This window comes from Silurus meridionalis, chromosome 24 (genome assembly GCF_014805685.1).
Source record: "Silurus meridionalis isolate SWU-2019-XX chromosome 24, ASM1480568v1, whole genome shotgun sequence".
NCBI lineage: Eukaryota > Metazoa > Chordata > Actinopteri > Siluriformes > Siluridae > Silurus > Silurus meridionalis.
The window spans coordinates 3,221,502-3,365,294 of record NC_060907.1 but is presented as its reverse complement, the minus strand read 5'-3'; the positions used below and the strand labels follow the sequence as shown (position 1 = coordinate 3,365,294).

General features: G+C 38.6%; 12 protein-coding genes and 1 long non-coding RNA gene across 18 annotated transcripts in view; 9 read left to right on the top strand and 4 right to left on the bottom strand.

The window, feature by feature from the left end:
* The window catches only part of LOC124378363 (immune-associated nucleotide-binding protein 8-like), an 18,521-nt gene extending 4,765 nt beyond the window's left edge, over positions 1 to 13,756 (bottom strand). Inside the window, exons 1-5 of one of the 2 annotated variants that reach the window (XM_046837994.1) lie at positions 13,362 to 13,756; positions 13,014 to 13,089; positions 12,674 to 12,811; positions 12,473 to 12,581; positions 6,495 to 6,550 (exon numbers count right to left, since the gene is read on the bottom strand). The gene's annotated coding sequence lies outside the window, so the exon portion shown is untranslated. Of the gene's footprint in view, positions 1 to 94; positions 3,234 to 6,494; positions 6,551 to 12,472; positions 12,582 to 12,673; positions 12,812 to 13,013; positions 13,090 to 13,361 lie in introns of those variants that run through there. The other variant, XM_046837995.1, reaches the window with a different exon arrangement.
* A 6,929-nt stretch (positions 13,757 to 20,685) lies between these two features.
* On the top strand, positions 20,686 to 36,212 carry LOC124378338 (NACHT, LRR and PYD domains-containing protein 12-like). Of its 3 annotated transcripts, none has more exons than XM_046837939.1 (10): positions 20,686 to 20,733; positions 27,818 to 28,178; positions 28,940 to 30,698; positions 30,824 to 30,988; positions 32,482 to 32,652; positions 33,784 to 33,945; positions 34,106 to 34,279; positions 34,531 to 34,704; positions 35,246 to 35,292; positions 35,384 to 36,212. In XM_046837939.1, the coding sequence occupies exons 2-10, from the start codon at positions 27,827 to 27,829 to the stop codon at positions 35,911 to 35,913; spliced, it is 3,534 nt and encodes a 1,177-aa protein (XP_046693895.1). In that variant the 5' UTR covers positions 20,686 to 20,733; positions 27,818 to 27,826; the 3' UTR covers positions 35,914 to 36,212. The 3 variants fall into 3 exon arrangements, with proteins under 3 accessions (XP_046693895.1, XP_046693894.1, XP_046693893.1); XM_046837938.1 differs by lacking the exon at positions 20,686 to 20,733 and adding an exon at positions 20,829 to 20,863; XM_046837937.1 differs by lacking the exon at positions 20,686 to 20,733 and adding an exon at positions 20,871 to 21,171.
* A 4,661-nt stretch (positions 36,213 to 40,873) lies between these two features.
* On the top strand, positions 40,874 to 51,632 carry LOC124378366 (B-cell receptor CD22-like). The gene is made up of 12 exons (XM_046837999.1): positions 40,874 to 40,948; positions 43,873 to 43,927; positions 44,093 to 44,407; positions 44,686 to 44,943; positions 45,045 to 45,302; positions 45,406 to 45,666; positions 45,752 to 45,833; positions 47,022 to 47,058; positions 47,232 to 47,318; positions 50,753 to 50,839; positions 50,931 to 51,011; positions 51,151 to 51,632. The coding sequence occupies exons 1-12, from the start codon at positions 40,928 to 40,930 to the stop codon at positions 51,169 to 51,171; spliced, it is 1,563 nt and encodes a 520-aa protein (XP_046693955.1). The 5' UTR covers positions 40,874 to 40,927; the 3' UTR covers positions 51,172 to 51,632.
* Positions 51,633 to 55,285: 3,653 nt separating this feature from the next.
* LOC124378399 lies at positions 55,286 to 63,892 on the top strand. Of its 2 annotated transcripts, none has more exons than XM_046838071.1 (10): positions 55,286 to 55,873; positions 56,014 to 56,331; positions 56,470 to 56,718; positions 60,558 to 60,642; positions 60,905 to 60,962; positions 61,405 to 61,479; positions 62,326 to 62,412; positions 62,502 to 62,552; positions 62,651 to 62,731; positions 63,061 to 63,892. In XM_046838071.1, exons 1-10 carry the CDS (start codon positions 55,786 to 55,788, stop codon positions 63,079 to 63,081), a joined length of 1,113 nt encoding a protein of 370 aa, XP_046694027.1. In that variant the 5' UTR covers positions 55,286 to 55,785; the 3' UTR covers positions 63,082 to 63,892. The 2 variants fall into 2 exon arrangements, with proteins under 2 accessions (XP_046694027.1, XP_046694028.1); XM_046838072.1 differs by lacking the exon at positions 55,286 to 55,873 and having other exon boundaries at positions 56,224 to 56,331; positions 56,470 to 56,483; positions 56,639 to 56,718.
* An 8,940-nt stretch (positions 63,893 to 72,832) lies between these two features.
* Positions 72,833 to 75,332, top strand: LOC124378590 (B-cell receptor CD22-like). Its single transcript, XM_046838319.1, has 5 exons — positions 72,833 to 72,878; positions 73,884 to 74,141; positions 74,252 to 74,509; positions 74,605 to 74,862; positions 75,061 to 75,332. The coding sequence occupies exons 1-5, from the start codon at positions 72,833 to 72,835 to the stop codon at positions 75,330 to 75,332; spliced, it is 1,092 nt and encodes a 363-aa protein (XP_046694275.1).
* Positions 75,333 to 75,426: 94 nt separating this feature from the next.
* On the top strand, positions 75,427 to 78,741 carry LOC124378489. The gene is made up of 4 exons (XR_006924249.1): positions 75,427 to 75,515; positions 77,194 to 77,227; positions 78,517 to 78,597; positions 78,685 to 78,741. It is a non-coding gene; the product is annotated as an uncharacterized LOC124378489 (long non-coding RNA).
* A 1,518-nt stretch (positions 78,742 to 80,259) lies between these two features.
* Positions 80,260 to 87,170, top strand: LOC124378414 (protein sax-3-like). Its single transcript, XM_046838110.1, has 8 exons — positions 80,260 to 80,325; positions 81,030 to 81,332; positions 82,764 to 83,015; positions 84,410 to 84,479; positions 84,558 to 84,597; positions 86,410 to 86,496; positions 86,581 to 86,661; positions 86,822 to 87,170. Exons 1-8 carry the CDS (start codon positions 80,268 to 80,270, stop codon positions 86,888 to 86,890), a joined length of 960 nt encoding a protein of 319 aa, XP_046694066.1. The 5' UTR covers positions 80,260 to 80,267; the 3' UTR covers positions 86,891 to 87,170.
* Positions 87,171 to 89,144: 1,974 nt separating this feature from the next.
* LOC124378382 (B-cell receptor CD22-like) lies at positions 89,145 to 97,713 on the top strand. Its single transcript, XM_046838047.1, has 13 exons — positions 89,145 to 89,237; positions 91,839 to 91,893; positions 92,178 to 92,204; positions 92,954 to 93,211; positions 93,836 to 94,093; positions 94,188 to 94,448; positions 94,527 to 94,614; positions 94,693 to 94,726; positions 95,859 to 95,945; positions 96,049 to 96,123; positions 96,223 to 96,309; positions 96,409 to 96,472; positions 96,584 to 97,713. The coding sequence occupies exons 2-13, from the start codon at positions 91,848 to 91,850 to the stop codon at positions 96,601 to 96,603; spliced, it is 1,305 nt and encodes a 434-aa protein (XP_046694003.1). The 5' UTR covers positions 89,145 to 89,237; positions 91,839 to 91,847; the 3' UTR covers positions 96,604 to 97,713.
* A 946-nt stretch (positions 97,714 to 98,659) lies between these two features.
* Positions 98,660 to 102,897, top strand: LOC124378589 (B-cell receptor CD22-like). The gene is made up of 6 exons (XM_046838318.1): positions 98,660 to 98,819; positions 99,270 to 99,336; positions 99,615 to 99,962; positions 101,612 to 101,854; positions 102,458 to 102,718; positions 102,809 to 102,897. The coding sequence occupies exons 1-6, from the start codon at positions 98,817 to 98,819 to the stop codon at positions 102,895 to 102,897; spliced, it is 1,011 nt and encodes a 336-aa protein (XP_046694274.1). The 5' UTR covers positions 98,660 to 98,816.
* An 11,542-nt stretch (positions 102,898 to 114,439) lies between these two features.
* On the bottom strand, positions 114,440 to 117,044 carry dnajb1b (DnaJ heat shock protein family (Hsp40) member B1b). Its single transcript, XM_046838106.1, is given in 5 exon segments — positions 114,440 to 114,943; positions 115,058 to 115,085; positions 115,087 to 115,405; positions 115,408 to 115,593; positions 116,651 to 117,044. Coding segments are annotated over 5 exon segments (978 nt in total). The 5' UTR covers positions 116,862 to 117,044; the 3' UTR covers positions 114,440 to 114,709.
* Positions 117,045 to 118,873: 1,829 nt separating this feature from the next.
* tecrb (trans-2,3-enoyl-CoA reductase b) lies at positions 118,874 to 134,542 on the top strand. Of its 2 annotated transcripts, XM_046838095.1 has the most exons (12): positions 118,874 to 119,012; positions 122,752 to 122,802; positions 124,159 to 124,210; positions 125,377 to 125,421; positions 126,674 to 126,777; positions 129,104 to 129,219; positions 131,036 to 131,141; positions 132,687 to 132,759; positions 132,877 to 132,920; positions 133,228 to 133,285; positions 133,407 to 133,495; positions 133,929 to 134,542. In XM_046838095.1, exons 1-12 carry the CDS (start codon positions 118,998 to 119,000, stop codon positions 134,100 to 134,102), a joined length of 927 nt encoding a protein of 308 aa, XP_046694051.1. In that variant the 5' UTR covers positions 118,874 to 118,997; the 3' UTR covers positions 134,103 to 134,542. The 2 variants fall into 2 exon arrangements, with proteins under 2 accessions (XP_046694051.1, XP_046694050.1); XM_046838094.1 differs by lacking the exon at positions 118,874 to 119,012 and having other exon boundaries at positions 122,431 to 122,802.
* Positions 134,543 to 134,776: 234 nt separating this feature from the next.
* On the bottom strand, positions 134,777 to 137,418 carry ndufb7 (NADH:ubiquinone oxidoreductase subunit B7). The gene is given in 4 exon segments (XM_046838158.1): positions 134,777 to 134,985; positions 135,362 to 135,530; positions 137,137 to 137,179; positions 137,181 to 137,418. Coding segments are annotated over 4 exon segments (366 nt in total). The 5' UTR covers positions 137,253 to 137,418; the 3' UTR covers positions 134,777 to 134,903.
* A 4,276-nt stretch (positions 137,419 to 141,694) lies between these two features.
* Positions 141,695 to 143,793, bottom strand: part of samd1b (sterile alpha motif domain containing 1b) — a 10,286-nt gene continuing 8,187 nt past the window's right edge. Inside the window, exon 7 of the mRNA XM_046837978.1 lies at positions 141,695 to 143,793. This exon is cut by the window's right edge and continues 1,743 nt beyond it. The gene's annotated coding sequence lies outside the window, so the exon portion shown is untranslated.

The window sequence follows — 143,793 nt, the reverse complement described above, 5'->3', positions numbered from 1 at the left end:
TAAACCTCCACCAGCACCTTCATCTTTAGGAATGTACTGGTAAATATTTAAAAACTAATACACACAATTATTCACAAAAAAGAGAGGAACTTACCTGAAAATCGCAATATGTATCTAAAGGTATATAGACAGTAGAATAGAAAGTAAAAAGCAGCAGTTGTCTGTCATTTCCTGGTTCAGCTGCAGTTACTGATTGATTTTCCACATGCATACAGTGTGCATGTGAAGACTTTATGGTACTTGTTGTGTCTTGGGACATTAACGGCGCGAGCCAGGGATTTAATTACCGCTGCGTAAAATAAAATAAAAATAAATAAAAATTAAAAGGTCATTACGATGGCGTATTAGGCCCAATATGTGATTTTAAAAAAAGAAAAATTGGAAGAAGAGGGGAAGTGGAAATTACAAGTTTTAAAATTTAAAATTTTCTAGTAGGACCAAAAAAAAAAAAAAACTCTTTTAGAAAAAAAATCCAAATTTTTGAGCAAAAAAATAATAGAATTTTTAGAGAAGAAAAAAAAACATTTCAAGGTTTATGCTACTGTTAACTTTAACTTTTGAAGCCCCTGCAGACCTGAGCAGTGCAATAATCTGAAATCTCAAAAACTGTTCAAATTAATTAACATTTTTTAAATCGGCAAGACAATGATCTGTCCCATAAGTGTTGTTTCTTACACTCAAACAGTGCTAAAAACCTTGTGCAGTCTCAAGAGCGAGTCTCAGTACACTACACTGCTAGCAACCATTAGTGGTAGCTGTTTGTTGTTTCCTTCAAAAATCAACTATCATTTCTACAGTTTTTACGCCAATACAAGAAGAATGAGACCTTTGTTGTATTAGAGCCAGTACCAGTTGAAGTCGCCCAGTCTCCAGCACAACCCCAGCATCATCCTTGCACTCATCCAAGGTAAGGACAACATTATGAGTGTGCCATTTTGGCAAAGGTGATCAACAACAATGGTAAAATGTTATCAGTTTTTATTATAGGAATAGTTCTATTTTATAAATGTAATAATAATAGATTTTTAAGACAACATAGTGAAATAAGACTAGATATTGTCTGTGATTATTCCATTATGCATTTTATTATTTCGTATGCATTTATTTATGCAATATATTGAGGTTAACCACTGTTACCATAATTAGAAAACACCATTTTAATGATTTCGAATGAGCTCGACCTAGCACTCTCGCCCCACACCTTCACCAAGTGCATGAATGCGGCTCTAGCCTTGCTACGGCTTTAGGGCATCTGCATTCTAAATTATATCAACGATTGATTGATATTAGCTCGATCAGAGCTTCAGGCGGTTCGGCATCAAGATGTCGTTCTTGCCCATATGAAGGAAATGGGGTTAAGACTAAATGCAAAGAAGAGTGTGCTTTCTCCTCTGCAAAGAACCACCTTCTTGGGCATAGTGTGGGGCTCGACCGTGTTGCGGGTACAATTGTCTCCTGCCAGGATCGAAGTCATCCTAACTGCAGTAAAGAGAGTAAAAGAAGGCTAGTCGTTTACTGTGAAGCAGTTGTAGAGGCTGCTTGGTCTCATGGCGGCAGCATCCAACGTGATCCCACTTGGACTCCTCCATTTGAGACTCGTCCAGTGGTGGCTCAGAGGCAGAGGGTTCTCCCGGAAGGGCAATTCACTCCGTATTATCAAGGTCTCGTGGCAAGCCCTTCGAGTCTTTGAAATATGGACGAACCTACTTTTCTGTCTCAAGACCCCATCCTTGGAGCTCCTTGTGGTTGCGTTACGTAAGTTATGGAAGCTGTGGCTATGGCCCCTAAGGGGGCACAGTTCCTAGCAGCTGGTCTCTCTACTGAGGTAGTGGAGACCATCCCCCATTCCAGAGCTCCCTCCACAAGGAGGTTGTATGCCGCTAAATGGCATCTGTTCACCACGTGGTGCGAGCACCACCAGTTGGACCCAGTCAACTGCCCTGTTGGTTCTGTTCTGGAGTTTTTGCAGGAACAGTTTGCTACAAGATTGTCTCCGTCAACCCTGAAGGTTTATGCGTCTGCTATCAGGGCTTTTTGTACCCCGCCTGCAGGACAGTCGCTGGGGAAACAGTGCCTCATGACACCTTTCCTACGCAGCACCTGAAAGCTGAGGCCCAGGATACGAACCAGAGTGCCTGTGTGGGACTTGGCCATTGTGCTGGCGGCTCTATCTGAGCCCCCCTTTGAGCCCTTGGCCGAGGTGGCCCTTAGGTATTTGTTTGTTAAGACAGTCCTTTGATCTTTCCACTCCCTTCGAAGTCAAGGCTCATTCCACCGGTGTTATGGTGGCTTCTATGGCCTGGTCGCTGGAATTCCTCTCCAGAACAATTGCAATGCTGCAGGCTGGTCCACCCCTTTGACCTTTTTAGGTTCTATTACCTTGACATCAGAGCCACTCCCGGCTTCTCTGTCCTGCATGGTGGTTGTGCTCAGACACACTAGGCAGGGACTGGTCAGTATGGCGTGATTGGACACTCGTTCCCAAAGCGTTTTCACGCATCTCTAGTTCCTGAATGGGAACGTCACTAGGTTACGTATGTAACCCTAGTTCCCTGAGGGAATAAGATGCTGCATCAACAGCCCATATTCCCTGCATCCCTGCAGTGCTTACCTTCTCTTTTTTCAGAAGCTAATGTCGCTACCATCGCTCACCCATTTTGTACCTTCCTGGTTTACTTGATGTCGCCCACTGATGACGTCACGACTTGCCTATTGGCCGGACTGTACATGTGATTCAGAGTGTGGACAATGCGAGGCATTCCCAAAGCATTTCAACGCAGCGTCTCATTCCCTCAGGGAACTAGGGTTACATACGTAACCTAGTGATGTTCTGCCAAATGTGCTTAAAGTTCTCAAGGCAAAATCTCCCTTAACAAAACAGTACACTGAAACAAGACAGGATGCCCTGGCAGAAGATCTACCATGTAGACCGGTAATCTTGCTAGTGAACCTCACAGTATATCTGTAAATATGTTTGTGTTTGTGAGGTGGATTTTTTTTACATTCTAGGAATTGAATTAAGCTCTGTTCTTATCCTCTTGCCATCCATCTTCAGAGAAAAGATCGAACACTACATTAATATAAGAGAGGTAGACTTCTGAATTATCTTACAACACTAGCTGGTAGACCTCATGTTAATACATCAAAAAAGAATGTTCTGATTCGGGAGTTTACTGTGACCTATAAATATGCTTCATTTAAGCCATTATTTTTTAGATGTCTCCAACTGAAGTATGAAAACTTTAGAGCAGGGGTGGCCAACCCGTGGCTCTCGGGCCGCATGCGGCTCTTTGCCTGGTTTCATGCGGCTCTTACGATCATATCGAAGTTTGTGTTTGTGTTTTTTTTCAATACGGTATTTTTAAGACTTAAATGATCTTGCCCCTACTGGGAAACTTTGCGGTATTTTCATCTCACGCACATGCGCATTTGACGAAAATATCGCATTGAACTCAAGCGAAGCCAACACGCACATTAAAAAAAAACACAAACTTCCATATGCAAATTGTTCACTTAAATTTTAAGTAAACAGTTTGTGTCAAGTTCGCTCTCAAAATTGCAGGAAAAAATGCACAGCAAAACGAAAATATGAAGATGAACACAGGACGTTTTTAACAGAGTGGGAGAGTTTATATTTTTTTTGTTGAACATAATGGCAAGTAATTCTGCCTTATGTCAGGCGTCATTAGTGCATTTCAAATCTTCAGCGCCACTTCAGCTCACTCCATGCTAACATCAACCAGGAATTTCCGAAAGGGACTGAACTTCACAAGCAGAAGTTGGTCACTTTAAAAAGTCAGGCAGAAAAGCAGATACAGTTTTCCCAAAAATGTAGCTTTAAATTTGGCTTGGAAAATTACATTTGGCTTGGAACATTGCACGGGCTAAAAAGCCATACAATGAAGGGGAGTTCGTAAAATAATGCCTCAGTGACGTTGTTGAAATCTTGTCTTCTGAAAACAACAAACTAAAACGCATTGTATCAGACGTCCAACTGTCCCGCCACACAGTTGAACACAGAATATGGGACATTAACACGGCTATTGAATCACAGTTGCACTCTGACCTGGAATGAAGGAAGTCCCACTAAGCAACATGCATAGTAAAAGAAAAACGCTAATATAAATTATTATATTTTTGATTGTGGACTTGGGTGATGTTCATGTTTGCCCATTTGTGTATAATGTGGCTCTTTGCGGTAACACTGTAAAAAATGGTCTCTGACTGGTTGGCCACCCCTGCTCTAGAGTAAGTGTACCTGTACTGTCTGAGCCATGCAAGAGGCTGTAACAAAACTGCCAAATGTGATTTGCTTGCAATAAATATGCCAATCAATTAAATAATTTACTTTGGTTTATTAGTTTAGTAAAAGTTTTTATTTTTATTTTTTGTTTTCTTTTATGTATGGGATCTCTGCTACACATGTCCAACCACCTTTCCCTTGGGTCTGGTGCAGGGCAATTGGGGTGGTTCTGAGAAAGGGGTCCAGTAGGTCATGTCTGTTTACCCAGCTTTGTTCCTTAGATCCCTATACTTCCCAATCCACTAGATATTGTAGTTGCCACCTCTACTTTGTGAGTCCAGAATGATCTGTGCCTTGTAAGCCAGTGCTCCATCAATTTCCAGAGGTGGTGGGGATTCCGTTCTGCCTCACTACCGCCTGGTGGAATGTGTGCGGGCTTGAATAACAAAATGTGAAACAAGGGTGAAATGCAATAATGGGAAGGCATTTAAAGACTGTAGGTTACAGGGTTGATTTGCTATATTAACTTGAATGGTCTCATGAACTGGGGGCTTAGCTTTCTGCAAGGTAACTTAAGATTAATATTTTGAGCAGCCACACCAACAGCCACACCATCTTAATTGTTGGTTAATATTGGGGATGTGGGTGTCTTCTGCAGTTAGCCTGGAGTTCTTAGCATCAAGCAGCTCTTTGGAGGCATGTGCTCTCTTCCAGACCTCTTGGCTATAAAGAATCCAATCGTTTACAGACGGAACATTCAAGGTTTCCCCCAACCATGAAAATAGAAGTGGCTGGTACCCCAAAACACACTGAAATGGGGTGAGATTGGTGGATGAATGAATCTAGGAGTTTTGGGCATACTCTGCCCATGTGAGAAACTTGCATCATCTGTCTTGTCTTGTCTTGTCTACTATAATATGTTCTCTTTCCTAATTCATGATTTACCCGTTTCGCTTGGCCGGTTGATTGTGGCTGGTGCCCAGACGTTAGGCTGAAAATGATTCCAAGAAGGGTGCAGAAGACGTGCCATACTCGGGAAGTGAACTGTGTCCCTCTAGCGTATGTCTTCGGACAGCCTGTAATTTCTAAATATGTGGTCCATTAAGAGTTTGGCATTTCTAGAGATGTGGGGAGACCCTTTAGGGGTACGAAACTGCAGGCTTCAGAAAAACGATCTACTGCTACTGATATACTGGTATTTTCCTTTAAAATTGGGCAGGTCCGTCATAAAGTCAACCGCTTTATAAGACCAAGGTCGTTGCGGGATGGGGAGTGGTTCGAGAACTGTATTTGGATGCTCCCTTGGTGTTCAGACTTGTACAAACAGAACATAGTTCAACATATGTTTTAACGTTTATCCCTGGATGTCTGGTACTATGTGAGTGTGAACCCAATCCATAATTCTGGGTTGAAGGGCAGCAGGAACATACTGTCTTTTCGGAGGACAGCCTGGTGGAATGTTTTTTTGCGCTTGTGCTCTCTGGATCTCCTCCATGAAATCCCATCTGATAGGACCAAGGACGATAGATGGTGGGAGTATGGGTTCAGAAGTTGGTAATCTATACATGGCCGCAACCCTCCATCTTTCTCCACAAAAAAAGAACCCTGCTGCCACTGATTATGTAGATGGACAAATAAAACCAGCTGCGAGTGCTTCATCGATGAGAGGGCGACATGGCTGGGAGTAATTCAATGGCACAGTCCCATGATCAGTCTCGTGGAGTACAATAGCTTGTTCCTTGTTGAAGGAAGTTAAATTATGGTTTTGCTTGGAAATGGTTGTGGGCATGACAGAAGGACTTTTGATAGTTGTAGAACGACATGGGACATGAATCTCTGCATCCAGGCAGTTTTCAAGGCAGTTCACGGACCAGCATAGTAATTCTTTGTTATCCCAGAAAATGTCGGGGTTATGAACTTGGAGCCAAGAAAAGCCTAGTATAGGAGGGCTAGCTTGTGAAGAAATACTGAACAGATTGATATTTTCCATGAGGAAACAACTACACTTGTAGGATTTTCGGTATGGTTGATGAGTGATATAGCCGTCACCAATTGGGCGATTATCCACAGCAGTGATACTTAATGGCTTGATACATGGCATGGTGGAAATTCCAAGTTCTTGGAAAACCTCATGATAGATTAGATTGCTAGCTGAGCTCGAGTTTACAAGAGCAGAGAGGTTGCCTACCTTTTTTAGTGTATAGCAACTGTACGGCAATAATAGAAAATAGTCACAAGAAGTCAGGCTCACCTTATTCTGATGAGGTTGAGGTTTCTCTGGACACATGATGGAACGGTATAACCCTCCTGTCCACAGCAAAAACAGAGGTTGAGTTGGAACCAGACAGAGCAAAACACAGAATTACAATTTCTAAAAATGGATGAACAACCAAGAAACAAACAAACACTATTACAGTACTGTAAGAAATGTGAATCCTGTCCGGTCTCTTGCATTCAATATAAATCAAATATACAATTAAATAAATACAATAGTGCTTTTGAAATTCATAGATGCCACAGAAGGAATTCAGCCTTTTGCATTTTCAATCATTTTGATCCAAACCATAGTTTATTTCAAGAAACACTGAAACTGTGCATCATACTGACAACCAGTGTTGTGCTAGTTACTAAAAAATAGTAGCTCGTTACAGTTACTTGTTACGTGATTCAAAAAGTAACTTAGTTACTTTGTTGATTACTTACACCAAAAAGTAATGCGTTACTGTTAAAAGTAACTTTTTAGTTACTTTTTTAAAGAACATTCTTTAATGTTCCCATCAATGCCCTTTTATGCGTTATGGTTTATACAAACACAAAACTGACTTAAACACAAAGTAATTTTTAAACACTATTTTATTTAAGTCAGACCAGCACAAACTGAATATATCACAAGGATTTCTGAAATAAATAACAAAACAAGCTGAATAATATATTCACAATCAAAAACTAAAGCGGCTTCTGCATCATAAAAGCTGTTGTGTTGAGCTCTTCAAAATGTTCCTTTCATAGATTAAGTATGAAAACTATCAACAATGTAGAACAGAACACCGGGTTAGCTTCTAGCTTCTAGCATGGAGTTTCTGGAGGAGCTCCAGATTGAACATACAGATTGAAGTTGCTGTTTATCGCAGTAGATACGAGCTTCGAACCAGAAAGACACAGCTTACATTTGACTTAAAATTTTTTGTCTTTATACTCAACTAAAGTGAAATAATGAGCATATTTCCACTTTGAGAAACTCGTCTTGCTCTCGCCTTGACTCGCCATTACTGCCGCACAGACCTGAATAAACGGAGACACACCCACAGTGCGTCTTCTTCGTGTATACAGAGGGTAATCCGGTAATCCACCAATCCTACAATGCGTCTCTGCTGTAAACAGGTTAGACTGTAGGCTACACTTCAGCCGAAATTCATCCATTCAAAAAAGTACGGGTAACGCACCATACAGTAACGGTAATGAAGTTACTTTATTTTTAAAAGTAACGCGTTACAGTATTAGTTACTGTCAAAAGTAACGCGTTACTGCCCAACACTGCTGACAACATGCCTAAACATTTCGATGATTTTGTTTGTGAACAATGACAAAAAGACTAGTTATTCTGGTGGCAATGAGATGTTCATTGACACAAATACTTACTTTTGAGAGCTTAACTAAGGATTTTGAGAAAGGTACATGCTTTTGCAAGAAATCCAATGTGTTTTGCTGTATGTACAAATTATGTACAAAATATTGCAAATATTAAAGATGATTCGTAAAATGCTCCAAAGCAACTGAGAAAAACTGTAGTAGATATTCTCAGTGGCGGGAAACGAGAGAAAAAAAATGAACAGTAGTGACATCTAGAGCACAGAGAAAGTAAAATCCTGACAAAAGCACTTTGTAAATAACTTTGGAGAAGGCGGTGTCTGCCAGATGCTATAAATAATGTAAATCAATAATTAAATAAAATATTTTAAGTATCCTTGAATATAGTACATTTAGTATCACCAAATTCTCTGCATTCTTACTTCTACTAGCAGAAAGCGTACCTTGACCTGCTGGAATAATGTTCTTGATCTTTATTAAAATTGGGCTGTCCAGCTGAAATCATGGCCCTTCTTTTTATAATGTGTTGGGTATTTTATAAATAAAGTAAATAATAATAACACAACAACAATAATAATAATATAATGTGATAATTATATGTATTACTTTTATTATTATTAGATGACCTTTTTGTACATATATTTTTTTTTATTATGTTTTATACCATCTCTTAACACTTACTGGGTTCTGCCATGTTTATGTAAAAGTGTGAATTTAAAGTGTTTAACCTGTACACATTAAATACACTATATTGGCAAAAGTATTGGGTCCGTCTTTAGATGCACTATCATAACATTTTGCAATCACCTGAACTTGGAAACCCAAATCTGTTCCATAATTGCAATGCCCCTGTGTACAAAGTGAGCTCCTTGAAAATATGCTTTTGTAGAGGAAGATCTTGAGTGGCCTGCTATAGAGCTCTGATCTCATCCCTACTGAACATCTTTGGGATGAATGTGAATGCTGACTGCACCCCAGGTCTCCTTACCTACATCAGTACCTGCCTTTCATAACACCCTTGTGGCTGATGAACACAAATATCCATAAGAATACTCCAAAATCTATTGGAACATCTTCCCAAAAGAGTGGAGGAAATTATAAGAGTTTGCAAAATATGGAATGTGATGCTCAAAAATCACATACTATACTTAGGACCAGGTGACCCAATACTTTTGGCAATATAATGTATTTTGAAAGGTTTTGCTATTTACTTGATTAATATGATGGTTGTTATAAAGTTATACAGTAAACTGACGGCCCTCCACTTTCAGTGATTTTACCAATTTATCAATATATGTGGATATATTTTAATACTAATACACAGAATTGTAAGACACAGATGTAGAGTGGTTAAATGTGGCATAGCCCTTTAAGGAGTAGACAGTGTTTCAGGGGTTAGGTGAGAGATAGATGGAAGAAAACAGGTAGGGAGGAACAAAAAGGAGAAAATAAAAACACATTCTGTTATACAAACTGTTTTGGTGTTGTATCCGTCCTTGACACAATCTACAACAGCAAAAAAACAAATCTTTAAAAAATAATAATGAGTGACTTTCTTGAAAATCTCCAGATGTATTTAAAGCTGTAGAAGAGACTGTGGAGGTTTGCAGAAGTAAGTAACACTAGCAGTTGTCAGTCCTTTCTTGATTCAATTGCAGTTTCTGATTGGTTTTAGGACTCACACTCCCACATGACCAAATCTATGGAAGAACAACCTGTTGCCATGTATTACACCGTTTGCACCATTAATCTAAAGTAAGTCTGCAAGTAGAGCTATAATGGTACTTTTGTACCTTTTTATTACTCAATTTCAATTCAACTCAGTTTTATTTTCATAGATAACGTTTACCAATAAACATTGTCTCAAAGCAGCTTTACGTATGTGAGTATGTGAGGGTGGTGCAGGACATGTATGAGGAAAGTCTGACAGCAGTGAAGTGTGCAGAGTAACGACAGACTGGTTCAAGGTGGAGGTTGGACTGACTCAAGGACCGGCTCTGAGCCCTTTCCTGTTTGCAGTGGTGATTGACAGATTGACGGACGAGGTCAGACAGGAGTCTCCATGGACTATGATGTTTGCAGATGATATTGTGATTTGTGGTGAGAGCAGGAAGCAGGTTGAGAAGAGCCTGGAGAGGTGGAGAAGAGTATCTGTGAGAGTGAAAGAGAAAGTTTATAGGACTGTAGTGAGACCTGAGATGTTGTATGGATTAGAGACAGTGGCATTGAGTAAAATACAGGAGGTGGAGCTGGAGGTAGCAGAGCTGAAGATGTTGAGGTTTTCGTTGGGAGTGACGACAATGGACAGGTTCAGAAACGAGTTTATTAGAGGGACAGCGCATGAAGGACGTTTTGGAGACAAGGTGAGGGAGGTGAGATTGAGATGGTTTGGACATGTGCAGAAGAGGGACATGGTGTATATCGAAAGGAGAATGCTGATGGAGATGGATGATGAGCTGGTGAACATTTAGTGTCATAATAACAAAAAATGTTTTCTTTTAAAACAGCAATTTACTGTTTGCAAACAATAAATACTGACATTTGAATTGACTTTAGTAAATAAAAAAAATCACCCTGCCAATTTTACAAAATATTACAACATTACAGTTTCCACTAAAACAATTTCAGTTCCCTTTTGGTTTAATATGTTTAGGTGTTATTACTTCAAGATTATAGCACTTCCATTACACAATTGATTTTTTTTCCTATTCAGTACTTAGTTTATAATTCGCATTTATCTGTGTGTAAGGATCTGAACAACTTTGGCACAGGCCAAATTGTGAGTATAGTCCACCCAATCTCCAAAAACATCAGGTGTTGTGAGGTTCATTCAGGTATGCAGTGTTTAGATTCTTCCAAAAAATACTTAACAGAAGAACACCAAAGTCCACAGATAATTCAGAAAGCCAATGATGCCCTCTGTCCACCACTGAGAGAGCACCTCCAAAAGGCACATGGACGTCACAATAAATTCAAGCTGTTTACACCAAGTAATTTAATGAAAAAAGAATCACCAATGTTACTGTTATTGAAACTGGTGAAAAACATTAACACACAACTAAAGCAACTAAAGCTTAGAAGAAAGTCTTATATATTATTATTTTATATATATATATATATATATTACAGTGATGAGATGTGGCGTCTACAATAGCACGAGGTTCATGGTTGTAAAAAATTATTTCAAACCATATTCATGAGCAGAAAACGTCAATACTTATGTCTTTTTTGATTTGGATTTTGAAATATTTCTGCAATTTTTGTGCTCATTTATCACTCTTCTGTGTTATGCATACTCACATTCTTTTCCCTCGTGGTTACACATCTCTACATCCATCAGAAGACACTGGATGTTCTTCATGAGTGGTGATGAAGTAATTATTAGTTCCCAGCTCCTGCTCTACCTCTTCATCTGCTTCAGACACCATCTGTCTAATGATATGAGCTTTATTCTCTTTAGCACCTTTGGTCTTTTGAAATTCAATTTCTTCAGTATTTATAACATGCCTGTTTTTGTTTTTAGTGTCTTCTCTGTGTTTTACTATGTGTCTAATATGTAAAATTTGGATTCATAGTTATAGAATAAAATCCCATAGCGTTCTTGTGTTGCCGAATTCATCATCAGCTGTGTTTGTCTTCTGTTTCTGAACTTGATCTCTGTGTTGGATTACAATCGTTGATGATTATTTTTGCTTTTTGTTCTTGACCCGAGTTTGGAAACGCATTTAAGAAGGTACACTTTGGAGCAGTGAAATTAAAGCATAGAAGGAAAGACTGTGATGCTCACGTCCTACTCTTAAAAACGTTCACAAAAAAAATGTTAGCTTAAAATCCTGGAAGCTTAATAATGAAAGTGCAAGATTATGAAAGCAAACGATGTGAGGTTCCTCCACGTGATCACTCCTAAAGAACGCTGTCGTGAAGAAGTGCTTTGTCCAGTGAGGTTTAGAAAAAGACATACTGACTTCTTGATCATGATTGGTTAAGAATTGTGACCGTTTTGTCAGTTACATTAAACGTTTATCTTCTGATGCAGAAATTGTTTCTTCCCGTGGTGGATCTTAGCTGCTACAGACTCGTCATTCATGATCGGCTTCATCTTAATGAACACACACAAAATGAAATTTCAATGAAAATGATTGATATTAGGTATTTTGTATTGTTTCAAATAAATTATAAATATTTTTCGGCTACTAACAAAATATCTGGGGCAGCACATGCATGGGTGAGAAAAGGGTTTTAAATGGAGGGTGAAGCCAAAGGAAATGAGTTTTAAGCTTCACACATGTGAAGAATTTTGTTAATAAGTGTGCCTTCTTGCATTGAGCGGCCAGAGGATAAAAGGGAGGAAGATAAGAAGGGAAGAAGGGAAAGACAGATAGGTAGAGTAGGGGTAGGTGGCAAATAAAGGCAAGTTTTGGCTGAAACCTGTTGCCTGTCTCCCATTCTTTCTCCTTTGAGCTTTTGAACTGTATTCTGGTACCAAAACCCGGGAGCAGGAATTGGAAGAAATCGGTTCTTCCGGCTCCTCGCTCCATTCACAAACCGACACTCGACCAGCGCCCACTTCAACAACGAAATGCATATGTAAACAAATAGATAACATAAAAAAACCATACCACTGTTAACAGAATGGAATACCTGTGTGAGGAAAGGAGGTCTTACAGAACGGAGAGCAACACAGCAGCAACGCTTGCACTGGTGACTGAAACACCAAACATGACATAAAGCATCCTTTGGTTTCCTTCACCTGCAGAACATCAACAAGGTTTTTGGAATGCTTCATTTACCAACATATATATAGTTTCTCTCATCTTTCATTAAATATATAGTGTGTCTCACATTGGGTTGTTCTGTTTCTGTATTGGATTGTTGGTCAACCTCAGGAGCAACCAACTTCCTCTCATAATCATTTGTATCCTCATTCGTGACCACTCTCTCAAATCCATCCTGCACCGCTGTAACTTCCAAAAGGAGCCCCTAAACAAATCAATAAATGAGCCTGAACCATTTATTATAATGAACAAAATCAAAACCCTCAAGATTTGAGTTTTTGGATGAACACAAACGACCACTTCCAATACCATAAACCTTCAAACAAATGACTTCATAGAGAAACTTTTTTTTCCCCTAAGAATGTACAATGTGCTGTATGGAATGCCAGCATGTATGGTGTGTTTACCGGCATCTTATTTTCAAAGGTGTTGGGAGTGTCCATGGACTGATCGTCTTCAGAAGAGGGAAGGGAAGTTTGATTACTGTCACATAAACATACAAACACAGAACCAGTAAGTCATGAAGACGTCTTTTAACAATCCTGCATTCTCATGTGGGATTGTCCGGAATGTTGTCACAAGAAGAAAACACCAAAGTAATTACCTGATAGATAGATAGATAGATAGATAGATAGATAGATAGATAGATAGATAGATAGATAGATAGATAGATAGATAGATAGATAGATAAGATATTAATACCTAAGAGAAAGTCGATTAGCTGTATGTATATATACACACTGTATCAAACTAACCTTTCCATAAGATCAAAATCATTTGTAGAGTCACATTTCTGGTCCTGATCTTCTCTTTCTTCAGGCATTAAGTACACCGAATCTCTCAACTGGCTCTTCTCACCAACTTACAAAACAAAACCATAAGCAGCAGTGAGAAGAGAGACCGGAGATGTCATTCCTGTTCATGGCAAGCCACAGACCACATACATGTGTTGAGACTTGCGTAGAAACTTCACTCCAGTTAACAATTTCAAACTCTTTGCCAATAATCTGCTTCTTTTAGGCTTCTTTATGCTCTTATATGCAATTAAAGAGCATATCCTCTGGATATAGAGAGTGTAACCATGCAAGCAATCACTATGCAAATATTGCTATCTGATTCAAGTTTAAGCAAACAAGTGGTTTCTCTTGTACACTCACATTCTTTCGTAATCACTTCTGTATTTTCTTTTTGTGTGTGTGTGTGTGTGGGTGTGTGTGTGTGTGGGGGGGGTGTTTGTACAGCAGATCTCTACTCAAATCAGTCCCATACCTACTTCCCCTAGACACTTTCACTTAGGAGAGTCCAAGTTGCAAAGGGGGAGGGATGAAGACACGATTTAATCAACATGAGCTTCCTTTATTTATTCCTCTACTTTACAGATAAACTTTACACACACACACACACACACACACACACACACACACACACACACACACACACACACACACACGATGTTACATTCTCTTTATATTAATAATATATTAAAGTCAGTGGGTTTAAAAGAACACCTGTGCTCCCCTATCCCTGTGCACCTTAATGGACTGTTCCAAGTCAAAGTGCGTAGGGAAGTGAGTTAGCGCTGGGTTTGGAAGGTGCCTGGTTTCAAGCGAAGAAGAGCAAACATCGACTGAACTAAAGTGAGACATACACCTTGTTTATTGTACAGAAGGAAATCATAATGGAAAATAATGACTATAAAAATAACACGTACAAGTTTTATGATTGAATCTTTCCATAGACACAACTATACTACTAAAATAGTTAATTTTAGAATTTGGTCATTAAATTGTGGTAGTATTAATTTCTCCACAGTAAGTCTTAACCAAAATCACCACATGGTTTCTATTTTCCTTATATGAAGTTATTAAAGAAAGGACCAAACTTCCAGAGCCAGATTTTGTTCTAGATGTGATCAACAGAGGCACATGGCAATGATAAATCTATACAACCGAAATTAACATTTAAACAAACATTACTAAAGAATATTCAGGTATTTAATGTATTTTCATCAATTTCATTAGTTAAAAACAGAAAGTAAAAAATCATTATCTTACTGAATGAGTTTTATTTTTAGAAATAATTCCTCTTATTTACTCACCAGAGTCTTTCACTCGTGCTGTCTTCATGATCATTGCAGGTTTTTCTGGCATTGTAGAGCATGTTACAGAGCTTATGATTTACAAGGGTCTCAACCCAATCCAATCCAATGCTTACTTTCCCTAGACACTTCAACTTGGGAGAGTCCATGTTGCAGGGGGAGTTGATCAAGTTTCAGCTTGTGGAACATTATTGAATCTTCAAGTCATTCTTCTGTATGAGCTTATTTCTTGATTTATCCTTTAACTTTGAATGAATAAGCATGAACTCATGAATTCAAGTTCTCTTTTATTTGGTTTCTTTTAGTAATATAAAGGTAGATTGTTTAAAAACAAGAGTTGTGCTCCCCCCATGTAATGGACTGCCCCAAGTCGAAGTGCTTAGGGGAAGTGAGTTAGAGAGGTGTTTGGATGGTGCCTGGTTTCAATCAGGAAATGCGTGTGGCTGCGTGTGAAGGGCAAACAGGTGGGTGAAAATGGTTGTATATCGTGTATAGAAATGAATCATTATGCCATTCTAACACACGTTCTTTCAATGTTTTCATCACTGTGTGCAGAACCAAAGTGAAATCAATACTTGGAAACGTTGCTTTGTAGTGGCAAAAATTCTCAGAATTGTATATTAAGAGATGAAAGGATCCGTCATATGCAAAACCACAACTACTACTTTACCTCCGGAAATTCACTCTGTGGTATCAATCTGTCTTACTCACTTCCCCTAGACACTTACACTTGGAAAAGTCCAAGGTGTAGGGGTGATCAATCTACAGCTTGCATCTCATTATATTTCATTCATGCTTTTTTTTATACTGAATAACTTTATAATTCTGGGTAAAAATACATCCATGCTTTTAGGATTAGGTGACATTAGGTTAACTGTTGGGCCCCCCTGAATTATGGACTCTTCCAGGTTGAAGTGCCTTGGGGAAGAAAGTTAGTACTAAATTAATTTTTCTCCGGCAAGTGCAAGAGGCTGTTTTCAGACCGTTTGAAACCCACAGAGTTGTAGCTTCAGCTTTCAGTTTAAAATGCAATTGGGGTTTTTTTTAGACTGAAAGTTTGATCATCTGCCTATTTAATGCAAATATTTCAATAATTACTGTAGCTAATACATATAACTGTATATAAATAGAGACTTCTTTCACATAAAACTTTAGACATGTAAAGCACATTCTATATTAAAATCTGATGATTAGGAAGGCCATTGAAATTCCCCTAACTACTTGTCATGTCCCTGTAAAAGTGTCTTAAGCTCTGCCAGGCTCTGCCCACTATTCTTAAACTGGACTTGACTCTTAAACTGAACCTTCAAAAGCTCAGTTGTATAAATGACATAAATAAAGTCACTTTGCGTAAGAGCATTTGTCAGATGCTGTAAATGTTAAAGGCTCTGATAGAAAGGAAACAGAACACACAGACCACCACACCTTGCTGCATATGGAGCTGGGAGCACATGCTGACCCTTGTACACCACCTAAACGTCTCAAAATGGACATTGGAACTGGATCATAGCGCAATAAAAGAAGCTGGTGACCATGTGGATGGTTGGTTGAGTGGGTGTGGCTTACCAGGAGAAGACATGGAACCAGGAACATCTTTTGGACGTTCTGTGAGTGGCCTCAATTAAGTTTTTTTGGTGGTACAAGGGGAACTAGAGAATATTAGGCAGAGGGATTAAATGATATGAGATAGACTGTAAATCTGTAATTCCGTTTCAAGAGAAAGAGTATAAGAGTTTCAATAGTGGCTGCTTGATTGTTGAGGACATGGGGGATTTCCCTTTTAAACAAATTCACTCATGTTGGATTGTTTCTTTGTGTAACAATTCCCACACAAACAGCATTTGAGTATGCAAGGTGAAGCAATTTGTGTGAAAACACATTTGTATTTTATTTTGCAAATGGCAAGTTGACAACCATGCTTAAAAAAAAATCTATATAAATCATAACACTGAAGTCATATCCTCACATGGGTTTTCTTACCACTGCTATGTAGATGACACTCAACGAATCTCAGCATGCTTGACAGACTTCATGAATGAGTGCTCACCAACTAAAACTCAACCCCAGCAAAACAGAACTGCTGGTCATCCCAGGTGATTCATCTCCAGGTCAAGATCTCCAAATAACACTTCATGACTCTCTGCTCTCCCCTTCAGCCACTGTTCGTAACCTTGGGGTAACTATGGACAATGAACTGTCTTTTTTCCCACATGTCGCTAATGTTGCATGTTCCTGTGGATTTCTTCTCTATAACATTCGAAGGATTTGACCATTTATATTCACACAGGCTGCCTAGGTGCTTGTTCAGTCTCTTGTCATTTCAAGACTTGATTACTGCAGCTCTCTGCTGGCAGGTCTTCCCCTGAACGCTATCCGTCCACTGCAAATGATCCAAAATGCAGCTGCACGACTTGTGTTCAATCAGTCCAACTTCTCCCACACCACCCCACTGCTGTGCTCCCTTCACTGGCTTCCAGTAGCTGCACGTATCAGATTCAAAACACTGATGCTTGCCTACAAGGCCAAAAATGGACCAGCGCCATCTTACCTCAGTGACCTCATCACATCTCGCACTGCACCACGCTGTCTGAGATCCTCCAGCACTGCTCGACTGGTACCACCTTCTCTCAGAATGAGAGGTAAGTACACTTCAAGGCTCTTACCTGTTCTGGCACCGAGGTGGTGGAATGAACTTCCTCTAGAAGTCCGTACAGCAGAGTCCCTGACTATCTTCAAGCGACGACTGAAGACTTACCTCTTCCTGAAACACTTAAATTAGCACTTTCCAAGTTTTCTTTGTAGAATTTGAGTTATATTTATATTAAGTTTGTAATCTTGCGTACCAGTGTAGATTTATTCATTACTAGAGATTTAAAGCACTTTTGTATATGAATAAGGGCGTCTGCTAAATGCCACAAATGTAAATGTAACACATATAATACATTAAATATAATGTTTTGACAATTTATGTAAAAAAAATGACAGAAATTTTGTTCATTTGTGAAGATATAATCATCTAGAATATATAATTACATTTTGTATAATTATTAAATCATCAGAGTCACACTGAAGGCATCAAGGGCTATTTGACCAAGAAGGAGAGTGATGGGTGCTGCGCCAGATGACCTGGCCTCCACAGTCACCAGACCTGAACCCAATCGAGATGGTTTAGGGGTGAGCTGGACCGCAGAGTGAAGGCAAAGGGCCAACAAGTGCCAAGCATCTCTCGGGAACTCCTTCAAGACTGTTGGAAGACCATTTCAGGTGACTACCTCTTGAAGCTCATCAAGAGAATGCCAAGAGTGTGCAAAGCAGTAATCAAAGCAAAAGGTGGCTACTTTGAAGAACCTACAATATGACATTTTCAGTTGTTTTACACTTTTTGTTATGTATATAATTCCATATAAACAGCATTTGAGTATGCAAGGTGAAGCAATTTGTGTGAAAACACATTTGTATTTTATTTTGCAAATGGCAAGTTGACAACCATGCTTAAAAAATCTATATAAATCATAACACTGAAGTCATATCCTCACATGGGTTTTCTTACCACTGCTATGTAGATGACACTCAACGAATCTCAGCATGCTTGACAGACTTCATGAATGAGTGCTCACCAACTAAAACTCAACCCCAGCAAAACAGAACTGCTGGTCATCCCAGGTGATTCATCTCCAGGTCAAGATCTCCAAATAACACTTCATGACTCTCTGCTCTCCTTCAGCCACTGTTCGTAACCTTGGGGTAACTATGGACAATGAACTGTCTTTTTCCCACATGTCGCTAATGTTGCTCGTTCTTGTCGATTTCTTCTCTATAACATCCGAAGGATTCGACCATTTATATCCACACAGGCTGCCCAGGTGCTTGTTCAGTCTCTTGTCATTTCAAGACTTGACTACTGCAACTCTCTGCTGGCAGGTCTCCCCCTGAATGCTATCCGTCCACTGCAAATGATCCAAAACGCAGCTGCACGACTTGTGTTCAATCAGTCCAACTTCTCCCACACCACCCCACTGCTGTGCTCCTTCACTGGCTTCCAGTAGCTGCACGTATCAGATTCAAAACACTGATGCTTGCCTACAAGGCCAAAATGGACCAGCACCATCTTACCTCAGTGACCTCATCACATCTCGCACTGCACCACGCTGTCTGAGATCCTCCAGCACTGCTCGACTGGTACCACCTTCTCTCAGAATGAGAGGTAAGTACACTTCAAGGCTCTTACCTGTTCTGGCACCGAGGTGGTGGAATGAACTTCCTCTAGAAGTCCGTACAGCAGAGTCCCTGACTATCTTCAAGCGACGACTGAAGACTTACCTCTTCCTGAAACACTTAAATTAGCACTTTCCAAGTTTGTAGAATTTGAGTTATATTTATATTAAGTTTGTAATCTTACGTACCAGTGTAGATTTATTCATTACTAGAGATTTAAAGCACTTTTGTATATGAATAAGGCGTCTGCTAAATGCCACAAATGTAAATGTAACACATATAATACATTAAATATAATGTTTTGACAATTTATGTAAAAAAATGACAGAAATTTTGTTCATTTGTGAAGATATAATCATCTAGAATATATAATTACATTTTGTATAATTATTAAATCATCAGAGTCACACTGAAGGCATCAAGGGCTATTTGACCAAGAAGGAGAGTGATGGGTGCTGCGCCAGATGACCTGGCCTCCACAGTCACCAGACCTGAACCCAATCGAGATGGTTTAGGGTGAGCTGGACCGCAGAGTGAAGGCAAAAGGGCCAACAAGTGCCAAGCATCTCGGGAACTCCTTCAAGACTGTTGGAAGACCATTTCAGGTGACTACCTCTTGAAGCTCATCAAGAGAATGCCAAGAGTGTGCAAAGCAGTAATCAAAGCAAAAGGTGGCTACTTTGAAGAACCTACAATATGACATTTTTCAGTTGTTTTACACTTTTTTGTTATGTATATAATTCCATATATAATTCCACATGTGTTCATTCATAGTTTTGATGCCTTCAGTGTGAATCTACAATTTTCATAGTCATGAAAATAAAGAAAACTCTTTGAATGAGAAGGTGTGTCCAAACTTTTGGTCTGTACTGTGTAATATATATAAATATATATATGGGCTGTGGTAGTCCAGTGGTTAAGGCTCTGGGTTACTGATCACAAGGTCAGCGGTTCAAGCCCCAGCACAGCCAAGCTACCACTGTTGAGCCCTTGAGCAAGGCACTTAAGCCTATCAGCTCCAGGGGCGCCGTACCATGGCTGACCCTGCGCTCTGACCCCAGCTTCCAGATGAGTTGGGATATGCGAAAACTAGAAATTTCCCCACTGTAGGACGAATAAAGGTTAAATTAATATTAATTAATATATATATATACATTGATTATACACACACCAGTGGCATAAAAATGTGATCGTTTACTGCTGCTGTTATTTGCTGCTTTTAGATTTGTGTTTGTTCGAATCCGTTGCGGTGTCTCGAGCGAACTGACTGCGCCACCTGAAGCTCTCGAGACGCGTCAAAACAGATCCAGTGCACCATTTACACTGCACCATTTCCACATAATGAGGATTCTACAGTTTTTTACTCACCGTGCTGATGTTTCACCTTCACCCAGTGTTTTCTTTTCACCTGCTCGTGCATCATTGTGGTTTTTGCCTCCCATAAAAACTCCTGCAGGATGACTTTGGGGGGAGCGCAGTTGTTCCTTGATACATAAAATATAATAGAAATGTATTAATTATAGCCCCTGTTTTACTCGCGTCCCTCGTGCACTGGATTATTATTGTGTTTGTTGCTCTAATGTTGTTTCAGGAAACATTTCACTGCATTCTACAGTGTTTGCACATGACAATGAACTTGGACTTTCAAACCAGTCCAGCCAAAAAAGTGTGGGTGGTGGGGAAAGGGGTGGGTTGGGAGGGGTGGGGTGGATCCTCTGATCGAGATTCCCTCTGAGGGACAGCAGCAGAGGAACCCATATATAGAACACTGCAGGTCTTCTACATCTTATGGATCTTTTCCTTCTACAGGACAGGTGATGGAGTTCTTCAAACTATGCGACTTTTATTTTGAACAGGACTGGATATGAAAGCGAGTGTATTTTTATATTGATGACGTAGATGAATGTTCAGGGAGGTCCATTCATTCTGCAGAACGTTCTCCAGGTTTATTTATTTATTTATTTATTTCAAACTACTTTCACTTTTGGCGCTTTCACTATGCGCGGTTTCGGTGTTGCGACTTTGCTTTGACACACAACAGAAAAAAAGTTACTTCTGGTTACAGAAAGAGAGAGAGAGAAAAAAGAGAAAGATAGACAGATAGATAGACAATATGGCGTGTTTGCGTTCACACTGTAACACCTGCGCGCGCTTTTTCTGCCTGTCGGACGAACACTGATGCGGAAACTGGTGGACTTTCAGATCTTCAACTTCATCTTAAACAGTGCTGAGATATATCTCAAGTGCTTCCTGTAAGCATCTTTATCTTCTACAAAATATTTATCGGTAAACATATGACGGCTTTTTAGTGCCCCGAGAATAAAGTTGTAATAATCCGAGTCATAATAATTTAATGTTTTCATCTGATTTCCTCAATGTCTTTTCTTCTGAATACATTTTGTTTCCTACAGAACCGCTGCAGTGTCGATTATTATTATTATTATTATTATTATTATTACTGCGTGCTGCTGCGCCCACAAAGAATTTCCTTTTTTTTTTTTTGCCAAATCCTAACCTTAAATAGGATTTGACCAAATCCTGCAAGTTTGATACATTTTATACTTTATTCTTAAAATATATATCGACTTATTTTTTTATATTGCTACGACTTTAATCTCGTAATTTTAGATAAAAAAAAAGTGGCACTAAATTACGACTGTGTTTTATTCTTTATTCTCGTAGTGCAACGACATTTTATATATATATATATATATATATATATATATATATATATATATATATATATATATATAATGTCCCATGCATTTATATTACATGCATTATATGTACCAGTGTAGATTTATTCATTACTAGAAACTCAAATCACTTTTGTACGTCGCTCTGGATAAGGGCGTCTGCTAAATGCCACAAATGTAAATGTATATATATATATATATATATATATATATATATATATATATATATATATATATATATACACTGTGCTAGAAAAACAAAATGCAATGTAATATATACTGTACAATGATAATCCAGGTCTGTGTGTGAGGTGTTACAGGATATAGTGTACAATGTGGAGGTTAAGAACTGCTCGATTTGATGCGGAAAGCAGTAAAATTGTGTTAGGCCTCACACCTCACCTTATACCAGGGTCACTTTCAAGTTAAGTCAAGTCAAAAAGCTTTTTATTGTAATTTCAACCATATATAGCTTACACAATACACAGTAAAATGAGACATTGTTTCTCCAGAACCCTGGTGCTACATTAAACAACATAGAGCTACATTAAACAACATAGAGCTACATTAAACAACACAGAGCTACATCACGCAACACAGAGCTACATCACGCAACACAGAACTACATCACGCAACACAGAACTACATCACGCAACACAGAGCTACATCACGCAACATAGAGCTACATCACGCAACATAGAGCTACATCACACAACACAGAGCCACATCACGCAACATAGAGCTACATCACGCAACACAGAGCTACATCACGCAACACAGAACTACATCACGCAACACAGAGCTACATACCGAATAAAGAGCTGCATCATGCAACACAGAGCTACATACCGAATAAAGAGCTGCATCACGCAACACAGAGCTACATCACGCAACACAGAGCTACATACCGAACATAGAGCTACATCACGCAACACAGAGCTACATACCGAACATAGAGCTACATCACGCAACACAGAGCTACATACCGAACATAGAGCTACATCACGCAACACAGAGCTACATACTGAACACAAAGCTACATACTGAACACAGAGCGACATCACACAACATAGAGCTACATACCAAACACAGAGCTACATTACACGACACAGAGCTACATTACACGACACAGAGCTCCATCATGCGACACAGAGCTCCATCACGCGACGCGACACAGAGCTCCATCATGTGACACAGAGCCACATCACGCAACACAAAGCTACATCACGCAACACAGAGCCACATCACGCGACACAGAGCCACATCACGCGACACAGATCTACATCACGCAACACAGAGCTACATCACACCACACTGAGCTCTATCACACGACACTGAGCTCCATCACACGACAGAGAGCTCTATCTCCAATACACGACACAGAGCTCCATCACGCGACACAGAGCTCTATCACGCGACACAGATCCACATCACACAACACAGATCTACATCACACAACACAGAGCTTCATCACACAACATAGAGCCATATCACACAACATAATATAGAACACAGAGCTGAGGACTAAAGTAAGTGTCCTCGCCACATAAAGTGCATCGTGTGCAACCGAACGCAAACAATGCAGACAAAAGTCAGATCAAACAGACAACACAAGACAGTGTGGGACAAATACACAATACAAAATTGCGCCGCCAGTAAACCTACTGTATAATGTTAAAAAGTACAATGTGTAATAGAGAACTGTGTACAAGAGTGTAGACAAAATGTACAAAACAGCAACAGCAACAATCGAGTAAATGTGCAAAAACAGCATGTAATCAGTTATAATATAGTCATAATTAAATAATAATCTAAAATATAATGGGTGGTGCCAAAAACAAGGATGTTTGTGAGTTGAAATTAGTATTAAAGGGAAGTTTTATGCTCAGTAAACACATGGTTAAGTGAGAGAGACAGTGTGTGTGTGTGTGTGTGTGTGTGTGTGTGTGTGTGTTTTGTGTGTGTGTGTGTGTGTGTGTGTGTGTGTGTGAGAGTGATTCAGTTCCAGTTCAGTTCTGTGTGTTGAGGAGTCTGATGGCTTGAGGAAAAAAAAAATGTGTCACAGTCTGGATATGAGGCCTGAATGCTTCAGAACATCTTTCCTGATGGTAGGAGAGTGAAGAGTGTGTGTGAAAAGTGTGTGTGAGGGTTGTGTGGGGTCGTCCACGATGCTGTTGACTTTATGTCCGTTGTGTAAATGTTTGTGACTGAGGGGAGAGAGACTCCGATGATCCTCTCAGGTCAAATGCTGTTGCAGTTGCCAATTTTCGTTCTATTTCTCATCTGAATGTTTTTTTCTCCAGTTCGTACCACTCGACCCATTTATAAAGGTTTCACCGTGTATCCCTGCATTTTTAAATTGACTTCGATTTCCCTTGAATAGACATATTTGGATTTGTTTTACATGGGTCATACAGGTTAAATTTCATGATTCAAATCGTATTTGAAAAAAAGAATTGTGGCTCCCCCTGGTGGTTATCCGACCCCACTTTGATGCCCATGGCTGGAATTTTTTGAAATATTTCTTCTTCTTCTTCTTTCGGCTGCTCCCATTAGGGGTCGCCACAGCGGATCATCCGTCTCCATACCACCCTGTCCTCTACATCTGCCTCTTTTACACCAACTACCTGCATGTCTTCCCTCACCACATCCATGAACCTCCTCCTTGGCCTTCCTCTTTTCCTCCTACCTGGTGGCTCCATCCTCAGCATTCTTCTACCAATATAATTCATGTCCCTCCTCTGCACATGTCCAAACCATCTCAATCTCGCCTCCCTCACCTTGTCACCAAAACATCCTACATGTGCTGTCCCTCTAATAAACTAATTTCTAATCTTGTCCATCCTCGTCACTCCCAACGAAAACCTTAACATCTTCAGCTCTGCTACCTCCAGCTCCACCTCCTGTCTTTTACTCAATGCCACTGTCTCTAATCCATACAACATCGCAGGTCTCACCACAGTCCTATAAACTTTCCCTTTCATTCTTGCAGATACCCTACTATCACAAATCACTCCTGTCACTCTTCTCCACCACTCCACCCTGCCTGCACTCTTTTCTTTACTTCTCTAACACACTCTCCATTACTTTGCACTGTTGACCCCAGGTACCTGAACTCCTCCACCTTCTCCACCTCTTCTCCCTGCAACCGCATCACTCCACTGCCCTCCCTCTCATTCACACACATGTACTCTGTCTTACTCCTACTGACTTTCATTCCCCTTCTCTCCAGCGCATATCTCCACCTCTCCAGGCTCTTCTCAACCTGCTCTCTACTCTCACCACAAATCACAATATCATCTGCAAACATCATAGTCAGGAGACTCCTGTCTGACCTCGTCCGTCAACCTGTCCATCACCACTGCAAACAGGAAAGGGCTCAGGGCCGATCCTTGATGCAGTCCAACCTTCACCCTGAACCAGTCTGTCGTACCTACTGCACACTTCACTGCCGTCACACTGTCCTCATACATGTCCTGCACCACCCTCACATACTTCTCTGACACACCTGACTTCCTCATACAATACCACAACTCCTCTCTTGGCACTCTGTCGACGCTTTCTAAATCCACAAATACACAATGCAATTCCTTCTGTCCTTCTCTATACTTCTCCATCAACATCCTCAAAGCAAATAAGGCATCTGTGGTGCTCTTCCTCGGCATGAAACCATACTGTTGCTCACAGATGGTCACCTCTTCTCTCAGCCTGGCTTCCACTACTCTTTCCCATAACTTCATGGTGTGACTGATCAACTTAATTCCCCTGTAGTTACTGCAGGTCTGCACATCTCCTTATGCTTAAAGATCGGTACCAGCACACTCCTTCTCCATTCCTCAGGCATCCTCTCCCTTTCAGAAGCCTGTTAAACAATCTGGTTAAAACCCACTGCCATCTCTCCTAAACATCTCCACGCTTCTACCGGTATGTCATCTGGTCCAACCGACTTTCCATTCTTCATCCTCTTAATCGCTGCTCTCACTTCCTCCTTACTAATCCTATCTACATCCTGCTTCACCAACTCCACATCCTCCAACCTTCTCTCTCTGATTTTCCTCATTCATCAGCTGCTCAAAATACTCCCTCCACCTTCTCAACACACTCTCCTCACTAGTCAACACATTTCCCTCTCCATCCTTTATTGCTCTAACTTGCAGTACATCCTTCCCAGCTCGGTCCCTCTGCCTGGCCAATCGGTATAAATCCTTTTCTCCTTCCTTAGTGTCCAACCTCTTATACAGCTCCTCATATGCCTTTTCCTTGGCTTTGCCACATCCCTTTTACCTGCTGCCGCATCTCCTTGTACTCCTGCCTACTTTTCTCATCACTCTGTCGATCCCACTTCTGTTTTGCCAACCTCTTTCTCCTAATGCTCTCCTGCACTTCCTCATTCCACCACCACGTCTCCTTGTCTTGCTTTCTATTTCCAGATGTCACACCAAGTACTTTTCTAGCCGCCTCCCTCATCACTCCTGCAGTAGTTCCCCAATCATCCAGCACCTCTTCACCACCACCAAGCCCCTGTCTGACCTCTTCCATGAACCTCATACTACACTCTTCCTCTTTCAGTTTCCACCATCTTATTCTTCTTTCAATCCTTACTCTAATTTTCTTCTTCTTCGCCTCCAAAACCATCCTACAGACCACCATCCGATGCTGTCTAGCTACACTGTCCCCGCCAACACCTTACAGTCTCCAATCTCCTTCAGGTTGCATCTCCTGCATAGCACATAGTCCACCTGTGTGCACCTTCCTCCACTCTTATACGTCCCCCTATGATCCTCCTTCTTCTTAAAATACGTGTTCACCACTGCCATTTCCATCCTTTTAGCAAAATCTACCACCATCTGCCCTTCCACATTCCTCTCCTTAAAACCATACCTACCCATCACCTCCTCATTACCTCTGTTCCCTTCACCTACATGCCCATTCAAGTCTGCCCCAATCACCAATCGTTCTTTCCTAGGTACACCATCTACCACTTCATCTAATTCACTCCAGAATCTTTACTTCTCCTCCATCTCACAGCCAACTTGTGGAGCATAGGCACTGATGACATTTATCATCATCCCTTCAACTGCCACCTTCACGATCATTACCCTATCAGAAACCCTCTTCACCTCCACTACACTGTTACTGTACTCTTCCTTCAGAATCACCCCTACACTATTTCTCTTTCCATCCACACCATGATAAAACAGTTTAAACCCACCTCTAATTTTCCAGGCCTTACTCCCTTTCCACTTGGTCTCCTGAACACACAGCATATCTACTTTTCTCCTCTCCATCATATCAGCTACCTCTCTCCCTTTACCAGTCATAGTACCTACATTTAAAGTACCAACTCGAACCTCAACTCTCCTACACTGCTCCTTTTCCTGCCGTCTCTGTAGACGTCTTCCTCCTCTCCTTCTCCTCCTTCGGCCAACAGTAGCCCAATTTCCACCGGTACCCTGTCGGTACCCTGTCGGATACCTGTGGTGGTCGTTGTTAACCCGGCCTCGACCGATCCGGTATGAAATTCTCATTTGTGATCCGTGATATTTGATTTGGCACATGTTTTACGCTGGATGCCCTTCCTAACGCAACCCTCCCCATTTACCCGGGCTTGGGACCGCACTAAGAGTGCACTGGCTTGTGCCCCCCTAATGGCTGGGTTAATTTTTTTAAATATTTAATATTTTTAAATCTAAATATTTAAAATATGCTTAATCACCAGATATAGGCAAAGGTAGGGTTATGTGTTCAGTCAGTTTTACATTCTGAATGTAACCTGTTTTATCAATATTATGTGAAGAGTGACTGGTGGTCTTAATTGTTCCTTTGCTACTAAAACCTACAAATGGTGATTTATCTAAATAAAGATATCACCAGTGCATGCCATATTGAACCAGTATTTAATTTAATTCAGTTTGGTTTGTAGACCAATTTTAACAATAGACTTTGTCCCAATGCAGCTTAACAGAGAATAATATATTACAAATATAAATTGTACATTTATAAATGAGTCTCTACGTTTATCCATAGTGGGTAATTCAGTGGCGACCGTGGCAGGGGAAATCTTGCTGAGATGGTATGAGGAGGAAATCTTGGAAGGAACCACTCTCAAAAGAGAACCCATCTTCATCTGGGTGACATGAAATCCTGTTTAAAAAGAGACTTTATTATAACGCCAAAAAACTATTTTTTTTTCCTCCCCCAGGCTTCCACTATGAACGGATCAACGCTTACCTCCCTCGAAGCCCTGGATGAACTGACGGACGAGGAGTTGGAGAGATTTGTATTTTATCTTTTTCGTAGCCCACCAGAAGGTTTCCAAAAGATTTCAAAGGCGAAGGTGCAAAATAAATCAAGAGAAACAGTGGCTGATGAAATGATTGAAATATACGGGGAGAAACATGCTCTTGAAGTCACTATAGAGATTTTAAAAATAATGAAAAGAAACCATCTGGCAAATGAAATTCAGGAAAGAATGCAACAAAAACGTTTAAAGCCCGATCCAAATGCTGTATCTTCGAAGAAGCAGAGACTGGCTGATACTCCAAGCAAGACGGGTCAACCAGGTAAGGATGTTTTGGCATTGGTGGGCATTTGCAGCACTTAGATGATTCCCCTGTTCCAGAGCAAATCACAGAAGTGCTTTTGTAGTTGTAAGTTTTAAGGGTCTCTCATAATAGGTCAATGTCTTGATGACCTTGTGGAGCTCTGGAGCTGCTATGGAAAGTTACTATTTATTTATGTTTATATACAGTTTTTTTTTCAGCAAGATACTATATAGATTTTTTCCTCATGAATCTGTACCTCATAATGACAAAGTAAAAACAGAATTCTAGAAATGTCTGGTTTTAAATAAAAAACTGAAATTCGACTTGTACATAAGTATTCAGACCCTTTACTCAGTACTTAGTTGGAGTTCCTTCGGCAGCAGTTACAGCCTCAAACCTATTTGGGTATGACGCAACAAGATTTACACACCTGGATTGGGGGATTTTCTGCTGTTCTCAATGGCAAATCCTCTCAAGCTGGGGCAAGTTGGATGGGGCGTGTCAGTAGACAGTGATTTTTTAGGTATAGGGTTGTAAGTCAGGGCTCGGTCTGGGCTACTTGAACATTCACAGAGAGAGTTGTCCTTAAGCCTGTTGTCTTGACTGTGTGCTTAGGGTTGTTGTTGGATAGGAAGGTGAACATTCGGTTTTTGTGTGTGTGAAAAACAGAACACAAAAGCACAATGCTTGTTGTATCATTTACTTAATATTGTTATACTGTACAGTATATAAACAGACCTTCATTTATGATGAAGACATCGTTTTTCTTTTGTGAACAGGACAAGAGCTTCAGAGTGTCATATCAAAACTGAAGACCTGTCTGAAGCAGGAAAATAATTTCATAGTTGAAGAGACGGCGAAAGATAAGAACAAGATTCCACTTAATAAAATATACACAGACCTCATTATTACAAAAGGAGAGAGTAGAACCCATAATAACGAGCATGAAATTTTGACGAGTGAGAATTCGCACTGTCCGTATGAGACCAGCATCAACTTCAGTGACATCTTCAGTCGGAATGAGGAAGGAATCAGAACTGTTCTTACCAAGGGAGATGCTGGGATTGGAAAAACAGTGTCTGTGCAAAAATTCATAATTGACTGGGCTGAGAATAAAACCAATCAAGATTTGATATTTATGTTTGTACTTCCGTTTCGTAAACTGAACCTGATTAAACATGATTATAGTCTTCATGAACTTTTGATTCTCTTGCATCCCCAACTTAAAGGCTGTCACTCCGACTTGTATGTCGACAATAAAGTTTTATTCATATTTGATGGCCTTGAGGAGAGCAGAATTCAAATGAACTTTAATCAAACTTTCATAATAAGTGACGCTGACACCAAATCCACAGTCGAAGCCTTAATTATAAACCTCATCACTAAGGCGCTCCTCCCTTCTGCTCTTATATGGATAACTTCCCGACCAGCAGCAGCCAATCAGATCCCCTCCCAGTACATTGACTGTGTGACAGAAATTCAGGGATTTAATGACTCCCAGAAGGAGCAGTACTTCAGAAAGCGAGTGACCGATAAAGACAAAGCCAACAGAATCATCTGGCACATCAGGGCTGCAAGGAGCCTTCATATCATGTGCCAAATTCCGATCTTCTGTTGGATTTCGGTTACTGCTCTTCAGCCGTGGCTTACACGCAAGTGCAAAGGAGAAAGTCCCACAACTCTGACTGAAATGTACTCTCACTTTTTACTCGTTCAAATAAACAGGAAGAACGAAAAATTCGACAAGAAACATGAAAACAACTCAATGACACTGCTGGAGTCCAACAAAAACATGATTCTGAAACTCGCCGAGTTGGCTTTCAAACATCTGCGAACAGGCAATGTACTTTTCTATGAAGAAGATCTGAAAATGTGTGGAATCGATATTGAAGAATCGTTTTTACGCTCTGGGCTTTGCACTGAAATATTCAAAATGGAATCTGAGTTTTATCGTATCAAAACTTACTGCTTTGTGCACTTGAGCTTCCAGGAATTTTTTGCCGCTCTCTATGTCTTCCATTGTTATTTATGCAAGAACATGGAAGAGATAATGTTCCTGCCAAATACCAAAGAAATAACTTTGGATGTTTTAATGAAGCATGCAGTGAATGAAGCCCTGAAAAGCAAGAATGGACATTTCGATCTTTTCCTCCGTTTTCTTCACGGCATGTGTTTGGAGTCTAACCAGAGACTCTTGCACGGTCTACTGCTCCATACCATGAGCAGCTCCGAGAGCATTGAGAAAATAAAACAGAACCTAAAACGTGGACAAAAAAGAAACATCAACCCTGAGCGTTGGCTCAATCTCACGCAGTGCTTAATAGAAATGAAGGATTATACGCTCCAGCAAGAAATTAAGACTTACCTTGAGTCCAAAATTAAGTCCAAGAAGCTAACGCTTGCGCAATGTTCAGCCATGGCTAACATGTTTCAAGTTTCTGAGGAGGTGATAGAGGAGTTAAATCTGAAAAAATACAATAAAACAGAAGAGGGGTGTAGAAGACTAATCCCAGCTCTTAGGAATTGCAAAAAGGCTATGTGAGTATATTCTATTTACTAATACATGCTTATATATATATATTGTATTGGATTATTGTGTACTCCCATTAAAAAACAACAACAGTGTATAGATGTGCAAATATCTCTGGTTTCTCTTGCTGTAGCCTGGCAAACTGTAACCTTACAGAGACATCCTGTGAAAACATCTCATCAGCTTTACAGTCAGCAAATTCACCCCTGAGAGAGCTGGACCTGAGCAACAATGACCTACAGGATGCAGGACTGAAACTGATTTACAAAGGACTGAAATGTAAATTAGAGATACTAAGGTAAAAAGAAATTGGTAAAAAAAACCACTGCAAAATCACATTTGTCCCTCTAGTCGGCTGCCGATAGTGGAGTTAGAAATCAGACCAGCGGTGTCTTGGGAAGACTCAGGCTGTGTTTTGGGGTTCTATGGGGTTTGGTGTCTGCCTCCACCTCTGAGCAGGTCTTTATAAGCTCTACTGTTCACCTCAGTCAGGAGCATAATGTGGAAGGCTTCACTATCAGCTTCTGGCATGAACATGATGCTTGAGGCAACACTGCGTCAGGCAGGAGCTTAACCTGGGAAGCCGCCTCATCGGCATTCGCCTCATTACATCATTATTTGCCTTCAGAAAGATGCTTAAAATGTTCCCCAAATGAAATACGTGTATTTATCACCAGCTTTAAAAACGTGCTTTCCACCTACTACTATACTCGACTTTTTAAATGCACTGTATATAAATATATACATAAAATATATAAATAAAAATATAAAAATCCATTTCTAATTACTAAAAAAAAAAGGTGAACTCACTGTACAGTGTTTTCATTATTTTTTAGTTTGAAATGATTCCAAACTTTGGATCTTCTGTGTTTACCTGTCCAGCGCGCTCCAGTGTTTAGCAGGTGGTGCGCCAGTAATAATGGTCTGTGGAGAAACAAAGTGCTCTATTTAAATGGACGAAATATTTGAATCAAAGCTTTTTTGTAATCGATCCACTCGAGTTACTCTGGGAATTGTTTCATGGCACACATGGCACTAAGACTTATCCATGCTAACACATACCTCACATATCTCACCTAAAACACGTGGACATTTTTGAGTTGAATTTAACAGAAAGTGTATGTCCCAAGCTTTACTACATTAAACCAGGTCTTGAATAAACATCAACAACATACTTAAATCTTTATATAAAATGCAACATCTATAATATGCAACATGCTAAAACAAGTAAATATGACCTTATGCCTATAAATGGGATAAACATCATATAACACATGAAGGAAACTCGGTGACCACCATTTGTTAGAGTACCATTATCTTGATTAAATCATATGGAGGAGATTGAGTCTGTGTGGAAATACTGAGATCTGTTGGTGGTCATCTGGTCCTGGCCGATTGAGTGCCTTACTCTGGTCAGAGTTGTCCTTATAACTATTCCTATTCTGTTTATAAGACCAATGGCAATGGCCAGGGGTTTGTTAATAACAATAATCAATCTTGCTCCTCTGGGTATGAGTGGGAGCCTTTCTGTTTGAATAAAAAGTTAATTGAAGATGGTTTCGTTTGCTGCTTAGGATCCCTTTCGCTATTCCAGCATTAGAGTACCCAGGTGAACAAAGCCATCCCCATGAGGATATACAGTAGTGTGTTGAGATTGGGGTAGAAGAACTTGAGTATACTGCACAGATCCCATCCTGACTCAACCCTACTGAATATTGTTAGAAGGTAAAATTACATGTGTAAACGCAATGAGTAAAATTGAATGAAAATATTTTGTCTTCCAATCTACAGTGTCTCCAACTGTAACCTCACCACAGTGTCATGTGAAGATATTGCTGCAGCTCTACGTTTAAGAACATCATCTCTAAAAACACTGGACCTGAGCTACAATGACCTGCAAAAGGGGATAAATCAGCTCTTTACTGGACTAAAGAGCCCAAACTGTACACTAGACACGTTACGGTGAGTCTAAACATCACATAGTCTTAAAATAGTTTGTTAGACAGAAGTTCAGTTTTTTAATAAAATGTAATAAACACCTATATCAACCTTCCTGCCACTGATTTAATTATTGACCGATTTAATTTGGAAATGATAAATAAGCAAAGCCAGGAATGAGGTCTTTGTGCTCCAAGACTATACCACTTATTCACATACGAAAAGTGCTTTTGGGGATTTAGTTTTGTTACTAGCAGTGGTGGCTAAAGTGGATTTAAGGTTTTGAAAAGTTGATGTTGTCAAACTCAATTGCAGAGGCATGAAAAAAATGCATTTAACAAACATTTACAAACATTTTAACACGGATTTTTTGACATGCAAGGTATTAGTTTGACTTATTTCATTATTTACTACTAGAGGGCGTCTAAACGCCTTTTTATCCTACTAGAAGAGGGCGACACTATACTGTACTGTATTTCCAAAAGGACCTGCTATATGTGGTTCTTTACCAAACTGTTACCACAAAGCTGAAGTCACTCGTACAGGACGTCTTTAGACGGCGCTATAATACAATTTTGCATTTACTTGAACTTGGAAACACAAACCTAGTTCCAGCATGGCAATACCACTGTGCACAAAGTGAGCTTCTTGAAGATCTGGTTTACATGCTTTGGAGAGGAAGATCTTGCTGCTATAGAACTCTGATCTCATCCCTACTGAACACCTTTGGGATGAATGTGAACGCAGACTGCACCCCAGGTCTCCTCACCTACTTCAGTACCTGCCTCATATAATACCCTTGTGGCTGATGAACACAAATATCCATAAACACAAGCCAAAATCTAGTGGAACATCTTCCCAGAAGAGTGGAGGGAATTATAAGAGCAAATTGGGACTAAATGTGGAATGCAATGCCCAAAAAATCAAATACCATGATGTTGACTAGGTGACCCAATACTTTTGGAAATCTGATACAGAAAGTTTTGTTTTTCAGAGTTTCTTTAGTTATAGACCTCAAGTACAAAAATAAACAACATCCTCCTGAATACTTTATTTCTTAGACAGAAACAGTGTGTTCTAGTTGCTTTGTTCAATGTTGGAAAGATGTTTCATTCTTTTGTGACTGTCGTTTCTTTCTATTTTCCGTTTGAACAGGCTATCAAATTGTCATGTCACTGTAGAATCGTGTAACTACATCGCCAAAGCTCTGTCACCTTTAAAAGAGCTGGATCTGAGTCACAATGACCTGCGAGATACAGGAATGAAGCTGCTCTGTGATGGACTAAAGAGTTCCTGTTGTAATCTGAACATACTCAAGTAAGTGTCACTTGAACAAACAAACAAAAAAAAGGATGCTAAGTAAACTTCGCACTAAACACACAGAGAAAACGAGGACTTGTTTGGGGGAGAAAAAAGCTTGGTGGTCATGGTGATATGTAATAGTTTCCTAAAATCTTTTCTCCTGCCTCCCCTGCAGAGTGTCAGACTGTAAACTCACAGAGCAGTCTTCTCCAGATGTTGCCTCACTTCTAAGTAAAGAAAACTCATCCCTGAGAGAACTGGATCTGAGCGATAACGACCTCAAGGATTCTGGTGTGAAAGCGTTATCTAATGGATTGTCGAGTTCGGAGTGTGTTCTGGAAATACTGAGGTAAAAACATTTGCGCTTGATCCCGCTCGGGCTGGCGGTGGATCCGGAACCCGTCCCAGGAATATTATGTGGAGAATTTTTATCAATATTATTAGAATTGTTTTTGAGATTTTCTTTTTTTTTTTTTTTTTTACATTTTGTACAAATCTGTTTTCTGACCTGAATGATACACCATACATTTCAGTGTGTGTCCAGTTCACCTGCAACAGTTTTCCTGAGAGTGCTTTTTCTCTGTATATTAATATCTCTAGGTTGTCTGGGTGTGGCCTCACAAAAAGGACCTGCTATTCACTCATTTCTGCTCTGCATTTAAACCCTAAACACCTCATTGAGCTGGATTTAGACTACAACCATCTAGGACCTGCAGAACGGAAACAACTTTCAAAAATTAGGAAATTTCCAGTATATACACTGCAGACCTTTAGGTAAGAAGAGCATGTTCTTTATGAGCTTTTTTTTTTTTATAGTTATCTAGGTTTTATCTTCTTCTACTTATTTTTAGGCTGCTTCCATTAGGGGGCGCCACAGTGGATCATCCGTCTCCATACCCCCCTGTCTTCTACATCTGCTTCTTTCAACCCAAATACCTGCATGTCTTCCCCCACCCCATCCATGAACCTCCTCATTGGCCTTTCTCTTTTCATAATACTGTACAATGCGTTTGTTGTTGGAAAAAAAAAAAAAGCCGACCAAGCTGATAAAACAAATCAAAAGTATTAATTATGGACATCTAGCACATAAAATACAACATCATTGAAAAAAGGACCAGGAATAATAAGTTCAAGCACCATTTCTATGCTATTCTTAAATGCTAGCTAATGGAAATTATAGCAATATTTTTACAGCTGATGTGACTGATCTGATTTTTGATTGCATTTATAAAATGCCTTGCTGCATTATATAATAAAAATACAGTACCTGGTCATTCCTGTGATTTCTTTCTTCTTTCATTGTTTGCACTTTCAGTATGAACCACAATGAAGAGTTAAGAACAAATCCAGGACTCAAAAAATGTAAGTTGTTATTAATACACACATGCCGAAAAAAAAAAACGTTTTAAAATATTGATCTCTAAATACTGCAGTATCTTATTTTCACGTGTAGATGCCTTCAAACTGACGCTGGATCCCAACACGGCAAACACACATCTCTCGCTGACCGGCGATAACACCAGGATCTCATTTAAGAGAGAACATCAACCATCTCAAGACCACATGGGATACCCGATGCAGGTCTTGTCTAAGGAGAGTCTTTTTGGACGGTGTTACTGGGAGGTTGAGTGGCATCGAAAGGCCTCCATTGCTGTGGCCTACAAATCCTTCATCAAGAGGGGATGCAAAAATAACTATGTGTTTGGACGTTCAAAGAAGTCCTGGAGTCTGGAGTTATCCGAGAACGATAACCATTGCGCAGCAGTGCACAATAACAAGAGCATCTCCAAATCACATCCCCAGGGCAACAGAGTGGGAGTGTTTGTGGACTGCTCACGTGGAATTCTGTCCTTTTACAACATCTGCTCCGACACACAAACACTGCCCATACACACTTTCCACACAAACTTCAGAGAAACACTTGTTGCAGGATTTGGACTCGGTCATGATGAAGAGGCCTCCGTCTCTCTTATCCATTCTTGAAAGTTAAAAAAAGGAAAAAGGTATATAAATATCTGTGATATGAATAGATAACTTGGATTAATAGGGCAGGAACAACTAATCGATAATAGTCAATATTGTTATTGATTAGTTGGGCTGCTAAAACTTACAGGTTTGCGTGACGGCAAGAGAACACAGCTGCTTGAGAAATGGCCGAGTCAAGTTTATTTCTATAGCGCTTTTCACAACAGACATCGTCTCAAAGCAGCTTAACAGAAATCAACAGTCAAGGTGAACAGTGTGTATTTATCCTGATGAGCAGCCATGGCGACTGTGGCAAGGAAAAGCTCCCTTAGATGTTATGAGAAAGAAACCTTGAGAGGAACCAGACCCAAAAGCAGAACCTCATCCTCATTTGGGTGACATCAAGACTGTGATTATAGTCTTCAAACACTACAGAACACTGGAGTGGGAACTAACACAAGCACTGGAATGTTAGATTAGTCATTTTCTTTCTACAGTCTTTTACAGACATTTGTGGTCATAAAACTAGGAGCTACTGAGCAACTCATAAAATAGCTCAACATTTGCGATCATCACAGATCCAACACCAGCTTCTCCATGCCAGAGCCTTTAAACACTCCAGGAGGTCCAGCGTCAAAACTCCACATGAAGTGGATCCAATTGGTGCTGGTACGTCTCTAGATGTTTGTGAGTTTGTTTGAGATATTGTTGCCAACTTCAGCAAAGGAAAACAAGGGACAAACATCGTTCATTGTAGGAAAATAAGGGCTTTATTAGGGACACTCAAAATATTTGTACTATACCACGTTTTGTTTTTGCTTGAATTAAATGCTTTAATGAATCTCTAAAATCAGCACATTTTTCTTAACCTATTTATGTACAATTTTATACTAAAAAGAATTCTGTCATATTAAAATGTCACACACTATGGACTATGAAAACAAAAGTGCAAAAATGTAACAGAATAAAGTGCAAAAAAGATTTCAACTTTTTCTTTCTTTATTTCTCAAAAACCACTCATTTTTTCCACGAGTTATTCTTCTTACTTCTTGCAGAAGCAGCATTTGTTTGTCATGAAGTACAGTTTTGTGAAATTCATTACACGTGTTATATTTCAAGGTGATAAGCAGTTCGCTTTTCATGAGTTTACCAGAGCATCTGTTCCTTGAGTCACTCCACTTGTTTTTCATTCTGGAGAATATCCATAATGAAAAAAAGTACAAAAGTAAAAAAGAGATGAGGATCAAGATCAGTTATTAGCATCCCAGTGTGCTGTATAATACACAGAGAAACCGACTGTATGTGTAAGCGCATCACCTGACCTGAATAATGATTTTTCTTTCTTTTAATATTTATATTTGAAATTTAAATAGACAAAATCTAATCAGAAAGCATATCCTTTATGTTGACAATATGTTGCATGCACAATCATTAAATGTAAAAAAAAAAACATTGTGTAAAAAAGGTCTGGTTTTGAAAACAGAAGTCTACCAATCAGTCTCTGGAGATGTTGTGGCAGGTACTTGAAAAAATAGAAATTGCACCTTGGGTTCATGTTTCCTATTTTGTGTATTTGTCCCACACTGTCTTGTGTTGTTTGTCTGCACTGTTTGTACTTGGTTGCAAACGATGCACTTTATGTGGTGAGGACACTTACTTTAGTCCTTAACTCTGTGTTCCATTATGTAGCTCTGTGTTGTGTGATGTAGCTCTGTGTTGTGTGATGTAGCTCTATGTTGTGTGATGTAGCTCTGTGTTGTGTGATGTAGCTCTATGTTGTGTGATAATGCTCTATTTTTTATGTAGCTCTATATTGTGTGATGCAGCTCTGTGTTGTTATGTAGCTCTATGTTGTGTGACGTAGCTCTATGTTGTTATGTAGCTCTATATTGTGTGATGCAGCTCTGTGTTGTGATGTAGCTCTATGTTGTTATGTAGCTCTATGTTGTGTGATGTAGATTATGTTGTGTGATGTAGCTCTATGCTGTGTGATGTAGCTTCATGTTGTGTGATGTAGCTTTATGTTGTTATGTATCTCTATGTTGTGTGACGTAGCTCTATGTTGTTATGTAGCTTTATGTTGTTATGTAGCTCTATGTTGTGTGATGTAGCTCTGTGTTGTGTGATGTAGCTCTGTGTTGTGTGATGTAGCTCTGTGTTGTGATTTAGCTCTATGTTGTGTGACATAGCTCTATGTTGTTATATAGCTCTATGTTGTGTGATGTAGCTCTATGTTATGTGATGTAGCTCTATGTTGTGTGATGTAGCTCTGTGTTCTGATGTAGCTCTCTGTTGTGTGATGTAGCTCTATGTTGTTATGTAGCTCTATCTTGTGTAAAGTAGCTCTATGTTATTATAGAGCTCTATGCTGTGTGATATAGCTTTATGTTGTTACGTAGCTCTATGTTGTGTGACGTAGCTCTATGTTGTTATGTAGCTCTATGTTGTTATGTAACTCTATGTTGTGTGATGTATCTCTAAATAACTCAAAACAAGATGAAACATTTTGATGAATGAGATTCAAAGAACAAAGTCACTAAAATATCCGATCTTCCCATCACAAGTGTCCTACTTAAGGTGCCTCCACTGGTGAAGCTGAATAAGAACACTTATAAAGATACATACACAGTGTTATTAGCCAATGTCACAGAAGTTTCTTTATTTTCCTGCACTCAATCATCACTTAGTTAAAGGTTTTTTAAGATAGGAGGCAATATTTATCTCGTTTAAGCACCACATAAAACACTTATGTAGTGAGCTGCCACTGACTAAGAATGAGCCACTGTAGTTATTGTACATGAATTAGTTCTCACTGCATAATCTTCATTATTCCAAATATATCTGGGATAATGAGCCCCCAACCCCCAACTTAAATCAGACAATGGATGAAACCTTTCTAAAGCTACTAAAGGCCAAAAAAGTACAGAGTTAAAAAAGTGACATGTGAGCTTTTATGAAACCACTCGTGACATGTTTTCACCACACACATTTCAAGTTCTCTGAATTTGACATTTCTTGGAATGTTGCCTCATAGAGTCTAGGAAACTGTGTGGAAATGTGTAGACAGAGAAAAAAATATATTTCCCCATGTTTTTACATGTACAGCCTGTGTTTTTTTATTGTTCATGTGATCACAGATGATTATTATTACATACCCAGATATTAAAAAAAAAAATTTATTCAAGCTTTACTGCAACCTGCTATAAACATTGTGCGTGTATGGTAACTGGCAGGATGTGTGTGAGTGTACATGAGTGTGTGTATATGAGTGTGTGTGTGGTGACCTGTAATGACTCAGCATTATTTCTAAGCATAAGGCACAACTAGTTGAGGGTGGGGTGGTGTGGGTTTGGGGCGACAGAACCCTGCTGCCATCCTCACCCTTGCACATTTTATTTTTATATTATACAAATTTTTATTGTTATATTATTATTTTATTATTTTTTGCTAAAGTTTAATATACAGTATGTTTACATACTTGAGTTCAGGCAAATTTGTAATGATTATTATTTGTGTTTAACCTTCATTTTACTGAAAGTTGTAAATAATTTGTATAGTGTGTGTGTGTGTGTGTGTGTGTGTGTGGTAGAAGGCTGGACCCATGGGGCTGACAAAATAAATCCTGCTTAGGCTGCCAAAAAAAGACTAGAAACGACCCTGAATGAACTGGTGCCCCATACAGGCTGCATTCCAGTTGAAATTCCTAGGAAAAGCTCTGAATCCTCTTCCACTTTATGCAGAATAAATAAATAAGTGAATGAATTTTAAGAGATTATTTAAGTTCGATCAGAATGACAGTGAACATGAGAGACTTGATGTGATAGCTGGGGGATGTAGTCCTGGACGGCCATGTTTGTAGTTTGTATTGATTACAGTGTTGCCACTTTTCCAATTTTATGCTTCTTCCCAGAATTTACTCCTTCAAATAAATCTTGAGGGAAAGTATTAAATTTTTTCCCCCAACTCAATTCAAGTTTATTTCCATAGCACTTTTCACAATGGGCAAATTCTTAAAGCAGCTTTAGTGAAGAATTATAGAACAGAAATTTTAATAAGTAAACTATTCATATTTATCCCCAACGAGCAGCCTGGGGAGACCGTGACAGGAAAAAACCCTCAGATGGTATGATTCAGAAACCTTGAAAGTAACCAGAATCAATAGAAGAACCCATCATCATTTGGGTGACACCAGGAGTGTGATTATAAATTATAAATACCACAGAGAGAGAAATATCATGAGCGACCAAAGCATGTGATTATGAGTAATGCCCTTTCTACAGTCTCATACAGTCAGTTGGAGTCGTGGAACCAGGAGCTGCTGAGCAATAAATGATCTTAACATCTGATATAATTGTAGATTCGACACCAACTCCTCCATAGATATATATGTTCCCTGGTGGTCTAGTGGTTAGGATACGGTGCTCTCACCACTGCGGCCCAGGTTTGATTCCCAGACAGGGAACCAACCCCAGCCATTAGGGGATGCACAAGCCAGTGCACTCTTAGTGCCGGTCCCAAGCCCGGATCGATAGGGAGGGATGTGTTAGGAAGGGCATCCAGCGTAAAAACGTGCCAAGTGGATCATAAATACGGATGATCCCCTGTGGCGACCCCTAATGGGAGAAACCAAAAGAAAGTTTATATATTTATAAGTATTGCTTAAGAGGATGTTTCATTGTGGAATTCAGAATAAATCACCAATGTTAACTGTCAATATTTCGAATGCAGTTACATGATACTGAGGTCATCATGTCAGCAAAAATTTCATTCGTTAAAGTATTTTAGTGTATTAGACGTTTGAAGGCTTACAAAATAAAAAATGCACAAAGGTCAACAAAACGTCATGTTTTACTCATGCCTTCACCACAGTTCTGCCTTTTCAGCATCTTTCAACTCAATTGCAAAAGATGAAAGAGGAACAAAAAAACCCATAGTAAAACCCTGCACCATATTTTTATATTTACCACAAATAGCTGGGCAGAAGTGATGGTTGCGTCGGATCTCTGAATGTTCCTAGTCTATTAGGAGTCGGATGAAACTTCGCATGAAGAGGGTAGGAAGCAAGTTCAGTTGGTTTAAATATATTTAAATCATTTATGATGAAGTGTAAAATCGGTTTAAATCAGATTGAGATTAAATTGGTGGAGATGAAAGATAGAATGCATGAATAATGTCAGACAGAAAGTCACGGGTGCCTTCTATTACTTTTAATAGAAGTGTAAATCGGGATTTTATAATAAATAATAAAATAATATCTAATTGATCCCAAATTGCATATTTGCTGTATGAAGGAAAACATTCCGTTTCAACTCACTTGACTTACAGAGGATTGGTTCGAAGGTGTTGATTCATTTTCTATAGCGGCAGCTCCAAAAGTACAAGTTTATATGGATGCTCTTGTTCAAAAACTTTATCGTTTTCTTTATCGTTATGTAGCTTTATGTTGTTATTTAGCTATGTTGTGTGATGTAGCTCTGTGTTCTAATGTAGCGTGATGTAGCTCTATGTTGTTATGTAGCTCTATGTTGTGTGACATAGCTCTATGTTGTTATGTAGCTCTATGTTGTGTGAAGTAGCTCTATGTTGTGTGACATAGCTCTATGTTGTTATGTAGCTCTATGTTGTGTGACATAGCTCTATGTTGTGTGATGTAGGTCTGTGTTCTGATTTAGCTCTATGTTGTGTCATGTAGCTCTATGTTGTTATGTAGCTCTATGTTGTTATGTAGCTCTATGTTGTGTGACGTAGCTCTATGTTATGTAGCTTTATGTTGTTATGTAGCTCTATGTTGTGTAACGTAGCTCTATGTTGTGTGACATAGCTCTATGTTGTTATGTAGCTCTATGTTGTGTGATGCTCTAAGGTCAACAAAACGTCATGTTTTACTCATGCCTTCACCACACTTCTGCCTTTTCAGCATCTTTCAACTTATTGCAAAACATGTAAGAGGAACGTCTATTTCTTTTGATAGAAGTATAAATCGGGATTTTATAATAAATAATAAAATAATATCTAATTGATCCCAAATTGCATATTTGCTGTATTAAGGAAAACATTCCGTTTCAACTCACTTGACTTACAGAGGATTGGTTCGAAGGTGTTGATTCATTTTCTATAGCGGCAGCTCCAAAAGTACAAGTTTATATGGATGCTCTTGTTCAAAAACTTTATCGTTTTCTTTATCGTTATGTAGCTTTATGTTGTTATTTAGCTATGTTGTGTGATGTAGCTCTGTGTTCTAATGTAGCGTGATGTAGCTCTATGTTGTTATGTAGCTCTATGTTGTGTGACATAGCTCTATGTTGTTATGTAGCTCTATGTTGTGTGAAGTAGCTCTATGTTGTGTGACATAGCTCTATGTTGTTATGTAGCTCTATGTTGTGTGACATAGCTCTATGTTGTGTGATGTAGGTCTGTGTTCTGATTTAGCTCTATGTTGTGTCATGTAGCTCTATGTTGTTATGTAGCTCTATGTTGTTATGTAGCTCTATGTTGTGTGACGTAGCTCTATGTTATGTAGCTTTATGTTGTTATGTAGCTCTATGTTGTGTAACGTAGCTCTATGTTGTGTGACATAGCTCTATGTTGTTATGTAGCTCTATGTTGTGTGATGCTCTAAGGTCAACAAAACGTCATGTTTTACTCATGCCTTCACCACACTTCTGCCTTTTCAGCATCTTTCAACTTATTGCAAAACATGTAAGAGGAACGTCTATTTCTTTTGATAGAAGTATAAATCGGGATTTTATAATAAATAATAAAATAATATCTAATTGATCCCAAATTGCATATTTGCTGTATTAAGGAAAATAATCCGTTTTCAACTCACTTGACTTACACAGAGGATTGGTTCGAATCGTGTTGATTCATTTTCTATAGCGGCAGCTCCAAAAGTACAGGTTCATATGGATGCTCTTGTTCAGATACTTTATCATTTTCCGTCAGGAGAAGAAGGAGGAGCATAGGGTGACGTATAAGAGTGGAGGAAGGTGCACACAGGTGGACTACATTCTATGTAGGAGATGCAAACTGAAGGAGATTGGAGACTGTAAGGTGTTGTAGCTAGACAGCATCGGATGGTGGTCTGTAGGATGGTTTTGGATGGTGTGAGGACTGAAAGAAGAATACAATAGTGAAAACTGAAAAAGGAAGACTGGCAGTAAAGTTTTTAACCAGGTTGTTTAACAGGATTTTAAAAGGTGAGATGATGCCTGAGGAATGGAGAAGGAGTGGGCTGGTACCGATCTTTAAGAATAAGGGAGATGTGCAGACCTGCATGTAACTACAGGGGAATTAAGTTGATCAGTCGCACCATGAAGTTATGGGAAAGAGTAGTGGAAGCCAGGCTGAGGGAAGAGGTGACCATCTGTGAGCAACAGTATGGTTTCATGCCAAGGAAGAGCATCACAGACATTATTTGCTTTGAGAATGTTGATGAAGAAGTATAAAGAAGGTCAGACGCAGTTGCATTGTGTGTTTGTGGATTTAGAGAAAGCGTACGACAGTGTGGAGAGAGGAGTTGTGGTATTGTATGAGAAAATCAGGTGTGGCAGAGAAGTATGTGAAGGTGGTGCAGAACATGTATGAGGACAGTGTGACAGCAGTGAAGTGTGCAGTAGGAACGACAGACTGGTTCAAGGTAGAGTTGGAACTGCATCAAGGATCGGCTCTGAGCCCGTTTCTTGTTTGCAGTGGTGATGGACAGGTTGAAGGACGAGGTCAGACAGGAGTCTCCATGGACCACGATGTTTGCGGATGATATCGTGATTTGTGGTGAGAGTAGGGAGCAGGTTGAGAAGAGCCTGGAGACCTGACCTTTCCAGCCATATGTGGTTCAAAGTTGGAGACACACGACTGTATAGGATGTCTTTGGATAGAGTAGCATCTTAAACTCCAGTGTGCACAAACTTGCCTATATAGAGTATATGATATTAAACCTGAACAGTGTTTTCTTTTGTGTGTATTATGATGATGCAGGTTACACTGATGATGGCACTCCGATGGACTCTTTTGTTTATACTCATGATTTCAGGTGAGTCAAAACTGTAAAATCTATTTCCAGTGCATCATCGTTTATTATGTTACTGGGGGTTGTGCAGTGTTTAATTCTCCCTCCTGTTTATTAGATCCTGCAAATGTTCTTATTGTCTGAGACCAACAAGCACATGATAAATTGTTTCTTCATGTTGTGTTGCAGGAGTTGTTGTTTCCCAGCAGGAGTGGAGTGTGAATTACCCACAAAAATCTATCTGTGCTGTAAAGGAATCCACAGTGACTGTGGGCTGCAGCTACGTGTATAATGCGACTAATTCCACAGTTCAAGAATCTTTTTGGAGTAAAAAGTTGGATACAAACTACAAAAACAGGATTCAGTATCGGAATGAAACGACACACGATTGCAGCCTCATCATGAAGGGCGTTACACAAGATGATCAAGGGAATTATTTTTTCACCATTCTAACGTCAGATGGAAAACGGCTTCAAGGTGAATCAGTTAAGCTTTCAGTCACGGGTGAGTTTCATCAGTCATTCACTAATGAGCTGACTCTTTCTGGCTGGAGTGATATCCTGAAGAGTACATCTCACACTCTCTCTCTCTCTCTCTCTCTCTCTCTCTCACACACACACACACAGACACACACACACACACACACACACACACACACACACACACACACACACACACACACACACACACATCATCTCATTTACCTAGACACAAACTCTCTAATTCACTTTGGTGCATAAACTACCATCTTTAATCTGCAATGTCTGCATTAATCATTTTAGAACCTCCAAAAAGAGTCTCAGTGTACATCAGTCCCTCTGGTGATATAATAGAGGGCAGTTTTGTGACTCTGACCTGCAGCAGTGATGCAAACCCACCTGTGGAGACCTACACCTGGTTTAAGGAAAGACATTATGTGAAAACTGGAAAAACTTACACCATCAACATGATCACCTCTATGGACAGTGGAAACTACACGTGTGAGGCTACAAATAAACATGGACATAAGTCTTCTATGGCTGTCTCTCTGAATGTCCTGTGTAAGTTGATCTAATGTGACCCATTATATTTCTTTACCACTCAGTTATTAGGAATCTACTTAGGGGTGCTTCCTTTTTTTTTCATTCTATTTGTGTTTTAGATCGTCCTAAAAGAGTCTCAGTGTCAATCAGTCCCTCAGGTGAGATCATGGAGGGGAGATCAGTGACTCTGAACTGCAGCAGTGATGCAAACCCACCTGTAGAGACCTACACCTGGTATAAGGGAACATATTCTATAACCACAGGAAAAACCTACACCATCAACCAAATCAACTCTGAGCACATTGGAGAGTACATGTGTGAGGCTAAAAATAAACAAGGACATCAGTTCTCTAGGCCGGTCTTTCTGAATGTCTTGTGTAAGTAAATGATGATTCATTGTCATCTATTCTTTACCCTTCATCCATTTGAAACTTATTTTATAGTGTTTCCTTTGTATCCATTTCTTTTTGTGTGTTTTAGATCCCCCTAAGAGCGTCTCAGTGTCCATTAGTCCCTCTGGTGAGATTGTTGCGGCTAGTTTAGTGACTCTGACCTGCTACAGTGATGCAAACCCACCTGTAAAGACCTACACCTGGTATAAGGTGAATGAAAGCTCACCTGTAGGATTCGGACAGAGTTACAGCTTCATGCTGAGCTCCAGCAGCAGTGGATGGTTTTATTGTGTGGCTCAGAATAAATATTGGGGTGAGAAAGCAGCTGCAGTGCATCTCAGTATAACAGGTATGAAATGTAAACACATTGTTGTGTGAACAAATGTCTTGAGATATTTGTAAAAAAAAATATATAATAATAATAATTTCTTCAGGTCGCATCAGGAAGTCTTTTGTAGCCGTTGGATTTTTGCTCTGTGGGATCACAGTTCTTTTCAGCAGATATTGCTTTATAAGGTTGGAGAACATTGCTCTATAATTACACAGTGCATTCAGAAAGCATTCAAACCACCCTTTTTTCTACAATCATTCAAACTGATTTATTTCGGATGATTCTACACTTAGCACTTTATAATGACAAAGTGTAAACTGAATTCTTGAATTGTCTATTTTTTATGTACATAAGTATTCACACCCTTCTCTCAGTACTTACAGTAGTTGATGCCCCCTTGGCAGCACTTACAGCCTCGAGTCCCTTCTTTATGGCAAATCTTCTCAAGCTTGGGCAGGTTGGAGGCAGACCATCAGTGGACAGCCATTTTCACATCTCTCCAGAGTCTCTGGCTGGCCACTCTTACTTTCCTGTGTTGTCCTGTGCTTTGGGTTGTTGTCATGTAAGGTCGACCTTCGGTACAGACTGAGGGCTGTGAAACAGGTTTTTATTGAGGATATCTCTGTACTTTACTCCATTCAGCGTTCCCTTAACCAAGACCAGTTACAAAGTCCATGCTGCAGAAAAAACCCAAAGCATGATGCTGCCACCATCATGCTTTACTTTCGAGATTGTTTTGGGCTAGTGATGAGCGGTGCCTCTAGTGATAACGTTTAGAATTGTGGCCAATCCACAGAATCTTGTTCCTCATAGTCCGAGAGTCATCAAGCTGATAAATCGGGCTTATTTGGGTTTTGCATTGAGGAGAGTCTTCCATTTAACCACCAAATCCCAGATCAGTGGAGGGCTGCAGTGGCATGAGCACAATGGCCTCCATAATTTTGTAATAAAAGTGTAGCACAACCAGGCACCAATACACATTTCCACAGGTGGATCAGTAAAGATCAAGAGAAATGGGAGGCACCTGTTCAAATTTTCAAGTGTTTAAATACATATAAATGTGATTTTCAGGAGTTTGTTTTTGTGTAAAAGAGATTTACAGACATTTATAGTATTCTGGTTTTACTTTGCCATTATGGGGTACTGAGTGTTGATGAATGAGAAAAAATCTGTTCTTTATTCCAGTCATTTCCTGTCCAAATTCATATGGGTTTGTTTTGGCCTAGTTTGTTGTACATATACAAAAGAAACATGCATGCGTGTCAAAAAATGATAGCATCAGGAAAAGAATATTCACATCTGAAAAAGTTTCTCTCTTCTAATGAATATTTACTAGTGTTAGTAAATAAGTGACTGTTTTCTCCTGAGGGCAGGATGAAGAAGATGATGATGTCTAATCAAAACAATATGGTGAGCTCCTCATAGCAAACTGACTAACTGCGTTTAATCATCACCTTATCGCCTCTTCATAATCCATGATTCATGATCCAAACTGTTTTTTAAGTAACCAACATGGGTCTTTACGGAATCAAAAAACGAGTCACACATAGTTATTAATAATGACGTTAATGTTCCTATTGCAGAATACTGTCACTCGTGATGAAGAACAGACGTACACACATATTGACCTCAGTTCTAGGTGCCCTAACGACATCTACCACACAGTAGAAGTAAGTGTCTTTTCAAAGTAGGAAGTGTTTGGATGTAACTCATATGTAATGAGAAATACAAGCTTCAAATGCAACAACTCTATAAGGTTTCTGTTAAGTTCTCCAACCACGGCTGACCATTTAGTGCTGAGTAGGCCAAATACCCAAACATTTTTTCATACAGCAGTGGATGATGACCATTAGACCATTAGAATAGTGTAAATTTCCTTGATTTAGTGCGGATTTGAGGACTATAACCAGGCTTGGATTTACATGAAAAAACAAAAGGCTCTATGTTTTCCCACATTTTCATTGTTTTGTTTTACTGCATTTTTCTTTCTAAACTTGATCTCTGCTTCTACACATCTACAGTAAAACACAGAACACTCATAAGCCCAGATTTCACCCAGGTGTAAGATCTTTACCACACATCCTCCCCTTGGCTCTGCCCTCCATTCACAACCCCAGCACTTGACCACATTGCAAATTTTGAGAGAAAATCTAGAATTCTGATTTATTGTCATTTCTAGTAGCTAATACTGGACACTGCTTTTGCACATGATATATAAAACATTTTCTTTTTTTCTTTTTTTTCCCCCCAAAGTGTTTGAATATTTAGTATCTCATTGCAGTTTTATACTTTTTATTCAAACCTTTTTTTTTTTTTTTTTGACTGAAAACATTTCTTTATTAAAAATAAATATGAATTTATTTATATTCCTTTCATAGGGAAACCCTAGAAAAACAGCCTCGATTTAGAAATTCCAGAACAGCTTGTGACTCAGATACACTGAAAGCGGATATTGGACAGCACTGTCATTATTTCTTAATGAAACATTCTGTTCAGCTCAGCAAAAACTTGAGTATAGATTGTGTCATATCTTCTAAATTTGAAGACGGTGAATCATAGAAAAATATTATAAAATGCAATCTACAGAGAGTGCAGAATTATTAGGCAAGTTGTATTTTTGAGGATTAATTTTATTTGAGGATTTAATTTGAACAACAACCATGTTCTCAATGAACACAAAAAACTCATTAATATCAAAGCTGAATATTTTTGGAAGTAGTTTTTAGTTTTAGCTATTTTAGGGGGATATCTGTGTGTGCAGGTGACTATTACTGTGCATAATTATTAGGCAACTTAACAAAAAACAAATTCATACCCATTTCAATTATTTATTTTTACCAGTGAAACCAATATAACATCTCAACATTCACAAATATACATTTCTGACATTCAAAACCAAACAAAAACAAATCAGTGACCAATATAGCCACCTTTCTTTGCAAGGACACTCAAAAGCCTGCCATCCATGGATTCTGTCAGTGTTTTGATCTGTTCACCATCAACATTGCGTGCAGCAGCAACCACAGCCTCCCAGACACTGTTCAGAGAGGTGTACTGTTTTCCTCCTTGTAAATCGCACATTTGATGATGGACCACAGGTTCTCAATGGGGTTCAGATCAGGTGAACAAGGAGGCCATATCATTAGATTTTCTTCTTTTATACCCTTTCTTGCCAGCCACGCTGTGGAGTACTTGGGCGTGTGTGATGGAGCATTGTCCTGCATGAAAATCATGTTTTTCTTGAAGGATGCAGACTTCTTCCTGTACCACTGCTTGAAGAAGGTGTCTTCCAGAAACTGGCAGTAGGACTGGGAGTTCAGCTTGACTCCATCCTCAACCCGAAAAGGCCCCACAAGCTCATCTTTGATGATACCAGCCCAAACCAGTACTCCACCTCCACCTTGCTGGCGTCTGAGTCGGACTGGAGCTCTCTGCCCTTTACCAATCCAGCCACGGGCCCATCCATCTGGCCCATCAAGACTCACTCTCATTTCATCAGTCCATAAAACCTTAGAAAAATCAGTCTTGAGATATTTCTTGGCCCAGTCTTGACGTTTCAGCTTGTGTGTCTTGTTCAGTGGTGGTCGACTTTCTGCCTTTCTTACCTTGGCCATGTCTCTGAGTATTGCACACCTTGTGCTTTTGGGCACCCAGTGATGTTGCAGCTCTGAAATATGGCCAAACTGGTGGAAAGTGGCATCTTGGCAGCTGCACGCTTGACTTTTCTCAGTTCACGGGCAGTTATTTTGCGCCTTGGTTTTTCCACGCTTCTTGCGACCCTGTCGACTATTTTGAATGAAACGCTTGATTGTTCGATGATCACGCTCAGAAGCTTGGCTATTTTAAGACTGCTGCATCCTCTGCAATATATCTCACTATTTTTGACTTTTCTGAGCCTGTCAAGTCCTTCTTTTGACCCATTTTGCCAAAGGAAAGGAAGTTGCCTAATAATTATGCACACCTGATATAGGGTGTTGATGTCATTAGACCACACCCCTTCTCATTACAGAGATGCACATCACCTAATATGCTTAATTGGTAGTAGGCTTTCCAGCCTATACAGCTTGGAGTAAGACAGCATGCATAACGAGGATGATGTGGTCAAAATACTCATTTGCCTAATAATTCTGCACTCCCTGTAAGCCATTACTCAGACATTCTCAGGAATTCCTATTAAAAAAAGAAACAAAAATCAAAACACATGCTTCATAATACCAGCTCCAGTTGGATCCCACTTCATGAACATTTCGGACATTGGACTTGGGGGATAAACGAATAATCGATACACTAAAGAACATTCTACATACGCAGTTTCTAAAACATTGAACATTGAAAGACTCAGGCATGGAGAAATTGGTGTGGACTCTAGAATGATCTCAGATGTTATTCTGGTGCTTATAATATTTCTCATTCTCAGGTGTTTGTAATGTTTTAATGATTTATATTTACCCTCTTGGTTCCACCCAGATAAGGATGCGTGAAAAGAAATATATTATATTATATTATATTATATTATATTATATTATATTATATTATATTATATTATATGATATTATATTATATTATATTATATTAAATGATATATTATATTATATTATATTAAATTATATTATATTATAAATATGTATAATAAAATTTAACATATTCTTTTTAAAAGGCTCTGGTATGGAGGAGTTGGTGTCGAATCTACAATTATCTCAGATGTTAAGATCATTTATTGCTCAGGAGCTCCTGGTTCCACAACTCCAACTGATTGTATGAGACTGTAGAAAGGACATTACTCATAATCACATGCTCTGGCGATCATGATATTTCTCATGCTTTGGTGTTTGTATTGTAGTTTTTATGATTTATAATTACACTCTTGGTGTCACCCTTTTGAGTCTGGTTCCTCTCAAGGTTTCTTCCTCATACCATCTAAGGAATATTTTCTTTGCCACAGTTGCCCCAGGCTGCTCATCTGAAATAAATACACAAACTTAAATATCCCTAATTGTTTTTATCTAATTTTGTTCTATACTAAGCTGTGGTGTGACTATGTCTATAGTGAAAATGGCTATCGAAATATACTTGAGTTGATCTGAATTGAATATTCTTTCTGCAGATGGTTCATCTGAATCCCCCTGATAACATGTACAGAGCTCTGGATCCTCAGACCAGGTCCTCCAATGACATGTACAACACACTTGCAGTGAGTGTCTTTAGAGACTCAGATATTCAGATCCGGAAACCGACTTCCGTGATGTTAAATGACTGATTTATTTCTTGTTCTCTCAAAACAGAACGGTTACTACAATGTTCCTGATACGATGTACACAGATGTGGACTCTCAGCCCAGTTCGTCTGATTACTACAATCTACCAGTGAGTTGAAACATGTTTGTTCATTATTAAATACACACCTGGATGAAGAAAATCGCTACACTTCCAAAAGTCCAAAATCCTTTCACTTTAAAATGCTATTTTGTTGACATTAAGTTTCCATTATGGTTTCTTTTTCCAGCCTGCAAGAAGGTTACAGTGAGATCATCAGTCTGGACACCATGTCGAAAGAGAGAGATGCTAGCAAGATGGCCATTGCTGAATTGTTCTGTTTTTGAACTGTGAATTAAGATTGACCTCAAACTTTAAAACAGTTTGAGGTCTAAAACAGATGAAAATGAAGAAAAACATCACTTTCTGTTCTGAAGAGTTTCTCTAGTTAGAAACTTTAAAGCTCATTAAAACTGTTGACAAAAACAAAAACTCAAATTCTTTCAAATGTCAAAAACATTGTCTACAAACCATAAAACCACTTGTAGAACCACTTGTTAAAATCTGAATTACTTCAAACTACTATCAAAGCAAGCTGGATAAGCTTTGAAATTTTCTAATAAGCTTTTTCAATTTATTTTATTTTTTTTTACATTTATATAAATAAATCTAACTATTAATAAACTTTCTTTCAGCTTTTCTCATTAGGGGGCGCCACAGCGGATCATCCGCATGTTTGATTTGGCACGTTTTTACGCTGTATGCCCATCCTATCGCAACCCTCCCCATTTATCCGGGCTTGGGACCGGCACTAAATATTAATAATTTGTAATAAATCATTATATTATTTCTGTTACATATATTATGCATCTTTGTATTAGTGAAAAAAATGTAGGAATTATTTTGTTTATTATGTGACTAATTTATTTACTAGACATCCCTTGTTCTTGTATCCACTCAAGTAATTTTGCAATACAGAAACACAATTAATATAATTGGACCCTTCATGGGAATATTTTACATTTCTTTTTTTAACCCCTTATCCAGTGTTACAGAATAAATGGCACATCTATTGGTCTGCATTTCAAAATACAGTTCAACTGTGAAATAAAATCGGATCGATATTTTTTTCAACTTTCGCTTAAATCTGTTAAATCAATCTCAGTTCTGATCAAAACGACCAAATGTATATATTTTTTTAAATCCAGGATTTAACATTTTTAATTGCCAATTTTAATTACTGATGTCACAGATAAGAGAGAGGGGGAAAAAACACACAAAATGACTTGAATTTTAATATAAAAAGTGATTGTTGACTGGATTTTTGGACTATTTATCAGTCTTGGATGTGTCAAAGATTATTAACAAAACTGACGTTTATGCATTGTTAGTGTTTTTTGTTAGCATCAGATTAAATTATTTTCTTCCACACGGCTGTTTTTTCCTAATTAACTGTGAGTATAACAAGATTTTATAATTGCGCCGCCATGACATTAGATATGCATCCGGTGGTGAAAGAATGGAAGCACAGTCTATTTGAATTTGCTCAAAACCTGACAGATTATTTCTTCTATAAACCTCGAGAATGCAGCCAGGCAAGTAAAAGCAGGCAGGTCATGCAATGCTGCAAGTGCAGTCTGCTCTAATTTTAGGTTTGTGTATATAGCATTGTTGTTTAAGCCAGAGATGAAGCTTTATAAGATATACCTTTATTCGTCCCACAGTGGGGAAATTTCTTAACTCTTAAATTTCTAATCTGATTATAAGTGTGTGGTAGTGTGCAACCACAAACAGCACGTGTTGTTCCTAAACTTTTTTCTAAACATTAAAGGTTCCCTGGTGGTCTAGTGGTTAGGATGAGGCGCTCTCACCACTCGATCCCCGGTCAGGGAACCAACCCCAGCCATTAGGGTTGCACAAGCCTTAGTGCTGGTCCCAAGCCCGGATAAATGGGGAGGGTTGCGTTAGGAAGGGCATCCAGCGTAAAAACATGTGCCAAATCAAACATGCGGATGGTCCGCTGTGGCGACCCCTAACAGGAGAAGCTGAAAGAAAGTTTTTAAATTTGAACATATTTCCGGCAGAAAAACAAACCACATATAAAATATATTGCCATTAGCAGTCAACGCTGCTATTACTTCTGATAACACCCCTACTCGTTTTTATTGCAGCGCCCCCCCAGGAAACAGGTGGATATTAACGCTAACATTAGCGGTGTGCCCTTGTGCTAGTAATTCCTGTTACTGGTTAAGTTCAGAGATAAGACTGCTCTCTTAGGCAGCCGTGATATAAACTTCAAATGAAACTGGCAAGAATCTTGTATGAAAGTTTTTTTCAGTATCGATGTTTCATTTTTGAGCATCGATACAGTATTGGTGAACAATATCACAATACTCATTTACACTGATATTTTCTTACACCGCTACTCTGTGTCACTACTGACCCTGTGCTCTGACCCCAGTTTTATTATTTTTTTTATACCAGTAATAAAGTACTAACCAAAAAATATAAAGTTTTAAGGTTTTTATTTCTCCACATTTTTACCCGTAGATTGTGTGTTTTTATTTTTCCACGCGATCACATATTACCAGTGGCAGGCCGTGCATTTGGTACCTGGGCCTTCAGTGGGGACTTACCTGACTTAATCCACCTCTTAATACCACCACTATCATGTCTCAATTATAGAAACCATCAATATTCAACATGATATTGAGGGTGAATACCATTTTTACTAAAGCAAGAAATAAAGTTAAAACAACTCCAAACCTCTACACTACCACCACAACTGTGACACGTACATCATCTGGAGCAGTTCAGTATCAATATTTGTCTAATACCATGACAAAACATAAAATATTTAAATAAAACACATTTACATTTGCGGCATTTAGCAGATCCAAAATACATCATACTCACCAGAGATGCTGATTAGTTATATTTACAAAATCCATCCTCCTTTCTTTGAGCAGGAAGACTTCAATGACTCTGTCTGAGGTGATTTCTATAGCCATGGGGGCCAAGGCTGTAAGTCGACTCGTATTTATTCACTCTTTTATTCTGTCGAGGGCAGAGAACATCCACTCGACAGTTGCAATTATATATAGGGATAGTCACGATCAGATCTGTACAGCTGGTGCATGCGCTCAGTCAGATTTCTTTGGTGTAGGAAATGCCATACCTTTGGCCACTTCTCTGAATCCTTCACATCAACACATTAAATTACGGCAAATACAGCTTTGTTATGTTGCTAATTGGTCAATATGACAGATTTTATGTCACATGGTCAGCTATATAAAACATACTGTATATACAGTTTGGGTTATCTGATTATAAATCTTGGTTATAAAAAAAAAAAATGATTCAGTGCTAAATTATTTTAGTGTACTAGTGTTCAAATCCAGCACTAATACTAATACTAAATGCATAGGTGTTGTCAGGTTCGATTTTTTTTCTGGGCTTTGTCTTAGTTTAGCAGATGCGCTTATACAGGATAATTATCTTATTTATACAATTCCCTGCATAGTTTTAAATATTTGCTGGAATTATATTCTGATTTGAATTCATTTTGGCCGTAACCGTACTACAGGCTGTAGAAATGATCCTGTTACTGTAAAAGTTACTGGATGCTTATAGGAGGAATCATTTAACATTTAAAGGCTGGAGGAGTTGGTGTCGAATCTAAAATGAACAGATAATTGATTGCACCTGGTTCCACAACTCCAACTGGCTATAATTAGACTGTAGAAAGGACATTACTCATAATCATAATCATAATTTTTTTTATCACACTCTTGGTATCCCCCAAATAAGAATGGGTTCCACTCATGGTTTCTTCCTCATACCATCTAAGGGAGTTTTTCCTGGCCACAGTCACCACAAGTCGCCCCAGGCTTGCCCATTGGGGATAAATACACATAGCTCACTTGTTTACATTTTTTTTCCCTGTAAAGCTGCTTTGAGACAATGTCCATCGAGCGCTATAGAAATAACCCTGAATTGATGGTAAAGCTTGTTTATGGGCTCAGCAATTGCAGCTTGACAGTGCTGGGATTTGAACTTCTGGTATAGACTTCAATATAACCACTGAGCTACTATCCCCCCATCAATTCAAATAACAATTGTAAGAAAATGATTCAAAGGATATTATATCTCAAGTCTTTTGAACACTTTTTAAACAACTTTTTAAACAGAAGTAAGGCTGTAATAAAGGGGAAGAAACAAAGGAAAGTCATGCATTTAACTCTTGCAACATTACCACACACACTGTCTGACTGGTAGGAGTGAAGGGGATTTAGTTCTCTGAATTTGTCCCTGAAGTCAGATGCGGACTGCGCCTAACGAGGGTAGAATTGTTTTCTAATATTTATTTAAGTTTATTAGTGTTTGTTTAATATTTCGAGTTCGTCGAGTTTTTACATTTGAAGATCATGAAGAGAAAATTAAATATATGACTTTTGTCTTGGGTTCATGGCTTGGTTTTTTTGGGATGGAATCTCAAATCTAATATTTTTAAATCATCACATATTGGTATAAATATAAGAAACTGAGGTAACAAAAGAATAATGTTTAGAGGGTCATGACTGGCTTTTATTTTGCCACATATTTTTGTTCCCTGAGCAGCATTTACCAAAATCTTTGCTAAAATTCTACATCAGGGACAATTATTCAAATTATTATTATAACTATTATTAGGTCAATTTTCTATTCCGATCTTTGTGGTGTGTTTTTTTGTATATGTTCTTCAATCATTTATCTGAGTTATTTTGAGATCAGATTATTCACAGTTGAATTCATCAAATTAAATCCTCAGATTCCAAAATTTCTAAACAGTGACCATTAATGTTGGATTGTATAATTTCAAAACAGTGTTTACTTGTGTGTGTGTATGATGAGGATGATGATGCAGGTTGCACTGATGATGTCACTTAAATGGATTTGGTCCAGATCTCTGGTATTTCTACTCATGATTTCAGGTAACTCACAGCTACAAAATCTATTTCCAGTTATCCATTATGTCGGTTCATGTTGTAGAATGTGTTCAATTCTCTACTGTCCTGCAGCTTTTCTTGGCGTCCAAGACCAAACTGTGTGCATAACTGATGTTGTGTTGCAGGAGTTGTGATTGCTGGACAGGAGTGGAGTGTGAATTACACACAAAACTCTATCTGTGCTGTAAGGGGGTCTACAGTGACCGTGGACTGCAGCTACGTGTATAATGCGACTAATTCCACAGTTCAAGAACCTTTTTGGAGTAAAAAATTGGAGGGGTCTTTAGCAACTCAGCGGGTTCCAAATGTCAAAATTACGCCACGCAATTGCAGCCTGAAACTGAAAGATGTTACACACGACAACGAAGGGAAATATTTCCTCACATTACGAGCATCAAATGGAAAACGGTTTCAAAGCAAAGAAATCGAGATTTCAGTCACAGGTGAGCTTCAGTAAATGATGTTAAACGTTTTCGAAGCAGCTCTGTAACACAATGACACGAGCTCTCTGTACCTGATCAGTGCTTCCTGTCATTATGTCTCATGAGCTTTAGAAGAATATTCTTTCTTATGGTCCACAGGGCTCCGAGTGGAGGTGATTCCTGCTAGTGTGATTGAGGGAAATGAAGTCTTTCTTTCATGTAAAACCACCTGCAATCTGACAAGCACTCCGATGTTCGCCTGGTTCAAAAATGGTACCCTTATACCCTCAATCTCCTCCTCTAACCCTCTCCATCTGTCATCGGTCAGTCAGGAGGACGTAGGCGATTACCGCTGTGCTGTTCAAGGACAAAATTATCGCTCTCCCGCTGTCACTTTCGATGTTCAAGGTGAGTTTATTCATTTGCTCATATCGATTTGCTTCCAGGCAATTTAATGAAGCTGGATGTTATTTAGAAGGAAGCCAGAGAACCCAGAGGAAACCCACATGCACAAAACTCCACACAAACATCAGAAACCTGAACTCAAATTCGGACTCTGGTGCTGTAGGTGTACCTATCATCATCATCATCATCATCATCATCTTGCATAATCATAATGTGCATTATTGGCAACACCAACAACATTTCTATCTCTTTTGCTCCACTTTTCAGATTCGGTTGCACAATGTCTCATTGGGCATGATGTTCACCATGATGTAACTGTGGGTGGATTACCAAAACAAACAAAACTAATTTTAGATCAAATTCTCCTCAGAGAGCTGGTCCCGATGCGCTCTTTTACAAACAACTTGATTGTGGTTAAATCTGAATCTTTTCAGGGTTCTTTGGTTGACCTCGCAAAAACTTCTATGTGGAATATCACAAATGACGATTTCCTATTGCAAGGGGTTTAAAGTGAAACCTTTTGAAGAAACTCTTATCGATAAAATACTTCATATAAAAAAGCCTAAAAGGTGTAGGATAGGAGTTTAGGGTAAAGTGTTTTAATGATCGGATCGGATCGGATCGGATTCAGTGCTAATACAAGAGTTGAAAACGGTGGGCAGACGGTGCTAGAAAAAACTTTTATTTAATTATTTTCCACACGATATTGCGCAGTATTATATTAAACATCATGATCTGGGAGTTTGTTGGAAACACACAGTTTCACTGAAACTCAGGAGTGTGCTGTAATTATGCAAAAATACATGAATGCTAATCGAGGCGCAATAAATACATAAATATAATACTATAAGCAACTTAATATTGACATCCCTATATAAGCCTATAAAAGGGGATTTGCACTGAGGACACCTAAATACTTCCCTCTACCCCCTTTAATAACGAAACCTCATGAAAACTATCCTCAGTGTACCTGACCATGTGCTTTATATAAAATACGCAGGACAACAGAGCAAGAGTTTGTCAAATCCAGTTTAGAGTGCCCTCTAGTGGTCTGAAGTGCCTGTAATGCCTGAAGGTTGTTTCTTTAGTTTTGTGTGTGATGACTGAAATGATCTGGGTCATTCTGGCTATTTCTTCTGTTCAATTCATTTTTTTGAAGATTACAACGAATCATCCTACAGTATTTCTCAAATCAGAAGTGAAAATCTCAAAACTACTCGTTCAACCTCCACATCACGTCGTCACTTAAAAGCATAGGAAAGCAATTTCTTGCTACTTTGAACAAATCACAAATGCTTTGGTACATTCATTGAATGAATTATGTAAAAGTGTCTGCTGTTTCCTACATCAGTTGTTTATGTTCATGTTGTTCAAATTTATACGGGTTTCCCCTGAATAGTTTTAACCCACAAAACATTTCGGCGTCAGTTCATTGCGTAAGTCATTAGTTAAACCAGTTGTCAGAATCTGTGAAGCTTAAATTTCTATTCAACTTTTTTTTATTAATGTGTCTTGAATTGTGAATACTGTCCGGTCTCTTGCAATCGATCTCCCACATACAGCAATGTGTGCATTTGTGCTGATGACATTCATTGATGCCAAAGAGATTAAATTGAGCCTTGTGCAATTCCAAACAGTGTCATCCAAACCATAGTTTACATCAGGAAATACTGAAACCGTGAGCCATCATTCTGACAACATGATGAAACATCTTCTTTTTAAACAATCGCAAAAGAACTTCTGATGGCAATGAGTGGTTCATTCACACAAATACTTAGTTTTGAGAGATCATCATCTTCTTTCTTCTTCTTTCGGCTTCTTTCTGAGTTTTGAGTTTTAAGAGATGAGAGATGAACGAAGGATTTTGAGAAAAGTTGTAGGCTTTTGCAAGAAATTCACTGTGTGCTGTTGTTGTTTTGAGAAATGCACTTTACTGGTTTGCAAAAATTAAAAATAATTTGGGAAACACTTCAAAACAACTGAGAGGAACTGTATTATTCAACCCATTGCTCTAGTTTGTGTGGTGTAACCAGATAATGCAGATTGTTCAAAATGCGTGGATGAATCAAATAGCTGTTTTAAATAACTGGTGTTTCATTCGAATTGATTTCTATCTAGTGAAGTTCGAAATGCGCTGATTTCGCCAATCCAGTTCTATTATATTTTGTGATTTTTTAGGTGAATTTGTTCAACAGTTTTGGATGAAGTACCCTGTTCCTTCGCTTCTTAGCTTTTATTTGTCACATATACATTACAACACAGTGAAATTCTTTCTTTACATATCCCATCTTGCTCAGAAGCACAGGGTCACTCATGATACATTGCCCCTGGAGCACAGAGGGTTAAGGGCTGTGCTCAAGGGCCCAATAGTGGTAGCTTGGCAATACTGTGGCTTGAACCCCCTTCTGACCTTCTGATCAGTAACCCAGAGTAACTTATCTCTCACTTCCCTAAATAAAATAGTAGTAAAGTTATTGCTTTTAAACAGTCTTATACAATAAAAAATAGTGAAAAGTAGTGACGTTTGAGAAAACTATGTTTAAACAATGCAGTTCAGTGTTACAGTCTCCTGCACATGTGACCTTTATAAGAAGAGAGTTTCCTATAGTTACATACGATGAGGCAACTCTTTCTCCACACACACTCTCACCAGAACCATTGGGTTACGCTCTTGCCACAGCTTCTCATTTAACATACTTAATTTTTTTTTTACTGCATAGAAACAAGGAACAACATGTTCTTCTGATATGTAAAGGGGGTTAATCCACAATAACACATATTTACATACAAACTGTGATGCCTTTAAGATACATTAATACTGGAGATAAATCGGGCACACTTCAGTTCAGGGTTTGTCAGTGTTGAAATGATCCTGTTTACAGAACCTGATAACTCACACATAAACCTGTCCATGAAATTACATAAAACATCAGAGCAGGTTGGCACACCAACAATGGCAAACATATGGCTTGCACTACTTCTTCTCAGCACCTTAAGCATCAGCCGCATTCCATCATTGTACATAAATGTATATACCTTAGTGTATGTGCTGACTGTAGACGTCCCTGACATCAGACATCAGTTACATAATGTCCTAAGCATTTAACCTTATCACATACCAGAGATAGAAAAATCCCCCCTTCTCCTGATAATCATAATATTACTCTTCAAAATCAAAATCTAATCCATATTGAGAACAAACCATCAATGGCCATTGAAAGCCTGCACTGGATGGACAAAAGAATCACCAGATTATCCGCACACATCAATTGGTTGATGATGATATTACCAACCATACAAGCTGTTCCACAACTGTTTAGCAGCTTCGATAAGTCGTCCATATAAATGGAGACAAAATGCTTCCCTGCCCTACTCCATTTAGGAACCAACAGGCCTAGAATTCTTACTCGAAATTCAGGAACCCCTCTGTCGTGCAACGTGGAAAAGTTCCTGAAATGTGTGCTTTTTGTCTGTCTTGGCAACAAGTGATGTGTGTTGTAAAGTGAGGTGAGAAACAGGCTTACTAACTCCCACAAACCTCTAGATGTACAGCCTTTTAACTCATTCTAAATAACAACTAGCTTTTGAGTTGACCACCCTGGACCACCATATTTCACAGATACATTTACATCGACAGCATTTGGCAAATGCTCTTCTGACCATTAAAATGATTAAAAGTCCAACCTCTTAACCACTGAGTTACCACTTCACCTTCCACTGTTCAGGTTCTGTACTCACCATTGCTGTTAATGGTGTTCCATGTGATCCAAATGCTGTGCAAATGAATATAATGTTTTTTCAGTCAAGATTTTTATTTGTCTTTTTTTTCTGTCTGTCTTTAGAACACCGGAGAGTTTTCCCTTTAGTTACTGGAATTATCATCATCCTTGTGGTTGCAGCTCTTCTAGCTGGACTCTACTGTATAAGGTAAAACACGTGGGCTTGGCTGTAAATGTTTTCTTTTACGCTTACAAACATTTAAAAAATTTTAGGATTTAAAGAATTTTATGTTGAATAATTTTTTTTTTTTTAGTTTTTATTATTCAGTGGAGATAAACTAGAGTTTGCACCATCTTTCTTACTTAATAGTAGAAATATTAAATTGATCCAAATTGACTGATAATTCTATCTGGAAAGAGTATACTCTCTTTACTTAATAATAAAAAAAAAAAATTTATTTTGAGAGCAGGAGGAGGCGTCAGAAGGCTTCTGATCCCCTGACGAGTTCCTTGCAGCTGTCACAACAGGTGAGTGGTGCATATTTATTCAATATAAAACAAGCAAATATCAGGTGGTATAAAAAAGTCAATTTTTTTTCAAGTAACTGGTGCTGTTCTGATCACGTGCAGTACCACATCTGAGATTTTATTATATTTAAACAAAAAGCAAACATGAAATCCTGCATGAAACTTGGCAAATCAGTCACAGAGACATACGTTTGACATGTGAAGAGTTGATTAAGGTGTGTGAGTGGCAAGAACGTTGTAGAAGGATGACTAGAGATCAGGAAGACCTTCAACAAGCCCAGCTTCCAGAAAATGGCGAAACCATTCGGCAACTTGTGCATAATGATTGTCGGACAACAAATAATAAGTAATTAGCAATTAGGTGTGTGTGATTAGTACACAAGGGGCATTAGTATGCAGAATTAGGTGAATGTGTCTTAATTTGTTGACGTTCTCTCTGCAGAATGCTGTCGAAGACCTGTACATTCCTCCTGACCCCATATCCATGTCCTCCAATGACACGTACAGCACACTTGCAGTAAGTGTCTCTTCACAGTATGCAATCACATGCTACTGAAGTATTTTGATGATGTGTGTTTTCTCATTGGATTTTATAATGCATATTTGTTTTCCAACATAAAGACATATTTGAGAAGTAAAGCATGTCTCATATCATCTGCATAAAGTGTATCAGCCATGGCATTAAAACCACTGACAGGTGAAGGAAATAATCTGACAAGGTGTGAAATATGTTAGACAGCATTTAAACAGTCAGTTCTTGAAGTTGATGTGTTGTCAAAATTGTCCAAATCCAGACGACTGAGTCAGAACATCTTGTAGGGTTAATACCAGCTCAGTTCATGGGTGCTTTAGGCTCATTAATGCATAGTCCAATTGGGCCAATCCTAAAGAGCGACTGCAGCACCATGTGTGTTGACTTGGTATACATTGGAAGGAGGTGACACCAAGATGCAATATAGGAAAAAGGCAATTTGGTGAAGGCAGTGTGATGCTCTGGTTGATGTTCTGCTGGGAAACTTTGGGTACTGATGTTCATGTGGAGGCTACTTTGATACCTACCTCAACATTAGGAACATGACAAAGTTTTAAGTGTTGACTCGGTCTTGAGATTCTTCTCTTCTCCAGATCCATGGAGGCTCCACCTTTCAACTTATAATTTATCTTCTGTTAATGTCATGGTGCCAAATACTACAGGACACTTTCAGAGGTCTTGATGGGTCAGAACTGTTTTGGTGGCACAAATGAAACTCCACTGTACAGGTGTTTTTAACGTTATGACTGATTGGTGTATGTAGCAACTAACATCTATCAGTAAATATTATTATGCAGAACATCAAATCCATTCTTTATAATCTTCACACAGAATATTTACTCTAGTCCTACTGATGACAGCAATGCACCTATGGACCATCAGACAAGGATCTCCAGTGACACAAATGACACATTTGCAGTAAGAGTTTTGACTCAGACATTCAGATCTGGAAGGAGTCATCACTAAGAACGAGGAACATGTGATTTATTTCTCTTTCTCTCACACAGAACGATTACTACAATCCTACCGATGGCACCTACATGAATATGGATCTTCAGGTCAATGCGTACAGCGTGTTTGATATTCAGGTTTAGAAAGAGCCATCACTCAGTATGATTACAGGATCACGTGATTTATTTCTCCTTCTTTCACACAGGCCGCTGACATGGGTTCTGCTGATGACACGTACACAGCTCTGGACCCTCTGTCCATCTCACCTGATTACGACACTTTAACCGTGAGTGCGCTTTGCTTGCTATTACCATGCTGAAGAAAGAGTTATATATGAAAAGGACCCAGTGAGGTGGTAGCCTAGTGGTTAGGGCATTGGACTTTGGATCCAAAGTTTAAATCCCGGCCACACTAAGTTGTCACTTCTGGGCCCCTGAGCAAGGCCCTTAACCCCTTAGCTGCTCAGTTGTGTAAAAGAGATAAAAGTAAGTCATTCTGGATAAAGATGGTTGCCAAATGCCTTAAACACTCCTCTCTTTTAAAAAATGTGTGACAAATGCTTATTATTGTTCAACATTTCCACTTGGAGCCATTTATCATGATTTCGTTTTCCAGACTGTGAGAAATCAACAGTGAAATCCAACGTCCACCTCCACATCGCGTCAAGAGAAAGAAACGATGATGAAAAGCACAGTTCTGTTTTCCATAACTCGAGCAACATTGACTTGAACTGGGTGGAGAGCGAGCGTTTTACATACATTCACAATATTGTGCAATATGTTGTATGCGGTGTTAAAATTTTGAACTCTTGTGTCTTTCATGTGTAGTTTGCTTCCCCCTTCTCTACACTTTTCTTCTTTTTATTAGTTTATTCGTGATTCATTTATTGTGATAGAAGAGTATCTGCAAGAATGAAAGGGAAAGTTTATAAGACTGTGGAAAGACCTGCTGTGTTGTCTGGTTTAGAGACAGTGGCGTTGACTGAAAGACAGGAGGTGGAGCTGGAGGTAGCAGAGTTAAAGACAAGCTGAAAGATTTGTGATTCTTTTGTTGTTAGAAATGTGCATTTGATGTTTTTCTATTTAATTTCACACAATAAACTTAAAAATGAGTTACAAACTGCATCTGAAACCAGAATCCATTATGAAGAGTCAGACATCTACATAACTAAATCCTGAACCATCTAGAGGACACTCTAGATGTCGTACCAGCACCATTTGGATTCCACTCTGGCATGGAGAAGCTGGTGTTGGAGATATGATCATCTCAGATGTTGAGCTATTTTATAAGTTGCTTGGTAGCTCCTAGTTCCAGAACTTCAACTGACTGTTGAGACTGTAAAAAAGAAAATACTCATAATCACACATGCTGATATTCATGTTAGTTCTCACTCTCCAGTGTTCTCTATTGTTTTAAAGATTTATTATCACACTCTTGATATCACCCAAATGAGAAGGGGTTCTGCTTTTGAGTCTGGTTCCTCTCAAGGTTTCTTCCTCATTCATCTAAGGGAGTTTTTCCTTGCCACATTCACCCCAGGCTTCATCATCAGGCATAAACCCACATCATTCACTTGAATTCTGTAAAGCTGCTTTGTCCATTGCGAAGCGCTATAGAAATAAAAATAAAAAAATAAAATAAAAAGAGTGTGTAAGAGTTAACATGTCTCTCTGTCCGTCCGTCATATGCTGCACCACCTATTAACACAGTAACATCTACAGGGTGAGAAAGCTCTTGCAAACTTTTCCTGAGCTCAATGGAGAAATTTAGCATGTGGTGTAACTAATATGGTGAATATGATGATGATGATAAATGGCTCGGAGAAACTAGAAAAGAAACTGTTCAAATGCTGATCGGAAAGTCATACGTTTAAATCCCGACTGCTCAGTTATATGAAGGAGAACAGTGTAAGTGTAAAAACTAAAGAGTAAAACATTCATTAGAGAAATAGAACTAAAAACAGCACCAGGAGTTAAAAACTAAAGCTTCATTATTAGTAGAAGGAGTACTATCATCTTTCTCTTTTTCTCTTTCTCTCTCACAACAATTTATTAAACCTCATGTAAATAAATGGAATATTCTGGCACGATTTTTTCTCTGGGTGTGATTTGTAGCAGGAGAATTCTAGCTCTAACGAATAAATAATGCACAAAGAAAAATTAAGTGTCAAGTGTTAAGTGTCAAAACTATGACCATGCTATAAGGTGATAATCCATGGCTAGATGTTTGGCCCTTTATAATTATACCATTATAATGTTCTCCGATTCACCTCGGGCCGTTCATTCACCTTCACATTGCATTTTTTTAATATTCCCTCACTTGTAAGTTAGGAATATGCTGTAAATTATGTCAAGAGAGTTTGAAGGGAAGAAACAAGCAATTGAATAGAAGGAATGTGACAATATAATATTATAATCATAATTATTATTGTTATTGATATTATTATAATCCTTTTCATGAGAAAATGGGCAGCACTGACTCACAGCTAGGCAGACTGTTGTTGCAATGCCCTGTGAGAGGAAGTGAATTGATCAAATATTGCCTCAGAAATCTTCCTCTTTTTTTGTAATCCCACAGTTTTTCTATTTTTGGCTTTTTACGTCTACGTCGACTATTTCAATTTTTCCACTCTGTGGAACCCCCAAAAATCCATCTACAAAAAAAAAAATTGTATTCCTCCCGCAACATGAGGCTCACTGGGTCGACAAGGACCTGATGGCTTACTTGCCTTTTCTGTATCAGCTTTGTTACGTGGTCGGGTTGCCCGATACCCACCCTCCTTGACGGGTTGATGGAATGACGGATTACTTTACTCTCATTCCGACAACTGCGCGCCCATAGGGGTTAAAGGCCTTGCTCAAGGGCCCAAGAGTGACAGCCTGGTATGGCCAGGACTCGACCCCCCAGGCAACCACTAGTTTGTCTTCAAACACTTATAATTCTTCAATCACACATGTAACCCTGTTTTTTTTTAACTCAACCTTCTGCAAAAACAATAACTACCAACAATAATAATATTTCTGATGAGATGATGTCATGACACAATGCAAAGAGGAGTAATATTGTTAAGGGTTTATGGAAAACGCGTGGGTCAGAAGTGTTGCGCCATCTTACAACCTCAGAGCCGTTTCTTCTTTTTTACGAATCACTTCAGGCAGTGGCGGCGAAACTCGGAAACTCAGAACAACAGGTAAGATTAGAACGGTCTTTGCATTTTTTCATGCTTTTTCTGCCAAGTACATTATATTTTATATTTTTAGAGAAATCTTCAAAATATATTTGTACACATTCATTTTTAGAAATTAATTTGTTAAATTAGATCTTTGTGACAAATTTTTTTGGGGGTATTTACATTAGAGCTACAAATATTTCTCATTAGAACACTTATTGCACAATTTTGCTATTAAAGAAATGTATTTATTCCACTAGCACACTGCACATGCGTGATGTTTCCATGTTTTTATGTATTTTGTTACGTATTTGACTGATTGATGGACTGATCTTTGCATCTTTAAAGACAAGATATCTAATCTCTGTTACCTCATCCGCCATTTCTGCACCAAGCATCCTCCATAGACAAAACTGGTGTATTCTAATGTATAAAGTATGTTGGTACAGAAGAAAAAAAAAAAAATCTTACTTATACCATCAGTCAAAATATGTACAGTACATAAATACATAGTGTAAGTTTTTTGTCTATGAAGGTGACAATGTATGCTTTGAATTCATGTTTCTTTTTGATAAATGCAGACAATTCAACACATCTAACAGTTGTTATTGATATGTTATTAGTCACTAAATGATCGTTTTTTTGGTTCGGTCCACTGTAATTATTATGAATACCCAGTGATCATCTTGCTCATTTTTTCATAGACTACTTGAATACTTTGTATAATAATAATAATAATAATAATAATTCGTTACATTTATATAGCGCTTTTCTGCAGCACTCAAAGCGCTTTACATATGAAAGGGGGGATTCTCCTCAACCACCACCAATGTGCAGCATCCACCTGGATGATGCGACGGCAGCCATATTGCGCCAGAACGCCCACCACACACCAGCATATTAGTGGAGAGGAGATAGAGTGATATAGACAATTAATATGAGGGGATGATTAGTAGGCCAGCGGGCAAGTTTGGCCAGGATGCCGGGGCACACCCCTACTCGTTTTCGAAAGACATCTTGGGATTTTTTAATGACCACAGAGAGTCAGGACCTCGGTTTAACGTCTCATCCGAAGGACGGGTATAGACCAGTTAGGTTCACAAGGATTATTACACCTAATCAATTACCACAAGTCTTATTGATTATATCTGTCTAAATAACTTTTTTGTTTAAAGACTATAATCACACTCTTGATATCTCCCTAATAAGGATGAGGTTCCCCTTTTGAGTCTGGTTCCTCTCAAGGTTTCTTCCTCATAACATCTAAGGGAGTTTTTTCTTGCCACAGTCACCACAGCTGCTCATCAGGGATAAATACACATTGTTCACCTTCACTGTTAAAACTCTGTAAAGCTGCTTTGAGACAATGTCTGTTGTGAAAAGCGCTATAGAAATAATTGACTTGAATTGAAGCCTGAAGAGTTCTGGTTTGGTCTCATTTTGGAATTTGTTACCTAAAATTGAACAGAGATTCTCACACAAACTCTGCACCACTTAAACTCAGACTGTGTCTAATGTAAACTGTTATGAAGGTGTTGGCTCTGTGCTGAACTCTTCCACAGATATACATCTAGAAAATATATTTACATAGTGCTACATACCCAAGCTTCATGCTACAAAATGCCAGAGGTCACCGGTTTCACTGGGTTTCTATTCAAGAGTTAGTCTGAGTGAAGTGGTCTACAATTTACTCAATAATTTTGCTGTAATTTAAGGTAATGGTTTAGGATTTTAGACGTCGGATTGGAAAGTCAATTTAAATTGCAACTTTGCTAAGCTGCCACTGCTGCGCTCTTGAGCATGGCCCCGGACCCTTAAATCCTCTGCTACACAAAAAAAGAAGCTCAGAAAAGAAAGGTTTGTATTTTATGCTTTACATTTCCCAGAGATGTTATGAAGTTGGGGTCAGAGTGCAGGGTCAGGCATGATACAACACACCTGGAGCACTGAGGGGTTAAGGGCCTTGTTTAAAGGCCCAGACTGTGGCATCTTGGTGATACTGGGGCTTAAACCATTCAACTTTCCAAATCAGTAACCCAGAGCCTTAAACACTGAACTACCATAAGAAAAATCATAAAAAGACAAAACCAGAATAGAACTTTGTGCCAACAACACGAGAACACGACACAAGAACACGACACTACGTCCCACAGTGGCATTTGCAGGTTATAACGTCAGGGCTGTGTCTATACAAAGGTACTGGCATGTGAAAGAACAAATTCATGGGGTGTGTATTTGAGAATGTAATTTGGTCAGCCAAAAAAATGGATTTGGGGAGAAGATTTTAATTTTTTTTTACTTGGAAGGAAATACCCCAGACATACAGAATTTTTAACTATGAATTTATCAGAGGGAGTCCTGTGACTTTACTAAGTTGAAGGTGATTTACAAAAAAAGAATGGGCCAAAATTTCCCATACAACAAAAAATAAAAATCCAAATAAATAATTAAAAATGAACATACAGTTTGAACAGTTAAGACTGGATTCAGAATATTAAATATGGAACAGTGTTTTCTTACATTTATTATGATCGCACAGGTTACATGAACGATGTCCCTTTTTGTGCTGTTACTGCTCCTAATTTCAGGTAAGTCACAGCTTTTACAGTCTCAATATGCATGTATGGACTATATATTAAATGTACTCTTTGTGATTAGACTGCTGTAATCTTGAGATATCTCTAGAACCTTAACATTTAAATTAGTTGATGTTTAGAAAGGCACAGACTTGTCCATGCCAAGTCATCAAATCCAAAGGACTTTCTGTAGACCTACTTTGGACAAAGAACATTCTAACACAGCCATGTTAAATTATTCCTTCAAAAATGATGAAAAAGCAAAAAAGAAATCAATGCAAACCCTTGCCTTAATGCCACTAGTGCAAATTATAGGTGGGAAAAAAAACAAAACAAAGATTTCCTGAAATAAATCATGTCTTTAAAAATATTATTACAAAATCCATACATGTCCTTCTACACTTTATATAGTAACTGCTTAAACAAGTAGATGTTTTCTCCATAGTGACGCAATGTATGAAACTTACAAGAGAAATATAACAATTTTCCACTTATTGTGGGACACATGACGACAGCGTTGGCCTGAGATCAGTTCATTTGCTTTGATTACCTAAAAGAAAGAATATAAAAAATATATAAAAAAATGAAGACATGATAAATGATTGATTTCTCATTTTCTTTTTTCCCAAACATTCTGCTGAATATACCTAAGTTCCATAGGTAGATAGATATTACTCGTTCGACAGTTTGCTCTCTAAATAACACCTACAGAGCTTAGACGTACACTTTGGCTCATTGTCTTCTTGGTTCCAATGAGCCACAGTCCAGTATTGAATGGGAGCCATGTTGGTTCCTTCCGGCATTTCCGGAATAAGTCTCTAATCTCCACTGCTTTTGAAACAATCCCAAAACATTCAGCATCCACCTCCATATTTGACTGTGGGGTAAGAAAGTCTGATCACATCATCACTAAAAACAGAATTCACATTTGGACTCCACAGGACTTTTTTCCAGTCATTCACTGTGTGTTTTTGCCTCTTTTGAATAGTTAAATGCATATAAACGAAAGGAACATACATGTGTCTCAAAAAACATGAACGTTTTGACAGGTACTGTATGTAGATATAATGCATTATATATATATATATATATATATATATATATATATATATATATATATATATATATATATATATATATATATATATATATACAGTGTTGTGCTAGTTACTAAAAATAGTAACTAGTTACAGTTACTCATTACTTCATTCAAAAAGTAACTCAGTTAACCAAAAAGTAATGCGTTACTGTTAAAAGTTACTTTTTAGTTACTTTTTTAAAGAACCTTCTTTAATGTTCCCATTAATGCCCTTTTATGCGTTATGTTCTGTACAAACACAAAACTGACTTAAACACAGTCATTTTTAAACACTATTTTATTAAAGTCAGACCAGCACAAACTGAATATATCACAAGGATTTCTGAAATAAATAACAAAACAAGCTGAATAATATATTCACAATCAAAAACTAAAGTGGCTTCTGCTGTTGTGTTGAGCTCTTAAACATGTTCCTTTCACAGCTGAAGTATGAAAACTATCAACAATGTAGAACAGAACACCGGGTTAGCTTCTAGCTTCTAGCTCCTCAGGCATGGAGTTCCTGGAGGAGCTTCAACAGATTGAAGTTGCTGTTTATCGCAGTAGATACGAGCTTTGAACCAGAAAGACACAGCTTACATTTGACTAAAAAGTTTTTTTCTTTATACTCAACTAAAGTTAAATAATGAGCATATTTCTACTTTGAGAAATTCGTCTTGCTCTCGCCTTGCCATTACTGCCGCACAGACCTGAATAAACGGAGACACGCCCACAGTGGGTCTTCTTCGTGTTTACAGTGGTTTATCCACCAATCCTACAGTGCGTCGATGCTGTAAACAGGTTAGACTGTAGTCTACACTTCAGCCCAAATTCATTCATTTAAAAAAGTAATGGGTAACAAACCATACGGTAACGGTAACGAAGTTACTTTATTTTTAAAAGTAACGCGTTACAGTATTAGTTACTGTCAAAAGTAACGCGTTACCGGTAACGCGTTACTGCCCAACACTGTATGTATATATATATATATATATATATATATATATATATATATATATATATATATATATATATAAAATCATAATTATTATTATTATTGCTATTATTAGAATCCTTTTCATGAGAAAATAAGCAGCACTGACTCACAGCTAGGCAGACTGGTGTTGCAATGCCCTGTGAAATGAAGTGAATTGATCAAACATATAATAGCTATAAAATAATATCTAAAATACTGAATAAAGGAGTTAAGGATCTTGATACTGCTCTAGATAAAAAAAGAAGTTTGCTTTTTAATAAAGATTAATAGAAAAGATTAATTGAAAAGTGAAACGAATCTTTTATAAAACAAATATAAAAACAAATCTATATAACATCAATGTATATGTATATAAACCGAAACAACTGTAACTTTATTGTTTTACGCTTTTTTTTCTGTTGTAGGAGTAGCTGTTGCCCAACCAGGCTGCAGTGGGAGGCCCACAGTAAGTTCTCTCTGTGCTGTTGTGGGATCTACAGTGACCATGGACTGTGACTACCTATATGATGCACCATATTGCCACATTTACAGCGGTTTTTGGAGTAAAGAAAATGTGTATTTAAACCCAGTCTACAACAGCAGGGTTGAGTACCTCTCAAACAAACCATACGATTGCAGCCTCAGGCTGAGGGATGTTACAAAAGAAGATCAATCGATATATAAAGTCACATTTATATTGTTTAATCGAATGCAACTTCAAGGCAAAAACGTTTGGCTGTCAGTTACAGGTGAGATACAGTACATCATTTTAAACATTGCACTGTGCTTCATTCACTGTTGTAAAGGATTTCTATAACACAGTTACACCGGCAATTCAAGCAATAAAGGTGTTCAATTGTACTTTTGCTTTTCACTCTGCCTGCTTGCCCACCCGCCAATCCGCCCAGCCACCCACCCAACTGCCCGTTCGCCCGCCTGCCTATCTATCATACACTCACAATCACTCACTCACAATCACTCACTCCATAGATACAGACACAAATCCACTAACGATCACACCCAACACTCATCATTTTATTCATACACACATGAAACACACACACACTCAAACGTTGTTGCTGGGATCCTCTTCCACTCCACCATAATGACATCACGGTACTGCTAGATATTATACACATGGAGCTTCTCCACCTTCCACTTGAGGATCCCCACAGGTGCTCAATAGGGTTCAGGTCTGGAGACATACTTGGCCACTCTATCACCTTCAGCTTTCTCAGCAAGGCAGTTGTCATCTTGTTGGTGTGTTTGGGGTCATTATTATGTTGGGAAACTGTTTCTGAAGGGAGGGCATCATGTTCTGCTTTTACAATGTCACAGTACATGTTGGAATCTATATTTCCATCAATGAACCACAGCTACCCAGTACCATATATATATATATATATATATATATATATATATATATATATATATATATATATATATATATATATATATATATATACAGGAAGACATTAAATAATATTGTTTCTCATTTGCAGAGCTTAAGGTGAAGATTCCTGCAAGTGTGGCTGAGGGGGATGCAGTCATTCTGTCATGCAAAACAACCTGCCAACTCACCAACACACAATTCACCTGGTACAAAGATGGACACCTATTATACAGCAACAAAAAACAGCTCCGTCTGCAGTCAGTGAGTCAGAAGGATGCAGGAGATTATAGCTGTGGCATACAGGCTATTAATTATCAGTCTCCTGCTGTCGCACTTGATGTCAATGTGAGTAAGAATTTATTAAACAGATTCATTTAATTTAGCTATCAAGCTGTACTTCCATGGGGGCATGCCCCCTCCAGTCTACAGTCTACATCTACAGTCTCAATATTGTGCGAAATTCACCAAAACTAGCAAAACATTGGGAAATTTGATAACCTTTGTGATCAGGGACAGGAAGAGATGATATCCCAGTGATTTTTTTTGTAGCTGAGTACCATGTCCTACAGTTGAAACCGACATTCCAGACCAATGCTCTAACTTCCATCATGTCGCATTTATTCTGGTAATGCCCGGGTTTCATCGACAACAGTAAACTAACCCAGGGTTTATCATCACACCTGTGGTACTTAAGGGGGTCCTGGGAATTGGTGTGGGGTGAATGGAGAAAGAGGGGAAGTAGGAGAGTGAGAGAGAAAAAAAAGGGCTTGCCTGCCAACAAAGAAATTCTACGTCATCAACTACTCCAGCACCACAAGGTCAACTTCTTTTTTGGCACTGAATTCCTGTGCCAAAATCCACCTTTGACAAGTGGTTGGGCTCTGGGTGAATGAGAATGTGAAATCGCTGGCAGTGCTTTTGCGGGGTGCGGCTGCATTGGGTTTTTGGGGTGCAGCTACGTCGCTCTGGACAAGGGACTTCAGGTTGGGGTACTTCAGCAGATTTGTGACCTAAATTCTTTTGGCCCTGGACTGGGCTGCCGACTGAACGTACAACCCAATGTGAAGCTGACCACCCACATGCTTCTCAAAGAGCTCAGTGTAGGATTCTAGGCTATTCTGAATTCCCATCTGTGTGAGCTGGATGGTCCTCTGCCTGAGCTTCGAGCAGAGCATAGAGGCACTGCTCTGTCCCTATGCACAGCTCAAAAGAGGGCTTGGGGTTACCTCTGTGGGATCAGGGTGAGGGTCTTTACATCTTCGAGTTTTCAGTAGCGGTGTAGCAATTCCATTATGTGTGTCAATAATATTTCCTGGCATACAGCCTCATGCCATGTTGGCAGCAATGCTGTCAGACTTGTAGGGTCATTTAGAGAATTATAAATGGTTTTGTCCAGGTTTATATGATGTTCTAATTTGTAGGACAAGCAGCGAAAAAAAAAAAATCCACACACAGTACAAAAGTTATGACCATAATTGTAATTTAGGCCCAAAACACACTGTGATTGACTGGAGAGCTTGTAGGTTTTGGAGATGAGCAGATCCTTTTTCCAAACTTTGACCTTTCTATCATTTTGGTAGAGGTTAATTGTAGTTACAGAAAATTGTTGTCAGCCTTTGTATTTTTTTGCAAATTCCAATCTGCTTTTCATTTCTTACTGCCAATGATCAGTTTGTAATATGATTTCAAAATTTCTGCTTTCCATCTTCTTCGAATGATATATTGTGATGTCTTCACTCCTGTCCCATGGAATTTCCGAAGTTAATTTTAACAACAGACCTAAATACCACTTGAAGCTGTGGAATTGCATATGGATGAAAAAAAGATGTAGACAAGATGTAAAAGTTATTTGAAGCTTAGACCATTATATTTTTCTAGCATTAAATTCAACATAAAGCACTGGTAATCCTAATGCAGCAGCAGAATTATCATTTTATTTTATCACAACATGTCACACTATCATTTACCTTTTGGATTTAAATATATTTTATATATATATATATATATATATATATATATATATATATATATATATATATATATATATATATATATATATATATATATACACACACACACACAATAGCTGTATATGTTGTAGACATAACAATGCAAGTACGGTTCCTGTATTGTCTAAGGAAAGTAATTCAAGTCATTAAAAAACTGCAGTAACACATGCAGTAATAGTGTTTTATAATAGTGTCATTAGAAGTGTCATTCTGTGCTGTATTTACATCTACTTTTAGATCCTCCTAAGAGAGTCTCAGTGTACATCAGTCCCTCAGGTGATATAGTGGAGGGTAGTTTAGTGACTCTGACCTGCTACAGTGATGCAAACCCACCAGTGGAAACCTACACCTGGTATAAAGAAAAATCTGTTATAAGAACTGGAAAAACCTACACCATCTACATGACCAGCTCTGAGCACAGTGGGAACTATGTGTGCGAGGCTAAAAATAAACATGGACATCGGTTCTCTACGGCCGTGTCTCTGAATGTCCTGTGTGAGTTAATGATACACTATGCACCATCATATAACTTTCTTTATCCTCAGTACTCTGATGCATCATTTAAGATCTTTCATTTTGTAACCTTGACTTCTTTTCTGTTTCAGCTCTTCCTAAGAGAGTCTCAGTGTCCATCAGTCCCTCTGGTGAGATCGTGGAGGGCAATTCAGTGACTCTGACCTGCAGCAGTGATGCAAACCCACCTGTGGAGACCTACACCTGGTTTAAGGGAACAAACTCTGTGGGAACAGGAAAAACCCACACCATCAACAGGATCCACTATGAAGATGGTGGAAATTACATGTGTGAGGCTAATAATAAACATGGACGTCAGTTCTCTACGGCCATGTCTCTGAATGTCCTGTGTGAGTAAATGATTATTGATTATAGTGCATTATACTTTTTACCCTTAGCAGTCTGAAATTTATTTCTTATATTCTTCCATTCTTGTCTGTTTAAGATGGTCCAAAAAGTGCCTTGGTGTCCATCAGTCCCTCAGGTAAGATCGTGGAGGGGAGATCAGTGACTCTGACCTGTCACAGTGATGCAAATCCACCTGTGGAGACCTACACCTGGTATAAAGAAAAATCTGTTATAAGAACTGGAAAAACCTACACCATCTACATGATCAGCTCTGAGGAGGGTGGAAATTACATGTGTGAGGCTAAAAACAAACATGGACATCAGATCTCTACCGCTGTCTCTCTGAATGTCCTGTGTGAGTAAATGATGTAAATGATGATGCACTATTATCCATTATATAACACTTTTTCTGATCAATACTTTCAAACAATATTACAATTTTTTCTTCCTTGTTTGTTTTACATCCCCCAAAAAGTGCCTCTGTTCTTTACCCTCAGTACCCTAAAACATCATTAAAAGTGTCATATGTATCTTTTCCTTCTTGTCTTTTTAGATCCTCCAAAAAGTGTCTTGGTGTCCATCAGTCCCTCAGTTGGCATCGTTGAGGGCAGTTTAGTGACTCTAACATGCAGCAGTGATGCAAACCCACCTGTGGAGACCTACACCTGGTTTAAGGTGAATGAAAGCTCACCTGTAGGATCTGGACATAGTTACAGCTTCACGCTGAGCTCCAGCAGCAGTGGATGGTTTTATTGCACGGCTCAGAATAAATATGGGAATCAGACAGCAGCTGCAGTGGTTGTTGCTTCAGGGGGTAAGTTGTGAATACACTGGTTTCTCAAACAAAATGTATTGTTTTTCCGTGTGCAACGTTTTTCTAGAAAACCTTTACCTCTCTCTCTTTTTTTTTCTAGGTCAAGTTTCAAGTTTCATCAAGATTTTGGTTGTAGCTATTGGAGTCATCCTTTGTGTGTTTGCAGCACTTCTCTTTGGACTTTGCTGCATAAGGTAATATCTTTTTTCCAAAAGGGTGGGTGAACAAGAGAAAAAATCTTAATCAAATCATCCTTTGGTGTGCTTTCATTTCGTAAATATTTCGCACAATTTTGTGCAAAATGTTTAAGTGAGGCATTTATTCAAATTTAAATTGTATTTGTCACAGGACCACGCCATTTTTATTGTTTTACGTGAATATACAACATGTGAACATGAAAAATAGAAATACAATAGAAGGATTAAAATAAAGTAAATCAATAAAAATAAATATAAAGTATAAGTATATTTAAAGTATAGTATAACTAAAAAGTATGAAGGTTAATAATAATATAATATATTATATATATGCACACACTAGAAAAAAAAGTGAGCAGAGTTAATGTGTCAAGTCCTGAGTTAAAGTGACAGTCCAGAGTAACACCCATTTTCTGTCTGGAAATGTCTGGCCAGAAGTGGTCTTCGTGAAAGAATTGCAGCCAAAAAAACAAAACTCCGAAACAAGTCTCAACTGTGCATAGAAATGTAAGAACTAGGAGCAGAAAAATGGCAAAAAATTCTCCAGATGGATGAGTTAAAACAAAATTTAATTTGCTGTAGCAGGAGGCAAGTCAAGTCAAGTCAAGTTTATTTCTATAGCGCTTTTCACAACGGACATTGTCTCAAAGCAGCTTTACAAAATTTAAGAGTTAAAGTGAACAATGTGTATTTATGATGAGCAGCTGTGGAGACAGTGGCAAGGAAAATCTCCCTTAGATGTTATGAGGAAGAAACCTTGAGAGGACGCAGATTTTAAGGGGAACCCATCCTCATTTGGGAGATATCAAGAGTGTGATTATAGTCTTAAAACAATACAGAACACTGGAAAATGAGATCTAACATGAGCACTGGAGTGTGTGTGATTATGAGTAATGTCCTTTCTTCCACTCTAATACAGTCAATTGAGGTTATGGTACCAGGAGCTACTGAGCAACTCAAAAACATCATGATAGATCCAACACCAGCTTCTCCATGCCAGAGCCTTTAACACTCATAGAGGTCTAATGTCCAATCTCTACATCCAACTGGTACTGGCACTGGTACATCTCTAGATGGTATGGGATAAGTGTGATAAATGTGCTGGACAGCGGTACAATATTTTGTGTATCAGGCAACAGTGAAGCATGGTGGAGGTTTCCTGGAAGTTTGTGTCTGCGTTTCTGCAAATGGAGTTAAACGTTTGGTCAGGAAAAAATGTGTCCTCAATGCTAAGAAAACACAAGCCTATCTATTATGCAATACTGTCAGGGCATCAACCAATGTCATAATAAACTGTCTTCAGCATAGAGAACAAGTTGTCCTGGAAGTAATAGTTTTGACCCCCACAGAGCCCTGATCTCAACAACAACTCGTCTGTTTGGGTTTACAGGAAAATATAGAAGGATTTGAGGCAGCCTACAATCACAGAAGATGTGGTTAGTTCTTCAAAATGTTTGAAGCAACTTACCTGTGTTAGAGAAAAACTGGGTACCAAAAAGTTTTCCTAGAAAAAAGTGATGTTGTTTTGCAGGCAGTAAATAATGATTTGATTTGGATTTCTCTTGTGTTCAATTATTTTCCATTTTGTGAAATTATACAATTATTAGCATTAGATCAGATTCTCTTTACCTACAACACTAATAATGAGTTCATAATGACTTTGTTTTTCTAAAAGAAGGATGAAGAAGCAGACAACACCTAATCAAGTGGTAAGCTCAAAACTCATTTCTCCATCACTATGCTGAGTGCTTATTCTACTGCTTTTTATTGTTTCTTTATCCCTTGGTTTTAACAAATATTTTAGGGTTCCCGCTAGGGTGGATGTCTGGGCTCTGTGCCCAGACGGAATTCATTTGTGTGTGCAGTCTTTACTCTCAGATAGTCATTACTTTCCTGGTTTACATTTTACTGGCTTGGAATTTTCCTATTGATTTAATGGACATTCACCTGAATTTTGATCAAGTAGACTTTGCTAATCACAAGTGCAATAAATCCAGTGGCTGAGCTCATTATTAACATGTTTAACTGACATTTCTCTTGGTTTTCTTAAAAAATGCTTGTTGGTAAGATTTTGAACTTTTGATCGGAAGGTCTTGAGTTCAAATCCCAACACCACCAAGTTGCTACTGTTGGGCCCTTGAGCAAGGTCCTTAACCCTCAACTGCTCAGTTGTATAAATGAGATAATTGTAAGAAGACTGGAAACAATGCAACATGTTAAGTGTGGGAAGCTCATCCATTGCAACCATAATAGGCAATGACTGTTGTGAAATTGTGCAAAACGGTGCACTTCAGGATCCCTGCTCCCTCTGGGTGGAGGTCCCAGACATTCTGGGTGTCAAAACGTGTTATTATTGTGTTTCCAACACTGCTCCTCAATTCCGAACCCCTCCCATTCAACAAAGTTCTCCAGTGTTCTTTCAGTGTCCACTTGTACAGAATGGGCCTGGTACAACAGATTTCAGGCATAAAACATGGAACAAGGCAGCAATGTGCCAGTGCCACAGTAACACTAGCATGAAGGTGACCTCATCGATTTGTTTTAGAATCTTATTAATAGCAGTGCATTCATGCTCATTACCCTGGGGGTGATAACCATAGGTCATGCTGTTGATGATTGACGGGTCAGCAAAAGGGGAGCAACACAATATTAGGCAGTTGGTCATATTGTTGTGCCTGATCAGCATACGTGAGATGTGCAGTCCATTGCAATCATGTTTGTAGGCCATGATAACTGTGCCATTTGGAATTGTTATTGCATTGTGACCTGGCATACGAAGAGGTCCAGATGCAGAGCGGTACCAATGTGGTAGAACTGAAAACAGTTTTATAACCATGAATCTGTGCAGTTTCAGTAGCAGGTCATCTACATCTCCAATGCTTGAGACTTTAGTTTAGAATTGGAGATATTCACAGCTTTTTGCATTCTATCGATTTCATTTGATCGCAAATGAAGATTCTAATATGAACGTATGGAATTTTTATTTGACTTCATACAGAACACTCACTCGACTCCTCCCGATGGTCCGTACATATCTCTGGATCCTCGATTCATCTCTTGTGATTATTCCAATCTAACAGTGAGTGCTTTCATTTAACATTCTCATGCATTAATCCTCCGGTTTCCAATGACATATTTTTACATTCATCACAATTTTATTTTCTAGACTCCAAGAAATCAACAATGACATCGTCACCATGGATACCTGGAGAATGAGAGAGAGAGAGATTAATGCAGAAAACTCTGCATTGATATGATCTATGAAAGTCTTTGAAGAGCTTTGCGTTCATGAACAATATATCATATGCGACTGCGCTGAGTTTGTAATTCCCTCAAACTTGATGCTGCAGTGAAGTTGATTCCCATTTACATTTGTGAAAATGACCGTGTTGATATCACAGTGTAATTAGATCGAGCTTTAGCTGCAAAAACAGAGGTTAGTGTAAGAAAAAAACCCAGAAACAGAGGGTTTCTTAAAAGAAAAGCCAATTACCTCATACAATTTGTACTTTAGCAAAGTATACTTGACAGTAATACTGCATTTTTAAAAGCCAAAGGATCGTCACACCAAATTCTGACTATGTGTAGTTTTTTTCTACAGCGCTTTGTAGGTTTTAATGTGCTTTTGCCAAATAATGAGATATTACTTATAGAATTATTGTATTACACTTTCAGTAAAAACTTATTCCATAATTTTGGATCCAAAACCTTGGAGTAAAAGTGCTGTGCAGACGTCTTGGGTACCTGAAAAATATACCAGGATTAGCTGATGTGTGTTGCAAATGTTGTGCATTTGTGTTAAATTGCTGAAAGAATAAAATACTGTTTTAAGGGAACAAACTGTATGTTGGTGTCCGTCAATATAACTGTACCAGTTGTCAAAGTGTCACCTTCTACAAAACACTGCTGGTAGTTTATACAAAAAATTTAAAAAATTTAAAAGATGGACATTTTGCTCATTTGACTGATGATATAATCAATACAACTGACAAAAATATGACTTTCCAGTCAATATCCCAGAGCCAAAAACACTGAGTGACCGTATCCTCCTTCTCCTCCTCTTTTATAAAGGTTAATAGTAATAAAGGGAAGATGAGTAACATGTCCAGCCCACTTGTTGCTTGTGGGTTAATGAAGTGCTATCTCAGATTTCTTCCTCTTTTCTTTTTTCTTTTCTGTTTTATTTCTGGTGACCCCATTTCAATCCTTCTCCTTTAAACACAAGTTTCTGCACTTAGGGTTTCCCCGTTTAGGAATGAATTGGTTTAGTTGTTTATTTTACACATGAATATTCGAATCATCAAAATACAGATGTTGTGTTCTCATATTGTTAATCAGAATCATAAAAAGTTCAATCATATCTACACTCAAACACTTGGTACTGTATATTTACTACAATCGCCATATCATGACCAGCGAACCGCCTGCTATTAAACTGATACCCGGGCATGTCAGACTGTAGATCACCTTAACTCTGTGTGTATCTGAGAGCGAGAGAAGGTTAGATTCCTGAATCCTATTGATACAATCAAACACGTGTACATTGATACAGAAAGAGGGCGCTGTTCTGGGGTCAGTTTTTGTCCCCATTAATAAAACAGGAGAAACGGATCGAATCCAAACTCGATTCACTTCAAATCAGCCAAATGAAATGAAATTCATGTTCAATTAAAATGACAACTGAATATATTTTTTCCGATAAAACTGAACAGAGTTCTTTCCTCTGTGATAATTATGCAGACAGGATTGATGATGTCACTCAGCCTGACTCCTCCCCTTCTTCTGCTGGTTTTTCTCATATTTTCAGGTGAGTTATTTATATAATTTATAAGTCAACACTGTTTTACTTATTATACATATATAAAGGTCAAATAAAATTCAAGTGAACGCAAAATTGTATTATACTGCATCCGAATACGTTCAGTACAATCGAGTTCCTTCAGCTTTGTGTTAACAGTTTGGAGAAGAACCACATAGAGCAGGAAAGATCATGCTTCCGCAAACCTTTTGCAATATAGTATATATATATATATATATATATAAATACATACATAAAATATGTATGTATGATCTTTATAAAATTTATGTTTATTCAGCTTCATCACTTCTGTGTTTTTTCCTTTGTGATGATCTCTCTCTCTCTCTCTGTCTCTGTCTCTCTCTCTCTCTCTCTCTCTCTCTCTCTCTCTCTCTCTCTCTCTCTCTCTTTCTCTTACCCCTTTTATACTGTATGACCTATGGAGCTTCTCAATGTGGGATTTGTATTAAGAATGAGCTCAGATTTGTTCAGTGGAGAGTTTATGCAATGTTTCTCACAAATGCATGCATGTCTGATTCATAAACTTCTGTTTGTGTGTGTGTGTGTGTGTGTGTGTGATGTTCATCTTGCTGTCTATAAAAATAAGTAATGCATAGGAATTAGACGTGGAAATGATCTCACTCTCTGGTACAGAAAGTACCTGAGAGCTACACATCCGGTATCAGCACATTTCTGCTTCTGTGTGTTTGCAGGAGTCGAACCGTGGGTTGTGAATTACACATCACACCACATCTGTGCTCTAAAAGGTTCTACAGTGACTCTGGGATGCAGATATTCCTATCCAGATGGTTCCACGGTTCAGAGCGCATTCTGGACCAAAGAGCTGTTTACAGATAAAAAAACACCTGATCTGTCTTTAGACTCAAACTACAGTGGCAGGGTGCGGTACCTCAGAGACTCGTCTGACTGCAGTCTCACCCTGAGTGATGTGAGAGAGCAGGACCAGGGCACATACAACTTTCTAGGTCAAAATGGAGTTCGACTGTCTGTCACGGGTAATCAGCTGAATTAGTAGCACTGTACCTTTATCACATTAAAACAAACAAACACTGTACATCAAAAATTAAACCTTTTTGAATATATAAATATGAAAAGCTTTAGCTATCCAGAGGGGTCAAAAGCTAAATATACTGTACAAAATATTAGAATGTAAAAGTAAAATTCCTTTAAATGCACATTTTCCAACATCCTATGTAATGAGTCTTTACCATGAAGACCATGAAGAGGTCTCACATGATTTTTTTAATATTGTTTTTTTTTTCTTCTTGGATGACATTTTATACTGTCAGTTGATGCATTTATTCTATATGGAAATGAATCACGGAGATTTATTAACCACTTTGATATGGTACCAGTGGATTCCGAACACAAGAGGTCGCTAGTGTACAAAGTGTTTAAAAGCTTTGAGTAATGGTCATTTTTTTTATAAAGAGTTAAAGAAAAGCTTCAGAAAGAGTTATTTAGGCATCAGTAACACATTAATAAGAAAGGTTTAGACACAATCCTGGAGCGAGCACTGTTTCTGCTTAAAGAATATCGTTGGCATGATGGGAGGTAACTTAGTCTGCAATGTTTAGGTAGGTAGATCCAAGTTCTCCAATGTCTAAACTTTACCTTAATCCTGGTTTTCCCATAGTCCGTCCAGGTAAAAATTATATACACCAATCAGGCAAATGGTCAAGTTGTGATGCAACATGCTCATTGTAAGAGCTTTATAGTTGTGTGTTTGTCAGCATGGGCTCTTGGGCCACTCTGCAGGTACGCAGCATCATATATACTGTGTGTTCTGACTCCTTTCTGTCGTTGGGGAATCAGACTGGGTGGTCTAGTCTTTGCTTCCCACATGCATCAATGATTTTGTTGCCACGTGAGCCTGCTGTCAGCAGTGTTGTCGTGGTGGTCTCCCCTGCAGAGCTTCTTCCATATGCTAACGTCGCAGTTTTCCACAATGGCATCATTAATCACTCATTTCTGCACTAGACCATTTCATGTAACAGCCTTACAGAAATCTAGATGTAGAGCGTTTCTTTAGTGAAAGCCTAATGTTATTTGCCACTTTGATGATGTTATGAAGAAATAAAAATTACACACACACAGCTGTAAAAATGTGCATTATTTAACAAGTTAAGATAAGAGTAATCTTTCTTTTTTATAGTGCCTTTAAAAGTAGCATCTCAAAGCGCTTTCCAAGCATTAAAAAAATACAAATAAAAATAAAGATGAAAATAAATAAATAAATAAATAAATAAATAAATAAATAAATAAATAAAATTATTTAATGTACAGTAGATTTCGAAGAAAAAAAGAAAAAGAGAAAGAGAAAAAGAGAAAAAGAGACCACCAATAAAGTAGATATCTGATATTTCATTTCTCTCTAGTATCTTGTATCGCTAACTGCATGCTTCATCTCTTTTTCTTATTCATAGAGCTTTATGTGAAGATGATTTCTGGTAGTGTGGTTGAGGGAGATAATGTCACTGTCCAATGTACAACCACCATTTGCAGACTGACTGAGACCCCGACAGTAATCTGGTACAAAAATGGAATTCCTTTATCCTCTGTGTCATCCTCTAACTCGCTACATCTGCCATCAGTGAGACAAAGTGATGCAGGTCACTACAGTTGTGGTGTACAGGGACAAAGTTATTTCTCCCCTGCAGTCAGTCTCGATGTCCAACGTGAGTACAGATTTATTCATTTACTCACTTATAAAACTAAAGATCCTGTACCGATCAGCTTGCTGGTTTGTTCACATCCATCTTAAAATAATCACTTGCAACATTTGTGGACCCCTCTTGGTTTTTAAAAATCTGTAATTATCCCCGTGCCAAAAAATAACAAACCCACCTGCCTGAATGAATATTGCCCCACTGCCATCACCTCGCTGGTCTAAAAGGTTTTTGAAAGGCTTATAAATACATCATCTGCTCCTCCATTCCTGTTATCACAGCTCCTCTTTAGTTTGTCCAAATTGGTCTATTGGGGATGCCATTTCTAACATCCTGCACTCCTCTCTCACGCACATCAACAGCAATAAAGGGGAATAATGTGAAGCTACTTTGACTAAAGCTCAGCCTTCAATAGTTCTCCACAATCTGATCTCCAAACTCAAGGACCTTGGACTGAATGCCACCTTTTGCGACTGGGTCCACAACTTCCTCACAGACAGACTTCAGGTGGTGAGAGTAGGCCAGTTCACCTCCAACTCCATCACCCTGAGAGTAGGAGCCCCTCAAGGCTGTGTCCTGGGACCCCTGTGGCAAGGGTGAGCAGTTTAAATATCTTGGAGTACACATCTCTGAGAACCTGACATGGTCTGCTCACACACAAAAAACGAAAGCCAGACATGTACCAGCTTCGGCAGCTGAGGAAATTCAAGGTTTCCCCAGTAATCCTGGAAACCTTCTATACTGGAGCTATAGATTATAGATATTCTGGCTCAGCGCAGCTCAGTTTGGTACAGCAATTGCCCCAAACAGGACTGTAAAGCCCTTCAGACCTCAGTGTCTGCTTTACCCTCTGTGCAGGAAATATACAACAGTCGATGCAGAAACATGGCTGTTAAAATCATCAAGGACCAAAATCACCCAAGTAACTGTCTGTTCAGTCTGCTGCCATCAGGCAAGTGCTTCCGCAGACATCTGAATGTGAGCATGTGGATCTGAACTGTCCCATATTCTGCATCTGCACAATGCAACTTACACTGTCATAATCATTGCTACTGTTTTTATTCCGTTTACCTCCATCACATGTTGCACTTTGTACTTCCTTTTGCACGTCTAAATAGTTTTGCACTTTTTTAGATTCCACCTCATCGGTCTATGATATATTTTTTCATATTTTCTCTTACTCTTTTCTCTTACTCTTTTTTCCCTCTCATTTAAAAAAAAGATTTTATACTTTATACCTTTTATTTTTATTTAAACTTCTGAGTGGCCGATCGGGTTTTCAAGTTGTATTCTGCAGATAACTACGTTTTCGACAAATCTTGAACCTTGAATTACATATGATTATTGTAACAATTTGTAGCGTCAGTAAAAGTTATACCTGAATAATATTTGTTTTCACACAGCGAGACAAAGTGGAGTTCTATATATAGTTATTGTTGGAGTTGTGGTCGGATGCGGATGCACATTTGTGAGGTGAGCATACGTATTTTTTATCAATTTGCACAAAATATCTGCGATATAAACACCCTGATTATTGTTCGTTTTTATTAGAAAGGGAAGAAGAGGTTCGGCTGATGATAGGTCCAGTCCGGTAAGTGCATCTGTAACAGAACAGAGTGTGATATACTGATTTGATAGTATTTTGACTAAGCATTAGGAAACACCAGAGTCTAGTCCCAAAACCTAACTTTTAGCTTTTTAACATTTAATTGCTAAACATAGGCCATGTATTAAATACTGGTCTTAGAAACAACTTCTTTACTGGGACAAAACTGGTAATTTACATTCTCACAGAAGCCAAGGACCCAGTGCGAGGGTTGGCAACCCACGGCTCTGGATTTTTTGTTACACATTGGACAATGTTTCAAAGGGAACAACCTTTATTTTAATGTTCAAGGAAACAGATCTGACCCTAAAAATATTTTTTTTATATTTTGTCATCACGTACTGGCTTTTTCCCACAACTGTCCCTGGTGGTCTAGTGGTTAGGATGCGGCGCTCTCACCGCTGCGGCCCGGGTTTGATCCCCGGTCAGGGAACCAACCCCAGCCACTCTTAGTGCCAGGCCCAAGCCCGGATAAATGGGGAGGGTTGCATTAGGAAGGGCATCCAGCGTAAAAACATGTGCCAAATCAAACATGCGCATGATCCACTGTGCGACCCCTAATGGGAGAAGCCGAAAGAAAGTTTTTATCAATCAAACAGTAGCTCATACTGAGATCCAGACCCCTGTACTCACAAGCTAACTATGGATTGATCTACAAAAAGGAAAATGTCAGGTAAATTCAGAGCTCTACGTGGACTGGTTTATTCGCTTTCACTGCTAAAGATGTTAGCCTTAGCTTGTTTGATATGTGGTGAGAAATTGGCAAACAACAAAAAAAAGAAACGTCGAATGACATTTCCAAAGCACACAGAATTTGCTGAGATGTACCACGCTGGAGATAAACGGAAAATAATCATTTCAGGTCTGCTGCAGAAAACTAAGCAAATTTAAATGTATTAAGTCCAAACTTAACAACACTTGCTAGCTTTGTAGAAAGGCGTTCACAGACGGACAATATATGAAAGAATTGTTAGTTCAAACATCAGAGCATCTATTCTCAGACTATAGACAATTTGCCTCTAAATCACACTAGTGCCGCCTAGTGGTGAAACTGTCTATATCAACTATCTTACATCTGCATGAAACAAATTGGATTATATTTCTTGTAGGGTGAAATATGTTTTGCAGCTCCAGGCAAATTATATTTTGTGGGGGAGGGTCCAAAATGGCTCTTTTGCTCACAAATGTTGCAGGCCCATAGGGAGGGCAGGAACCAGAACAATTTATAACTGTCGATTGTTTGGACAGAAACGTTGGTGCATATACGCAGAGCAGGAGGTTAGAGTGATGGTTATTGCTTTTAAAAGTTTTATATACAAGAACAACATCGACATCGGCAGGTAAAAAACACAGGGCAATCGGTGACAGGGACACTAGACTCATAGAGGCAGGAAATCTTGGACAGTACCACAGAAATAAACATAGCAAAAAAAGTCGCTAAACTTAATACCAAACAAAAATATCTGACTGCACTATGCTAACAATTGACAACACATATGTGGTAAAATGTAGGTGCACACGCAACCTTACTTGTTCCAAAACCAAGTGAGCTAGCATCAGCAAAAGAAACAGCAATCGGCTAAACAAGGCTAACAAACCAAGAGCAATGGGCAAGAAGAGCTAAAAGGTCTGATACAAGGGATTCAGGGTGCTGCTTATAAACAACGACGCCTCTTCTCAGGGCTCCACCCACAGTAACACATAAGCACAAGAGACAGCAAAGCACAACAGAGGAAAAGAGAAGAGATAGGGAAAACACAAAAGCAACACTTTTTTTTCTATGTAATCTTCACACAGGTGATTCAACCGATTCATAGTGATGACACGTACACAGCCCTTAATCTTCAGACCAGATCCACCAATGATGTATACCACACAATTGCAGTAAGTGTCTTCACAGATACATCTCACCCAGACATTCAGGTCTGGAAAGAATCACATGATTTATTTTTTCTTTCTTCCACCCAGATTGTTCCTCAGAATCATCCTGATGACCCCCTCACAGCTTTGGATTCTCAGTCCATCTCTCCTGATTATGAAGTTTTAAACGTGAGTGCTTTCATTTATTGATCACTTTGGATATCGCATTTAAGGCTACAGTGATGTAATGTTAGTATGATATTGTTGTCATGTGAAAAATACTTCAACACTTCTTCGAATCTGGTGAGCGTTTTTTTTCGAGAATGTCTCAACTTGAATCTTTCCACAGCCTTCCGAGATGGAGTCACGCAGTAAGAACACCAGTAAAGGCTCTGGATTCTCAGTTCATGCCCCATGATTATGCAATCATTGGATAAAGCATTTAATGCTACAGTGATGTAATGCGGATATTCTACTGTTATGCTAACTCCAAAAAAAAAAAAAAACATGTGCTACCTTGAGATTTCAGGGTTTGTTGTACGAATGGCACCACCCTTTATCGTGATTTTATTCACTAACAGTGAGATCAACATCGATACCATGTCCAGAGAGAAAAAGAAATTAAGAAAGAATGATGACTGGAGCTGGAATACTTCAAACTGTGGATAAAAGAAAACATGAGAGCTTTACTTTTATAAAAAAAAAAAAAATATATATATATATATATATATATATATATATATATATATATATATATATATATATATATATATATATATATATATATATAGTGTTATGTATGCGATTTGCCCTTGTCCTGTTTGCATTATATTATTTCATACAATTTATCTGTATTTTACCTGCTACACGCACATTGTATTTTAATAAAACTGCATTTTTCGAGATAATAAATTTAAGTATCTTGGAGAAACTCCAGTATTATTTATTTAATATTTATTATTATTTATAATGCTGTATATATGCTTTATAATGCTGTGGTGTAGAAAGAGGTACAGTAATAATATACCAATAGCATTGAATAACATGCGACAATTTATATATAATAGCCGCCAAAAATGTAGCGGTGAGATGGATGCGATTGAATACAGGTGAAAGTGAACCGTGTCAGACTTGGGCTCATTGGGGGAGGCTTAAAGGAGCAGAGCATGGGTTCTGGTGAGAATCTATTTGCGTAAGGCTTCAGATATGTGGAGATCTCCAGTCCTTGTCTCTGTGTAGTAACTTCAAAACAACTAAACTCCTCCTGTGAAAATTTCCTAGATCATTGTTAAAGTTGGGCCCTGGTATAGATTTTGTTTATAATGGATTGTTTTACACTGAGCAGACCAACACTATCTTAAAAATACACTATATTTCCAAAAGTATTTGGTCACCTGGTCATAATTACGGTATGTGATTTTTGAGCATCGCATTCCACATTTAGTCCCAATTCACTCTTATAGTTCTCTTCACTCTTCTGGGAAGATTTTGGAGTGTGCTTCAGCCACATCAGCCACAAGGATATTTCTAAAGGCAGGTACTGATGAAGGTGAGGAGACCTGGGGTGCAGTCAGCGTTCACATTCATCCCAAAGGTGTTCAGTAGGGAAGAGTTTAGAGCTCTATAGCAGCAAGATCTTCATCTCCAAAGCATGTAGGCCAGATCTTTAATGAGCTCACTTTGTGCACAGGGGCATACATTTGGAAATATAGTGTAACTTGAAGGAAATGACATCATCTGCAGTGAGCTAAGCAACACCAATATTAGAGTTAGCAAGTGTTCGAATTCTATATCAACAATTCAGAAATGAACCAATTCAGAATATTTCACTATAATGCATGTGTATAATAAGCATTGTGAATAAAAGTTAGATGTTTTTCACTTGTTAAACATGTTTATCATATTTGGTCATTATGAACCGTGTTTGTGTGTGTGTGTGTGTGTTTGTGAAGGGCAGTAGTCTGTGGTCAGACGCTCTGACCACCATCTCTATAAAAAGAAGAGGAAACCAAAGTTGAGTCATCAACAAGCTTTAACACTTCCCGCAGGGCCTCTAATACTCATTATACCAATAATATGAATAATGTATAAATATAGTTATTAAAATAACGTGTTAAAAATGTTTGACAGACTTGTTACAGACAGTAATGAAATATCACCCATCACCTTTTCGCAGCACCACGCCGTGCTCCCCCAAATACTGTGTTATAGTGGAATGACCCATTTCCACAGTAGGAGGATCCTACACAATATACAACAAATATATACAACAAATACAACAAATGATGTGTATAACAATAAAAAAAATGTTGTCTGGATCATAAATGAATCAATGAAAATAATTCACACATACTAGAGACACATCAGTGCCAATCATGGGACCAATAAGGTTAAGCAGTAAAATGCTCACATTCATAATTAAAAATTACACAGATACAAATAAAAAAAAATAAACAAATTTCAGAAAATTAGATACAATTCAAAATACTCTAGTTTTAGTTGGTCCGAATTTCCACTTGAAAATATTTGCATCTAATAAATAAATAACTAAATAAGAGGGTAAAGATTGTAGTGCATGCACTGTATAATATATAACAGAAGGAAGGACTAAGAAGGAGGAAGAGGAAGAACCATAACAGTCTGTGTGGACATTAAACAACAGCACATTTTACCCTGTTGATTTTCACAGTTTCAACCCTCAAAGCTGCTCCTGGTATTTCTGGTTTTCTCCTTTTGGATGCAGGAGATGAACATCTCTTAATGAGGTCAGGACATGTTTTAGTCATTAATTCTGTTTAAATGCAATCAATAAATAAGTAAATAATTTTCTTATAAAATTTAAAGTGATTTAAATCATGTATTCTTTATAGTTATATTTTTTTTGTCATTTCTATTTAACAAATTGTCTCAATCCATCTGTTTAATATTAATAAATTTTATTGATTGTATGTATTTTATAATGTTAAATGCATTTATTGTGTCCTTCTTCTTTTCTCAAACATCTGCACATTAAACACTGTATAGCAAACACTGTAATTAAATATAGATCAAACAGAATTTTGATTTTGATTTTCAAAATTTGAATAATTTTTTTAATTATTTAATTAGTTGGGATAATTAAAAAATAATAATAAAACATTTTTTTTTGCCATTTTGTTGCCCGAAAGAGAAGAACTAAGAGGAGGAAGAGACAGTCTACAGAGACAGCAGAAGTGTAGGAGAGTGGAGGTTCGGGTTGGTACTTTAAATGTTGGTACTATGACTGGTAAAGAGAGAGAGGTAGCTGATATGATGGAGAGGAGAAAGGTAGATATGTTGTGTGTTCACAAAGGGAGTAAGGCCAGAAACATTGGAGGTGTTTAAACTGTTCTATTATGGTGTGGATGGAAAGAGAAATGGTGTAGGGGGGATTCTGAAGGAAGAGTACAGTAAGAGTGTAGTGGAGGTAAAGAGAGTTTCTGATAGGGTGATGATCGTGAAGGTGGAAGTTTAAGGGATGATGATAAATGTCATCAGTGCCTATGCTCCACAAGTGGGCTGTGAGATGGAGGAGAAGGAAAGATTCTGGAGTGAATTAGATGAAGTGGTAGATGGTGTACATAGGAATGAAAGATTGGTGATTGGGTCAGACTTTAATGGGCATGTAGGTGAAGGGAACAGAGGTGATGAGGAGGTGATGGGTAGGTATGGCATTAAGGAGAGGAATGTGGAAGGGCAGATGGTGGTAGATTTTGCTAAAAGGATGGAAATGGCAGTGGTGCATATGTATTTTAAGAAGAAGGAGGATCATAGGGTGACTTATAAGAGTGGAGGAAGGTGCACACAGGTGGACTAAGTTCTATGTAGGAGATGCAACCTGAAGGAGATTGGAGACTGTAAGGTGTTGGTGGGGGACAGTGTAGATATACAGCATCAGATGGTGGTCTGTAGGATGGTTTTTGAGGTAAAGAAGAAGAGGAGGAGAGTGAGGACTGAAAGAAGAATAAGATGGTGAAAGGAGGAAGTTCAGGGAAGAGGTCAGACAGGGGCTTGGTGCTGCTGAAGAGGTGCTGGATGATTGGACAACTACTGCAGGAGTGTTAAGGGAGACATCTAAATAGGTACTTGGTGTGACATCTGAAAGAGAAAGGAAGACAAAGAGACCTGGTGGTGGAATGAGAAAGTGCAGGAAAGCATAGGGAGAATGAGGTTGGCAAAAATAAAGTTCACACAATGAAGTTGTGGTATTGTATGAGGAAGTCAGGTGTGTCAGAGAAGTATGTGAGGGTGGTGCAGGACATGTATGAGGACAGTGTGACAGCAGTTAAATGTGCAGTAGGAACGACAGACTGGTTCAAGTTGGAGGTTGGACTGCATCAAGGATTGGCTCTGAGCCCTTTCCTGTTTGCAGTGGTGATGGACAGGGTGACGGACGAGGTCAGACAGGAGTCTCCCTGGACTATGATGTTCGTGGATGATATTGTGATTTGTGGTGAGAGTAGTGAGCAGGTGGAAAAGATCCTGGAGAGGTGGAGGTACATGCTGGAGAGAAGAGGAATGCATAAGACAGAATACATGTGTGTGAATGAGATGGAGGGCAGTGGAGGGGTGCGGTTGCAGGGAGAAGAGGCGGAGAAAGTGGGGGAGTTTAGGTACCTGGGGTCAACAGTGTAAAGTAATGGAGAGTGTGTTAGAGCAGTGAAGAAAAGAGTTCAGGCAGGGTGGAGTGGGTGGAGAAGAGTAATAGCAGGAGTGATTTTTGATAGAAGAGTATCTGCAAGAGTGAAAGGGAAAGTTTATAGGACTGTGGTGAGACCTGAGATGTTGTAGGGTTTAGAGACAGTGGCATTGAGTAAAAGACAGAAGGTGGCGCTGGAGGTAGCAGAGCTGAAGATGTTGAGGTTTTCACTGGGAGTGACGACGATGGACAGGATTAGAAATTAGTTCATTAGACGGACAGCGCATGTAGGACGTTTTGGAGACAAGGTGAAGGAGGTGAGATTGAGATGGTTTGGACATGTGCAGAGGAGGGACATGGGGTATATCAGTAGGAGAATGCTGAGGATGGAGCTACCAGGAAGGAGGAAAAGAGGAAGACAAAGGAGAAGGTTTATGGATGTGGTGAGGGAAGACATGCAGGTAGTTGGTTTGAAAGAAGCAGATGTAGAGGACAGGGGGGTATGGAGACGGATGATCCGCTGTGGCGACCCCTAATGGGAGCAGCCGAAAGAACAAGAAGAATAACTTTTTAATTGGGAATCATTTGTTCTGATCCCAACCTCTAAATAATATCAGTATATCCAGTTATATTTACATTAAAAAGCAGACCTGAACATTGTTTTCTATTAAATCTGTACAGTATTTTTTCCTTTGTTATAATTATACAGGCAGAATTGATGATGTCACTCAGACTGTCTCTGCTGTTTCTCTTAATGGTTTCAGGTGAGTCATTTACAAATGTGTAACATTTTACTTTTCATACATTTACATTATTTGGAAGACCCCGTTATCCAGCCAGACTTACAACTGAGCAGCTGATGGTTAAGGGGTTGAGGGAATATAAAAATGTTCTTGTTAAGTCCCCATTACAAAATGCTGTACTGCATGACCATTGTTGCTTTCATGCAGTCTTAAAAAAGAAATTGTTGAAGGTGGCTAGATGTGGAAATAATTTTACATTCTGATACATCCAGGTATCAACACATTGCTCTTTTTCTGTGTTGCAGGAGTTGTCGTCCCCCAGCAGCAGTGCGGTGTGTATTACACGCCAAAATACATTTGTGCTCTAAAGGGATCTACAGTGACCATAGACTGCAGTTACACAAATCCAGTTGACTTTGAAGTTCAAACAGTTTTGTGGACCAGAGAGTTAGAGGCTAAAGATAAAGAGCCTCTTGATCTGTCTTTAGACTCAGAGCACAGAGGCAGGGATTAGTTTCTCGGAAACACGAGCGATGTGAGGAAGCAAGGATCGAGGCAAACACTTCAGAATTATGATGATGTATAGAGAAATGCCTCAAGTTCAAGATGTAGAGCAAATAACATGTCAATCAACACTTGTTCCAATTGTCCATCCAAGATAAAAGAAAAAAAAAATCACTTAATAAAACACTTTGTTAGAGCTAGCATTAGCATTAGAGGGTTAACTAAAGAACATGGTCCTACATTTAGTCTGTATGAGTAAAGGGTAATAGATTAACCACAAACATCCACTACGAGGTATCACAATGGCACTTCAACACTAAAGACAAGTTTCAGTTGGACATTAATTATAGGCTGATAAGAAAATTCTCTACAGGTGACATAACATATGTAACATATGATAACATATAATTAATTAAAAAGTTTCTCTTTGTACATTTATGGCATCATTCAATCATTTTACTGCTGTTGCTTTATATGAAAATGAATCTGTTTCTGTCGTTAATCATAAAAAAGTTAAAAAGAAGAAAAGAAAAAAAACCCTATATAATGTGCACCTTGTGTTTATTTTTGTCACTAGATCGTCCTAAAAGCGTCTCAGTGTCCATCAGTCCCTCAGGTGAAATAATGGAGGGGAGTTCAGTGACTCTGACCTGCAGCAGTGATGCAAACCCACCTATGAAGACCTACGCCTGGTATAAAGGAGGATCCTTGATGAGAACAGGAAAAACCTTCACAATCCACAGGATCAAATCTGCGAACAGTGGAGTTTACACATGCGCAGCAGAAAATATACAAGGACGTCAGTCTTCTACGGCTGTCGCTCTAAAAGTCCTGTGTGAGTAATATTTCATTACAATCCATAATTTACCATTTCCTAACCTCAGTACGCTGACGAATAATTAAAAGTCTTTGTATTAGCATAGCATAATTACACACTGAAATATCAGTATTAGCATGCTTGAATAATAGCAGACATGTGTACTTGCAAGCTAACATTGTTGCATACTCACTAAACACTAAAATACTGGGATAAATGTGCACCAATTCAACATTTAAAACACTCATACATTAGCATACATGTATATTACTGTAGTTATATCATGCTGTTCTTCTTTTAATAATTTCACTGGTGTTGCTTTTTAAATGTCATATATAAATTACAGCAAAGTGAAATTCTTTCTTCACATTCTAGCGATGTTAGAAAGCTGGGGTCAAAGCACAGGGTCAGCCAAGATACAACCTCTCTGGAGCACAGTGGGTTAAGGGCCTTGATCAAGGGCCAAGCAATAGCATCTTGGTTGTGCTGGCGCTTGAACCCCTGATTGTCAGATTAGTAACCCAAAGCCTTTACTATTGAGCTACCGCTTCCAAAGTAGTGTTCTTACAGCAAAACATGAAATAATGATGGCTTTTATAGTCTGATTAAAAAATAAATGTATACTGTTCAATCTCTTATTAGATCCTCCTAGGAGAGTCTCAGTGTCCATCAGTCCCTCAGGTGATATAGTGGAGGGCAGTTCAGTGACTCTGACCTGCTACAGTGATGCAAACCCACCTGTGGAGACCTACACCTGGTATAAAGAAAAACCATATAAAAGCAAAGGAAAAACCTTCATCATTAACAACATCAGCTCTGTGGACAGTGGAGTTTACAGCTGCAAGGCCGTCAATCGATACGGTTTTAAATATTCTGATAAAACGACAGTAAATATTTTGTGTGAGTGTTTGATTGTACACGCCGCAGGCTGCCATCATAAACTCCTAGCTTTCACTTAAATATCTTTAATCTTCTGCTATTGCTTTTTTTCCAGATCCCCCTAAGCGAGTCTCAGTGTCCATCAGTCCCTCAGGTGAGATCAAGGAGGGCAGTTTAGTGACTCTGACCTGCTACAGTGATGCAAACCCACCTGTGGAGACCTACACCTGGTATAAAGTGAATGAAAGCTCACCTGTAGGATCTGGACAGAGTTACAGCTTCACGCTGAGCTCCAGCAGCAGTGGATGGTTTTATTGTGTGGCTCAGAATAAATACGGGTGTCAGAAAGCAGCTCCAGTGCATCTCACTGTAAAAGGTATCAGATATAAATACTGATTTGTTGCATTAATAAAGCTGAAGAACTTTGAACTGACTAATATTTGTCTGTACACAGAAGATGGAGGTGTAGTTCTGTATGTAGTTCTTGGACTCCTGGTATGCTGTGGGTGTTTATTTGTCACCATTGGTGTTTTATGCATGAGGTAAGTATATGCATCATTTTTAGACCAACTTACTTCAAATAGCTGTAATATAAACCTCTGATTATTGCTCATTCTTAGGAGAAACAGAAAAGATGGAGATGATGCTGGTCAGGTAAGTGAGCTGAAACCCTCATGATTGCTGGCTTTTAGCTCCTACAAAATGTGGCACTTTAAGAAGATCCATAGTGCGCCGTGAACTATGGGTTGATTTGAGCTCCACAATTCATATAAACGGCGAAAAGAATTCATAATCAGTAATGCAGTAGTTTAGAATGTTAACATTTTGTGGTTATTGCATGCTAAAATAATTATAGTTTGCTGTAGGATCTGTAATTGAGATTTGATATTAATTCTGAATGTTTGATGACTTTGGTTTGTTTGGATTTTGTAATCGGGGTTCTTTTATTTCCTGATGACTTGTCAGAAGCAACAAGGCTTAAAGAGAAAATATGCAGACAAAAGTTAAGGTTTAATCTCCATTTATAGATTTATCAACAGATATTTTGTTTGAATTTCATTAAAAGTGAGTGCAGAAGTTAATTTGAGGAGATGCACCTGTTGTGTAAGGAGGCTGAAGCGGAGGACGGAGAATGTGCTCCTCTATTTAATCGTCTTGGTTCATTAGAGACACACAGATTTGTTCATTATTTGCATTTTTCATCAAGTTGGTACAGACGGTCCCTGAGTTACGATGGTTCGACTTACGATTTTTCGATCTAACGATGACGATACGCCAAAATTGTAAAAATATTGAGAAATTCGTGCAACAACAGGCATCAGCGTACGATTTAGGATACGTTGGACTTGCAGCTGGGATGAGCGAATCTCTCGCCCCATGAGATGCCCCACTCTCGCTGGCGGTTGACGGAGTAAAGTTTCTCAGTGTGTATTCTTTTCTGCTTCAAACAGCAATTTTAGTGCTAAAAGCATGTCTTCTAATCGCCCAAGTACGCCTCCTGCTGGTAGGGAGAAAAGAAGAGGAATATTTAAATGATAATTCAGCATTAAGGCTGGAAAAACTGTCACAGTCATAGTACCACGATATTTTTGACTTACGATGGTCTTCACTTATGAGGACTACCTGTATATGATTGTGTTTTTATCGTTTTGAGTCAACTTGCTGAATTGCATGACCGTAATTGTTATGATATAACCTGTGTGGGGAAAAAGGGAGGGAGCTACATTTTGTTTGTTTTGCTTTGTGCGGTTAATACATTTAACGTTTCTTTATAATCTTTACACAGTCGATTCACCTGAGCACATCTGAAGAGACATACACAGATTTTGATTCTCAGACCAGGTCCTCCAATCACACATACTACACATTTGCAGTAAGTGTCTTCAGAGACACAATTTGGTCAAACGTTCATCAAATGAGTCATAACTAAAATGATGACCACATACATGATTTTTACCTACTTTTCTATCACGCAGCCAGTTCAATTACCCATGTACATGGCTCTTGATCCTCAGACCAGGTCTTCCAATGACATGTACCACAGACTTGCAGTAAGTATCTTCAGAGGCACATCTCACAGATATTCAGAGTTGGAGACATTCCCCACTAAGAATGTTAAATACATGACTAATTTATTCACTTTTACACAGACAGCTCATCTGATTTGTCCTCATGAGAGGTACACATCTCTTGATCCTCAGACCAGGTCCTCCAATGACATGTACCACACACTTGCAGTAGGTGTCTTCATAGACACAACTCATTTAGACAGTTAGATCTGTAAAGTATCAATAAATATGATAAACACAAGATTTATTTCTTTTCCTTTCACACAGAACCTTAACCTCAGGCCTCCTGATGACAGACCTGCACTGAATCTTCAGACCAGGTTCTCCAATGGCATGTAGCACACACTTGCTGTCAGAGACACATCTTACTCGGATATTCAGATCAAAGAAACATTCCTACAAATGGTGAACACATGATATCTTTTTTATTTCTTTCACACAGGTGGTACACCTGAGTCCTGAGGTACATCCTGATAACTCATATAAAGCTCCTCACACTCGCTGGGAATTTCCTGTCACATGTTTTTGAGCTGTGGATCAATATGACTATAAGAGCTTTGTATATATGACCAGTATAATGTACTGTATATGACTGCATATGGATTTTTTTTCTACATGTGTATCATAAGTTCTTGTCCTGTTCTTGTATTTGTGGATAAAATTTATCTACAACGACCAGGCATAACATTATGCCATTATTACATTACCAGTGACGTGAATAACTGATGATCTCTTCATCATGGCTCCTGTTAGTGGGTGGATTTATTTATTAGGCAGCAAGTGAACATTTTGTCCTTTAAAGTTAATGTTAGAAGCAGGAAAAATGGGCGAGAGTAAGGATTTGAGCGAGTTTGACAAATTTAGACGACTGTGTCAGAGCATAAAGCACCACATGGAAATTACGTAACTTGCAGCTGATGTACAGCATGGCATGAATTCACCCAGTTGGCATGAATTGAGGTCTGATTCCAGCTATGCTTGGTTTATTCCCCCTTGAATACTCATTGGTATGTGATACATCCCAGCTTGATTGGGGTAGCCTGTTGTACATTGGGGATCAAGACCAACATCCCGACCTCCATTGGTTGGTTCTGTAAATACCCAAGATCCACTTGTGGTGTCAAAGTCACCAACACAGGTTAGGCAAACTGGTTTTGGTGGAATTTGCCTTCATGTTTGTGGTGCTCTTGCTCCATGTTCAGGGCCTGAACTTGGTGATGCTGGCAAGCAGCAAGGACTACATGATTCTGAATTTTCCTCTAATCTTGGGTTTCTGCACCAGGGTAGCACTTTCCAGGTTGGGTCAGGAATAAAGAGATGGTAGGCAATTTGTGGAGAAAAAAGAAGGCTCAAAATTTTAGCAAACAGTTTCAGTCTTATGTTCTTCAATCATTTGTACTGAACTCACATGATATATCAGGGCCACTGCAAATGTATATATTTATTTAGAAACATAGAACTAAATAGTTGTAAAGTAAATAAAATGTTTATTATTTAAAATGTTATAAGCGTGAGTCTGATTTTAGATGATATAACAGTGAAGATGCATGTGCTGGGTCATTATGAGCCGTGTGTGTGTGTGTGTGTGTGTGTGTGTGTATTTATATATGTGTGTGTGTGTGTGTGTGTGTGTGTGTGTGTGTGTGGGTATGTGTGTGCATGAAAAGCTGTGGTCTGGGGTCAGGTCGTACAGCTACAGTTACTGCATTTGGTGAGACCATTATCCAGAGTGATACATTTGTCTCACTGAGCAGCTCTGGGGTTAAGGACATTGCTCGGGGGTCCAGGAGTGGCAGCTTAGTTTTAGCTGGGATTCGAACTCACAACCTTCAGATCCCAAGTCCGATGCCTTAAACAATTAGCCTCCCCCCTGTGTGACCTACAGCTCCATAAACAAAGCGAGGAAACTGATCCTGAATCGGCTCTGAGCTACAGCTGGGCGCCAACACATTTAATAATCTCCTAAAATACAATAATATACAGTTTATTACATAGCGAAACGCTTAAAACACGTTATAAACAACAAATAAATAATACCCATCACTTGTTTGCTCTTAAAATAACCCTGACGTGCTTCCCCCTTTGGTGCATTGTGGTCCCATTGTGGTATGACCCGTTTCCATAGCAACGGTTGTAAGAATCCGGTGTGCACATAAATACCTTTAGCCTCTACAACATATAACGTACACATTGAAAACAAAAATGAAAGTTTCATAAAAGAATCAGTGGAATAATCAGGGAAATATAAAATTATATACATTAAAAAAATATATGAGAAATATACAAAATATACATAAACACATATAAAGCCTACAGATACATCAGCAGTAAGATTACAGTATATATAATACATTATAAATATATATTATACATAGAAAATTCATAGAAAATATGATTCAATTCAACAGGCAGGTTTCCTATCTGGAATATAGTGTCAGATAAATAATAATACAGAGTTAAAATGAACTTTAAGATTGAACTGTAAGTGTGTGTTGTGTAACATATTGAGGAAGGAAGGACTAAGAAGGAGGAAGAGGAAGAACCATGCCAGTCTGTGTGGATGTTAAACAGAATCACACTCCATTCTGAACAAGTTTCACAGTTTCAACCCTGAGAGCTGCTACTGGTATTTCTGTTTTTTTTCCCCTCTGGATGCAGGAGATGAACATCACCTAATGGTCAGTACATGTTTTAGTGGTTTGTTCTTTTTTTTTTTTTCTATTTTTTAATGTAATAAAAAATGCATTCAGTCATTTTATAATTCCAAAAACATTTTCAGACAAAAATGAGAGTTTTTAATGAATAATAATAAACAATTTATGTATTGAATGTTACGTTAATATTCTTCTCCCCCTCCAACTACCCCCTGCATTTTCCTGCAGTTTCATTGCTTCTAATTAAAAAGTAAAATTACATTTGGTTGATTTATTTCTCGAAACACTGTGTAAACACTGAGAATCTTACGAATCGAAGATTTTGGTTAATGAACATCAAAAAGAATGGAAAAACTGAAGGAATGCAGGTATGTTAGGATTTATGATGAATTGTATAAAAAAATAACTATTATGAATTATTTCTTTATATATATATATATATATAGAGAGAGAGAGAGAGAGAGAGAGAGATAGTCAACATTGATGATGTCACTCAGCCTGACTTCTGGACTTGTCCTGTTTTTTCTGCCCATGGTTTCAGGTAAGTCATTTACAAATGTACATTTTTTTAAATGTATATAACATAGAATAACATTAATTTTTGTGTTATTAGTGTTTGTCTAAAGTCAGCAGTGTCTCTCTCTCTCTCGTGCTCTCTCTCTCTCTCTCTCTCTCTCTCTCTCTCTCTCTCTCTCTCTGTGTGTTGATGATCTCACTGTGGCTTCCTTAAAATCCACAAAAGGCCTTGATTGATGATATCACTGTCTGAGACCTACACATCCGGTGTCAGCACATCTCTGCTTTTTTTTTTCTTTTCAGTTGTTGTCTCCAAGCCAAACTGGGTTGTGAATTACACATCAAACCACATCTGTGCTCTAAAAGGATCGACAGTGACCCTGGGCTGCAGATATTCAAATACAGCTGGTTATACAGTTCAGAGCGCTTTCTGGACCAGAAAGCTGCTAACAGATAAAGAACCTCCCGATCTGTCTTTAGACTCAAACTACAGTGGCAGGGTGCGGTATCTCGGAAACAAATTGCACAACTGCAGTCTCCGTCTGAGTGACGTGAGAGTGCGGGACAGAGGCAAATACTACTTCACTTTTAATAGAAAACAAAATAAAGAAATGTTTCAAGGTAAAGATGGAGTTGAGCTTTCTGTCACAGGTAATCCACATCAGCTGAACACTGTACTTTAATTACCATAAAATATTCCATTCAATGAATCATTTCAAATGCTACTAAAGAAAATTGTCAAACAAAAAAACTAGCATTCACAGTTAACAGCCAACAACATCAACCGGAACTGAATGTACAAAATACAACAACTTGTTAAAAAGACGAAAGATTTTGGTGTTAAATTAAAGCTCTCCAGCCTTTTAGTGCTGCGTAAGTGAATATAATTAAAGGCAGAAGAATTTACTAACATTAGAACATCAGCTGAATCAGAATCTCTCTAGAGCTTCTCTGGAATTCTTGTTCAACACACTGGCTATGTGAGGATGTGAGAACTTTGAAGAAATTTAAAAGCGTGTCAGACAGTATTTATACACAAAGCGTGTTTTGTACTTATTCGCTTGTACAGGTTTTCCTCAAACCTGTCTCCTTCTGAATGTTGTACCTGCCATATAGACATTCATCTTCTATCAGCATAGATAAATAGAGTTGATCTTAATATTTCTGGTTTAACAGAACACTTGTAAAAAAAAAACAAATACAATCCTTTTCAAAGAAAATGTGCTGTAGACCAGTGGTCCCCAACCCCCGGGCTGCGGACCGGCACCGGGCCACACAGAAAGAATACATAACTTACATTATTTGCATTTTTTTTATTATCTGATTCTGAACGTTGTTTTATTTTGGAAAATGACCGGATTCTCTCCACCACATGACTCACTCTTGATATATGTCATGATGCCTCGGTCACATGTCTTACCTCCATCCACTACCTTCTTAAAGGGGCTCCAGCCGCTAACACATAATACATAACTGCTAAATTCAAACCCCCAAGTGAGCAAAATTAAGAAACAACAACACAGTGGATTCATGTTTATTATTATATTAAGAAAATACCAGTTTTTATGCCGGTCGTATCATTTTATTTAGTTGTATTTATCCACCACACCTTAAAGGTGTGAAAATATTGTCCGAAAATTAAACCGATCCATGGCGCAAAAAAGTTTGGGGACCGCTGGTCTAGACAGCAGAGAGCCAGTTGCTCAGGCATCAATAAACACCATCGCCTTTATACAGACGAATCTCTACAGTACAAATATATAAAAAATTGCTCTTCTTTAAACATGAATGTGAAGATTTCCCATTAATTACACACATTAACAGCTAAGTTGGCAGTTCAATTGCAGCTTAATTGGTCATAGTGCTGTTTAGAACGATTTAATAGGGAAAAATTGCAGAATTTGTTTCAGCTGTGACCAATAACTAGTACAGCTTGTGAGCTGGATGAAATATAGTCCAAGCTTTCTGAGTGAATACGTTGCAACTAGTAGAGAAACAAGTACTAAATTGCAAAATCTTGTTGTTTAAAGGCCAGAAGTATAATACTAGAGCTAACTTTTCTGCTGTTCCAGAAAGACAAGCCAAACAATATATCTTTTAATGATTTGTTTTCTTCTCATAAACTTTTACATTCACAGCACAGTTAAAGCTCAGATATAAACAATGTCTCCGCCTATGCTAATATCTGCTACTAGATATTTCTAAAGTTTATGATTTGAAAAGTAATACTACTTAATAACAATAAAGCAGGAAATCATCCTCACAGGTTGTACTGTATACTTCTCTCTTCTGAGTCACAGAGCTTCATGTGGAGATGAAACCTGCTACTGTGGTGGAAGGAGGAAACATCACTCTCACATGTACCACTAACTGTAGTCTGACTGACATTCCGTCATTCACCTGGTACAGAAATGAGAGATTCTCCATCTCTTCATCCAGCCCACTCCATCTGCGATCAGTCATCCAGAGTGATACAGGCAAATACAGTTGTGCTGTACAGGGACAAAGTTATCGCTCCCCTGCTCTCACTATCACTGTCCAATGTAAGTACAGATTTATTTATTCGCTTATAAACCTGCGAACACGAAACGCTCATGTTAAATCCACATGTAACAGCGTTCTTGTTCTCGCTTGTTATCTAGAGTTAGCCTTCATTAAAACTCCACAGTGCAACTAGTTTCAGGATTGCAAACTTACAGCTACTTGTAAATTCATGTTTTAGCACTTTTTTTTGACTGTGTATTAGACGATACTTTTTTCTAAAATAATTTGACTAAAAATGTAAGCAAGCCGTGGAGAGAACCACCCATACCTTGTCTCCGCAAACAGGCCTTGTGTAACTGACGTGAACAAACCAATGTAGGCAGCACGTAGATGTGACAGGAACCGGTAAATGTCGGAGCATTCTGAGCCCATAAAGATGTCAGAAGTAAAAAAAAATACCGGTAAATAAGCCAAAGTCTTACTCTGCAAAATTTAAACTGAATGTAATCAGTTATGCGAAAGGGCATGGAAATAGAGCTGCAGAGAGCCAGTTTGGGCAAAGTCTTTTCTGTTTCATGTCAAAATCTTGATTTCTTCATTTTTTTATGTGGAAACGTTGTCTTATAAACGGAAAAATACGGTAATTGTGTTTCTGTCTCTAGATCCTCCAAAGAGAGTCTCAGTGTCCATCAGTCCATCAGGTGAGATAGTGGAGGGCAGTACAGTGACTCTGACCTGCTACAGTGATGCAAACCCACCTGTGGAGACCTACACCTGGTTTAAGGTGAATGAAAGCTCACCTGTAGGATCCGGACAGAGTTACAGCTTCACGCTGAGCTCCAGCAGCAGTGGATGGTTTTATTGTGTGGCTCAGAATAAATACGGGAGTCAGAGAGCAGCTGCAATGCATCTCACTGTAAAAGGTATCAGATATATTTATTGTGATAAATACTGATTTGTTGCATTAATAAAGCTGAAGGAGTTTGAGCTGACTAATATTTGTCTGCACACAGAAGACGGAGGTGTAGTTCTGTATGGAGTTCTTTATAGAGTTGTCTGCGGATTGTTGTTTGTCATCATTGTGGCGTTGTTCATAAGGTAATCGGTGCATATTTTCCGTGAGCAATTGCGAACCAGTACATTTCTCAAAATAATTTGCAGTAAATTGCATTTCTCAGAATAATTTGTACAAACAGCACCATATATTGGATCTCTTGCAAAAGCCTGAACTTTTAAAAAAATTTAATAGTTCATCTCTCAAAAGTGAGTATTTGTGTGAATGAACATCTCATTCCCTTCAGAATAAAAAAGTTATTTTGTCATTGTTCACAAACAAAATCATCAAAATATTTAGTTATGTTATTAGTATGATGTTAGTGGTCTAGTGGTTAGATGCGGTCTCTCACCGCTGCGGCCGGGTTTGATCCCCGGTCAGGGAACCAAACCCAGCCATTAGGGTTGCACAAGCCAGTGCACTCTTAGTGCCAGTCCCAAGCCTGGATAAATGGGGAGGGTTGCGTTAGGAAGGGCATCCAGCGTAAAAACATGTGCCAAATCAAACATGCGGATGATCCGCTGTGGTGACCCCTAATGGGAGAAGCCAAAAGAAAGTTTTTATTAGTATGATGCTGCACAGATTCAGTGTTTCTTGATATAAACTATGGTTTGGATCACAGCAACTGAAAATGCACAAAATTTGACTTCCTTCTTGACATCTATGAATTGCAGCACAAATTCATTTATTTGATTGCATATTAATTTATATTGATTGCAGGAGACCGGACAGGATTCACACTTTTACTGTACTGTATAAGTGTTCGTTTGTTTCTTAGTTGTTCACAAGATTCACCTTTGACCTGTTTTAGAGAACTGGTTGATTATTGGTTGGTCTGATGTCGTTCACTCGCCTTCATTAGTGACGTTCAAGATTCTGCACAATTCATCAATTCAACACATTTACAACAAAAAAAAAGTTTTATAGAAATGTTAGATGATGGATTCTGACAACTGGTTTAATCATTTTGCATTCAATGACGTATACAATGAACTGATGCTGAGATGTTTTGGGGGTTAAAACTATTCAGGTGAATATATATTTCGATCAACATGAACATAATTGATAATGTAGGAAACAGCAGACACTCGTACACAATCCATTAAATGAATGTACAAAAGCATCCGCATTTGATCCAAAGCAACAAAAATGTTCTTATGATGAGCGCAAATAAATAAATGATGTGGTGGTTGAACAAGTCGTTTTGAGAAATCTCATTTCTGATCTGAGAAACGCTCCGACGCAACTGAGAAAAACGTTAACGTTTGCCACCTAAAGTGTAACCTTATTAATTTTAGGAGGAGGAGGTGGAGGAGGAGGAGGAGACGTTTAGCTGAAGATGCCGAATCGGTTCAGGCAAGTCCAAAAACACTATGGCACAGTGTGACTTGTATTTCTGTCTTTCTTTTTTATAAAGACTATACTATTTTCTAACACAATTTGTGTGTGCTACTAGGAAGGTTTACTTGCTAGTAAGTTGTAGATGGTTGTAGTAATAATCAACCTTAAAAAAATCCTGAATATGCATCTAGGAGCAGTGGCCAGGGGGCTTCTCTTGCTAACTTCTACCTTTTAAAAGCAATTGACATCATAATTGCCCAAAACCACTAATATTCATAAGAGAACTTTGACTTTGTAAACATTTGGTTAGAAGTGTGCATATATACGCGTGTATTTTCCAGCTTTAGACCGATCAGAAAGGCCTTTATCTTTTACATATACATTACAGCACACTTACGTTCTTTCTGTGCACCATAACACTACAATACTGCTGCAGATGTCACCTAATCCACACCTGGTCTATGAGGAAATTGTTCACTATGCCAGTATCCAGCACCTAAGTGACCCAAGTAAGCCAGAAACATCTCCTGAGGAAACTGGTGGCTCTGAAACTCAGAAGAAGGTTCAATATGCTACTGTTCAGCAGAGTGACCCCAGGAGGGCAGAAGGTTCTACAGTGCAAACTAGTGGTGCTTGGGCTGATGATAGGTTTCAGAAAGGTTTAAAGATAGACAAGACTCAAGTGGTTGATGCTCATCAGCCTGCTAATGTCAGACTGAATCACAATGCTGCTGCCTACAGGTCATAGAAACCAATAAGATCAAGATGTGTAAGTCTGTTTTTTGCTATTTAAATAACACTAATGCCTTCTACACATTTGTATACATTCATCTGTTGCTGATGTATTTGTTCTTGTGCAGGTCTACTGCATCTACATTTGAAGATCCATCAACTATGTACACTTGCTACAGCTAACACAATTCCAAGACTGAACATATCCATCATTTTCATAATTCTTAATTCTTTTTTCAAAATCCAAGATACTTTTTGTAAAAAAAAAAAAAAAAAAAACCTTTTTCTAATATTTAACAGATGTAACCAATCTTGACTTGTAAATATTGTTAATCATGTCTTTCAGTTTATAGCTTTTGAGCTCATTATGACGTATAAGAAGCACAACAGATTTTCAAATACTAATGTGTTACAGATGACGGACAGTAGGGGGTGCATTTGAATACAGTTACATTTTAAGGACCTAGGCATCAACTTGATTGACTCACAAAAGCTATCTATCTATCTATCTATCTATCTATCTATCTATCTATCTATCTATCTATCTATCTATCTATCTATCTATCTATCTATCTATCTATCTATCTATCTATCTATCTATCTATCTATACTGATTTTCTTTCACCATTCCAAAGTCTTTTCTCAAATGTTTGTGGACACCTGATCATCATAGCAATATGCGCTTCTTCCCCAAACTGTTGTCAAAAAGTCTGTATGCTGTAGCTTTACAATTTCCCTCCAGAGAAACTTAGAGGCTCAATAACTTTTATTTCAGCATGATGATGCCTAGGAGCACAAAGCAATCGCCATGAAGATGTGGTCGGTTAAATTTGAAGTAAAATATATAAGAATTGAGCCCTGACCTTCTCAACCCCACCGACCACCTGTGGGAGGAACTGGAATACCAGGACTTTTCCCTCACCTCATTGAATAAACAAGCACAAATTTCCACAGATACCCTGTAAATCCTAATAAAAAACGTGATTTTTGGAACGTGCACATGGGGTGTGATGGTCAGGTGTTTATATGCTTAAGGTTATACACAGTTATATACATATAGTTATATACATAGTTTACAATATCGTGTATACATTTTTCTAAGTATATTTAAAAGGAAACAATTTTGTGTGGACTTATTCTTAAGTGTGGTTTCTACTATATATATTTTTGTTATATAATGTTTGGTGTTTATTATATATAATAAAATAATATCTAATAAAATAAAAATGAATTAATGATTTTTTTTAAAAAGTTTTAATGTTGGTGTGCTTTCACTCCAGCTTACCTTATTATAAATGCAAATTTAGCACAATTTTCCAAACTTAAATGAGGGAAATTATGATGAGTTGTCACAATGTGACCACCATGAAAAGTTTTGGGAACATTAGGGTGAAGTCCTGCGGATCAAGTCTTATGTATTACTGAGATACGGCAATCCCCAGCTTTACCGCGGTTGGAATCTGGCGGCCCCCTCCGGTTCATCGTGGAATTGCATTTGCCACGTAACATTAGTTTGGTTGAATTTCTCGTGGAGAGCACAATAAACCAAAAAACATAGAGTTTTATGTTGAAATAATAAAATGTATAAAAAAATATCGGTGTGCAAAGTTGTCGCTGAGATACAGACTTGCATCCTGTTTGACTACAACTTCAGTGTCAAGTCAGTTTTATTCTCATTTAAAACATATGCTGTACAGCACAAATGCACAAAAGTAACTAGGACACGGCATCACTGCAGCACTCACCAGTACGAAGATTTGTGGCAGTTCAGGTTTACTGTCCATATAATAATAAATACTGTACATTTAAACACAACGTTTTAGCGACAATTAGTGCAAAAAGTCATTTTGGCACAATGAGTTGTCTTGCGTAAAGAAACTAGACGTCTAGACGTGGAATGTTTCAGTACCTTTTTCCACAAGAAAGTGAAGAGTGTGTGTGAGGGGTGTGTGTGATCAGCCACAATGCTCTTGGCTTTGTGGATGCACTTTAGATTTACTAGCATGTTAGGGCACTTTTGTGAGGTGAAGATGCCATGTGGCAGATTTGTTGATGATTATATCTAATAATGATAGAAATAAATAGTTTTTAACAAAATTCAACATGATGTAAAATATAAATCAACCCAGGGCATTCAGGCGTGGTTCAAAGGTTACGAGCATAAAAGTACAATAATCCCCCGCTTTACCATGGTTGGAATCTGGCGCCCCCGGTTTATCACGGAATTGCGATTTGCCACATAACTAATTGGTTTGGTTGATTTTCCTGGTCTCTTGCGAGAGCACAATAGACCAAAACACTTATAGGGAATTGTTTTATGTTAAAATAATGAAATTTATTAATCAAAATACAACTATTCATAATAAAATGAAGTAAAATGGTAATACACCACTGTACAGAAAGTAAAGAATGCAGTGACGTGTATCTTTAACTCCTTTTTTTGAGGTCATAGGACACTTTAACCAATAAACAAGCAGAGAAACTAGGCTACACTACTACAGAACTGTACACTGTGCAGTACATGTACTCACTATAAATGTGATACTGTATTTCTATCAATTTACACAAAATTCATCTCGCTATATTCCTGCAAATGTTTTCTGTGTGTGTTTAAAGTGTGTGGGAGGAGGATTTACAGCTTAAACAATAAAAAAGGGGGTTTTAAGGGTGGCGTCTGTTTATCGTGGATTATAAATGGTAGAATAGTGTATTTGTAAATTAGATCCAAGTTTGACCCAACCGTGACACTACAGCACTTTGCCTAAATTTGGTCTGAATTTTGCTTAGACCCTGTCCAATCAATGTGCCTAATTTCACAAAGTTTTCTCTCACAGTTTTATAATCTCCTATAGACACCCTAACCAGAACAGGAATAAAAAGAAGAGGAAGGAGGTGAAATAAACTATAGGGTGTCTGCATAACTATGGTGATTGGCCCCCTAATTACTCCACTCTGGTCCATCAATCAGTAAAATCAAGGCGCCCACAGAAAAATCGAAAGCGAAAGTTTTTCACCACGAACTTAAAGTAATAATATTTTTCTATCCAGGTGTTTTGTTCATTTCTTTTTCCACTTCCTTATTTGTAGCTGTACTTTGGAGTCCTCTTTTTGGTTGCTTTTTAAATAAGCATTGATAATCAGCGCGGTAAAAGAGAAGTGCGTCTAGACCTTCTAAATCTGTCAAAGTGAAGTGTGAATTCACCCATCATTCTTTCAACTTCTCGACCTGGTTGCAGTGTCTGGTTGATGATGCTCGAGATGAAGCTCCATCTCTTCACCTGGGTCTTTTTGGTGAGTTTTCTGCTAAATCCTTTGTTTTCCTTCAAACCTTGAGAACATTGATGAGTTATCGGTTTTGTTCATCTCTCCAGCTGTCCAGAGGGACATTTCAGCCTTTCTTTGGCTGACGGGCATACAGAACAATCCGCTCAACTTCACCTGTTCACACACCTGGGCCACGGCAAACATAAAATACTTCTGCAGACGTCTGTGTAGAGACAAAGATGTGCTAATCCGATCTGAAGGGTTGGGGAAAACAGCCCAGAAGGGACGATACTCTCTACATGATGGAGGGGGGCAATTTACTGTCAGCATCAACAGGCTGATGAAGTTGGACCAGGGGCAGTACTGGTGTGGAGTAGAGAGATCTGGCATTGATACGTATGAAGAAGTGACTATTACAGTGCTGGAGGGTAAGATTTCTAAGTTACATAGTATTTATATAACCAATAGGAACCATTTGGAATCTTGAATTTAGCTGCAGTGGTACAGAAAATGACGACCCCTGTGTCTTGCTCTGACCAAAGACTATCCATAACACAACACCAAACTGTGAATTTCTTTACTTTTGCAGGTCTGCAAATATGTGTACTTTTTATATATGTACCTTTCATGCTGTACTTTTACATACCTGTATAAAAACCAGGTCTTTGCTCAGCAGCTGGAGGTTCAAGGGCCATTAAAAGCCCACAAGGTTCAAACTGACAACATTTTAGTATAAGGAGTGAGTATGGGAAATGTAGTCTTTTTTACCCAAACTGTGGGTGCTGGGACATATATACTATAAATATTTTATCATATATACATATAATATTATCAAATATAATATATCCTTATAATTAATCAGAAAAGCATCTTATTGATCTTTTGGCACTGACATTCAGGTAAAACAAAGATGGAATTTTTTTTTCTGTTTTGTCGAGCTAAAGACAAGATTATGGAGTTTGGATGAGGTTCCCTATTAAGTCTGGTTCCTCTCAAGGTTTATTCCTCACGACATTGTTTTCCTTGCCACAGTCATTAGGGACAAACTTACAATTATAGGGAAGAAACTTATGCATTCTTTTATTACTACTTTATCTCTGTAAAATTGCTTTGAGACATTGAGACAATGTTTATTGTTTAAAGCGCTCTACAAATAATACATTGAATTGAAAAAATGAATTGAACATACATTATATACAGTCACCCCTGATACTTCATGGCTCGGAACTCAGAACCACTGCAATTAAGACTAATGGAAGCAAGGGATTAGAAAACTGCTAAGAAGTAAAAAATGTTTAATTATGTTTTCTCCTTTTCTTTAACACACACACACACACACACACACACACACACACACACACACACACACACACACACACACCTCTCACTGCAGTACCAAAAACTACAACTTTCCCAAATTCTCTTAAAGGTAACACACATGAACACACACCCACATGCACATCTACACACACACACAGAGACACACACACACACATGCACATCTACACCCACAGAGAAACACACAACCACACACATCTACACACACAGGTGTCTAGAAGACCTGGAACTCGACCTTCATTGACTGTAGCTGTTGCACATGAGGCAAATTTTAGCAACTTTTTCTCAAATAAAGGTAACACACACACACACACACACACACACACACACACACACACACACACACACACACACACACACAGGCCATTTCTTACTTCGACTTTTATGTTTCAGTTCTTAGTCTCATGGATGCACCAACATCCCATCTGCTTACAGTATGTCTGCTCATATTGTTGTTGTCTGCTTTGCCAACCAAACAACAACAACAACAACAACAACAACAAATAGGTTCTGGACAATAAAATAAAAATGTATTTTGACAAATTACTGGACAGAAGCAGCAGCTCATAAACACCAAGTAAAGTTTTTATATGGTACACATTTTATATATAATGTAATAGGAAGCTAATTGATTTATTTGAAATTAGTTTTCCTTCATTTAAATATTCATCAGATCTGAATTTCCTAATCATGCTAAAAGTCTGAGTGAGTTTGTACTACTAATATAATAACAATAATTAATATTATTATTAATTATTATTATAAGATTTGACCTCAAGTAATAGATTAACAAGCAAAAATTAGGTGATAAAAACATTTCATTTTCAGTGTCAAATCCCAAAATTCTAATAAATAAATTAACAAAAGTTTATATACAGTTATAGTTTATCAATCAATCAAAATTGTTAAATAAGCATCATCTGAAACTGACCAATCAATTTCCGCGTCTGGTTTCCTCTTTTTATCGCGTGATAGGAAAACTTAAACATTGGTTGATTCGCCATGCTGAGCGTCTCGCATGGGGCGACATCTGCCGGTCACATGCGTGTATTGCGTTTTAAAATCCTTCAGCTGATTCACAAAGTTTCTTGGCATCTACAGGGTCTTTGTTAAAAAAGATAAATGTTGCACCGTATAATAATCATGTAAGCATTATTTTATTACGAAATATGGTTGTAAAAATAAACACTTTAAAATGAAAACTCAAACATATTTGGCACGTGCTTAACTAGTAACTGAACAGGTAACACCACAGATGTTGATTTAATAACCAAAGGTAATATCTACACTTCCAGACAGTATGCAGTGGTGTTACACTGATCATACAAATAATACCGACACAATTCTGATCTGTGGACGATTTCGAGGACACAACGCTACACAGGAGACCAGGAGCATGTGTTTTGTTTGAGCAGGATGTCTGGCATCCCCCATGATATACATCACTCTTTCATGAATGTGATTTAATGCTATAGTCAGAGTGGGGAAACACATAATGTCCTCATCTTGGTTATTAGACTGTGTGTACAATGTAAAAGATGAATGACTCTGACTACCTTCACCGCTGGTCTTCCAGCTCGACACAACTACATTCCTGCATGTATGTGTGGCCTGCTGATTATTCTGGTTTTGTCTCTGGTACTTTACTACAATCAAGTAACATCTTGCCATGCGCTGACAGGTAACCACACACACACACACACACATATAGTTTTGTATAACATTTCCATTCAAATTTGGTTCTTACCCAAACTTACCCACAATATTGGAGCCACACAAGGGACTTGAGGGACGTCTTTGGACACAGTAGAATGGATTTTTCCCTTCACATTGATTCAAGTGAGAGATCTCCTGCTATAAATCTCTAACCTTAACCCTTTTGTGATGAATATGAACACTGACTGCACCCCAGGTCTCCTCGCCTTCTTACCTACATCAGTACCTGATTTAACTAACACCCTTGTGGCTGAATGAGCACAAAATCTCTCCAAGATCTAGTGGAACATCTTCCCAGGAGAGTGAAGCTCAATATAAGAGAAAATGGGAACTAAAACTTTTGTCCATACAGTACCTTTGTGGGTGTGGCAGGAGTGATTTGTGATAGAAGAATATCTGTAAGAGTGAAAGGGAAAGTTTATAGGACTGTGGTGAGACCTGAGATGTTGTATGGTTTATAGACAGTGGCATTGAGTAAAAGACAGGAGGTGGAGCTGGAGATAGCAGAGCTGAAGATGTTGAGATGTTCGTTGGGAGTGACGACGATGGACAGGATTAGAATCTAGTTTATTAGAGGGACAGCACATGTAGGACGTTTTGGAGACAAAGTGAGGGAGGTGAGATTGAGATGGTTTAGACATGTGCAGAGGGAAGGTAAGGTCCCAAAATGGAATGCGGTTCTGTCTGGACTGCGGCTCATTAGAACCCGACTTCACCGCACAACAAGACGATGTGACGAAGTGTATGTCCGAGTTCTATAAGCGTTATTTAGTGAGCAAGCAGTCGCCAGAGGAGGGACATGGGGTATATCAGTAGGAGAATGCTGAGGATGGAGCCACCAGAAAGGAGGAAAGAGAAGATCAAGGAGGAGGTTTATGGATGTGGTGAGGGAAGACATGCAGGTAGTTGGTGTGAAGAGGCAGATGTAGAGGACAGAGGGGTATGAAGAAGGATGATGGCGACACCTAATGGTAGCAGCTGAAAGAAGAAGAAAGTGTACCTTTGTGGCAAATTATTCTTTCAGAAGAAAAGAAGCCAGTTTGCTAAAAGGTACCAATGTTAATACAAGATTTTTGCTCCCCTGCATACAGGTTGTCTCTCTGCATCTACTCCTCATACGCCTCGCAGATACACACGACACGCAAAGGTAAAAAACAAACGAAAGTCTTCTTTGCAAAAATACCCCCCTTCATGTGATCAATCGCAACATCTTTGCTTTCAGGTCAACGTGATCTCATCGGAATACCAAACCCCGAGCGCTAGGATTCCAGTCTACGTGAATGTTCAGCCCAGTGTCACTCAAACAGATTCCAGCTACGAGACTCTGCATATTAAAGCAATCCGGGTGGATCCTGCCTACGACACCCTGGTCTGCGGTAATAACCAATCTGATCGATGGTTGAGAAAAAAAACGGACAGATTCAGTGCGAAAGAGCTTTGTGTGTCTAACGAAAATAAGCCTGTGGAGGCTTGTGCACACTTGGATAAGATATAAACCACTTGAGCAGGAAGAAAGTAATTAACAACTTGTGTGCGATGATGATGAGTCACTTTTACCACCTGAAATCCACAACATAAGATTTTTCTGGAGTAGTTTTACAAGTAAACCTGCAATGCAACAGCAGACATTCATGTATAAACATGTTGAGTTCCCATCACGGACAGTACCATCTATTTTGCAAGGACCTTGTCAATCATATTAATTAGCCTACAACATCAACACATTGATTGAAACTGTAAAAAAACATCGATTTACCCATTTGAAATTTAAACACGTGACGTAATACTGGTTGCAGCTGCTTAAGAGTTAACAGTGATTAGCTCGCTATCTAATTAGCTACGTTTTCAATTCTATCAGCGACCGCTTATGCTACCTAGCGTAGGCTACACTTAAAAATCATTTCAAATGATAACTAGCTTGCTAGCATTATCGCTACATACCACTTTGTTCTGATGACCTGTCTGACCAATGGGACTCCCCCTACTTTTGTCTGGAATACATCTTTTAAAATTCCATGATATTCCAGAAATTCCATGATCCGTGGGAACCCTGTAAGTTCCATCGCAATTGGGAAATGATGTCATCAAGCCTCTCGGCCTGCAAAATAAGTAGCTTGTCGTGGTGGTAGTAGCTCTCAGACAGTTACTGAGTAAAAGTAAATCTTCATAGTGTTACATAAAACAAAAGGAAAATGCATGAGTCTCTCAAAAACCATAAACCAGGGGGTTTCCAAACTTTTCACCGGTGCTGTATAACCTGATTCTTAAAAAAATAAGAAAATAAAAAGATAAAACCGCCAATATTTTACTAGATGCTTCAGCAAAACATCAAAGATGGGCAAATATTCCAAAGTGTGTTAATTGAAAATCATGCCATTTGTCACATTAAGATTATATGAACTCATTTGAGCTACTATCAGCAGGAAAACTAAAAAAACAATGTAATTGTACGGTGTAATTAAATTTTGGATCTGTTTGTAAGAAACATCAATAAAAAAAGTTCATGAAATTTGATTACAGATTCTTTATTTCCCCACAGCAGTTTTTATAGTTCCCCCAATTCCCAAACTAAAAAAAAAAAAATAAAAGTAAAAAACAAAAAAGACAGATAATCACACTGTTAAAAAAAAAAAATTAATGAGGAAAGGTAAGAATTAACAAAATGCATTTCAGCTCAGAACTCAATTCCAATCTTTAAAAATAAATCTGGAGCTGATCCCAATATATAATAGTTCTATTATTAAAAGTACAGCCCTATTTAACCCAATTCATACAGCCTTATCATTTATGACACAGTGTACCATTGTGCAACGTATGCATGGTAACATGCAGGATAGACGACTGACTATTCTCAGGTGCTGAGAAGAAAAATGGGGAGTTTCATCAAATCCACTGGGGATGAATCACATACACACCACACCCATAGGGTTTAAGAGGTTCTGTTGTTCATATTAAAACAGAAGAATGACTAGGTGTGGAGATGTAGTGTAGTGTTTTTAGACTAATACACAGTCTTATAAGCGCTCTAAAACAAAAAAAATAAACAAATACTATATATAAAAAAAATATTCTCACAATATCTTTGGCCAGACCCGTGTTTGAGGTCCGTTAGAATATACACAGTGCAAGCTGTTCCTGTACATCAATGTTATTTCGGGTCTAAGTTGCACGTCCCCCCCCCACAAGAGCAAACACAAACTGCTTTAACGTCCTTTATGTTTCAAGCTACTCGGATCGGTCAGAACTTGCTGCTGAGTTTTTCTGCTCCTCTTGTGGAAGATCTCTCCAGGAGTCATTGTACATTTTTCAATGCATTTTGAACAAAAGCTCATTTAGGGTGTGTGTGTGTGTGTGTGTGTGTGTGTGTGTGTGTGTGTGTGTGTGTGTGTCTTTTCAGTAGAGCAAAAGCACAGCAGAGAACATTGTCTTTCGTAGGTTAGCGATCTCCTGTGTGAGTCACGTGCGAACGTTACGAAGGTAAGATCTGTGCGATGGTGTTCTTGGCTTCCCGAGTCAGTCTCTCTGGGAATTTCACGTCAAACTCGATGATTAAATCGCCACGCCGCTCGGGGCTTTTAGGGAACGGAAGGCCTTCGCCGGTGACGCGTCGCTTCATCCCGGGACGGATGATGACGTCTTCCATCGGCAGCGTGATGGTGCGTTTGTCCAACGTAGGGGCCTTGACCGTGCAGCCGCAGAGAGCCTGAGACGATTAAAAAAAAAAAAGAAACGTATTAACATTCAGCAAACGATTACACAAACAACTAAACCAACATCCTTTTAATCTAAACTCACGTGCACTACAGGCTCCACCCACCTCTTTGAGCGAGACCTTAACGGGTAGACGATGTCGAGCCATCTCTCTTAAACACCGGATGCGGTTTGTCCTTCACGATAAACACAACATCAGCGGGGATATTGTTTGGGGTCTGGTCTCCCTCTTTAGGGAAAGTAATCTTGGTCCCTTCCTTCCAGCCCTTCTTCACCTCCACCGCGAGGATCTTATCCTCAGAGCGTGTAGTTTGGCCGTCTGGGTTCAGTCTGCGCCGCGAGATCTTCATTTTCTTGGTGCAACCACTTAACACCTCCTCCAGGCTGAGGTGGAGCTCGTGGGTCACCGGTGGGTCCTGCTTTTCTCCATCATCCTGAAGTGCCTCCCGCCCGGGCCCATGCCGAAGCTTGCGAACGGCTCGTCCACGTCCATATCTTCGCCACCCATCCCGCGGCCAAAGAGGTGCTCAAATGGGTTCCGCCCACCAAAAAATTCAGTGAACATGGCATGCGGGTCACCCTGGAAGGAGTACGTAAATCCTGGGCCATTTGATCCGCCTCCGCCAGGGCTGCCCTTCAACCCTGAAATAAATTAATAAATAAAAGATTGATTTTTATTTCCTTTTTGTCTAAAATATACTTTCAGTAAGAATTATTTTTCCACCTGCTGGATTTCATTTCATTGGGGGGAAAAAAAAAAAAAGGCAGTCGGTAGTGACGTCACGGTCAGATACAGGGCAAGCTTTCTGCATTTTGTCACTGGCTTCAGTTACTTATCAGACTTAGAGTCTGGTTTTGTGTCTCCACCCCAGACTTTTCTCTCAGCTAGACCTTCATCTTATAAACAACCTGATAAATACAGACAGTGTAACATTATATCAATCATATCGGAGTCTGACGTCATCAGCCTTCATCAGTCAGAGTCTTAGCACACCAAGACACTTTATAATCATCAACTTTATAAAGTTGCATATTAGCTTTGAGAAAGTGTTTACAAACAATCTGAAACAAATCTAATATAAAATCATCTACACCACGAGCGCGCGCTGGAACTTTCCAGCAGCAGCACGAGCGTCTTTCCAGAACAAACCCCCATGCGTGACGTCACATACCTGCGCCATGAAAAAAAATTAAAAGTTACCTGGGCGTGTCATTGTGACACTTGGGGACAAAGATTTATTTAGTTTTAATTAATGAATTGATTTCTTTTAATACACTTTTATTCCGTCTACTCGGGGTTTTTTTTCTCTTTCGGTTAAACGATAATCGAAATTGTGTAAAAGATGAAAACTTTTGACAGGTCCGGATTTCACGTGTTTATTTATTAATTAATTTATTAATAAAAAAAAAAACAACGCTGTTTTTGTCAGTTGAGAAATTTTTCACGATGTTTTAGATCAGTCGTAAATAAATAATATATCGCGAGAACTTCCGACTGTTTTAACTGTGTTTATTAGTATCATTAGAGTTTTACGAGATGATCAGGATTTCTGTGGAGTGATGATGATGATGATGAAGATGATTGTAAATATTAAACAGCCCTTTAGAGGATCTGAGTGAACCCCCGGATGGACTGAAGAGAAACTCTATCTGAAGTAATCTTGGTAGTGAAAGTAAAAAAAAAGGTCAATCATCTCACCTTCTTCTCCGAATTTGTCGAAAATGTCCTTCTTTTTGGGGTCGCTGAGGACATCGTAGGCTTCTGCGATCTCCTTGAACTTGTCCTCAGCCCCGGGGGACTTGTTTTTATCCGGGTGGTATTTTAACGCTTGTTTGCGATACGCCTTTTTGATCTCGTCCTCGGACGCTCCTTTCTGGATTCCTAAAATGTTGTAGTAATCCTTCCCCATGTTCTCCGTCCAGAGACAGTCGGTAAATAACACTAATAAACTCCACCGGACACTTTGAGGGAAACTTCCACACACCAGTTCAGACCTCCAGGTTCTTATTTTCTCTTAACTCGGAACCTGACAGAGGCGCCGCCTTTTATACGCGTTCCGAAAGTTCGAGAAAAGTCCAGCAACACCGAGAGCGTTCGCCCCGCCCCCCTACAGAGGTACTGTACACGTCACCAACCGCGGAGGAAATGCCGCTCTCTGATTGGTTGAGAATCAAAGCCCGGAAGTGGCTGAGTTGTAGTGCTGCAGGAGAGGCCACGCCCACTGTACAACTCTTCTTTTAAATTCTAGTCCATTCGTCTATTCTAAATTATTATTATTATTATTATTATTATTATTATTATTATTACTTTTCTAAATTTTTACTAATTGGTGGTAAATCAAAACACTTTTTTTTATTGGCTTGTTATTATTATTATTTTTTATCATTCTACATGAAAATGACATTCAGAGTTTAGAATATTCAGCCTATATATTCTATTCCATTTTAATAATAATCATCATTGTTATTATTTTCATTATTCATAATAATAATGATAATAATAATCATTATCTTTCTTATTATTATTTTTATTAAACCATACAGTCCTTTTACTTTTTTATTAGCTTGTTTTTTTTAACAACCATTACTTTTACATAAAAAAATTATTCAGCATTATATATATATATATATATATATATATATATATATATATATATATATATATATATATATATATATATATATATAAAACCAAAATCTAGTGGAACATCTACCCAGAGGAGTGGAGCTTATTATAATAGCAAATGAGACTAAATGTGAAATGGGATGTTCAGAAAGGAGCACATACCTATATATATTTATATATATATATATATATATACACAGGTAGTCGTCGACTTACAACCTATGCAACTTACGACCATTACGACCACAATCACTAGCCGCGGCGTATGTTATTTTTTTACCAGCTTTTCACTGTGTCATTTCACAGTACTGTACATATAGCCTACTCTACTTATGACCAAATCGTGTTATGACCAATCTGTCGGTCATAACACAAGAGTGTTAGTAAAGTCAGGTAGTGATGAAGGTAAAGTGAGGAGGCCTGGAGTGCAGTCAGTGTTCACATTCATCCCAAAGGTGTTCACTAGGATTGGAGCTCTAAAGCAGTAGATCTTCCACTCCAACCCATGTGAAGCATATCTTCATGAAGCTGGCTTTGGGCACAGGGGCATCGTCATGCTGATTCCACTGCAAGTATTTATTACCAAGCATTTAGAAATTGTATTGAAACCAGGACTGATGTGGATGAACACATTCTCGCACCTTGATGGCCGAAATGGAAAGTGTTTTTTCTCCTAAAGGTAATGGGGTCCAAGACCAAACACACACAGTATACAGCTCAAGAACAGAAAAAGCGTAAAAGAAAATATACAAGTTCCACGGTTATCGTTTTTATAATTGGATTAAAGGTTATTTTACATATCTGGTGTGTTCATTAAAATGTATAGGTTGTATATATATTTGTATTAATCTATACAAATTTATTAATTAAATTAATCTATTCAAAAACTGCTACCGAAACAATCAAGTAAGCAATCAGACCCTTGCTGCCAAGTGAGAAATAAAAACAAACACATAAATAAAATGAAACATTACATTGTTTGGTCTGTGGATTAATCTGAAGCTGGTAAACCAGAGTAGGACTTGCATGTGCCCTTTGCTCCATATCATGTCCTACTTTCTAATCCATACAAACACCAAGGTGTATTCTGGGTATTCTGCGACTTAAACCCTGAACCAGTGCATTAAAAACTAATTTAATTTAATTTAATACAATATGCATTTTTGTTTCTTGGCAACAAAAAACAACGAGGAATTCAAAAGTGTGAGTTAGACACGAAGTAACCCTGAACCCATTGGAGTGGGCGTGTCCTCACCGTGTGCCTTTTGTCCAACTGCGGAGCGGTCCAATCAGCGCACAGGTTACGCCGGAAGTGTGCACTGATTGGACGGCGCGGGTGTCGCTCGAGCGCTCCGATTGGACGCTGTATCTGGCAATTTTGTATCGGAAGACGGCGACTTTGAACGGCAGCAGAAACAAAATGAAGCATTACGAGGTAAGAGCTGAGATCAGATTTATTTTAAAAAAATTTGTACTAATTAATTGTGTAATTAGTGAATGACGAGAGTCACGTGATCATCCAGAGGTGTTTATTCATTCATTATTTTTTGGAGTTCATTGTGTAATTTGGCGACGATGGGGCAGAGAGATTAGATCTGGCTTCTATTGATTGGACACTAATCGCACGTGAAAAAATACACTATTATTTTATTTACAGAAGGTTTATAGATGAGATCAGCAGTAAATCATCTGATCTCGTTCTTAGTGTCATTCTGGGGGATTTACTGCTTTCCAAGACCCCATACAGGGCGTTTATGGTGGGAGAGGTTCATATATTATCACACACTTATACAAAGGAAAACATCATACATTATTTACAACCTTAAAAAACACGATCCGTTTAATCATTATAGACCAGTGCAAGTGTCTACGTGGAGCAGAGCATCTCCTGAAGGATTATTTGATCTTCTAATGCACATAGAAACCATGCTTCTGCTTCTGCTGCTGTCAGAATCCCGGAAGTAAGGCATTGTTTCATAATAATAATAATAATAATAATAAGATAAGCAATCGAGATGATAAAAATCCGCGAAAGAGATAAGAATGAAAGATCAGACGTGTCTACAAAATTTTTATGATTTATGTTTTCTCTAAATGGAATATTTGTATAGAAATGTTTAGGTGTTATTGCGGTGGGCAACCACGTGGTGGAGTCAAAGTTCAAAATCGGATAAAGTGAAGATAAGCATAAAGAAAGCAAACAAACTGGTACAACTGGTGTAATTCCAGGAAAACTGAAAATTCCAGGGGGAAAAAAAATGAATACCTTGTACAAGGGCAAAGATTTGAATGGGAACTCAAAGGAAATACTACAGTTGTAGAAGTATTTAGGGTAAATTTAAACTGATACATTGTAATCTAGTGCATTTTATCGAAGTAGCAAAATACCAAGTGTTTGTAATTTATTGCCAAAAAATAAAAGTTCACTTTTTTTCTATCTATCATCAGTGTGTTGTGCGTGCGTATGACAAAATTTGTCAACGTTTATTGTCATATACACACACACACACAACACAATGATGATAGTTATAAAAGTAAAAAAGATGGAGGTGTTTTCATTTATTTTATTTTATTTTTCTAGACTCAGATATGTAGAGGAGCTCATATCGATCAGCACATTCAGAACTAAGGTGCTGTGAAAAATGATTTGCCTCCTTGGTTTTATTTGTTGTTTTTTTTGCGTCACTTTGAACTGATGCGGATCATCGATTAAATTGTAATATTGCACAAAGATAACCAGAGTAAACACAAAATGCATTTTTTAAATTCTGATTTGATATTTTAAATGGGAAAAGAAAAAGCTGTCCAATCCTGCTCTTGCCCCGTGTGAAAAAGTAATAGCCCCCCCCAACAGACCCCATATTAACAATACAGCATTTAATTGTGCGGGGGAATAAAGTATTATATATAATGATACTAAATTATTAATCTTGTAATAACGATCGGCAAATGGTTGTCGTTCTGCCGTCCCGTTTAACAGTTATGATGACCGGCTTAAAGCTGATCTCCTGTCTGCAATCCGTGTGTGTGTTTCATGGCCAGTACACAGGTTATAATTAGCACTGGTTGCATTTATAAGGTGAGGGGTGTTGAGGTGTCGAGGTGTGTGCGTTTGAGTGTCAAGCACCATACACACCGCTCTCGTACACCATGGTAAACCATCCAGTGTCATAGAGCTTCAGGTCTTCAGCTTTTTCACGGCTTGTCAGTGTAAAATCACCAACATCCAAAGTGACGACAGCAGACAGGTGACAAAACAAACTATCAAAAAAAGTTTGTGGACATCTGAGCGTAAGATCGGTACGTGCTCCTTTTTAAAACATCCTCTTCCACATTTAGTCCCCATTTGCTGTTACAGTAACCACCACGCTTCTGTGAAGATTTTTTGATTTTGGAGTGTCTTTGTAAAGAATTATGGAGATTCATTCACCCAAAAGGGTTTTAGTGACAGTGAGGAGGCCTGAGGAGCGGTCAGTGTTCTTATTCGTACCAAAGGTGTTGAATAGTTTTGGAGTTTATAGCAGGAGAACTTAAACTCCAACCCATGTAAAGCAGATCTTCACGGAACTAGATTTGGGCATCGTCGTGCTGAAGGTTCTTAGATCGAGTGAAGGGAATATTTTATTCTACCACAACCCATACAGTTGTGATGTCTAGGTTCATCTCTGGCTGAACTTTGAATTAAATTTGGCAAACTCACATTTCAATCAATAGAAAACAAAACTGATTTTTTAGTTAATTCAGTCAGTTCAAGTCAAGTTTATTTCTATAGCGCTTTTCATAATGGACATTGTCTCATAGCAGCTTTATAGAATTTAGAAATTAAAGGTGATGTGTGTTTATCACCAATGATAAAGACTGGGGGGACTGTGGGAAGGAAAAACTCCCTTGGATGATTAAGGAAGAAACCTTGATAGGAACCAGACTCATAATGGGAACTCATCCTATTTTGGGTGATCTCAAGAGTGTGATTATAAACCATTAAAACAATACAGAACACTGGAGAACTGCCATGAACACCAGAGTGTGGGATTATGAGCAATGTTCTTTCAACAGTCAGTTGACGTTGTGGAACCAGGAGCTACTGAGTTTTTCATAAAATTGAATAACATCTAAGATTCTCATACATCCAACACCAACTCCTCCATGCCAGAGCTTTTAAACGTGCAAAAAGGTCCAATGTCCAAACTCTACATGAAGTGGGATCCAAATGGCGCTGGTACTGGTTTAACGAGTTCTCTAAGGCTTTATTGAATAATACTGGGAAATCTTACTGATAGGCAAACTCTCTGTTTTTTGGGGTACCATAGCTTGAAACAAAACCTTTAGGAAAGCGAAAAATTGACAAATTCTTCATTGTTTCTAAAAGTACACAATATGTGTTATAAATAAATTTTCACTCAAGTTTATTAACTGACATAAAAATAATTAAATTCTTGTAGGTTTGTTTGGGTAAGGAAACAGAGGAAGAGCTCAAACACCGTCGGCCAGTATTTCAGAAATGAGGCGTCTTGTAATTGTGACATACAAGCAATGAAACCAATATGGCGCTGTATTGTGTAGCCCAATCAAAAAAACACCAACCAGGCTGAACAATACTCTTAGAGAGACATGTGATTTTATCTTTAGTTAATATTCAATGTTGTACCTTCATTTTAACCAGCCATGGTTTGCAGAGTGTGATTGGTGCACCCTGTGCCCTGGGGATGTTGGAATACTTCCAGTTACCCTAATGAGGCAGGGGGAGAGAAAGGCAGGAAGGAGGAGAGAAAGACAGGAGGGAGGAGTTGGAGAGATTTCCCCAACTGGCTGGCTCTCTTTTTAAAGGAAAAGAGGTAGGGCAGGGTGGAGGAGAAAAAGGCATTGGGGGAGAGACAGAGAGATTTACCCAGCTTTCCTTTTAGAGGGTGTGGAACACTGAGGGGATGGCTGCAGGAGAGAGATAGACAGATTTCCTGTGGCAGGGGGAGAGAAAACACAAAGAAACCAGACAGAGTAGGGTATATAAGATTAAGAAGAATAAGAGAGAGAGCGAGAGAATGGACACCTTGGCATTAGAGGCCGCTCAGCCCAAGCGGGGTTCCAATGCCCCCATGGTCACAGGCCTCCCGGGGCCCGCACCGGCCAAACGCAAACCCACCAAAAAAACTAAAAAAGCTGTTGTCTTTTTTGAGGTGGAGATTTTGGACGCCAAAACCAAGGACAAACTCTGCTTCTTGGACAAGGTAAGAGCAAGGTTTATTTTATATTTTTAATTTAAAATACAATTCTTATAATAATCATTCCTTTCTCCCGTGTTAATTCTGGTCCATCGACCAGCTCAGCATGCAGCAGTGCATGTTCTCTTGGTTAAATATAACGCAGGAACTTTTGGGGCTCAGCGCTATCTATAGCTTGTCGACACGGGTTTTGAGGAACGTCTGGTGCTCTGAGTCATGCGGTGCCCTGTTCCAGTGGACGCTGCTGCAGTCCGGAGCCTTAAGACGCACTGTCTGGGATAATAAAGGAAATACAATGAAGGGTCAAATGTCATGAAGAATTGGAAATGTCCTTGTAGACATCTGCCATTTAGCCATGTACTAGCTTCTGAATTGTGACTCCAAACCTCTGAATAAACTTCTTAACAGTAACTCCAAACATTCTGAACAGTAACCCAAAACTACTCATTAGTAACTCCAAACTTCTCAACAGTAACTCCAAACTTCTCAACAGTAACTCAAAACTCTCCAAACAGTAACTCCAATCTTCTCAACAGTAACTCCAAACTTCTCAACAGTAACTCCAAACTTCTCAACAGTAACTCCAAACTTCTCATCAGTAACTTCAAACCCTCCAAACAGTAACTCCAAACTTCTCAACAGTAACTCCAAACTTTTCAACAGTAAATCCAAACCCTCTAAACAGTAACACAAAACTTCTCAACATTAACTCCAAACCCTCCGAACAGTAACTCCAACCTTCTCAACAGGGACTCCAACCTTCTCAACAGGGACTCTAGTCTATTCAGCAGCTTTGCTTCCAAACATTCCAATCTTGAAACCTCACCAATGATTTCAACATTTTGAGCACCGATTACAAACTTTTAAATGATACTGAAGGGTGCAGCAACAAAAATACTACACAAACAAATCATCTATTGTTGTGGCACAGTGGGGAAAAAAGGAAATCAAACTGGTTATATGTTGTGTAGTGGAAGGAGAATTTATGATTCAACACTTAAACCCCAGCATTAAAATCTGTACTGTACACGAGAATGTGTTTCAGCTGTGTGAGTGGTTAAAGCGCGCACTCCAGCATGTGTTTATGGTCTACTTGAGCGAACAGGATCCATGTGTGAGGGTGTAGATTGCAGCTCGAGTGCAACGACACGGATGTTACACTTTGAGGACATGCGCAGCGCCTGGTGTGTGTTTTGTGTCTAAGAATGCCAGCTGTTCCAAACACCCACTGTCTGGGAACACCGGGGATAGCTGCTAAATATACCGATTATTTGTCGCACACGTACACCTACAGTAAACACACAAACAGATGGCGTGTACAGAGAATGGAATTTTTATTTGTGTGTGTTTTGCGATGAACAGGTGGAGCCAAATGCAACCATCGGAGAGATCAAGTCTATGTTCCACAAGAGCCGTGAGTCAAACAACACTTTTGCTTAATGTGTGAAGAATTTTACTGCTGACTTCAGATTGAATAGCAAATGCTACAAAATATACACAATACATGGTGTCTACACACACAATGCTACAAAAATATACACCACACATGGTGTCTACACACACGATGCAACAAAATATACACAACACATGGTGTCTACACACACATGGAGTTTTGTCCCATCGCATTGTTTCCAGTTTAAGTCCATCTCAGCCATTATGGCAGCTATCTGATCAGCCAAGAAACTGTTTTCAATATGTTCTACTTTGGCCTAAGTCTTCTTTTAGGCTTAGATGATGAGTAGGAACTAAATATGAAACATTTTGGTGAAATCACAGTAATTCTAAGGGTTTCCACCACATGCACCATCGCAGACCACCAACTGTTAGTTACCAAGTGCTTCTCTTTAACACAGTGTGTTTTTGTGTCCATTATTAATTCATCATCATCCAATCAAAGACCACACTGGTGAACCCTCTCAGGCCCTGGAGGTTCGATGATATCCTAAAGACCTCAAAGTGTTCCATTGGTCCTTAATCAGTAGTCAACAAATTCCCAGTACTCCCAAATTCCCAGACCCACTGGGTTACTCAGTACAGTTTCCATTTACAATACTTTATATTTGAATGGAAAATATTAATTGAATATACATCAAATAATCAATGTAGAGAATTAGTTCTATGTAGTTTGGTTTGAGCCTTTTGGTCCTCTAGCCATAATTCAATGTTTCAACCTGCAGATAAACTGAATACCTGTAGTAGGCATTGATTGTTTCTCATTGTACATAAGTTGTGATACCGAACTAGAACGTAGAAAAAATATAACTGCATGTTTTCTATTTATTTTCAAATATTATGAAGTCATAAATGAGCGGAACCACGGCAACTTTCAATCAAGTTTGATTTGATGGAGTTCCTCTGGTTAATGCTTCAAATTTATAAACGACTGAATACGAGTTACTTATGTCACATTCTGAAAATGTAGTTAATACTTTTATATTAACCTAATAATAGGTCTGGTTTTGTCATTGAGAAATAAAACTCGAATGTTATGTAATGAAACTGGGAATTTTACTATGGTAAAGAAATCTAGAGAAAGACTGATGCTTAAATGTTGTATGTTGAACTGTGCATTTGTTCCAGACCCACAGTTTTATCCTGCCAGACAGTCCATCCGTCTCGACCCCAGTGAGTACTCTCATTACAGCTACACACTTTTTTTGACTTTTTCTTTGTCGAACTGCTGTGTGGTATTACAAACATAATCAGTGCCAGGGTGCTAATCCTATACAGCATGAGACTTCATTTCCATGTCACCACATCACCTGCCGATTTGTGAAATACCGTGAATTTAATTATATTAGAGAAAAGTCAGTTTCTGTTATGACTGATTTTATCTAATCTTTAATTGCATAAACCTGGTACAGATTAAAATGGCATAAATATCAAATTTTATACATCTTTTTATAAATTAAATTAGTTTCAGTAACAGTTTTGGTGAATAATATGTGGAACTCTGATAGGAGTGTCGGCTAAAAACTATATAATTCAAATCAATTAGGGCTTTCAAAATGAACGCGCCAATAACGCCTACTAACGCGCCATTTAAAAAAATAAATAAAAATGAATATGTAAGAGGTGAAGTCCTTTCTTTACTCGGATATCAAAATAAAAAACTTAAGTGAAAAAACATTTTTGATGATGATGATGAGATGGAGGAGTTACTCCAGGGTTACTCGCAAACTGAGGTTTCACTGCATTCGAATCGATTGGCAGCCATAATTCCAATTCTTTACATTGAATTGAATTCCATTCCATCCAATTCCATTCATTTGCTTGCAATTTAATTCCATACCAAATGAAAATCAACTCCATTCTAGATGATTCCATTTAATTCCATTCAAATCCAGTCCATTCCATTTGTGTAATTTTCATAATTTATAGACCCTTTTTAAAGTCAGATTTTAGTCATATCCCTAATGATATTAACCCACTGGTGAATATTAACCCAGTGGTGACACCAGAAAGTAAAAACTCAGAGATTTAAGAGTTTAAGAAAGAAACATTGAAAAGGAACCATCTGTCCACCTCATCTGTATTCTATATTTATACAGGAATTGAATCAAAAATAAGGAAACAAACATAAATCTGTAAAAGGCATGTTTATGATCACATCAGTGAAAGTAGTTGTTTTTCATGTTTCTCAATTCGCATAAAATTCTGACACATTTATTATATTATGATATTATTATAATTTGATTACACGACTAACAGTTCATAAAATTAGATTACAGATTACAGTAGCTTATTCGCGTATTTACTACCACAGTGTTGTCGAACGTATCAATAAACAAAAAGTACATCAGAGTGTGAGGTGCAGTGTGTGTTTGTGTGTGAATGTGAGATTGTGTACTGATTCATTGTGGGATTGATGATGCAGAGGGAAAATCTCTGAAGGATGAAGACGTGCTACAGCACTTACCTGTGGGAACTACAGCAACCTTCTATTTCAGAGACCTGGGAGCCCAGATCAGCTGGGTCACGGTAAGACACACACACACACACACACACACACACACACACACACACACACACCTTTCCATGCACACAGATTTATCTAACTTTCTCCAGAGAATCTGCTGCTATTCTTTCTTTTAAATGTATAAAAGCAACACCCCACATTATGTGGGGTGTTCGTCAATGTCTTTTCAAACCAAACCCTCCGATACCTTCTGGAGTAAACAGTTTACCAGGTCACGGTGTTCCTAGGTGTGTGTATGTTCTACCAAAGTGCAGATACACCACAAACTTCAGCATTTTGATTTGATTTGAGAAAACGTTTAGAAAGAAAACACACACACACACAGTTATTCACACACTTGATGCTCCATAGTTGAGAGAGTGTGAGGATTAGGTGGTTCTATATTGAGGGTGTTTATTAATATCAGTTCAAAACACAGCTACGATAACCTACTGACAGACACGCCTACTCTTAACGTGTGTGTTTGTGTTTAGTGATTATTCCTGACACGCTCTCACAACAACACACTATTTGCACGTCCTGGTTTAACTGAGTGACGGAGATCCGTGGATGGCAGGAGGTCATGAGTTTGTGTGTAGTTATATATTGTTGTTGTCATCTTGAAAACGTGTCAATTTCATATCATATGTGGCTTCCGAAGCACAAAACTAAACAAAAACCTAAACAAAACTGTTACAGTTTACACCAGATCAACCTGTTCAAATGTTTACACACACACACACACACACACACACACACACACACACACACACACACACACACACACACACACTCGATAAACAGAGTCCTGTAGCTCCTGCCAGAAGGGAGGAGCTGAAAGAGGTTCAGGGTGCGAAGGGTCAGTAGTGATTTTTCCTGCCTGGTTTCTGGTTCTTGGATGGTACAGGTCCTGGAGAGTGGGCAGAACGGAGCACCAAATATTTTTTCTGATGTTTAAACTGTTTGCTGCAGTCTGTTGGTGATGGATGACCACAGGACAGAAGTACATCTGGCATAGAAAGTACATCTGAAGGCCTGTTTGAGAATAGAGTTTATGTTGGACTCCCATTTCAGGTCTTGGGAAATGGTAGTTCCCAGAAACTTGAAGGTCTGAGGGGGAGTAGTGTTGAGGGGTATTTCCTAAAATGTACTGTTTACAGTTTTAAGTGTGTTAAGCTCTAGGTTGTTCTGACTGCACCATAGCACCAGCCGCTTCACCTCCCTCTGATATGCAGATTCGTCGCCATCTTGGATGAGTCCGATGAGTCTAGTATCATCTGTAAATTTCAGGAGGAAATTTCAGAAATTTAACAGTTGGGTCACTGGAGGTGCAGTCGTTAGTATAGAGAGAGAATAGCAGAGGGGAGAGGACACATCCCTGAGGAGCGCCAGTGCTGACTGATCGAATACCTGAGGTAATACCCCACAGTCTCACCTGTTGTTTCCTGCCTGTCAGGAAGCTGCTGATCCACTGACAGATGGTTGGGGGTATAGTGAGCTTTGGGAGTTTGGATTGGAGAATTTCTGGAATTGTTGTTTTAAAAGCCAAATTGAAGTCGACATTATGAGGAATAAATAGGTCAGAGAGGTATTTGGGAGCTTGGTTGCAGAGAGCTTCATAGACAACAAATAAGATCTTAAAACATGCGCTCAATTGGGTTCAGGTCTGGAGACATACTTTGCCACTCCATCACCTTCAGCTTCAGCTGTCTCAGCAAGGCAATTATCATCTTGTCAGTGTGTTTGAGGTCGTTATCATGGCCCAGTTTCTGAAGGAAAAGCATCATGCTCTGCTTCAGAATCTCACAGTACATGTTGGAAAACCTCTGTATGACCCTAACCACTGTACTGTAACTCAGTTTCAGGGTGATACTGATCTTCTTACAGCCTGGAGGAAAGAGAGTTAAGGGCCTTACTCAAGGGCCCAAGAGAGGGAGCTTGGCGATACCGGGGCTTCAACCCCCGACCTTCTGATCAGTAACCCAACACCTTAACCACCGAGCTACCACTCCCATGATCAACATGATCAATAGGACGTGCGACTTTCTTATTTAGACAATAATGGCTGTATGTTGTTATTTTTAGAGCACAGTAAATCTGTTCTGATATACAAACTGCACACTGATTAATCTAAAATATATCCATTGAGAAGATACTAAAATGGTTGCTGAAATGTGAGGGGTGCACTCACTTTTGTTTTATATATACTGTGTGTGTGTATATATATATATATATATATATATATATATATATATATATATATATATATATATATATATATAAGGGCTGTACATAATATATATTATAACCACGCAAAATCCACAATATATGTTTATCTTTATTTTTCAGGTGTTTTTGACAGAATACGCTGGCCCGCTGATCATTTACCTGATGTTCTATTTCCGTGTGCCGTTCATTTACCAGCCCAAATATGACTTCTCTACTAGCAAGCACTGGGTCGTACAGTGAGTGATTTACAAAACAATTATTCTCCTAAACTGGATGCTCCAAAACTTCTTTTAGAGCAGAGTTTGCAGACTACAGATTTTTATTTATATATACACTGGTGATCAAAATTAGAGAACAATTTATAAACAATTGAACAATTCTGAAATAATGTGATCTTCACTGCTCAACAGTTGAAGGGGTTTTTGTCCTGTCTATACCATGCTACCAGACATTATAAAGCATTATTTTGCAGAAAACACACTGATCAAAATTAGAGAACAATGACTGTAGCATGGAAAAAGATTACAACAAAATTTTCTGAAGGTTACAACAGTCAGCAATTAGTAGGAAGTGTACAGGCCTCTGCTCTGAATGACTTCAGCACATCTGCGGCCACAGGACAGCACTAGTCTCTCACACTGCTCTGGTGTGATTTTGGTCCACTCTTCTTCCAGTCTCCTCCACAGTTCGGTGACTGTAGTGGGTTTCTTGGCCATAACTTTGTCACCAAGGATTTTCCAGAGGTTCTCTATTGGGTTGAGATCAGGACTCTGGGCAGGCCATGTCATTATTTCAATGTTTTCAGTTCCAAGGAACTGCTTTACCCGTTTTGCTGTGTGACATGGAGCGTTGTCCTGCATGAACACTGCGGGCTGATTGGGTGATGAACGCAGGAAGGACCATATGTTGTTGAAGAAGGTTCTGTTAAACATTTGCATTCACTCTGCCATGTAGCTGTATAAGAGGCCCAACTCCTGCTGCAGAAAACATGCCCCAAACGAGATAAGTCCTCCTCCACGTTTCATTGACTTCTTTACACACTTTGGGTTCAGTCTTTCTCCAGTTTGTCGCTGAACATAATGTTTCCCATCGGACCCAAATAAATTAAACTTGCTTTCATCACTGAAGTGAACTTTGGACCAGTTTTCCTCTGTCCACACAACATGCTACTCAGCAAAACTTAGTCTAGCCCTTTAATTCTTTCTGCTAATGAGAGGTTTGGTCACTGCAGACCAAATGCTGCAGGCTTTCCGTCCAAATGCTCTTAAACGTCGAGACACTGTATGACGAGACAGATCCTTACCCTGTTCAGCGCTGAACTGGTGAGCAATTCCAGCTGCAGTGTGGAAACGATTGCCCATTGAGTAGTATCCTGTCCTCTCTTGTATTTGTCTTCTGTGGACGACCAGCCTTCTTGGCGGACTTGAATGAGTTTGTGATGTTGTAAAAATTCAATATTCTTGAAATCACAGATTTGGAACGACCAACTTGTCTTGCTATGGCTGATAGGGTCATCCCTTTGGCCTTCATCTGGACAACCTGCTGCCGGAGGCTTTCAGTCACTTTAGAACGGCCCACCATCTTGCAGAGTCAGTGAAACTGGAAGTTAGGCTGCCAGTTAAATAGGGGTTGACAGATAATCAAGGAAATTAGCACCAGGTACCAGATTAACACCAATAACTGGGAGGTATCAGAAAGTGTTCTCTAATTTTGATCAGTGTGTTTTCTGCAAAATAATGTTTTTTTTTTTTTTTTTTAATGCCTTAGTTATTTTGTGGAAAAGGTGTTCTAGTTCTTTTTTTAGAAACGTATTAATGATTATAAACTTATTATATATATATATTTTTTTTTTAAATGAACGAGGGTTATTTTTTTGTGAAATGGCGACACCCTTTGTTCAAAGCTGGAATACGAAAAAAAAATGTCCTCAACCCTTATTTTTTATTTAGGACTTTGGTGCACATACATTCGCACCCAGTGTCTCTGTGATGGACAAACTAGCTGGTACTAAAACTCATATAAAAAGTGAAAAGGGTTTTTCCTGTGCTACAGCTTGGCGTGTATGTGCCACTCCTTCCACTACGTCAAGAGACTCCTCGAGACGCTCTTCGTCCACCGCTTTTCTCACGGGACGATGCCTCTACGCAATATCTTTAAGGTAAAAAAACACACACACACACCTCACTAACTTTATAAATATATACACCTCAGCGCACAGTGGAATTCTCTAATCGTCTATGGACTATGAACAGACGAAATGAAAACGAATAAATATATATCATTAGGAAACTGCTGTGGTGTACAAGCAACAAAAACTAATTTTGTGCTCAATTAATACGATGGATTTTTAGACGAGCCACTGTGCTAATATTAGCTTGCTTGAGGATGTGTGATCGTTCCTCAGAATAAAAAAAAAAGTTTCTCTTGCTGTTCATTAAAAGCTGTCCTTTATGTAATATATATTTATGTTTATTGGCTCAGAAATAACTTTCTATTCATATATATATATATATATATATATATATATATATATATATATATATATATATATATATATATATATATATATATTCATACATATTCAGAATTCATTTCTCCACAGTTGAACTAATGAGCCACGTTTCAAAATGTGAACTCCGATACGTCCAATATCTCGTTAATAAGATTAATAAAGCTGGTCAGCTACTTACCGTTACCTAGTTATTTAGCTGACTCGGCAAATTTAATTACCCTGCTAGTTTTCGTTGCTGAACTCTACCGTGTTTGGTACCAAACAAAGCTAATGGCAGGGAAACGTTTATAGACCTGACATAAGCTCTTTTATGTCAGGTTTATGTTGTAAACAAAAATCATGTTCTGTTGTCTCTCTGAGTGTGAAAAGGCTCTTCTGGTGTGACTGCTGTTCATGGTGATTTCATTTTCATTTGTATAGCATTTTCTTTTTTTTAAGAACGGACGTTTTGAGAACACCGCCTAACACGGTGTGAGGAAGAAACCCTGAGAGGAACCAGACACAAAAAGATCTGATTTTATTAACTTATCTGGGTGGCACCGTATGTTCATTCCATGTCCGTATTTCCATCATGGACGAGGTTCTTTTGAACTGTTCACCGATTGGCGCTTGAATGCAGAACCGTTTATGCCAATCGCACTCCTGAGCCGCTGTAGCATCTTATTAATATTCATTCCATTCGAATCCATCCTAAAGTTCAACTTGCAACTTCATTGATTTTTACGCTATATACACCATATTGCCAAATGTTTCCGGACAAGTACAGCATGTGCTTTTTTGAGCAACGCATCCCACATTTAGTGGCAAATTTCACTCTCCTGGGAAGATGTTCCACTAGATTTTGGAGTGAGCTTCACTGATGTAGGTGAGGAGGCCTGAGGTGCAGTCAGCGTTCCAATTCATCCCAAAGGTGTTCAGTAGGGTTTAGAGCTTTATTGCAGGCCACTCAAGATCTTTCTCCTCAACCCATGTAGAGATCTTCAAGGAGCTCAATTTGTGCACAGGGGCATCACCATGCTGGAACAAGTTTGTGCGAACACAAGCAAACACAATTTTATTAAAAGATGCAATTGTGCCTCCAGAGTTGTGGTAACAGTTTAGAGACGAACCACAAATGGCAGGAACGATCAGATGACCCAATACTTTTGCTGTTCTTGTGGTAAATCTGAACATTTCGGTTGCTGTTTTCAGAACTGTACGTATTACTGGGGATTCGCGGCATGGATGGCTTACTACATCAACCACCCGCTATACACACCACCGAGTGAGTACATGCTCATCACACACACACACACACACACACACACACACACACACTCACTCACAGTTCAACAGAAATATGTTCCGGTTGTTCTGATGCTCTGACATGTCGGTGTTTCAGCGTACGGAGAGCAGCAGGTGAAGGCGGCCCTCGTTATTTTCCTGGTACGTTTTTTATTTTTTTATTCCCACCAACGATGCGCTTTAGCCAAATAGTGACTAGTTTTATTGATGAACTCGAACACTAGCCGGCTTATCTGACGGAAAACAAACAAAAAGGAACTTAGCCATGATCAAGGGGGCCCTTGAGTGAGGCCCCTAAGCGTCAACTATTCAGATATGTAGATGTTTTTTTTTTTTAAATGTTACATGTGCTAATTGAAGCCTGTGTAAAATGTTTATATTACAGGAAATCAGAAGAAGACAATAAACCAAACAAAAAAATAAATCCGATCCATTTCTTTTTCTGCAGTTCTGCCAGATTGGAAATTTCTCCATCCACATCGCGCTGAGGAATCTCCGACCACCAGGTGGAGCTCTATTTCATCTCATTCACACACATCCGAGACTTAAGAGATTTCTTTACTTTTCTTTACCTTCTCTTGTGTTTTGTTGTTAAAAAAAAACAACAAAAAAAATCTCCTTTCTCAGGATCTAAGACCAGGAAGATCCCGTTTCCCACTAAGAACCCATTCACCTGGATCTTTCTGCTCGTATCCTGCCCCAACTACACCTACGAGGTCAGTGCTCTCTCTCTGTTTCTCTCAAACGTTGTCTTGCTGTTTCTCTCGTCCTCTTTCACTCACTTGGGTCATTTTGTCTCGTACTAAATCGTACCATCTTCACGCGCATGTGGAGGAAATGCGATAAAGCATCAGCAACATTCACACGCAGTCCAGTAAAGTCGTCCTCTTCTTCTTTTGGCTGTTCCCATTAGGGGGCGCCACAACGGATCATCCGTCTCCACACCCCCCTGTCCTCTACATCTGCCTCTTTCACACCAACTACCTGCATGTCTTCCCTCACCACATCCATAAACCTCCTCCTTGATCTTCCTCTTTTCCTCCATCCTGGTGTCTCCATCCTCAGCATTCTCCTACTGATATACCCCATGTCCCTCCTGGCATATATGTAATGTGAGAATAATCACCCTGTGTGTGTGTGTGTGCGCAGTTGGGCTCATGGTTTGGCTTCACCCTGATGACTCAGTGTCTGCCGGTTGCCTTCTTCACCCTGGTTGGCTTTATCCAGATGACCGTGTGGGCGAAAGGGAAACACCGCAGCTACCTGAAGGAGTTCCGCGACTACCCGCCCCTGCGTTCCCCCATTCTACCCTTCATCCTGTAGAAACCCCCCACACCTACAACCGTATGCTCTTCCTGGTTCCTCCAAGCTCTCTTCCCACTGCTGAGCATTTTATCTGTTCTGGCCTGATTGTAAACGGTTAATCCTCTCCGGTGTGTGTGTGTGTGTGTGTGTGTGTGTGTGTGAAGGACCAGGATCAGAGCGGATGGTGAGATTTTGACTGTGACCATTCTCCATCTTAATCTAGTAGATCTACGGCTCCTAATCCACTACTTACTGTGTTTAACTCCCCCAGATCAATAATAATCAGTATTTACAGACACACACACACACATAACACTCGAATAAACCTACAAATAAAACAGGGGTGTAATAATTTACGACACAAATTTCAACCCTGTTCTCCTTGATGATTGTGTTGATTATTGTTGTTGTTTACCGTTACTAATGTTTACATTCGAAATAAAAGGTATGTAATTCCACCTGGTTTTGGTCCCTGTGTTTTGTGAAATTGGGCAAATAAATACATAAAAAAAAAAAAAAAATAAAATAATAATAATAATAATAATAATAATAATAATAAAGGGGGCGTGGCCTGACATTCAGGGGCGGGACTAAACAAGGACAATACCCAATGATAAAAATAGTTGTACGAAAGCGTGTGGAGCGCGAGACGTGAGGTGGTGTATTGATGTAATGATTACCGGACACGTGCATCACGAGCAGGATAAAGGAGCTCTTTATTACAGAGAGCAGTTTGGTATTTACACAGAGGGAGAGAGAGAGAGGAGGAGGGAATGAAGAAAAGGAAAGCAGGTGAGATGGAGGGATGAAGACGGACGATTACGCCGCCTGCGCTTCGATCCTCTTCTTCCTCAGGTTCAGTCTCCTCTCTCGCTCGTACTCCTTCATCCGCATCACGTAACTGCACGTGGAGAGAAAAAGAGAGATAAAGAGACGACGCTGCATTACGGAAGTCGAGGTGTAAATTTACAAGTGTTTCACGCTATAATGGTAGGGGAAAAAAATTAAGGGGTGTAAATACTTTCGCTCTCCTTCCATCCCTACATAAAACCTGTTACTAAGCAACCAACCACTTAAAATCCATTTAGCTTTTTTTATAATAATTTTGATTCATTCCCCATAAATGAGCTGTTGCCATAGAAACAATAACCTGTTGTAAGGAGGGCGTTAACGAGCTAAAAGAAACAGGATGTAAGTGACGTTACAGGAAATCACTGGACGCCTTCTGACCAATCAGCACTGGAACTGTGCGCAGGAGTGCATGAGGAAGAACTTACTCCTGGTGCTCGCAGTAATCCCAGTCGTGCCTCTCGTGCTTGCAGGCCAGGAAGTTGGGGAAGTTGTCTCGCTTACACTTCATCAGCTTGATCAGGTGGTGAGCGCAGTAATCTCGCTGCTCCAGAGGCAACATGGCCAAGTTCATCTGCTCCTGCGTGGCCACGGGCTCTGAAACACACAACACATTTCTTCATTAAATGAGATATTTAGATCTGTCTGAGATGTTTCTGCATCATCTCTTCCCTCGCTAATGTTTTTGAGAACATATTTTCCAGGTTTTTTTTTTGGAGGGTTGTGGTTGCTCACACAGCCACAAACACATCGTCATTAACGTGACTGAGGTGAAGCGCATCTCTCGCTTCAGGTTTCTGCCAGTCCTCTCATCTTCCCTGGAAGTTCAGCACCTCCTGGCTTGTGAAAAAGGTGCAACAGTGCCTACACTGAGAAGACTGAAGAGGCTTAAGACCTTCTGGAAAGAATAAAGTACCTCTGATGAGTTTCAAGACCTTCTCAAGTCCTTCTCAAGACCTTCTGAGGAGGCTTGAAAACTTCTCAAAAGACTAGACACATTCTGAAAGGACTGGACATTATCTGAGGATGCTCAAATCCTTCTGGAAAGAATAGACCCCTTCTGAAGTGGCTTGAAACCTTCCCGAAAGGCTCCAAAACTTCTAAAGGGGATTCAAGACCATCTGGAAAGGCTCAAGAGCTTCTTGAAAGACTACAGTCCTTCTAATGAGGCCTGACACGCTCTGGAAAGACTTGACATCTTCTGAGAAACCTTGAGGCCTTGTGGAAGGACTAGAAACCTTCTTAGGAGGCTTAAGACCTTCTGGAAAGGCTCTGGAGCTTCTGGGGAGATTCAATGCCCGTGGAAAGACTTGAGAGCTTCTCAAATGATCAGAGTCCTTCTAAGGAGGCTTAACACCTGCTGGAAAGACTAGACACCTTCTGAGGAGACTCGAGACCTCCTGGAAAGGCTCTGGAACTGCTAAGGAGATTCAATATCTTCTAAAAAAGGCTCGAGAGTTTCTAAGGAGACTACAGATGTTGAATCCAGGGCACCTTGTGTGCACTCCCATGGACTTTCTACTCATCACGAAACCACAAGCCTACACTGCCTTACAATCTCATTAACACTCTACATGTTCGCTGAACTCTCGGCTCCTAGGAGGTGTTTGAAAGCCTCTGAATCACTAAACACCTGCAGAACTGTCCATCTTCACAACAAACCATCATCAAACCATTACATTCCACCAGTCTGCAACTTCTTCACTGAACGGTTTGCATCAGACTGCGTACCTCAGACATGATGCACCATTACATTCATACTGGGTTTATTTTCACAGTATTTGATTCCAAGGCACAGTTCTTTCACTCACTCACACACTCACTCACTCACACACTCACACACACACACACACACACACACACACACACACACACACGGTATCTTCATGGAGCTCAGGTTTGTCCACGGGAACAGGGCCATGATAAATCCAGGGGAAATTGTAATTCTAGTGCACACATTTATAACAGTTTGAGGGAGACAAACGTGCGTGCACGTGCGTGCACACACACGCACACGCACACACACACACACACACACTTTTGGACATGAACATGAAAGTGTCCCAAACAGCGCCTTGTACACTACAGAGTGCACTCAGTACTCAGAAGACCTCATGAACTTACACTGGTGTCAACATCTGCAACATCTGTTTCCAGCACACTGATTCGAACTGTTTGTGTATTTTCTGAACCCAATACACACCTCTCTCTTTTCTCTCCTCCGTGAAGCCGAACTGCGGGTCGTGTTGAAACCGGACCTTTCGGGTCCGGTGTTGCGTCCCGCTCCGTGAGGTAACTGCGCACCAGATGAGACCCCATTCTCCCCTCTAAACCAACACCATATACCTACTTCAACTTCTTCTCACTCCTTTCCTTCTTCAAATAAGAGAAACCAAATCCGACACGGTCACCTCCAGGACTGTTCTTCTACCGACTTCCGCTTTGTGCAGGAAACCAGTCCGACGTGCGACACGTTCCGGAGTGCACGTCTGGTCTAAGCATTAGTTCCGCATTCACTGTTTCACACACTGTCTGTCTGTCTCTCTCTCTCTCTCTCTCTCTCTCTCTCTCTCTCTCTCTACTCAGCTGCTTCTTTGCTTATAAAAAGGCAGTACTATAAAGTCTATACAATTTATATACATTGTGTTATTATTTTCATGTGGTCCAAATTATTTTAATTAATAACATTCTTTTGGGGTCCAAAAGTTATTTGACCACATTGATTAACATGAATATATATATATATATATATATATATATATATATATATATATATATATATGCAACATATATTCAACAGTCTGTCTGTCTGTCTGTCCGTCCGTCCGTCCGTCCGTCCGTCCGTCTATCTATCTATCTATCTATCTATCTATCTATCTATCTATCTATCTATCTATCTATCTATCTATCTATCAATCATACCTGACTCTTGCCAAATATATCATTAAATCTGTTTACCTGAACACTGTATTGGCACCTTTAATCCCATCAATCCAGTAAATAAATATTCACAGGAAGAGCGATTCCCATTACAGCAGGTTTGATGCTGATCTAATTATGTTGGACTTTGTGTTTAAATACTTAATATACACCAATGGTTAATTAGGATTCACCTTGCTAAAAGGAGGATACACAAACCCAAGAATAAGAAAACAAAGGTTTAATAAACATGGTAAGTTTTTTAACAAATAGTTGCCAGGTGACAATTTTACCAGCATTTTGACTGCAACAAGCAGTCGCCATTGCATCATTTTCATAAGCTCAAGTTGCAGCTTTTATTTCCATCCAGAGTTGCATTATTTTTACAGCACAATCTTGTGTATATGATGGGAAAGTCAGACCGCTGCATAAAGTCTTCTCCAACTCATCCCAAAAGATTCCCAGGGGAACCCTGTGGTGGCCAATTCATGTGTGAAAACATCATCTAATGCTCCCTGAACCACTCTTTCACAAGTAAAGTGCACTGAATCCTTTTTCTGAATTGCTCCCTTACAAATAGAAGCTTTTTTGTTTTATAAAGGTTACAGTTGCCTGAAAAGATTCTTACTGAATCTAAATTTATCTTAAATAAACATGATTGAAACTAAAGTTACCACAAAAAATTTAATTACTACTACATTAAAGCTAAAGCTGCCTCGAAAAAAATATTAAAGGTAGTTACCTAAAGAAAATTATAATTAAAGCTAAAAATTCCACAAAAGATTGTCATTAAATTTAAAGTTACCTCAGGTTATTATTAATAAAGCTAAAATTATTTGAAACGAGTATTTTAAAATCTTAAATTAACACAACATATGATTATTAAAGCAAATTTTACCACAAACGTTGATTATTAAAGCCAAAGTTTACACAATAGATTATTATAAAAGCAAAAGTTGCCTTAAAAGAATATTATATAACTAAATTTACCACAAAGTATTATTATTAAAGCTAATGTTATAATAATAGATTATTATTATAACTAAATTTATCATAGAATATTACTATTAAAGCTAATGTTACCTTAAAAGATTATAATTAAAGCTAAATTTACCACAGAATATTATTATAAAAGTACAAGATTCCTCCAAAAAATATTATTAAAGCTAAAGTTACCTCAAAAGATATTAAAGCTAAGTTATTCAACCTAAAGTTACCACAGAATATTATTATTAAAGCTAAAATTACCATAAATTATTATTTAGGCTAAATTTACATCAAAGGATTATTTTTAAAGTTACCACAAAAGATTATTAATTAAGATAGTCACCACAGGTGAGCATTATTAAAGATAAAGTTGCTTCAATAGAATTTAAGTCAAGATAAACTTACATCAAGAGATTCTTTTAAAATCGAAAGCTACCACAAAACATTATTCAGGGTTCCCATGGGTCATGAAGTTTCTGGAAATAATGGAATTTTAAAAGGACAATTTTATATACATTTTTTTTATCTGGAGACATGCTTGGCCACTCCAGCACCTTCACATTCAGCTTCCTCAGCAAGCCAGTTGTCATCTTGGTGGTGTGTTTGGGGTCTTTATTATGTTGAAAAACTGCCATTCGGCCCAGTTTCTTAAGATAGGGCATCATGTTTCCTTCAATGAAACGCAGCTCAACAGTACCAGCATCACTCATGCAGCCACAGACCATGATGCTACCACCACCATGCTTGACTGTGGGCAAGACACAATTTTCTTGGTTCTCCTCATGAGGGTGTCACAACACACACATACTGAACACCATCTGAGCCAAACAAGTTTATCTTAGTCTCATCAGACCACAGGATATGGTTCCAGTAATGCATGCTCTTGGACAGGTCATCTTCAGCAAACTGTTTGCGGCAAACTACCGGCTTCAGAAAAGGCTTCATTCTGGGACGACGGCCATGCAAAACAACTTGTTACAGTGTGCAATGTGTGGTCTAAGCACCGACAAGTGGACCTTCCTCTTCTGCAACCTAACCTAAAGCAATGCTGCAGCACTCGAGTTTTTTAAAGCCAGCTGTCTGTTGAAGGTCTGTTCCGCATGGAACCCGTCTTAAAAAACTCTGTATGACCCTGACCACTGTACTGTAACTAATCTTTTTAAAGCCTAGTCCATCTTTGTGGAGAGCAGCAATTTTTAATTCTTAAATCCTCAGATAATCTTTGCCATATGGTGCCATGTTGAACATCCAGTGGTCAGTATGAGAGAATTGTACTTAAATCATACTTTAACTGCTCTAATACAAGATACACAAATTTGGTCCTGTCAAGCAGACAAAAACATGAACATGATACATAGAACATGTGGCTGTGCAAGGGTGCTGTTATCACTGAGGGTGTACTCACTTTTGTTGCCAATTATTTAGACAATAATGGCTGTATGTTGAGTTATTTTCAGAGGACAGTGAATCTGTACTGATATCCAAACTGCACACTGACTAATCTAAAATATATCCAAGTTTTAATTCTATAGTATTGTCCCTTGAGAAGATTATACTAAAAGCTTGCTGAAATGTGAGGGGTGTACTCACTTTTGTGAGATATTGTAGCTTTAGGAGATCAGCAGTCAGGAGCACAGTGGAGCACTTCTCAGCTTAACACCAGCAATGGAGAAATCTTGTGGTGCCTGAAGCTTACTGAGTCCCACAGGTCATCCGAACATAGTGGTATGTAGCTTTAGCCTTAGCCGTAGACTATGCTAGGTAGTATAAGTGGGCGCTGACAGAATGAAAATGTAGCTTAATAGGGTGTGAGCTAATTACTGTTAACTTGACAAATTCCTAGCCTTTGCAACCAGTGTTTAGTCATGGAAATTCTGCTTTTTAGTCAGTGAAAGTCAGGAAAAAGTCAACAAATTTGACATTTGGCTTAGAGTTCGATTCCTCATTATTATAAAATCTAAAGTTACCATGGAAGATTATTATTAAAGCAAATCCATCAAAAGATTATTTTAAAATCCAACAAACAAAAGTTATTTTCAAAGCAAAAAATTACCACAGGAGATTATTTATTATAATAGTTACATCAAAAGATTGTTATTAAAGATAAATGTACCACAGAATATTAGTATTAATTCTAATATTCCCTCAAAAGATTATTATTAAAACTAAAATTACCACAGGAGATTATTATTAAAGCTAAAGTTACCACAAAATATTATTATTAAAGCAATATTGACCACTGAAAATAATTATTAAAGGCAAAGTTACCTCAAATGATTAACATGAAAGCTAAAGTTAACGCTGAACATTATTATGATGGCTATAGTTACTAACGAGGTTATTGTTATAGACAAGGGGCATTTTTTAGCTTCTGTTAAAACAAGAGATCATTTACAGCTAATTAACCCTAACAGCTAAACAATGCTCCTTTCTGTTAAAAGGCCATAAAAAGTCCGTACACGTACATGTATTTTTTGCTTTTAATTAAAATGTTCCTTCTTAACAAAAGTAACAACAGACAGAATAATAAGCTATGAAACATCACACAAGATGAGGTATAAACCCATACACACAACAAACCAAAACACAGTATGGAGCAGCATGAGAACACGTAAATAGGCCTCGCGGTCTTGAAGCCTCGATGCATAGAAATATGGGACCTACTTTTGGACATGTGATCGATCTAGTGTGCACATTCATTACTGTCTTGTTCCTGGGACAAGTTCATGAGAACATTTTATACACCCTACAACAGAGACACAGCAAGAGCGTGTATAGTGCAAAAACAAAACACAGAAAAAACAGATTAACAGTCAAGAGCTGCAAACACACAAAAGGGTTTCGTTATGCTCCGTGTGTGTGTGTGTGTGTGTGTGTGTGTGTGTGTGTGTGTGTGTGTGTGTGTGTAATACGTAAAAGAAAATCTGTATTTACATCAAAAATGTTTAGTGAGACCATTTAAATTCTGCTTAATATTTATATTATTATCAGTAATAATTGTTGGTATAATTAAAAAAAGAATAGTATTATTTGTCCCATCAAGTCCCAGATCATCACTTCATATTGAGAATTCAGATAATAACTTGAACAGAATTAGGCTTTTTATAAGGAATTATAAAGAGCACAATCTGCATTTCTAAAAAGAAATTTGCACAGCAGTCACCTTGCTTTGGAATAAGGTGCCTAAAACCTGCTGTATTCGATATTTTCAGCCTTATATGTCTAAAGATCTACATATGATCTAATCCGTTTCCTCAAGACAACAAAACAAATAGAATGCACTGTATTCTCTGAAATAATCCTGAACAGCCAAAATCTGATCTGCGGTTCTGGAGATCAAGTCTTACAATGTCCCTTTACTGTTAACGAAACGTGTATTTATATATTGAATTATTATTTTCCTCAGATTATGTTTATTGAAGTCCGATTTGCAACCTGAAATCTACTTGAATATCCACCACTTTGTTACTTAAATTATGGTGTTTTTACAGTTCGTTTAGACAGTATCAAAAAGTACGCTCCTAACACACAGTGTTCGCTTCGGTCTCTTTAATAAAGACTTTCCCCCTACGCGTCGCATCGTGTTGTTTCCGCTGTTTATAAAAACGCGCCAAAGATTCAAGGATCGTCAAATAGTGAAACATTGGACCTTATATATGGTGCACACATACACATAGAGGGCGTGTTGAAGACTATAAGCATTGTGATATATAAACAAGGTTACGTGAAAGAAAGCGTTATAAAAAAGTAATAAATAACAATTACTGTTGTAAAAACACTTGCACACAGCGATCAGGGCCTCTTAAAAAGAAAAAAAGAAAAACACACCAGAAAAACTAAGATGGTTGAATTTTGACCTTTTTACCCTCATGTCAGATGGAGTTTGAAGTGGACGATATGACAACATGGTATTGTTATTGCGATTTATTGTCAATTAATCAGCCTATCGTGAAGGCTCACCAAGCGTTTTTTTCCGCTTTGGGTTTAGCCTAATGCTTAGCATGAAATACCAGTCTTGATTACATAATGCAGTCATTTTCATGCTCTCTATATGTAGCACTGTGCTAATATTAGCCGGCTTGGTCGTTACTTTTGCTAACTTTAACGTCTCTATAGCAAGTTTGGCTAACGTGATTCAAACAAATTACTTTCCCCTCCTAATCGATCATTAGTGTAATGGGAAAAACCTGTATTTTTGCTTAGCAATAATATCCGTCTGCTTTTCTGTGGGAATCCTCAAAAAGAGGAAACGTGCCCTATATAGACACGCACACACAGACACACACACGAGATACGTGAGAAAGCCTTCGCTTGTTATATTATCACATTTGCCATACTGTCCACCTTCCATCTGAGATCTTGAACCCTTGAGGATATTATTGCATTTCTTCATGGACATTTTATTTACACAGCACTTCATAAGCCACTTGGAACACGCTCATTTGCAACTAATAACACTGTAACATCAACGTGGGACAGCGAAGTCCAAACTACTGTGTCGTATGGCGCTCGATGGTAAACCAGTTCAAGTACAATACTAACAACAGTATTATTATTATTATTATTATTATTATTATTATTATAATTATTATTATTAATAGTATTTTTTGTTATTTACTCATTTTACAGTTTTAGGTAGAGAAGGAAGATGTTTATGAATCAATAAAATGTAACAATTCGCCACGGGATTTTCCAAAAATGCTCCCAAAAACGGATTATCAGCCTGTCAGCGAAACTGAGAAAAAGAAATATGCGTGTCCGTGTCTGACCCAGCGCTGTCCACTCTAAACACTACTAATGGTCAATCAAGAGTGTGTCAGAGCATCAACACCACTGTGTGATCCAGGCCCGAAACTGCTGTTGACTCCGAGTAGACGACTACAGAAAAGTTGCAGTTGTTATTTTTTTGTATCCATCGCAAAAGGATGATGTGTAGCTCATAATAAAAAATACG

Bases quoted from the DNA above. Each gene is read 5' to 3' on its own strand.
- LOC124378589 (XM_046838318.1), top strand. The intron at 99,963-101,611 runs GTAATCCACATC...TCTGAGTCACAG, and splicing joins AGTTGAGCTTTCTGTCACAG to AGCTTCATGTGGAGATGAAA. The intron at 102,719-102,808 runs GTATCAGATATA...GTCTGCACACAG, and splicing joins AATGCATCTCACTGTAAAAG to AAGACGGAGGTGTAGTTCTG.
- LOC124378382 (XM_046838047.1), top strand. From the start codon at position 91,848: ATGATGTCACTCAGACTGTCTCTGCTGTTTCTCTTAATGGTTTCAG. The intron at 91,894-92,177 runs GTGAGTCATTTA...TCTGTGTTGCAG, and splicing joins GTTTCTCTTAATGGTTTCAG to GAGTTGTCGTCCCCCAGCAG. The intron at 96,310-96,408 runs GTAGGTGTCTTC...CCTTTCACACAG, and splicing joins ACATGTACCACACACTTGCA to AACCTTAACCTCAGGCCTCC.
- LOC124378590 (XM_046838319.1), top strand. From the start codon at position 72,833: ATGCACAGCTCAAAAGAGGGCTTGGGGTTACCTCTGTGGGATCAGG. The intron at 74,142-74,251 runs GTGAGTTAATGA...TTTCTGTTTCAG, and splicing joins CGTGTCTCTGAATGTCCTGT to CTCTTCCTAAGAGAGTCTCA. The intron at 74,863-75,060 runs GTGAGTAAATGA...TTGTCTTTTTAG, and splicing joins TGTCTCTCTGAATGTCCTGT to ATCCTCCAAAAAGTGTCTTG.
- tecrb (XM_046838094.1), top strand. From the start codon at position 122,617: ATGGACACCTTGGCATTAGAGGCCGCTCAGCCCAAGCGGGGTTCCAAT. The intron at 122,803-124,158 runs GTAAGAGCAAGG...TGCGATGAACAG, and splicing joins AACTCTGCTTCTTGGACAAG to GTGGAGCCAAATGCAACCAT. The intron at 132,760-132,876 runs GTGAGTACATGC...TCGGTGTTTCAG, and splicing joins CCCGCTATACACACCACCGA to CGTACGGAGAGCAGCAGGTG.
- LOC124378399 (XM_046838071.1), top strand. From the start codon at position 55,786: ATGATGAGGATGATGATGCAGGTTGCACTGATGATGTCACTTAAATGG. The intron at 55,874-56,013 runs GTAACTCACAGC...GTTGTGTTGCAG, and splicing joins ATTTCTACTCATGATTTCAG to GAGTTGTGATTGCTGGACAG. The intron at 61,480-62,325 runs GTAAGTGTCTCT...ATCTTCACACAG, and splicing joins ACACGTACAGCACACTTGCA to AATATTTACTCTAGTCCTAC.
- LOC124378414 (XM_046838110.1), top strand. From the start codon at position 80,268: ATGATGTCACTCAGCCTGACTCCTCCCCTTCTTCTGCTGGTTTTTCTC. The intron at 80,326-81,029 runs GTGAGTTATTTA...GTGTGTTTGCAG, and splicing joins GGTTTTTCTCATATTTTCAG to GAGTCGAACCGTGGGTTGTG. The intron at 84,598-86,409 runs GTAAGTGCATCT...ATCTTCACACAG, and splicing joins CTGATGATAGGTCCAGTCCG to GTGATTCAACCGATTCATAG.
- LOC124378366 (XM_046837999.1), top strand. From the start codon at position 40,928: ATGAAACTTCGCATGAAGAGG. The intron at 44,408-44,685 runs GTGAGTTTCATC...TAATCATTTTAG, and splicing joins AGTTAAGCTTTCAGTCACGG to AACCTCCAAAAAGAGTCTCA. The intron at 47,059-47,231 runs GTGAGCTCCTCA...TTCCTATTGCAG, and splicing joins TGTCTAATCAAAACAATATG to AATACTGTCACTCGTGATGA.
- LOC124378338 (XM_046837939.1), top strand. From the start codon at position 27,827: ATGAACGGATCAACGCTTACCTCCCTCGAAGCCCTGGATGAACTGACG. The intron at 34,705-35,245 runs GTAAGAAGAGCA...TTGCACTTTCAG, and splicing joins TATACACTGCAGACCTTTAG to TATGAACCACAATGAAGAGT. The intron at 35,293-35,383 runs GTAAGTTGTTAT...TTTCACGTGTAG, and splicing joins AAATCCAGGACTCAAAAAAT to ATGCCTTCAAACTGACGCTG.